General features: G+C 30.3%; 12 protein-coding genes, 1 long non-coding RNA gene and 1 pseudogene across 16 annotated transcripts; 6 read left to right on the top strand and 8 right to left on the bottom strand.

Moving 5' to 3' along the window:
• Positions 1-9,807: 9,807 nt before the first annotated feature.
• On the top strand, positions 9,808-10,305 carry LOC145957139 (uncharacterized). The gene has a single exon (XM_083073353.1). It carries the CDS (start codon positions 9,808-9,810, stop codon positions 10,303-10,305), a length of 498 nt encoding a protein of 165 aa, XP_082929479.1.
• Positions 10,306-12,958: 2,653 nt separating this feature from the next.
• LOC109802968 (DUF309 domain protein) lies at positions 12,959-15,104 on the top strand. Its single transcript, XM_020364406.3, has 3 exons — positions 12,959-13,429; positions 14,509-14,656; positions 14,756-15,104. Exons 1-3 carry the CDS (start codon positions 13,055-13,057, stop codon positions 14,974-14,976), a joined length of 744 nt encoding a protein of 247 aa, XP_020219995.1. The 5' UTR covers positions 12,959-13,054; the 3' UTR covers positions 14,977-15,104.
• Positions 15,105-16,902: 1,798 nt separating this feature from the next.
• LOC109802547 (PQ-loop repeat family protein / transmembrane family protein) lies at positions 16,903-24,851 on the bottom strand. Of its 2 annotated transcripts, XM_020363949.3 has the most exons (13): positions 24,344-24,848; positions 23,388-23,430; positions 22,791-22,817; positions 22,584-22,673; positions 21,888-22,045; positions 21,282-21,447; positions 21,072-21,194; positions 20,402-20,530; positions 19,981-20,001; positions 19,707-19,765; positions 19,484-19,574; positions 18,506-18,609; positions 16,903-17,247 (listed from the first exon to the last, which is right to left on the bottom strand). In XM_020363949.3, exons 1-12 carry the CDS (start codon positions 24,613-24,615, stop codon positions 18,559-18,561), a joined length of 1,230 nt encoding a protein of 409 aa, XP_020219538.1. In that variant the 5' UTR covers positions 24,616-24,848; the 3' UTR covers positions 16,903-17,247; positions 18,506-18,558. The 2 variants fall into 2 exon arrangements, with proteins under 2 accessions (XP_020219538.1, XP_029127850.1); XM_029272017.2 differs by lacking the exons at positions 18,506-18,609; positions 19,484-19,574 and having other exon boundaries at positions 24,344-24,851.
• Positions 24,852-29,342: 4,491 nt separating this feature from the next.
• Positions 29,343-33,099, top strand: LOC145957138 (uncharacterized). The gene is made up of 6 exons (XM_083073352.1): positions 29,343-29,687; positions 29,820-30,317; positions 31,246-31,372; positions 31,449-31,932; positions 32,655-32,797; positions 32,852-33,099. Exons 1-6 carry the CDS (start codon positions 29,343-29,345, stop codon positions 33,097-33,099), a joined length of 1,845 nt encoding a protein of 614 aa, XP_082929478.1.
• A 1,911-nt stretch (positions 33,100-35,010) lies between these two features.
• On the top strand, positions 35,011-37,935 carry SIP2;1 (small and basic intrinsic protein 2;1). The gene is made up of 3 exons (XM_020363824.3): positions 35,011-35,477; positions 37,187-37,447; positions 37,569-37,935. The coding sequence occupies exons 1-3, from the start codon at positions 35,187-35,189 to the stop codon at positions 37,731-37,733; spliced, it is 717 nt and encodes a 238-aa protein (XP_020219413.1). The 5' UTR covers positions 35,011-35,186; the 3' UTR covers positions 37,734-37,935.
• Positions 37,936-40,053: 2,118 nt separating this feature from the next.
• On the bottom strand, positions 40,054-43,063 carry CRD1 (dicarboxylate diiron protein, putative (Crd1)). Its single transcript, XM_020363870.3, has 5 exons — positions 42,533-43,063; positions 41,938-42,002; positions 41,499-41,826; positions 40,806-40,904; positions 40,054-40,565 (listed from the first exon to the last, which is right to left on the bottom strand). Exons 1-5 carry the CDS (start codon positions 43,046-43,048, stop codon positions 40,302-40,304), a joined length of 1,272 nt encoding a protein of 423 aa, XP_020219459.1. The 5' UTR covers positions 43,049-43,063; the 3' UTR covers positions 40,054-40,301.
• A 5,667-nt stretch (positions 43,064-48,730) lies between these two features.
• Positions 48,731-55,003, bottom strand: LOC109802592 (putative protein S-acyltransferase 4). The gene is made up of 6 exons (XM_020364011.3): positions 54,380-55,003; positions 53,513-53,701; positions 52,247-52,555; positions 51,391-51,606; positions 49,578-50,168; positions 48,731-49,101 (listed from the first exon to the last, which is right to left on the bottom strand). Exons 1-5 carry the CDS (start codon positions 54,473-54,475, stop codon positions 49,614-49,616), a joined length of 1,365 nt encoding a protein of 454 aa, XP_020219600.1. The 5' UTR covers positions 54,476-55,003; the 3' UTR covers positions 48,731-49,101; positions 49,578-49,613.
• A 6,647-nt stretch (positions 55,004-61,650) lies between these two features.
• LOC109802907 (putative protein S-acyltransferase 1) lies at positions 61,651-72,847 on the bottom strand. 2 transcript variants are annotated; one of them, XR_014432926.1, is made up of 8 exons: positions 72,457-72,847; positions 70,300-70,479; positions 69,898-70,206; positions 68,951-69,172; positions 67,917-68,347; positions 63,094-63,181; positions 62,872-62,990; positions 61,651-61,745 (listed from the first exon to the last, which is right to left on the bottom strand). XR_014432926.1 is itself a non-coding variant. In XM_020364322.3 (6 exons), the coding sequence occupies exons 1-5, from the start codon at positions 72,571-72,573 to the stop codon at positions 67,937-67,939; spliced, it is 1,239 nt and encodes a 412-aa protein (XP_020219911.1). In that variant the 5' UTR covers positions 72,574-72,846; the 3' UTR covers positions 67,419-67,665; positions 67,917-67,936. The 2 variants fall into 2 exon arrangements, 1 of the variants encoding a protein (XP_020219911.1); XM_020364322.3 differs by lacking the exons at positions 61,651-61,745; positions 62,872-62,990; positions 63,094-63,181 and adding an exon at positions 67,419-67,665 and having other exon boundaries at positions 72,457-72,846.
• A 7,482-nt stretch (positions 72,848-80,329) lies between these two features.
• On the top strand, positions 80,330-86,405 carry LOC109802489 (diacylglycerol kinase 5). 2 transcript variants are annotated; one of them, XM_020363881.3, is made up of 13 exons: positions 80,330-80,494; positions 80,603-80,821; positions 80,890-81,012; positions 81,155-81,283; positions 81,604-81,689; positions 82,401-82,524; positions 82,954-83,002; positions 83,451-83,533; positions 83,739-83,806; positions 84,700-84,774; positions 85,314-85,401; positions 85,578-85,694; positions 85,869-86,405. In XM_020363881.3, the coding sequence occupies exons 1-13, from the start codon at positions 80,345-80,347 to the stop codon at positions 86,187-86,189; spliced, it is 1,632 nt and encodes a 543-aa protein (XP_020219470.2). In that variant the 5' UTR covers positions 80,330-80,344; the 3' UTR covers positions 86,190-86,405. The 2 variants fall into 2 exon arrangements, with proteins under 2 accessions (XP_020219470.2, XP_020219471.1); XM_020363882.3 differs by having other exon boundaries at positions 80,362-80,499.
• A 726-nt stretch (positions 86,406-87,131) lies between these two features.
• Positions 87,132-90,020, bottom strand: LOC109802985 (uncharacterized). The gene is made up of 2 exons (XR_002240131.3): positions 89,488-90,020; positions 87,132-89,312 (listed from the first exon to the last, which is right to left on the bottom strand). It is a non-coding gene; the product is annotated as an uncharacterized LOC109802985 (long non-coding RNA).
• A 1,920-nt stretch (positions 90,021-91,940) lies between these two features.
• On the bottom strand, positions 91,941-94,045 carry ABCI8 (ATP binding cassette protein 1). Its single transcript, XM_020363152.3, has 2 exons — positions 92,510-94,045; positions 91,941-92,337 (listed from the first exon to the last, which is right to left on the bottom strand). The coding sequence occupies exons 1-2, from the start codon at positions 93,890-93,892 to the stop codon at positions 92,119-92,121; spliced, it is 1,602 nt and encodes a 533-aa protein (XP_020218741.2). The 5' UTR covers positions 93,893-94,045; the 3' UTR covers positions 91,941-92,118.
• A 192-nt stretch (positions 94,046-94,237) lies between these two features.
• On the top strand, positions 94,238-96,737 carry LOC109801973 (formiminotransferase cyclodeaminase-like protein). The gene is made up of 2 exons (XM_020363153.3): positions 94,238-95,099; positions 96,089-96,737. Exons 1-2 carry the CDS (start codon positions 94,718-94,720, stop codon positions 96,601-96,603), a joined length of 897 nt encoding a protein of 298 aa, XP_020218742.1. The 5' UTR covers positions 94,238-94,717; the 3' UTR covers positions 96,604-96,737.
• Positions 96,738-97,969: 1,232 nt separating this feature from the next.
• LOC145956686 (uncharacterized) lies at positions 97,970-98,661 on the bottom strand (annotated as a pseudogene).
• Positions 98,662-104,140: 5,479 nt separating this feature from the next.
• LOC109802112 (histone-lysine N-methyltransferase, H3 lysine-9 specific SUVH1) lies at positions 104,141-108,662 on the bottom strand. The gene is made up of 3 exons (XM_020363325.3): positions 108,505-108,662; positions 105,581-107,994; positions 104,141-104,449 (listed from the first exon to the last, which is right to left on the bottom strand). The coding sequence occupies exon 2, from the start codon at positions 107,755-107,757 to the stop codon at positions 105,634-105,636; it is 2,124 nt and encodes a 707-aa protein (XP_020218914.1). The 5' UTR covers positions 107,758-107,994; positions 108,505-108,662; the 3' UTR covers positions 104,141-104,449; positions 105,581-105,633.
• Between the last annotated feature and the right edge of the window lie 11,330 nt (positions 108,663-119,992).

Below are 119,992 nucleotides of genomic sequence, written 5' to 3'. Positions count from 1 at the left end.
TTTTATTTTATTTATTTATTATTTTTCCTAGTTTTACCCTTGTGTCTCCCATCTCTCACCCCGAATTTGTAACTTCCATCGTTGTCTTCCACCACAACTTCTCCCATCCAATCCCTTTTTCTCAGCCAAGCAGGAGAAGCCTCAACACTTGAAGAAAGATAAAATCAATTGTTATATGATAACAATTTCAATATGGCATAGAATAATTTACCCTTCTTAATCCAAACTAGATACATATCAACAAACTCAACACATTTCAACACATTTTTCTTGCATGTTCTAAAAAAAATCATTGTCGTTGTTGGTGACTTCGTCATCATCATACCACCACCAAATATGCAAAAAGAAGGGATCATCAATAAGAAAAAAAGAGTCATGTTATTTTGAATCTTCAACCTTCACTCCAACACATTTGATAATAATTTCAAATGTGTTATATGATAATAATTTCAACATGGCATAGAACAATTTACCCATCTTAATCCAAAATAGATACATACCAAGTTAACACATTTTCCTTGCATGTTCTAAAAAAAAGCATTGTCGTTGTTGATGACTTTGTTACCGTCACACCACTATCAAATATGCAAAAAAGAAGGGATCAATCAATGAGAAAAAAGAGCCATGTTGCTTTGAATTTTCAACCTTCACTCCAATGGTTGCACTCATAAAATTTATGTTCTTCAGTGCCATTTAACCCAAATCAAATGTGTGGTCCACTCAATATTAGAAAGGAGTTTGATAAAATAGTAGGTGGTTTTGAAGTAGAGGCAGAGTAATGTTGGAATACAATCAAAATCTCATATCATTAGAATAAGAAAATAAACAAGGTTTATAAAGCACATACATACTCCATTGGAATGAGACTTTTTGGGTGATGACCCAAAACAAATCTATAAGGGTTTAAGCCCCTAAAGTTAGACAATATCATACTAATGTAAAGATGCATGTGAGTATCCGATGAACAACACAAACAACAACAACAAAAATACAATATAAAATAGATTTCATTGAACGAGAGGTTATGTTATATGTTTGAAGGGAGGATTGTTGGGATACAAACAATGACGTCATTAGAAAAAGAAGAAAAAAGAAAGTTTATAAAACACATATTTCATTAGAACGAAACCTTTTGAGTGATGACCAAAAGTAAATCTATAAGGGTTTAAACTCAAAGTGAACAATATTATCCTGATGTGCAAATATGTGGGAACATTATTGCATAATAAAATATCAAGCTTCTTTGATAAAAATATATCCCACCAAAAACAAGCTAATTAAGTAATGTTACATTAATGGAAAAAAAGAGATGGAACATTGACAATGAAGGTGGAACTAATGAGGCAGAGGAGTAATGGAGGAGGAAAAGTGAAAAAGTACATGAGGAGGGAGAAGAAAAAAATATAAGAAAGAAAGAATGGTGAATTAGGAAACAAGAGTAAAAATAAAATAAAATAAATTTATAATATTAGAAAAAACTTGATCCATTCATGTATTAATTGGTTCCTCCGCACATGGGAGACTTTCTTAACTTAGCCATGACAATTTTTGTCATAAGTAACTTACACATTGTTCAATCAATTTAGGTATAGCTCTTATAGCATCTCTAATAGTTTTCAAATAAACAATTCACTTTATTTCTTTAAGTGTGTCATACATGTCGCATCACTTTTAACCAATTCACTAAATTTTCACTCTTATGAAAATTTTTATGAACAAATTATTAAACTCACAAATAATCTTTCTCTCTTTCTTGGGTGGGGTGGTCGGAGTTTATAGGTAGGAGGTTTGGGCAATGTGTGTTCATTTTTGTTTCGAAGATTTAGTTTGCTTAAAACAAATTTATTTTTGAGGATTAGACATTTGATGCTTTGTTTGTCTCTCAGCAGGCACTGTTTATTTGAGACAAACTGTATGCTTTGTCTGATTTATTGTTTATAACTTATCTGTCATTATAATATATTTACATTAAGATAAATGTATAGGATAAACCTTTAGATGAGTATCCTAGGCTACTTTACTTCTTGATTTGGATGAAACATTTGTTTTTAGTAGATAGAAGATCAAGATTAAGTATCAATGATCATGATGATTTAAGTGTCACACAAATGTGTTATGACAAGGAAATTGCGAGAATGTTCCATTTTGAAGAATATGTCTTTGGCAAATGAGGTTAGACATGTTTTACTACATATTGTTGTTAAATATATGTTATCATTAAACTATGAGTAATTACATTTTCTATTGCTTTAGGGTGTTGCTAAATTGTGTGTTGAATCGTCTTCCAAGAAAGATACACTTTTGGTGCTACCACAATGTGTAACTTTAACTACACTGGTTTCTACGATTAAAAAGCAAGATGGTTTATCAATGTGTCCCGAATTTCGATCATTGCAATCAAATTCAAGGAGTCATCCTCATCCAAAGTTTGATGATGACATCAATTTTTTTATAATGAAATCTAGATGATTCTGATTGTTCCATAGTTGATCATGGACTAATTTGGTAGTCTTATCTATCTATTTAGGGATACAATATGTGAAACTTATCAATTTTGGAGATCTTGAATTAATATGGTACACATGGTGGTCTAGTTGGGATAGTAGATTATGTGGTTTGTGGTATTTAAAACAATTAGATATGTTGTGTGAAGACTGTTATCTTAGATATGTGTTATTAGTACTCAACTATTATCATATATGTCGATTTATAATTTTTGATTTAGATATGTGTCATGTCAAGTCAATACGATATTATCTTTAATATGTATTATTAGTACTTCACTATTTATCTTGGATATGTATTTTTAATTATTTTTTAAATGAATTTTAAAATGAAAATAACATTCAACAATTTTGTATTCTTATTTTTTGAATAATTATGCAAAGTCCATTAGGTTTTTTCTTTTATTTTTTTAGAATAATTTTATTTATAAATGTAAAATATTGATTTCTTATAATAAAATTATTATTATTTGGTATTAATATAAGGACCCTCTCCTTTTAATTATGGGAAATTATTTAAAAATTATAAAACAAAATTTTTGTTGCTGTTGGAATAAAGTACTATTATACATGAAATTATTTAGATTACTATATCGAAAATTTATGTAAGACATTTGTATAATTTTTTACTATATTTATAATTTATTTTCACGTTAATATTCATAATACATGCTACAGTATAGTAATTAAGTTTTACAAGTTTTACATTTATTATTATATTGATTTTACAACACCTATTTTTATTTTTTATTTTATGATTTATAATAAAAAAATATTTATAAATGGTGAGAATAAATATAACTCATTTAACTTATTTTTACTATTACGTCAAATAGCCCTGGAGTTGATTATGTAAGATAATATAATCATATTTATTATAATATATTAAAAAAATTACATATTATCATATATATAAAAATATAATAATAATATTCCATTTGTATGAATAATATCACAAATGCTTTTCATAAAATATTTTAAATTTAGATTATTTACAGTTGTTATATATTTAATATAATAAAGAGTATTAATATTATGTATATTATCTTTGTTACTATTTTAATATTATAATAATTATCATTTTAACAGGATATTAAATATTATCACTTATTTAAATATAAAAAACAAACGTAAAGAAAGAAAATGAAATGTCACCATGTTAGTTTTATATGACTTAAAGTATACTCTAAGGTAAAAATATATTTATTTTATTTAAATGTATAAATTTATTATATTTAAATAAATTTTAAAAATTAATTGTAACGATACACTTAAGATATAACTTATCAAAATAAAAGTTAACAATTTTGAGAAAAGTTAAGACTGTTGATAAATATTCAGAAAATTATTATTTTATTACTTGCAACTTTGTTTTAACAAAGTTATCTTTTTTATGTTTCTTGCTTTTGTTTTTTTTTTAAGTTTTCTAAGGCTAAAAATAATTGGTTGTTGTTTGAGTAAGGAGGAGTATGTGTCAATATTACTCTCGCTCTACTTCTGTGTCTATCATTGTATTCATGTTGCTTCGATTTTATGTTATAAGAGGTAGTTATTGTAACCAATTTACATTCTAAAAATGCGTTAATAAGGGAAAAAACTCTTGTTGTTACTATTTGTCATAAATCATGTCTATAAACATTAGTTATTATTGAAAATTTGAAATTTGAAATGTTGCTTTTATTACCTTATCTTCTAGTTGCTAGTGGACTTAACTTTTATTGTATTTTCAGATTGAATATCAATCATCAGTAAATCATATGTGTTTTGCAACTCACTTGAAAGTGGTACGAGTCTTTTACTCCCCAAATTTATATTATCTCTTACTGTATAATGATAAAATCAACATATATATGAATTATTATTTTTAAATTTTTTTTTTTTTACTGATCGTCACACATTGCTTTTGTAGATTTTTTAAACTTTGCTTGTGACATTCTATCTAAAAACTTTACAAACAAATGAACAAACAACCAAATACCATAAATAATATTGCAGATACGCGGTTGAAAGGAAAAAAATGGTTTTAAGTAAAAAACGTGTTAATAGAGACAAAATGTTAAATGAAAATCAGCAACTTTGTAATAAGAACAATGATGGTATAATTGAACATTCATAAGTATTAATGTTATTTATTACTCCTTATTTTTCATATTCACCCTCATTGTTTTAAAATAGTTGACCCCTTTGTATCACCCTGCATATTTATGGACATTGATACACAATCAAGAGGACGAAGTATGAATCAAAGACCCTTATGTGATATCTCTTCTCTTACTGTTAATAAAAATTCTTAACCTATCAACATGGAAAAGTCAAATGCAAATCCTTATACTTAAGGAAGTAACAATCCCTTGGAACGTCATAGGAGAATAACACTTAATGACACAACTTGCCTACATATCTCTTAAATAAATTTATTGATATCAATAAGAATGTGGATAATACAGATGCTATAGATGTTGAGAACAATGTTAATGAAAGAATGACTACTCCTGGGATGAAAAAACCTTTAACAATAGGTAGACATTTTATTAGACAAAGAAATACCTCATTAGGTATCACACATAGTGTACAACTATAATTCATGAAATTGAAGGTAGTTATTTATTTATTTAGATATCATTCAATTTTTACTGTCAATTAATTTTGTTACCAGAGCAAATTAATACTATCAATTAATTTTGTCATTTTTATTTTTAATTTTAGATGATGATCCAAGTTTTGATTGATATGATATATATGAAAATGATAGTGCGAAACATATGGGACATGTTAATACATATATTTTATATGAAATTATTATTGCTATAAACTAAACCAATCTTATTTGTTGATTAAATTTTTTGTTTTTTTAAAGGTATTTTGACATTGGGGATCCTGTCTTTGAATGTCAATATTGTGGGGTTGTTATGTGGTATGAAGAAAGAATTATAAAAAATGTAAAGACTACAAATCCAAAGTTTCATCTTTGTTGTGGTACTAGAAAGATACAACTTCCACTTTTGACCAATGCACCTAATGGTAGAAGACCACCTTCTTTTAGAATTCAAGATCAATTATGTCATCTTATTGGTAGTTTGTTACCTATGCCCGATCATACTCCAAAATTTGTTCAACTATATATTTATGATACAAAAAATGAGATTCAAAAGAGGCTTGGAGGCTTGAGGTAAATCATTTTTTTATTCATGTTAGTCATATTAATCCTTTTATATGATATTTTTTTTATCAAAATGAAAAATACTAAGGTATCATTAACAATTTTGTTGTATCTTTGGTTACAGATATGAGAGTTATCTTGATCCACAAATTGTGACTAAATTGAAGACCATGCTTGATGAGTAAAATGTCTTTGCAAAATATTTTTGAATGATAGAGGAGAGATATGATGCTACAACTACACATGATTTAAGATTGAAACTAATTTCTGATAGGACCACTAATGGGAGAGTATACAACTTACCCATAGTTTTTGAAGTGGTTGCTCTAATTGTTAGTGATGTTGACACTCCGTTGAACATAGATATAATACCAGAGAGCCAAAGTGGTAAACTACAAAGAATTCATGAGTTGCATGCAAGCTATTTGGATTTACAATATCCACTTTTATTTTCATATGGTGAGGATGGATATAAACATGATGTGTAACATAGAGAGATAAGTCAATCTCAAGAAAGAAAAAAAAAAGAAACAGAGTCACAATATGAGAGTTTTTTCTTTTAGATTACAAACTAGAAAAAATGAGGCTTAAACTTTGTTAAGGTCATAAAAACCTTTTTCAGTAGTTTGTAGTTGATGGTTACACAATAATGGAGTTCAAAAGGTTGTTTTATACCAAAACTCATCAAAAGCAATTAAGAGTGGTGAAATATAGCATCTTGCACAATTCTCATGATTAAAATCAATCTTAACCATAAAATATAGGAAAACATATCAAATTGCCTTCTACTTTTGTTGGAGGGCATAGATATATGGATCAATTGTCTTTTAATGGGTTGGCTATTTGTAGTTATGTTGGATTTCTTGATCTAATTTTGACTTTTACATGTAATCCAAATTGGCCAAAAATTCAAAAGTTATTGAGGTTAATTAATTTGAATGCACAAGATCGCCTTGATGTAATATCAAGAATTTTCAAAATAAAGTTATAGAAGAACTACTAACAAACTTGAAAAACAATGTTGAAATCTTTGGCAAAATCCTTGCATGTAACTAAACTTTCTTATTCATTTATTCCAACTATTATTAAGTTCATTCTTACACAATCCATGTACATATTAACTTTTACATTTGTTTGTATAGATATATACACAATTAAGTTCCAAAAAAAGAGGCTTACCTCATGCACACATTCTCATATTCTTGCATCCTTCAAACAAGTATCCAACTCTTAAAGATATTGATAGAATTTTTTTAGTAGAGATACTAGATGAAAAGAAGGATTCAAATTTGTATTAGTGTGTAAAAAATCACATGATACATGGTTCTTGTGGCTTAGCTAATAAAGCATCACCATGCATGAAAGATGGAAGATGTTCTAGGTTCTATCCTAAAAAATTTCAAGCATCAACTATTGTGGATCAAGATGGTTATCCTTTATATAGGATAAGAGACAATGGAAGATTCATTGAAAAAATGGTGTCTTTTTGAACAACCATCATATCTTGCCAAATAATTCAAAACTTTTGTTGAAATGTCATGCACATCTTAACATTAAATGGTGCAATCAATGTACTTCGATCAAGTACTTATTTAAGTATATAAACAAGGGATATGATTGAATAACAATTGTTATTGTTCCCTCATAAAATGAAGATGGATCTCAAATGCAATGCATTGATGAAGTCAATCAGTACCTTGATTGTAGATATATCTCAAAATGTGAGGCATGTTGAAGAATATTTTGATTTCCAATTCATGGGAGGACACTAGCAATTGAAAGATTATACTTCCATCTCTCAAATGAACAATCTATACTTTTTGATGATTATCAGGATATTGATTCATTTCTAACTAAGCCAAGTGTCAAATAATCAATGTTTACCACATGGTTGCAAGCAAACAAAGTATATAGTGAAGGTAAAAATGTTATGCACAATTTGTGTCAAAGTTTGTCTATGTTCATAGCAAAAGATGTTGGCAACCAAGGAAACAAGGTTACACAATTAGGAGGATTAACTAGGTCCCTCTAACTACAAGCAAGTTGTTTTACTTACGAATTATGCTTTTTGTGGCTAAAGGTCCATGTGGTTATGAAGAAATTAGAACTGTTGGTGGAATAAAATATCTCACTTTTAAAGAGGCTTTGCAATGGGATTTCTTAAAGATGATAAAGAATATATTGAAGCTATTAAAGAAGCCAACAATTGAGGATCATGTCATTATTTAAGGAAGTTATTTGTTACCATGCTTATATCTAATAGTATTAACATACTAGAGCATGTTTAGGAACAAATATGACAATGTTTAGTAGATGGCATTTTACATGAATAAAGACAATTATCAAACACTCCAGTAACCTTTTTTTGTTACTTTTAAATTAGTTACTTTACTAGAAAAACTTCTCTTTACTTGAATACTTTTTCCTTATTATGTTTGTGGCTTTACAAACTTGCAACTAGATAATGAACAATTACAAAACTTAGCATTGGTGAAAATTGAGGATTTATTGCAATCTAATAGGAAAAGTCTAAAAGATTATCCATCAATACCATATCCATCAAGGACTATAACATGCCAATTGGGAAATAAATTGATCTATGCAGAGCACCAATACAATATAGATCAATTGAACTCTAATTTTCCAACTTTGTTTGCTTCTCTAACAGGTAATGTAATCAAATGGAACTATCGATGTTTATTTATTTATTTTTGTTACATTGAGTTGATAGATATTTTATTTATGTATTCATTGATGTAGATGAGCGAAACAAGATATTTGAAACAATAATGAAGGTTGTTTATTATCAATGTAGTAAAATCTTTTTTCTATATAGTTATGGGGGAGACGAAAACTTTCATGTGGAAAATATTAGCATTTGCATTGCGTTCAAAGGGCCATATTGTTTTGACCTTTGGGATCAAGTGGGATAGATTCTTTATTATTGGCAGGAGGACGAACTACACACTTAAAATTTGCAATTCTTGTTTCTACCTTTGCAAAAATCAACTTGTAATATTCATCAAGATAGTAAACTCGCAGAGTTATTAAAAACTACACAACTATTAATTTTGGATGAAGTTCCAATGGAACATAAGTTTTGTTTTGAGGAATTAGATTAAAGTCTTAGAGACATCATGAGCTTCTCCAATAATGGAGATTCTCCATTTAGGCAAAAGTCATTATTTTTGGTGGAGACTTTAGGCAAATTCTTCTAGTTATTCTAAACGAAAGTCAATATGACTTTATCAATGCTACAATAAATGCTTCCTATCTCTAGGAATATTGTTAAGTTTTGACACTCACACTAGTACACAATAAGCATTTTACGTCGGTTATTTAGGGGTTTTTACGTTAGAAAAAATTTCGACGTAGAAGCGGGAGACGTAAATTTACGTCGGGGCGCAAAAATCGACGTAAATTTACGTCGGACATGCTAAGGTCCGACGTAAAAAGTCATACAAAATTAAAAAAAAGTGAAAACAAGTGCAGCAGAACGGCCCGTTCTGCTTGGAGAACGGCCCGTTCTGCTTGATAATCCCAGAAGTGCGTTCTGCGAAATTGGACTTCATCACTTCCTTCTCCTTCTACAGCTTCAAAAACTCGAACCTCCCAGAAAAAAACATCACAATAACTTATACCCACAAAATATGCGTATTATAACGAAAAAAACATCACAAAAAACACAAACTTGATGGAAGATGCTACCTCATAGAACGCCATGAAGGAGAAGGTGCAGGAGAAGCCCATGACCACGCGAAGAAGAAACAGAAGAAGGTGCAGATGAACGCCATGAAGGAGGAGGCGCGGGAGAAGGAAGAAAAACAGAAGAGGGAGGAGGAGGCGTGGGAGAAGGAACAACCATGAACATTTTGAAATTTAACTAGTGCGCCTCACCTTTTAACAGCTTATGGGGGTTATTTACGTCGGCCCTAATTGGGTCCGACGTAAATAATTCAACAAAATTACGCTACATGCCACCGCACTTTTATAACGTCGGGTTTTCGTGTTTCAGACGTAAATTAGGTGACGTAAAAGCCTATTTTTGCACTAGTGTCACAAAAAAAATGCACTTGCTAAGTCATGCTAATTACACAAGTGTTGAAATATTTAGACAATTTTCTAAATAACTATTACGGGTGGATGATGGGAAAATTAATTGAGCCAAATGATGGTTATGCAAAAATAGAGATTCCTTATGAATTTCTAATCACTAATTTTAATGATCTGATAGATGTAATTGTTCAAAGCACATATCCAAATTTAGTCCAACAATACAAGAATGAAGACATTTTTCAATCTAGAGCTATCTTGGCACAAAATATTGAGATTTTTGACCAAATCAATGATTATGTTCTTTCATTGATTCTTGGGGATGAAAAGGATGAAAAGGAGTATCTTAAATTATATTTTGTTGACATGTTAGATACAATTGAAAGCTCACCACTTGAAGCAATGACTCTAAAAATCATAAACACATTAAAGACATCAGGACTTCCTAAACATAGAATCAAATTAAAGAGTGAGACAACAATAATGTTGTTGAAGAATCTATATCAATTAGAAGCTTTGTGTAATAGAACTAGATTGATAGTCACAAGACTTGCAAATCATGTCATTGAAGTAAAGATAATATCTTGAAAAAATATTGGGAATTTAATCTATATTCCTAGAATGTCTTTATCTCCTTTTTAATCACCATGACCTTTCAAACTTGTAAGAAGGCAATTTCCTCTTATTATTTCATATGCTATGACCATCAACAAATCTCAAGGTCAATCATTGCAAAATATTGGACTATATTTTCCTAGGCCTGTGTTTAGGCATAAACAATTATATGTGGCATTTTCAAGAGATACATGACAAAGAAGGAAAACCCTTAAATACAACCACCAATGTTGTCTTTAAGGAGGTTTTCCAAAACATATGGTAAGTTTATAAAAAAAATTATCAAAGTTATAATTTATGTTTTTGAATTTAATCTTAACAATATTCCTCTCCAATGCAGTTGAGTCATATCAACACCTTTTTTTTGCATCTTTTGAAGAAAAGAAACACTTTCTAGTCATTCAACACCTTTTTTCTTCTACATAGAATTAGTAAGTCAAAGGTATTAGTAAGTCAAAGGTGTTCGATTACATATTATTAGCCTCATTTATATGCATAATTTTGATACATATACCATATTATTTTATTACTCTAATTAATTTGTTTCCAAACAATCACATTGAAATATTATCTATTCGTGCACTTAACTAACAACTTAATAGATTATCATTTTATCTACCAATACTTAAACAGTTGCATGACAAGTAGAACATGAAAATAATGTATCCTACACAAACTTAACAAGTTCATTATCGACATCAACTATGAAATAACATAGGTTGTACCTTTATATTTCATACATCGATAAAATTGTTATGATTCTATTAACTTTTTCTTATTCATCTTTTTCTACAACAAAAGAAGTTTGCTTAGTGCATATAATTTAAATAATGGGATGTCAATGTATCGTTTTTAATTCTTTTTTCTCAATTAGATGCGCGTAGTCTCATGAATTTTGCACACAATTATTAATTGATAATACGTATTTAAAGGATGTTGACAAATATTTCATATATTTTCATGATTAAATATTTTGGCTATTCTTTGTTAACAATTTAAAGTCTTCAAGTTTACAAACATGTAAAACTAAAGCATTGACACCCACAAATGTAGAGGAACTTGACATATCAAATTGTTTCTTATCGATGTGTTATTTTTGTGACTTATTTATCAAACTCAGATTACTAGAATTTATATTTTACTCTAATTATTATAAATGATTTTTTAGTCCTCACTTTTACATATAATATATTAAAAGAATAATATATATATATATATATATATATTTTTTTTTTTTTGTATTATTTATAATCATTAAATTAAACATGTATTATTATATAAGCAAATATCTCACGTGTGCAAAGACAAATATCAGTATTCTAAAAACATAGGCACATGTTGAGGGGGACCTTATCATTTAATATATATTTTGGAATTAAAAAACTTATTTTTATTTAGATTATAGTTTTATAAATAATTCTAGTTAACCGATTATTTTTGTATGATCTCATTCCAAGGATAATGATATTATTATTTTTAGACAAATAATTTATATTGTTCTATTACATTTTTCTGTATGAATAAAATATTTGAGTATTATTTAATTTATCTTTTTTTAAGAAGGTATTTTCTTTTATAATTCAACATTACTAATTTAAAAGCTACATAAATGATTGTATTATATTAGTTTTCTATTTATATTGATTTGATTATAATTGATTTTAAAAGGCTATAATGATGAGGGTTAGATAGTAAATTCTTACAAATAAAAATTTGATTTAAAATTAATAATAATTTATTAATATTTATCAATTAAGAAAGTTTATAAAAAATTATATAAAAGATTACACGGTTACATCATCATTTAAAAATAAAGAAAACACGAATTTAGCCGGCAAACCCACCATATACAAAATTTAGTTTATATATTTCTCTCCCAAAAACATTATAGTATTATTTTATTTAAAATAACATTAATATTCGATAATATTTTTATGTACATTCGAGTCGTGTATGGTTTGTTTTTGTGAATATCATTGTTAAAAAAATATCTTACAAATCAATATGACAAATCCAACAATTCCAAAAAAAAATAATCTAGTCAACTAGAAAGTCATACATATAGAGAAGAGAGTTTAAATGACACTGATACAACTTTTACCAAGTATTATACCGTTTAATAATTTTATTAAATGTGAATTTTGTAAATTCAACTATTGAATTATAATTTCATATCACTTTATATGTTTATATCAAATTAAACAATAATTCAAAGATAATCAAAGTATTCATATTTTATTATATTTTGAAATGTATATATTACGTTATTTTTTTTATTTATAAAAATGAAGTATCAAATCATCTTGAATTAATATAAAATTTTGTATATATGATTTAAGAGTAATTTTTTTTTTAATTTAACGGTTAGATTTATAAAATTTATATTTAATATAAAATTATTGAACGATCTAATATTTAATAAAAATTACCATTTGAACCTTCCTCATATATATATTTTTTTTTGTAAAGATAAGAAAGATTACAAAGATGATTGCAATGAGGATTAAACCTAAGTCCTCATGCTTCTAAGTTCTAACTACCTAAACACCTCCTCATCTAACCACTGGCCTAATTTGGTTTATTTATTTATTTATTTGAAGAGTGGAAGAAAGAATTTGTATTTTCTTGGTTGCCGCGAGCTTCCACGACCACCACACAAAAAACTGAAAGCAAATATGGCTAAGCCATCTGAGAAACCTTTCCTTGTTGCCAGTCATCATCTATGGCTCTTCTTCCTTCTTCTCTGAAAACTCTTCTCCATATCTCATCTCAACGTTATCTTCCTTCCTTTCACAACCCCATCACTCTCACATCATCTTTCAATCCACTCACACATTCAAAGCTGAACCACAGAAGTTTCAACTCCAAGCTCTTGGCTATTTCTTATAGGTATTTCATTGAAGAAGAAGAAGAAGATGATGACGATGATGATGAAAACTACAACTTTGATGAAGCAGTGGCTCTCTTCAATGGAGGAGAGTACTACAAATGTCATGACTATCTTGAAGCCCTTTGGAATAATGCTGAAGAGCCAACCAGAACACTTATACATGGAATACTGCAATGTGCAGTGGGCTTTCACCACCTCTTCAACCAGGTTTTTATACATTTATTACTTCCATTCAGATTATTGCTAATTTTCTCATTTTATATATTATTTTTGCACATTTACACATTAAAAATATATATCTTCATTATTTTTACATGTGCACCATACATTAAAAATTAGAGATGTGCTAAAAATTAAAAAAAAAAAAAAAAACGAACCAAATTAAACTAATATAAAACTAAACCAAATTAGATTATATAAACATAAGTTTTTCTTTTAAAAAAGAAATTGAATTGAATCACCTTGTAAAACACTTATATTAACTAACCCTAAGCGTGTGGTTCAGCGGTTGAGGTTGATCCACGTTTAAGGGTTCGAATCCTGCCTTGTGTATACAGTCGCGTTAAATCTTGAGACTAGTTATCCCACTCTTTGAGGTGCCTCCAAAGTAACGAGGAGATTAATCACTAGATACTCCGGGAACGAACCCAAAAAAACACTTATATTAACCGCATTATTTTTAGAAAGTGGTTTGGTTTATCTCGATTTAATTTAAAAAAAAAATGCAACTATCTACGAATATAAATTAAATAATTGAACCGTATTAAACTGATTTATTTAAAATAATTGAATTATTTTTATAAAAGTTGAACTGACCCACTATATAAAAAAATCGTTTAGCTAATCAACCATTTTTATAAAATGGTTTCGTTTCAATTACATTTTATAAAAATTCAACCTGTGAACAACCTTACATAAAATAGTCTCGGAAATAATTGATGATCTTGAATAACTGCTTATAATTGCAAATTTGACTACAACGTCAAGAGATTTAGGGTGTATGAGATTGAAACATGATTGCAATTGTGACTCCATCAGTCACATTTGTTTGCAATTCTACATGAAGAAACGCGACTAAACTAGAGCCATAATTTAAAACCTTGAAAACAACAAAAATGAAGTACAATAGATTTATGTCTAATTTTTCAATCAAAAGATACAAGGAGAATCAACATTATTAATTAACATCAAGGGAGTGGGTATAATTATTCTTTTTATTTATTTATGATTTGGTTTTGCTTGATCTTGATTTATTGTCTTATAAAACATGTTCATGGGCTGAATAGAACCATAGAGGTGCCATGATGGAGTTGGGGGAAGGACTATGTAAACTGAGAAAGATGGAATTCTCAAATGGACCATTTCATAAGTTTGAGAAAGACATATCAGCTGTTTTGGATTTTATCTACCAAACTCAGATAGAGTTAGCTGCATGTGAGTGCTTAATTCTAACCTTGAAATGATGCAGTTAATTAGTTTGGTTTGAAGAAGTGATTACAGAATTTGTGTTACCCCTTGAATTAATTTGAGCAGGTAGTGAGGATATTTGTGTTGCAATGGATCGATCAGAAAGATCTTACCAACTTCTAGGGGAATATGCTTCAGGACAGCGAGTGTATGATCTAGAACTTTGCAGTGATGCATCAGTGTACATTGTGTTCTGCCCTAAAGGGTCTAATGGTGCCACTCAAGCCCCAAGGGTAAAGCTTCCCACACTTAAGGCTACCACGGAACATCTTGTGGCCTGTGAATAAAAGTGAACACCTTTGCAAGACCAATGTTATAATGTTATATAGATCAAATTAAACACATGGAAAATTAAACTCTTGTGCAATGATCAAAGAATAGAATCCTAAAGTAAAAGCAGTAACAATATGCCAAATATTATGTTTTGCAAAGATTTCAAAAAGGATCTTTGTCAAGAGTAGAGTTGTAAAAATTTGTCTGATTCGGGTTGATGGAAGTCTTTATATTTTAGCTAAAAAATGATCAGATTAATTTGGTCTAGATGGGTTAATCAAACCAAATCAGCAAATTTAGGTTAGAAAAGTACTTGGCCTATTTGATTCAATATCTTTTTTTCTTTTAAATTATATGTAAAATTATTAAAACAAATAAAATGATCTACTTTCATCAAACAGGCCAATAGATTAACTCGAATTTTTAAAAAAATATGATCCGTGTAAAAATGAGATCGACTTATGGTGTGTTTAGAAATCTATATGTAACCCCTAAAATGTAAAATTTCACATTCCAAAGTAACGTATAAAAAAGGTGAGAAATGGATTAACGTTTCATTCAACTGAACGAAATTTCAAATACACAATAAACTCGTCCATTTGATAGCTCCATCTATTTAAGAAGAGTGAAGGTACTCCACATCCATATTCGAATATTTATCGATATATATAATCCGAAATGGAATGAAGAAAAGGAATTTATAAACTTTATTTTTAGGTGGATTTCTGATCACTTTGCTTAATATTTAGCATGCCCTATCTCATCACAGTTAGTTTTCAAAATTTTACTTCATTTTAAAAATAATGCAATAAGCATAATATTTATGTAATATTAAATTCAATTTATTATGAGTATTTTCATCTTAAAAGAAAATTGAGTCAAACATCATTTTCCAAAATCTCTAAAATTTAGAGTTTCTTTTTAAGAAGTAAATAACAAAAAAAAAAGAAAAATATTTTTATAAGCTAGTTTTAAAAATCTTGTGATTCCCCTAACAAATTCTAAGTCACTAATACCCTATATTAAATAGGTTTTAACTTGAGAAAAAAAGATAACAACCAACTTAGAAACTTATTAAATAGCAACTCATATACTTATTAACTCAAGGAAAAAGACAACTCAAATTTTAACTCAGTATAACGGATGAATCACTAACCATTTATAAAATTAAATGAATAGATTGAATATAATTTTTTATTTATTGTAATGGATGGATTGAATGTATTTACATGATCGGATGAAGGATGAATAAATATATTTATTTGCTACCCCTAGTGTCAAGCAAGTAAGAGTCATGTAAACATGCTTTTTTTAAATAATTATTAACAAATAAAAAATTTTATCATACATAACAATTAACAATTTATGATTGAGTAACAATATAAAAAAAAAAATTTACACTATCAATTTGTGTGTACTATTTATTCAAAATGTTATAAAATTACCAACAAACTTTATCCAATTTAATTTCAATGATTTAAACTTTCAGCATCTTTTAAGATAAAAATTAAAATAAAAAACTAGAAAAACATTTCCTTATAATAGCTGAATATTAAAGAGAAGCTACTTCTATAGACTTACAAATAAAATTTATGCTTGAAAGGATGATGAATAATGACTAATACATATCACTTGGTAGAATTTATTAGGTGATTCTGAATCACATGATTCTTAATTAGTCTTTACATAACATAACATTAATTAAGTATAACTATTATTTTCTTATAAGTTAAAAAACTTATGTATCATATACTAGTTGATTGAGAACAAAAGCACTTTTAAACTATCTAATAATTTTTCGCCACTTTGACTACAACTGTAATTGACTGTGAGATTGAGAGTTATGACTCGACCAGAACATAATCGTGAGTACTCCAGAAGATGCCTGATTGACCATGAATACAATAGTGACTATAAAAATAAGCTCAACATTCGCCATATGCAAGTAAAAGAGCTTTTAGATATAGGAGCAAACTTCATAAACAAAACATTTATCATAATTTCCACTAGTTATCTATTGATTTAAATTAAAAAAACGCAAAGTTCTGATTGAAGAATGATAGGTATCTCGAAGTGTGTGTATGCAAAATGTTTTAATCAATGGCCTTAAACTGCAAATGAACGGGTTCTATAAATATCTGGCCCAAATCAAACAAACAGAATCACTTCCTTTTTCTTTTCTGGTCATTAGGCTAGTGATTGTAACACTTAATCAGCTGTCACCATTCACCAATTCAGCTTCATCATGTTCACATTTCTAGGTCAACTCGTTGGAGATTGCAAAACTGCAATGAACATCCATATCAGCTTTATGAAAAAATCCAACTCTGATTTGAAGCTGGAAATTAAAACCAAACATTTATGGTCATCTGAAATTAAAATTAACAATGGAAGACAACATTATTAAGCAGAGTATGACTGCACAATTGGCATAAATGGACTGCAATGTGCGATTGAAGTCTGTTACATGTGCATGGAACATTTGGGTTTAATGATGTGTTTCCAACCAAACTCTATCCAGAATTACAGATACTCACTTATCCCTTAAGAGATATTGTAATTACACTTTTTTCTTTTATTTCCAAAAGCTACACTCTTCCCCTGACCCTGAGATATAAGATGTGCTACATTTTGATGTAAATAAACCTGTAAGGTGGTGAGAAACTATGAAGAAGATTCCCATGAGAATTTTTGTCCTCTCTTTGAAATGAGTGTCATAGGCAGTTAATTTTGTATACCCTATTATTTATTGGACTTTATAATATGAAATAAAGTTTTAAACACCCCTACAATTGTTTAATCCCAAAATTTTCGTTTATATAGTTACTTTTTGGTTTATTATCTTTTAAGTTTTTAACTTTTTCTTTAGAAATACATAAAGGAATTATATATACAGATTAAACAGTGATCCAAGCTTGAAATTATCGAAGCTAGGTTGGGATTGATTCCTGATCATCATAAATCATTCATGGGCATTTTGTCCAGACTGTGTAAATTCATGCTGTCAACTGTCATGCCTGAGATGAAGACAAACAGAACATTTTCTGATTTATGACTTCATCCTTGATGGATTTTCTTTTTCATTTCTGAAATTTGTCTACTATAGTTTTTTTATTGCTAAAACACAATCAAACTTATTTCATTGCATGCCTACCTCCCAAATCATACAGCACACTTCCAATGACTCTTCTTCACAATCTAAGCTCCAGAGAAATACAACTTTGTTCTAGTTGTAAACTATCCTTAAAACTTCCGTGTTTCAAGCTGTATCAACTTTTTCCAATTGAGATGCGTCTTTTTCTTGTTTTCTAGTTAACAATATTAATGTCAGACTACCTTAAATATTTAAAACTATTAGCACCTTCTCTTTTTCATTTTATTTGAAACATTATTTGGCAACCAACCTGCTTCTATCCCGGTCCACTTTCAAAATTAAGTGACGATTGAAGAGATATTAGAAATCCAAATACACAGTATGCACAAACACATTAAATGACACACATATATGCTTGCTTATGCACACACATAGAGTGAGAGTGAGACCTGAAAATCCTTGTTTCATCCTCAATATGGGACAGTTGATGTTTATAATTACTCTACAGGACTTGGGATGTCCAATAGTGAAAATATATAAACTGCATTAAAATCTAAAGCAGATATTAAGGTAGACAAACTTCTTCTGCATGAAAAATATGTGTACATGGCTCAATAGGAATCTCATGAATACATATGAATGGTCTTCCATTTTACCTAATATAAAAAATATATATTAGTATGTATGTAATAAGTATTTATTTTTCCAATTTAAAATGGTCCATAACTTTTGTGTGCTTAGATTGCTTCCTTAGCATCCATAACCTGTACTCCTACTGATTCAAATGAAAAGAGTGGAAATATATATATATATATATATATATATATATATATATATATATATATATATATATGAGGAAGGATTCGTTTACTCTAGGAGTAAATCTATCTAGACTTACTCCATTTAATAACTCATGTTCTATATCAAAATTCAACGATCCAACCGTTAAATTTAAAGTTCTTAATGCATAGATCAAATCTGCAAATTTTTAAAAAATTTGAAAATCATTTGATACTTCGTTTCATTAATTCAAATCAATGTATAAAATGATTTTATAATTATCCGTCAATTTGAATTAATGAAATGAAGTATCAAATAGTTTTCAAATTTTTAAAAAATTTGTAGATTTGATCTATGCATTAAGGACTTTAAATTCAATGGTTGGATCATTGAATTTTGATATAGAACATAAGTTATTGAACAGAATAAGTCTACGTAGACTTATTCCTAGAGTAAACGGATCTCTCCTCTCTTTCTCTCTCTCTCTCTATATATATATATATATTCACACACACATCTATCTTTTGAAGTTAATAAGCTAAAATCTGAAGTTATCTTTGTTTATCCTACAAATATATAACTCTCACCACCTAGAATCCATTTATTTCAAGCAAAAATAATTTGGTAAAATATATAAAAAAGGATACAAAAAAATCAAGAAGGACACACCCTCCAGCATCTACTAGCCAAGGAAAATTTGGTCCTATTTTTGACCAGTCCATGCTGATCACAAGTATACTGCATAAAAACACAAGCTAAATGTTCATGAATATATTGTGATAATTTCATATCCTCACTATATTCAGTTGGCAAAAGCCACCTTCGTACTGAGACTTAAAATAGAGAAGATAATGTAAATCAGCAGCATACCTTGCTACATAAGTGGCATTCCCAATTAAAGCAAACAGGAACATCAAAGGATTGAGTCCCTACAAATCGTAAAAACAACTTTAAACTCCACCCTGTGGATAATTGACACTGTTTCATGCAACTACAAACACATTTTTTACTGCTCTCATAAAAGTGATATGGTGAAGGGAAGAGACTTATCTTCCATACTCCTATCCCGAAAAATTTAGTTGCTAAATGATAAACAAGACAAAATGCATAAAGGATTACAGCTTTAATAGTTAGAGACCCTAACCTCAAAATGACCTCTTCTGATCTGCAAAATTGATGAGAATAATCTATCAATATAAACAATCATCTTAACAAGGTGAATCAATCCATATTAAAGTGTATGATCTAAAAGAAATCAATAATTTTTAAATTTCCAAATATATTATAGAACAGTTTCCCATGGAAAATACCAGAATAACCATTTTATCGTGTCCCTGCCTTATATTCATATGTGGATTATTCTTTATTCTTTCTTCTTCCATTATTCTCTACAACATACTTTTCCTAGTTTATCATCCATAAGCAGCCTATACCAGTGATATGATGAATGACCGCATTCCCTTAACAGTTAAGCAATAAAAAATCTTTTCTCATGTAACAGAATTTTTATCTGTTGAATTCCAAGTTTCCAACCTAAGGTACAGTAATATAATTATATAACTCACATTTAAACAAATTTGAGGCAGTCTTCCGCCCAAATATATAAATGTCATCATCCAACCAAAGAATGTCCCAATGCCACTGCTTCCAGAAACATCAGATTTTGGCAACAGATCATCACTAACCTGTAATTGCTGTAAGAATTGATGACAAACGGGGAAAAGTAAATATCATCTTATTGTTTTTCCTTTTAACATAAATAAAAAATTAAAATCAATAATACCTTGAACACTACCTAAAATGAATCTTTAGTCATCCAAATATTGTTACTCTCCCTCACCTATAGGCAACTAATATGACAAAATAACCAAACATTGGCTAGCAATAACCAAAAAGTTTCAGATCATGAACAACACAAATTAAATGTTACTTGATGTAAAGGTTATGAGAAGTGCTAGCATCAAATTCTACCATTTATTTAAATTTGTTTGGAAACTACAAATTCACAAGTGAGGCTCATTAATTAAGAAGTGAGACTTACCAAAATTTATGATTTTCAATAAAAATTTCAAGTAATTGTGGAGAATGTGTTCAAAAAAAGTGTGCTGAGAGCATTTTTCTTGGATTATTCCTATTCTCATAGGATACCCTAACTATATTATAAACAATCAGGCGGATATCCAAACAGGAGTGATCAAACATTAATATAGTTAACAAAGTTGTGATTTGCATTACCTGAAAAAGCTTTCGTCCGACATAAATCACAAATTGTTGTCTTGGGTTTGAGACCATAGGATTAACTCTTTTATCAAGCGGTTGAAGTAGATTGATAGCACCCAGAAAAGTTAATGTTGAAACCTGAACAAAGACTGGACGCATTTACATTTCAATGATAGACACTCTCACAATTATGTACATGACAAGTAGTAGAATTAGAATGTTTACAAAACAAAGAGTATTCTTGATCTTTAAAGATGGTGCAGATTTTGTTGCAATGGCTGAACCAAGTAAATTCTCTTGTATAGAATCTAAAGTAGCAGTAGATGACATTCTCTGCGCTAAGATGGATCCCGCTGTTGGAGTTTGACTCTTAGACAAATATCTTGCTGACCTAATGAAGTGAAAATAAAAAGAGTATACTAAATTACAAATTAGAAACTTCCGTGCTTGAGAAAGAAAAGCCAACTAGAACTCTCTGAACAAAATTGTGCTTATTCTCACAGAAAGAAATCATGCATATACAGCAACTCATGAGACAAATAATAGTGAATCTTCAGCATTTTGTTGAGGAAAAATTTTAAAAGGAGAGACAATAAAGGCATTCAATCACGAGAAATTTGGGGTTCATGGTAGTTAATAACATGTTGGAACTAGACATTTGAACTTTAACTATTCGATTAAATGTTATAAGCTTTTCAATCATATACAGCCCAAGACTAAGAGAATCAGATATATTTTTTTAAACCGAACACATCAGGAGATTGAGGTTGGTAGAGAAACTAGAGCACAAGTCTGCATTTTGAATAGATATTTAGAAGAAAGATTAATTACTGATAGAATAGTTCTCTTCCAGTAGAAATTCTTCGAGGACGCGCTGGAAGAGGAATGGGAGAACTCGGATTGGTGCCTCTATATGAATTGTCAAATTCAATAGTCTGTTCAGCATCACTGGCTTTATCCACTTGTCCAGCTTTTGTGAATGTCTCAACCTGTTCGTGTTAGAAACAAAGAATACAAATCAAAATAATAAAGTAAACTTGGCAAGAGTTTCTCGTAAATTTGTCTAGAGTTTCTCACAAACTTTTAGAAAAACAAATAAAAACAGTGTTTTGTATGTTTTCCCTACCACCTAATATGAGCATATAGTCCTGAGAGATTAATAAATGCATGCAAATGCAAAACTGTCTTAACAAGTATATTAAACCATCTTTCTAATAAAATTCAATGTTAACATAATAAGAAGAAAATAATAAAACTTTTATTTTGTGATCCACATGATCTGGATTATCTGCAGTGTACACCATACACACTGGAAACAGAATTTTCCAAGCTTCTATCATTTGAGGGTTAGCTTTATTTCATATAACAAAAAAAAAACATTTATATAATTATTTAGCTGTTTGTTCTCTACATACATTCACATTCCTCAAGAACTCAAAACTCTAGTTAAATGAAGGGGTAGATATACTGTGTCCTATGTTGAAAAAGCCATGATTATCGGAAGATATGAAGTGTAGGGACTTGCACCTTGAGCTGTTTCTTGTATTTTAGTTGAGGATATATGTATCCATAGTATATGGCTTGTGAACCAAGTGCAAGAGTTATAATGGTATAGAGCTGCATTTTAATATATCATAAAAAATGTCACATAAACAAGCTGAGGCTGGGAAGGTCGTATGAATGAATGACTTCATAGGTACTAAAACCCCCTCAGTCTTCAGGCAGAGTCCTCACCACTGCCATATATAATTGAGTAGGAAGCTGCACAAATAAGAAATAAAGGAATCACTTAGTATACCCTTACTAATTTAAGCATCGACAATTATGTATGGCCATTTTATCCACAAGAAGTTCAACACAGAAATCATCCAGAAAATGAGAAAATAAATGCTCAAGATGCTCTCAACAAAAGGAGAAATTCTTAATGTACACTAGGAGCACTACACACTGTCCTCTAAAACCATAAAATGTGGATACCCATACAATACAATACCATTGGCTTGAATTTAAAATATCATATAATAAAATTTAAATCAAATCTGGACTGTTGAAAGTATCAGTCTCAGAGAACATAGTTTTCCCAACTGAAGCCTTCTGAGACAACAAAATGGAAACAGTCCTTTTCTACAAACTAATTATTTGAGAGCAAAATGAGTTAATTGGCCACTGCCTTGTCCAACCAGTATTTTTCCTTTTATTATATTTTATTTTTTTATTGACAAAAATATCGTGAATGTTGATAATGGGAGAAAGTAATAGCAAACTTTAAAGATTGCTCCAATAGGACATACAACATAAATATTTAAAACACAAAAGAAGAGAGACTCTCACAGTTGCAGGTTCCAGCAGGCATCCAAAGAGGTTGAATAGATCTCTGTAGTATAAAATAAGTTGTATCAAAATAGTGGACGAACAAAAATTTCAAGTATATTTAACGCCATCACAAAAAAAGGGCACTGAGAAAAGGAATACATGAATTAATAATGCTAGGAAGCAAGGATAAACACATGCACATGGATCTCACTCATGTGGTTGTACACGTGTACCTGGGTTCCACAGGCTTGGCGGACTCATTTTCCTACTTAGAACTATTAAAAGTTTGTCATGGATCACCCCTCAAAATAAATAGAAGTTTAAATTGAGGTTATGTGAATCACCATATTTAGTGCATGTTTGGTTCTACATCCATGCTCCAGGTTTAAGTAAGAATCACATCAAAATTGATGTAAAAGCAACTAAATTTTGCTTCCATTGATCCACATCCAACTAAAATTGAAGTGAATCCAAACATGCTCTTAATGATGTTTTCTTCCCTTGCCCATTCAATGAAACCTCTTGATTTTTCTAATGAACAACGGCATGCACTCAAACTAATCTAGAACCTGCAACCTCACCTTCCTACTTTTTACTTTTTACTTCTTAGGGTCAAGTAAGCTTATCGTTGAAAATGATACTAACTATTACAGAGACGAGCTTATGTGAAAAGTTGTATAAAAAGTTAAAAATTCATCCTGAAATTCTTGCTTCAATTTTAAGGGGATAAACAGATTCTTAGATTATAATCTTCTCTTCAATCCATATTCATAAAATGAATTCACACATGGAATAAATAAGCTAGTTGCACTAATCACATTTATCAATCTAGTAATGAAATCTCAGATCACAGACTCAACTCAAGGTTGAACAAATTATACCAAGTAGTCAAGTATCAAAAGATGACAGAAATTCAAATAGACCAGCAGAACAAACAAACAAGAATATAAATAGATTGTGAAAATCCAAGTTACCCAATCATCCATGTGACCAAGAAAGTAACAGAGAGACCCTCAGTAGACTTTGTTCTATAGTTTGTGATTATTTGAGGAATCTCAGCAACAACCCAAACAACGACACTGATTGAACCCAACACGAAAGAAGCTGTCTCTCTCACACTGCTCATATGCTGTTTAGCCAAATGCAAGCAATGGTGATTGCTCTGACACCACAGAAAGAGAGTGGAGTTGTCAAACACTCCCATTGCATCAAAGAAACTCATACCTACAATCCTGAAATGAAGCATCAGAGAATCAGTAACAGTCTAACATAGTCTCTCTCCACAACAACACACTCTAGAACCGAAAAATGATCAAAGATTCAGAATGTTGCAGAAGAAGCCTAGTTTGTATGCAATAAAATATGGTATTACACCATGTCCACAAACACAATAAAAATTAAAAAAAAAAAAAAAAGGAATATTGGGTTTTGTTTATGAAGTTGAAATCTATCCATGGACATGTTTTAACATGATGAATTGCTTTGGTGTTAGGTTATGATAGGATGAACCTTTGGGGTGAATCAAAGAATAAGAAATGAATATTCAGAATGCAGCAATAGCGAGTACAGGATATAATAATAACAAAATAAATAATACCAATCAATACCAATTCACGTTCATTAAAGGGAAACGAACAAAGACCAATCATGTTACTTTTGGTGTGGGAAAGTTAAAGGAAGAGAGAGAGATTCATTGAAAAAATGGTGTGAACAACATACAAACAAAAAATGAATACCACAAAAGGAAAACGTGAGATGTCGAGCTAATTCTCCAGCTCAAACAGTTACATGCATTTAGAACAGGAATAGTTCGGTAATTTAACCATGATAATATTTACAAAATAAATAATAAATTACCCTGTTTTATTTTTTTATATTTTATGTTGTTGAAGGACATGCACATGTGGTGTAAATGGGTTAGATTAGGTTAAGTTTTGATAAATCACAAGTTGGGTTGAATTAGATTTTAATAATTTTTTAAAAAAACTCAATCTAACCCAACCTAATCACGGGTTGGATTAGATTAGATTGGGTTAATCAAGTTAATATAATTATATTTATTTATTTTTTTTATAAAAATTTAAATATTTTAAATTGATATACATTATTGTAAATTCAATATTATCAATTTATAAAGTACACAATGATACAAATTAAATTTTAAAATAAATTTATTAATTTATTACATTATTATCAAGTCAAAAAATCAATGTTAATTAATATAAAATAAATTTTAAAATAAAATATATTATATTATTACAATGCTATTAATCTAAAACACAAAAAATTTTACTAAATAAAAGTGACAATGAATATTGCTCTAAGAAAATAATCATTCAAACATTATTATTATTATTATTATGGTTTAAATATGTTTATAATCCCTCAAATTTAAAATAAATTTATTTTTGGTCCCTCAAATTTGAAACTGTTGATTTTAGTCCCTGAAATTTTTAAAAATATTATTTTAGTCTCTTAGGCCACTAATAATATATATGAAAATGACAAATTAAGATAATTAAATAATATCAATTAGATTTAATGTGATGTTTTCACTAATAGTAACATTAATATGTAGATTTTATGCAATAATATTTGATAAATTTTTTAATAAAATTTGAATATAAGGACTAAAATAAGATTTTTTGAAATTATAGAGATTAAAAATAATAATTTTAAATTTCAGGGACCAAAAACAAATTTATCCTAAATTTGAGGGACTAAAAACATATTTAAGTCTATTATTATTATTATTATTATTATATATGACCGGGTTGAATCGAGATGATAATGGGTTAAAAACACAAAATCTGTTACCCGACCCGTACAACACTGGATTTAGATCAAGTTAGGTTAAATTTGACCAAAACACAGAAAAAATTTGATCTAAACTCGTTAAGTTAATTTGGATTAGTTCAAATTTTCGAGTTACCGTACCGCTTACACCCCTAAATATGGCATTATACTTGCAAAGATATGGCATTATACTTGCAAATGAGAAATTATTCTCGTACAATTTGTTCAACTAACCAGTTTTGGTTGTGTAGAAAAATTATTTTTATGTTATTTTTAATTAAAAAAGTAATGATTATATTTAATTTATATATTTAATGTCATATATTTTAAATTTAATTAGTGAAGTTTGGTATTTAATCTATAATATCTATAAAAAGAATAACATCTTTTTATCAAAATTATTTCTATATTTTTTTATATATAGATTTTATTATAAAATAAAGTGATATTAAAAATAAATAAATATATCTAAATAATTAATACAGTAATGATTAGTAAAACTGTTCCAGGTTTGACTTTAATAATAATAAAAATTTTATAATATAAAAGATAAATTAAGAAAATAAATGAAAAAATTGAATAAAAATAAATGTAGATTTTATGTCAACAAATAAAAGAATTAGCTATCAAAATATTTTGACAAAAATAACTAAATTAAAATAATCAAAATCTATAACATTAATTAAATTAGATTCTTAAAATATATTAAATTATTCCCTTAAAGTGTGTTTTTTAAAAATAATTTAAAAAATACCGTAAAACACTTATATTAATTGTAAATATTTGACTGAAGAATTCATTATTGACAATTTTATAATACAAATAATTTAATTTGTGAATAAAATATAAAATATTAAATTAAAAATATAACTAATTTGTAAATTTTTACAAAAAATACAACATTAATATGACAAAAATGTAAAACCATTATAAAAGATTAATTTCATTAATTATAATAAGTTTAAAATAATTATAAATAAAAATACATATAGATTTTATGCCAATTAATAAAGGAATTAACCATTTTTAAAATATTTTAACAGAAACAGTTAAATTAAATTAATCAAAATTTATAAAATTAATCAAATTAGATTCTTAAAATATACTTTTAAATCAAATTATTCTCTAAAAATATGTTTTTAAAATATATTAAAAAAATTATTTAAAATATTTATATTATTAATTATAAATATTTGTATTATTAATTGTAAATGTTTATATTATTAATTGTAAAAATTAATCAAAAAATAAATGTAATGATATAATAAAAAAATTAATTATATTAATTATAAATAGTTGTAAAATATATGTAATTAAAAAACACAAAAAAAAACTTTACTTATGTGCACAATTTCATTTATTTTGTTATATATAAATACTTCATTAATAGAAACAATTTATTTTAGTTTTTTAGATTTTTTTTATAAAAAAGAAAATTTTCATTCATTTTTGTTCACAGTCCATCATAATAGATAATTGTATTTTACTTGCTTTTTATTTATTTATTTTGTTATCTAACATTTTATATATCTTATTCTATATCTCATTTTCATAAATAAAAAAATACTATAATGTGTTTTAAGGTTTAAGATTTTTTCTTCTAACATTAGTATTTTTATCTGAATTGTTTGGAAAAAAAATTCATGTAATTATGATAATTGTTTATTTTTGTCATATGATGGTGATGAAGAAAAAACTCATAAAATTTGAATTTTTCAACCAACAAGAGACACCAAACAAAGAGAGTGTTTTGTTGGTGAAATTGGTGATATTTATTTGATTTTTTTTAATTGATCTATATTTCTTTCTTTCTTTCTTTTATGTTCTCCACATTTGAGATTTTTGTTACTGTATATTAGAAGAGTACTAAATATATGTTCTAACAGTTAGAAGATATGTGTGTGATCTAGCAAGTAATAATTGTGTGACATTTGGTTATATATGAGATTTGATTATTATTGTTTTAGTATTTTTTTTGAAAATAAAAAACAAATGAATTTATTCTTTAATGACTTTGTAAATTCCAAAAAAAAAATATATATTTGACAACATGTATATTCAAAAGATTTCTAAAAAAAAAATTGGCAACCTGTAAATTAAAAAAAAAATTTGATGATTCTTATTCTTATTGAATTATAAATTTTAAAAAATAAAAATAAATCAGGATCAATCCAATTCATTATAAGTAGATAAAACTAAAATTCATTAAGATCATCAACGAAATGATAAAAATAACAATTAAATGTAACAAACTTTTTAAATATGAAAATCGTCTTGAATATAATACATTTAATTTTGGGAACAATTTAAGAAAAAATTACATATTTTTTTTTTATCTAAATTAACATCAAATATAATAATTAGTGTAAAAAAATCAAATATAATAAATATTTCTCTTTAATTATAGTGAATATATAAAAACCCTAAAAATTATTACCTTTTTTAAATTATCTATTTACAAGTCAACTCTAAAGGTAATTTTTACTTTTCAAGAACAAATCGTTGACAAGCGAAGCATCACTTGGCTGACTACGAGTATAAGCCTTATAGTGGAGGCGTGGCCATTGACGACGATGATGATGGGCACGGGGAGTGTTAGGATTAATTCAAATTTGTTTAATCAGTTAAATAAATTCTTGTTTTTATGGGGCTGTTACTGTTCTTATCTTTTAATTTGTAACGTTAGTGGTAGGTAGTTTATTTTTTGGTGTTCAATTTTCTTTGTAAGGCTATATATAGCCAAGTTATTTCCAATTCAATGCAAATACATTTTTCCTCGCAAATTACTTTCAATTAAGTTCATTCCTTAGCGTTAATATTTGGCATTAGAGCCTCCTTGTGGGGACTATTAGAAGCAGTAGTCTTTAAAGAAGATATTGATCGAAGCATGGCAATTGAGAGTTCTTTTGTTCAACCAGCACTGTTGAAATTTGATGGTCATTATGATCATTGGGCGATGCTAATGGAGAATTTCCTTCGCTCAAAGGAATATTAGGGTGTGGTAGAAAATGGAATTCCTACCGTAGTAGAAGGTGTGACACTGATACACAGAGGAAAAATCATGAAGATCAAAAGTTGAAAGATTTGAAAGCCAAGAACTATCTATTTCAAGCCTTAGATCGTTTAATTTTGGAAACAATAATCAACAAAGACACATCAAAGAATATTTGGGACTCTATGAAACAAAAATACCAAGGCACAACACATGTTAAACGAGCTTATTTGCAAGCATTACAGAATGAGTTTGAAGTTCTTCACATGACAGAAGGAGAGTCTGTTAATGAGTACTTTGCTCGTACTCTTGTTATTGTTAGCAAAATGAAAGCAAATGGTGAAGATAAAGGAGACACGGCTGTTGTGGAAAAGATTCTGAGGTCAATGACTCCTAAGTTCAATTATGTTGTGTGCTCCATAGAGGAATCCAAGGATACAAGTACATTATCAATTGATGAGTTGCAAAGTAGTCTACTTGTGCATGAACAACACATGAGTTACAATGTTGATGAAGAACATGCGTTGAAGGTGACTCATGGAGACCAATTTGCAAGACGAGGATGAGGATGTAGGAGTTTTAGAGGTAGAGGTCATGGAAGAGGTAGATAAAGCTTCAACAAAGCAATGGTAGAATGTTATTCTTGCCTTGGACATTTTCAGTGGGAATGTCCAATTAAGCAAAGAGGAAAGGCTAACTATGTGGAGAATTTAGAACAAATGTTGTTAATGGCATATGTTGAAGAAAAGGAGACTCATAAAACAAATATGTGGTTTCTTGACTCAAGGTACAACAATCATATGTGTGGAAAAAGGGAGTATTTCTCAGACTTTAATGACAAGTTCACAGGTTCAGTAAAGTTGGGCAAAAACTCTAATATGGTGGTCAATGGGAAAGGCAATATTAGATTAGAGATAAATGGATTTATTAGCATTATTACAAGAGTGTTTTACATGCTAGAATTAAAGAACAATCTACTTAGTCTTGAACAATTGCAAGAGAAAGGGTTGACTATTATGTTTCAGCACAAGCAATGTAAAGTATATCATCCTGAGAAAGGCTTGATTATGAAAACAAATATGTCTACCAATTGGATGCTTATTTTACATGATATATCTCTCCCTATAGCACCCACTTGTTTCAACGCTGTCACAGAAGATGTATCACAACTTTGGCATTGTTGGTTTGGGCACTTGAGTTTTAAAGGCTTGCAAACATTGCAACTGAAACAAATGGTGGATGGCTTACCATTTCTGAAGTCTCCCTCAAAGTTATGTACGGATTGTCTTGTGGGGAAGCAACAAAGAGATCCATTTCCAATGAAAAGCACTTAGAGAGCTTCACAAATCTTGCAACTTGTTCACTCTGACATGTATGGGCCAATTAAACTCACCTCCAACAATAAAAAAAGGTATATGCTTACTTTTATAGATCATTATAGCAGAAAAACATGGGTCTATTTTTTGATAGAGAAATCAGAAGCCTTTGTTGTTTTCAAAAGATTCAATATGCATGTCGAGAAAGCAACGAATTTGTCACTTAAAGGCCTACATGCAAATCATGGGGAAGAGTTTACATCTCAAGAATTTAACATTTTTTGTGATGAACATGGAATAAAGAGACAACTAACAATTGCATATTCACCGTAACAAAACGGAGTAGTTGAACGAAAGAATCGAATCATAAAGAATTTGGTTCGTAGTATGTTGTTTGAAAAGAATGAGCCCAAAACTTTTTTGTCCAGAAGAAATAAATTGGGTAGTCCATGTTTTTAATCGTAGCCCAACATTAGCGGTGAAAAATAAGACACCTGAAGAAGCTTGGAGTGGAATCAAGCCTTCAGTTCATTACTTCAAAATTTTTGGTTGCATCTCTTTTATTAATATGCTTGACAATACAAAAACTAAGCTTGATGGGAAGATTTTAAGGTGTGTTTTACTTGGAGTCAGTGAGAAGTCAAAAGCTTACAGGCTATATGATCCAATTTCACAAAGGATTATAATTAGTAGGGATGTAAAATTTGAAGAGAATTAAGAGTGTGAGTGGGATAAGAAATATGATGCAAACATTGTGTGTGAGTTGGAATAGGAAGAAAATGAAAAGGAAACAATTGAAGTACCATACGGAGAAGAAGATACTATTGATATAGAATCAGAAGAGATTTCTACTACAAATGAAGAAACATCTCCATGTCCAAATGAAGGGGGAATAAGAGGCAACCTCTATGGATAGGAATTACGTGACATGAGAAGGTTTTTTTGATGATGATGCCTATTTTGCTATGTATACAGCAATTGCTGACCCTATTCATTATGAAAAAGCTACGAAGAGTGAAAAAAGGAGGAGGGCCATGGATGCGAAGATAGAAGCGATTGAAGATAATGACACATGGGAGTTAGTTGATTTACCCATAGGAGGAAAAATAGTTGGAGTAAAATGGATCTACGAGACCAAACTCAATGAAAAGGGAGAGGTAGATAAGTTTAAGGCAAGACTTGTAGTAAAGGGGCATGCTCAACGATATGGGATAGATTATACAGAAGTGTTTGCTCCTATGGCTTGTATGGAGACTATTCGTTTGGTAATTGCATTTGCAACTCAAAGAGGATGGTCCATCCATCAACTAGATGAAAAGTCAGCATTTCTACAAAGGGAGCTAATTGAAGATGTATTTTTTATAGAACAACCTTGTGGTTATATTCAAAAAGGGAAGGACCATAAAGTCTACAAGTTAAAGAAAGCACTTTACGGGCTCAAACAAGCCCCACGTGCATGGTACACTCTTATAGAAGCCTATTTTATAAAGGAAGAATTTTCATAAATATGATTATGAGCATACTCTTTTCATCAAAGCAAACAAGGAAAGCCACATTTGAATTATAAGTTTATATGTTGATGATCTCCTGTTTACCGGAAATGATGAATTGATGATTGTAGAATTTAAAAACTCAATGAAACATGAGTTTGATATGATAGATCTTAGGAAGATGAAGTTTTTCCTTGGCCTTGAAGTTATGCAAAAATCAAGTAGGATATTTATTAATCAAAAGAAGTATGCCTAAGAAGTGATGCTACGATTTAGAATGGATCAATGTAATTCTGTCTAAACTCCAATTGTTCCTGGTTTCAAGCTTTTGAAGGATGAAGGAGGAACCAAGGTTGACAAAAATCATTTCAAACAAATTGTGGGATGTCTGATGTATCTCAAGGCCACTTTCCTAGACATGGTATTTGTGTTGGGATACAAATAAGTCCCACATCGATAAAATAAAACAACAAATAACAACTTATATAATACAAACATACTTCAATGATTGAGAGGCCTTTTGGGTGATGACCAAAAAGCAAAACCGTGAGGGCTAAGGTCCAAAGCGGACAATATCTCATCATTGTGGAGTATGTTTGTGTAATAACCTTATAAACATAACTCATAAAATATCCTCTCAGACAAATACCATAAAATAACCCTATCAATTTGCAATATGTCTATTGAGCAGGTATGTGGAGAATCCCACTAAGCTTCACTTACAACTACCAAAAAGAGTGTTGAGGTATTTGAAAGGAACATTGGAGTATGGAATTTACTATAAGAAGGGAGGAAGTGATGGACTTATTGCCTACATAGATAGTGATTATGCTGGTGATTTGGATGATAGATAAAGCACATCAACATATATTTTTCTTCTATGTTCAGGAGTTGTGTCATGGTCATCTAAAAAGCAACTCGTAGTAAGTTTGTCTACCACTATGGCAAAATCTATTGTTGCAACATCCTATGCTTGTCAAGTTGTTTGGCTGAAAAGAGTGTTACCAACATTGGATCAGACTCAAGATGAGACAAATACTATTCGTTGTGATAATAGTTTTGCAATTAAACTCTCAAAATATCCAGTAATGCATGGTCGCAATAAGTATATAGACATTCGTTTTCACTTTCTATGAGAACTCACTCATGCTAGTACAATAAAGTTAGTTCATTGCAACACTTTGGAACAATTAGCTGATGTGATGACAAAACCTCTCAAGTTGAATGATTTCTTGAAGCTGCGAGTCTTACTGGGAGTTTGCATTGAGACTGAAATAAACTAAATGCTTTTAGCATATTTAATCTAAGGGAGGCATTGTTATGATTAATTCAAATTTATTTAGCAAGTTAAATAAATCCCTGTTTTTATGGGATTGTTACTGTTCTTATCTTTTAATTTGTAACGTTAGCAGTAAATAGCTTGTTCTTCGGTGTTCAGTTTTCTTTGTAAGGCTATATATACCCAAGTTATTTCCAATTCAATGCAAATACATTTTTCCTCCCAAATTACTTTCAATTAAGTTCATTCCTTAGTGTTAATAGGGAGGGGCATGAGTGCCACTGCAACGAACTTGAGGGAGGTGGTGGAGGGTAGTAAAGGGTGGTGGAGTGGGAGGCCCAAGTGAGGTCAAAGTTGTTGGAGAAAGAGTCCTGATTGTAAAGTTTGTTTTTTCTATTGTGCATGGTGCTCAACGAAAGAAAATTGGAAGGGGAGAATAGTTTAGTCGATATAAAAAAGGGATGAAATATAAATATAAAATTGGAATTGATAATGAAAATATGCACGTGAAAGGAAGGTGCATTTTTAATTGATGTGGCAAAATTTTATTAATGGGACAACGAGTGTGAAATAAAAGATTTTCATCCAGGAGGGATGAAGGTGCATGTTGAGAGTGAGTGATTATGAAAGGGGTGAGTTAAAGAAAAGAGTGGAAGTTAAGTTAGGGATAATTTAGTCTTTTTAGTGTAAGTTCCAAACATTAGGATTTAGGAAATGTTTGTTTTACCGATTACAAATTAATTCCTATATACGAATCGTATTCTTATGATTATTTTAACTAGAAAGTTATTTACATGTATACTTAGAAACACATGCTTGGTTGCATCTTAATATTCCTTGGAATATTTTTAAATTAAAAATAATTCAAATAAAAAGGAAAAAAAAAAAAGAGAGTTAGAAGTATGTTAAAACATAACTTTTTATATTCCTATGAGAATAAAAATGTAGAAAACATGGTGGGATAACTTTCTTGGGAATGAATAATACTTATGAATAATTTTTCAAAACTTTTAACAAACACAAGAAATATTATATGTCTATACTTACATTCCTAGAAATTAACTTATAATTCACGAAATAATAGTTTCTTTATGAGTTTGAATATGGTTCCGCTTGTTGGATTAGAATCAGGTTATTTTAAAATAGTATTTGGGTTTCCAAAACAAAATTATATCCATCTTTAAATATTATTTCTTATTTCAATATACATATTTTTGAAACTACAATAGATATGTTTATTTAAACATAAAAAAGGAATATTATTCGTTAATTATATTATTGTTATAATTGATCTTATAATTTTAAGCGCTTAAATTCGAGTATTTGATTTGATAAAAAAAATGATGACGAAAGAAATAATCTTAATACAATTAAAGTTGAAATATATAGTTCCGACAAAGTTGGAAGATTCTCCTACCAGTACCATGATCCATTGAAAAAATAATTCTAAAAAATCATTTATTTTTTACCTTTACTACAACAGCAGAGCAGCTTCTCTTTAGAAGTATCTTAGAGTTACCTCTTAAAACAAAAACAGTTTTCTATTTTATTTTGCTTCTTTGTCTTTAAAAAATTTATCCAAAAATATAAAAATTACTAATAAGTGATTATTCCATTAAAAAAGGATTTTTTTTTAAGTTTAAATATCGGAACCTGTATCTTGATTAAAGAAAACAGCAAATTCCGATGTTTAAGAAAACAGCAAAAAGATTCTCACATCCTATGTAAAAAAGAACCATAAAATTCCTATTTGTAAATTGTGCCAAAACACAAGTGGCCAAGTTTCAATTACTATTTGGGAACAAGGTTCCTTTGTCCACAGGAGCATTGCCATTGTCAGAGTGCCACCCTGTTTTTTTTTATTATTTATTTATTCATATCCATAAACAGGAGAATATCATTCTCATGGGTATGTAGCAGCAGCAGCAGCAGATAGCCTTATTGATGAAGATGGGACGAACCAAGCTTCTGCTTTCAGATTTCGTTCTGTCTTTCATGTGGGTATGGTCCGGTGTTCTCATTCGGATATTCCTCTTCAAATATCTTTCCTTCGCTGATGCACTTCTCGCTGAGCTTCTCAAGACAACCTTATCCGTCACCAACATGTTCCTCTTCGCCTTCCTCGTTAAGGTTACACGTGGCGGTGCCTACAACCCCCTCACCGTTTTGGCTGATGCTATCTCCGGGGATTTTAACAACTTCCTTTACTGCGTTGGTGCCAGAATCCCCACTCAGGTTCTGCTTTTCCTCTGTTCCCAATAAAATTGTGGGTATATCATGAATTTATGTTATGTGAAATTAACATAGGCACTGTGTCTGAAAGTTGGGATTTTTTTGCCCCCCTTTTAAATCTTTGTATGGTTAAGTCTAAGATTTGACTGGTGTTGAATTTCATGAATTGTGTTCCTTTTTATTCTCATTAGCCTGATTGAAAAGTTCAGGAGTTAGTTGGTGTATTTTCTGAATTTGGGTTAAGGGTTGTCTCTGATGTGGTTGTAAGTCAATTATTTGAGGAATTGTTTCCTCTGACTAGGATTTTGGATTGAATGAGCTTGTTTGCATTGCACCCTTGAAGATTTTTATTCGGCAAAAATATAATTTTTTGTCCCTTATATTATTTATCGGTGTCAATTTAGTCTCATTTTAATTAATTCAATCAATTTAGTCCCACATCTTTAAAATGTATCTCAATGTTTGATTTTCCGTTTTCTGTGTTTAAATACTTAACGTTGACACGTGTCATGCCATGTGTCATGTTATCATGCCACGTGTCATGTTATCATGTCACGTGTCATGTCATCATGCCATGTGTCATGAGTCTAGCCATGTGGTATGACACATGTCATATCCGTTAAGTATTTAAACGGAGAAGATGAAAAATCAAATATTAAGATACATTTTAAAGATGTGGGACTAAATTGATTTAATTAATTAAAGTGGGATTAAATTGAATCTAATAAATAATATAAGGGACGAAAAATATATTTTTACCATTTTTATTCTCTACCTGTGTCTTTGTACTGGCAATGGCAATAATTTAACTTAATATTCTCGTGTTGGGAACACTTCTGATCTTATTAGAATATCTCCAAATTCTCCATGTGCAGAAGATGGCTTAACTCCTTTTATAGGCAGTCTACTCTTTGATACTTTATTAGTTAAGAATTTGAAGCGAAATTGTTTCTTTGTTGATGTTTGGATTTGGCTCTGAAGATTTGAACTACGTGCTTTTCTTATGTTTTGATTTTATGTGTCTTAATATCATAAAACATGGGCTAGGAGGACTAGAAAGTTACTAAAATATAGCTCTAAGGGACGACAGTAACACATCTATCTTCTTATTTTGATTGGCGGCCTACTTACCTTGATACATCATAAATTGTTTTCATAGCCTGTTGTTATTCACTACGTTTTGATTGATGCATTTATGTTTTATTATTTAGGTAAAGATTCAAATTTGAGACTCATTGTTTATATAAGTAAACTCCATCTTTGTAAACTAAGCTAGATGGCATTTTGGAAGTTTCTTTAAATCCGTTGATCCTTAATTTCATGAATCCAACTAAATATTGCTTTAGAAATCCGCTGGATTATCAGTTTAGAGGCCTCTGTGCTTTGTAGATTCCTACTCTCTCTTGCATATGATCACACACAGAGGCTCACATGCTTTCACACACATTGCATGTACAGTTGCAGTCTGTATATAAAATCTTATTTGCAAACATCTAAGAAGACTAGTGAGAAGGCTTGAGATTTCTCTTACCTATTACAACTGTGTAATTCATGTTGGCTATGCTAGAAAGCAGCCTCATTACATCTTTGTTTCCTGTAGTTGCTTCTTATTTATTATACATCTCAAGTCTTAACCATATACGTGAATGTCTCAAAAGTCAACATGAATTGAAGATTATCATTCAAATTTGCATGGTTTTGAATTTCTCCAGGTGATTGGATCTATTGTTGGAGTTAAACTTCTTATTGATACAATTCCTGAAGTAGGACAGGGACCACGTCTGAATGTCGACATTCATCAAGGTGCACTGACAGAAGGATTACTAACATTTGGAATTGTTATCATTTCACTTGGACTTGCCATGAAAGTTCGTGAAAATTTCTTCATGAAGACTTGGATCTCCAGCCTCTCCAAGTTAACACTTCATATACTTGGCTCTGATTTCACTGGTGGTTGCATGAACCCTGCATCTGTAAGTATAGAAGAAACCATATATGATATATCAGAAAACTTTAGTTATGACTTATGAGAACCATAGAATAGAAGAACCCTTTGTTGTTTTCTCGCTAAGAAACCTTGTTTGACCTGTTCAGGTAATGGGATGGGCTTATGCTCGAGGGGATCACATAACTAAGGAGCACATCCTTGTGTACTGGCTTGCACCCATAGAGGCAACTATTTTAGCAGTGTGGACATTCAAATTTCTAGTCCAGCCTGTTATAAAAGATAAAACAGCCTCTAAAAGTAAATCAGATTGAAGGAATTTCATTTTATGCTAAATTTCATGTTCCATCTTGCTTTCAATTATTTTTTGTACAGTTGGTGGGGTGAATGTATGGCAAGCCAAGAACTTGTACAGGTGACTTAGTGTGTTTGGTAATGCGTTATCTACGCATGTTTAGCTTGATTTCCACGTCAATATTAAGAGAAAATGCAGAAGCTATATCGTATACCTTTCAAGTTAGTAGTTACATGCGTTTCCTTATTTTTTTAATGTCAATTATCCAAGATATGATGCAAAAACTACTTTGTTGAGCTTTTAAGGACATAGAATCACGATGGAAAGTATTACTTTACTCTTATAGGTTGATTAGAAAGAGTTATACCTCTTTATTAATAAAAAAAATATAGAAAAAGAGATGTGCCTCTGGCAACACATAACCAAACTTGCACTTCACACATTACCACCAATTCTCTTGTAGGTGTAACTACATATTGTTAGTTGGTTTAGAATGCATATTTGAATTTATTTTTTCACTTTCTAAATCGCATGTGTCTTTCTTTATTTGTAACCGTCGTTGAAGAATTGTTTTCTTTTCCTAAAAATGCTCTGATTGATGAAGATTTTACATACAGATCCCTGTTAAGAGCATAAATAAAAGCAAAAGTCTATACCGATATTGATCATACAAAAATATAAGTGCAAAAAAAAACATGAATTTAGGAACTGGATTGATGTCGAAAGATATACTTGGGGACTATATTCCATTTTAAATATCGAGGGAATAAATTTGTGTTTAAATCTTAGGAAAACTAACGTATAGCCTATTTAGATGATCTATGTGAATATTTATCGAAATCAATAAACATCCCCATCGTTAATGTCTAATATATAGGAGTTCGGGACATCGCCATAAACATTAATAAAATGAATCATGCACAGCATAACAAAATATGTAAATTTATGAAATATTCACTTTTTTAAGCCAACCTTCTGTTTTTTTTTTCCTATGGTAAACAGCCTAAAATAATGACGAGACATTATTTTTGTTTTAACATTTCATATTGTATTTTAAGTTGGCTTACTAAGAGTTAAAAACTGAATAATTTTTTAACTATTAATGCCATCCATCCATATGTAGGTGTTGGTCAAAGTGTCCAAATTGGATAACTGTGTTGACTTAAATATTTAAACTGACAATAAATAATTTTTTAATTAAATACCTAATTAGAAGTGTTAAATATGAACTAAAAGTTGTTAGTACAAATAATTTGTCATTTATATTTTTTTAACTAAAAATTAAGATTCAATATCTACCTTGAACATGAAATCGTAATTGAAGATATTACTTTACCTTTAATACAAGGCGACTTAGAAAGAAATGTCAAACATGTATTGACCAATGTCAATTCGAACAAGAGAAGTGTTTTTGTAACATAACTTTTTAAAACTGCCATTGAATTAAAATTTAATTTGAATCCATAATTAACACCAAATTTATATAGAATAATATATATATATATATATATATATATATATATATATATATATATTTTTACTAATTTTGTAACTTGAACCATCTCATCTCTAACTGTTAACCCAAATCCTTTTTCTCTAAGAACAAAGGAACTATTTTCCAGTGTGTTTTTCAATATTGTTGCTATTTGTGGTACTGTTATTAGGGATGACAAATATACCCGTACCCGCAGGTAATACCCGGTTTGACTGGGAACGAGTACGGGTATGGGTAAAACCCGATATATTAAATCGGGTACGGGTACGGGTACGGGTATGTACTTATCCGCCCCGTACCCGTACCCGTTCCCATTTTTAATTTAATACCCACTTTCAATTTAATTATATTAAAGAATTTTAATATTTTTTTATGTGTGATTTTTTATTATAATATGAGATAAAGAAATAACCTAATTATAATTATAATATAATTAAAAAAATAATTTAAAAATATTATTTTTTTTAAAAAATAAAAAATAAAAATTTTGACGGTACAGGTACGGGTACGGGTATACCCGATACCCGACAGGGACGGAGATGAGGATGAAAATCACATACCCGACAGGTATGATACGGGGACGGGGATGAGTTTGGCTCGCGAGGATAGGGACGGGTATCATGAAACCCGTACCCGCCTCGCCCCGTTGCCATCCCTAACTGCTATATGTAGTCACATTCTTCATTTTGTTTAAATGCAAAGGAACTACGCTGAATTCAACAGATAGCAAGGTTTGCTAGAAGCGTGACAAAATTAGACAAACCAAAATTAACAGTTAAGGAATGGGGTTTGATGGCAATAGGATCAATATTTGCTGTTTAGACCTTCCAATTGGAACATAGAGTGAGGAAAGAATCATTTCTTGATAAGTAACTCAAAAGGTTAAGACTCCTAATGAACTTCTAAAACAACAAAAAAGGAAATACAAAAAGAAGGTTGGGAGAAAAGATGATTAAACTAAAAAGGACCTCATCATGGTAAATGTTTCCTCACTGTCTTGTACAACCATATTTTACTTTGGCAGCAATATTAGTAGCACTCAAGATGAACATTATGATGGAGACCAAATGGACAACAAATTTATACACAACTTCAGTACACAAGCTGTGGTTCAAACTCTGCCAAGTCTACAGACCCTGACTCAATTGGTGGCATTAGGTATGCGGCCAAGAGTTCAGACACCAAGGCTGCAACCAGTGGGATCCTCTTGAAGTTCTTCACCACTGATATGTCATCGGTCTCGCCTACAGCAATAAGCTTCTCGTTTATCTCCACCATCCGGTCCAATTTCCGCTTGAATTCTGGGTTTTCAACATCAAGAACAGCAGGGAAAATTCGAGCCGTTGTGCGGTTTGTCTGCAGAAACAAGCCAGAAATGAAGCTTGAGAAACTCGTTGTAAATTATGAGTTGTTCATCATTTGCTCTTTGTTGATCAACTCTTACTAGTCATAGTGTTTTCTATGGTAACTCAAGGCTCCATTACTTTCATTTTATCAGTCAATTACTTAATTCATCAAGTAATTGAGAATGAATAGAAGCGATCAAACAAATAGTGATTATACCAAACAGGAAACAGCAATGTATCACAAACTAACCTCAATGATGACATGCATGTCAAATTCCTTTGTGTTAAGTCCAATGCCTTCATAGAAAGCTGTACGTTGGCAATCATTGAGATACATAGTGACATAAACCTGCAGGAGAAATTTGACAATTAAGTTTTAAGCACGGTTAAGAATGATAATAACTAAAACCTTATAATGACAGATATGACATATGTGATCTCTTTGGCTCGTACAAACTGTTTCATGATAAGGAATGCCAAGGTGAATGAGATTTTGCATCTTGGACATACTTGTCTTCCACATGGATTATTAGTTAAGGTCTGTAGGATTCTGTAGGCCTAGTTTTCTCTAGTAATCTCTATTACACTCTTAACCTAGCACCTATTAGTACTAGGAGTTTATTTGAGTAAACTTCTTCGGAAACACCTTTAAAAGAGAAAATTAGGAAAGAAGAATGAAATAAACTTCTTTATAAACTAAAAGTGGCTTACACATAAATCAATTTGTAGAAGCTTCCTCTTATTTACTTTTCGAATACTTTAGACTTATGCATAAGCTAATTTTATTTTTAGCTTATGGAAAAGTTGATTTTGGTTTTTCCTTTTTATTTTTTTCTCCTAAAAGTGTTTCTGGAGAAGTTTATTTCAACAGGTCCAAAGTATTGAAGCTTTAACTTAAGATTCTTAAAAGAAGGCAAAATGGCGAGAAAACGAGAAAAATTACCGAGAGACAGAAGAACCGAGCCCACAACTTTGCTTTCCAGTCATTTAGAAATTGTGGCTGTGCCTTCATGAGGGCAGAGAAGAAGTCTCCATGTCTGTTCTCATCCTGGCACCAGTTCTCAAAGTACTTAAAAATGGGATAACATTGGTACTCGGGGTTGGCCTTGAGATGTCTGTATATGGTTATGTATCTCCAGTATCCAATTTTCTCAGACAAGTATGTAGCATAGAAGATAAATTTGGGCTTGAAAAATGTGTATTTTCTAGCTTTGGTCAAGAAACCCAAGTCCAGAGCCAAATTGAAATCAGATAAACCCTTGTTCAGAAATCTGCATAGAATCAAAAACATAAAGTCAAGCACTACAAATAACATATAAAATGGAAAATGAAAAAAGGAGAAAAATTAAGAATTAGAACTTAGAAGCAAGAGGTGTCTATACCCAGCATGCCTGGCTTCATCCCTAGACATAAGAGAGAAAATCTCAGCCACCACAGGGTTGGTTTTCTGTAACATCAACATCCAAAGCAATAAATAAGACCAACAATAAAAGACCAGAACAACCTTGTCCAAGATAAGCTCATTGAAGACATGAAATATAGCAGAATTGCATTAAACGCCACAACATCAAGAGAACAGAATCCCAGTACTTAGAATCAGAACTGTATTGATAATGAACAAAAACTTTCCCAATAATTATCCATACTTTTCCAATATATGATATGAGTAAGCTTTTACATTATCATCCAATTTCAAATTGCCATTATGATAAGATTGTTAATTTTACAATATCTGTCTTAAAAACTATATCTACCGTAATTTTTTATTACCCGGTATAAGTTTGTTAACTTTTATGCTAACTATGTTAAAAATTATATCTACCATAATATCTGATTGGTTACCAACATCGCATAAAAATTAAACTCTTTCAATTTCAATATCCCCAACACTATCTTAAAAAAAATAAACATTTTATTTTATTCCCCTTTGAATACTGAGTCCGATTGTGAAGAAAAAAAAGAAGAAAGGAATGATACCTTGAGCCTCCTTCCAAGCTCTTTGTAGAGAAGGAATCCAGAGAATTCAGCAGTGCAAGACCTCTCAAGGAACTCAACAAAGATCTGTCTGAGGGGACCCTCAAGTTTGTCAGCAGCTTCCTTGAACTCCTTGTTCCTGACAAAGTGTGTCTGGTTGTAGTCAGTCTTGAACTCCTGGAGCAGTGCCTCAAACTCAGCCTGGTTGAGGTTCTTGTTGATCTCAGTGTTGAAAAGGGTCTCCATCTCATCAAAGTCAGTGGTGTAGAACCTTGGTGTCAGAAGGGTCTCCTTGATGGCACTCTTGTTCCCCTTCTTGCTTTCCTTTGTGGATGGTGGTGGGGTGGCAGTGGCAGACATTCTTATGCTGCTGCTGAATTTGGAGCGTGAACCCATTCTGGGGCTGCCAAATTTGGGACTCACATTGGAAATTGGTTTCACAAGAGCCATCTCTGCTGCCATAGTGCAAGGTAGAGGAAACAAAGGTGTGTGTACTTGAGGCTGAGGACTAAGGAGCATCAAGGACAACAAGTGAGGGAGTTATAGCTTGGATAGGCAGTGATAGAATCTCATCCAATGAAATCTTTGAACCTTAATTGAAACTTGACACGTGGCAGGTGGTGTAAGCTGCTTCTTGCTTCATCATTGGTTCGCATGATTACATGTAGATCACAACTTGTGGCTTCCTTCTACTCCTTTTAACTCGGGTTGTTTAGATTATTAGTAGATAATAAAAAAGAAAATATACTTCTACATAAATTTTTGGACATGTGTTGGTCCAAAGATGGAATTTAATTTGTATTATTTAAACATGAGTCTTTATATACATGTACGTAAAGTATTTTTTTTGTCAACTATATATAAGTAATACTTTTTTTTCTTCCAATTAGCGTTCTTACTTTTATTAAGTTATAAAAAGACTAAAATAAAATCCAATTATGAAGAAGTAAAATGTTTTATCCCTAGAAAAAGTGTGGCACGTTGTAATTATAATGAACTTCATATGATATTTTTGAAGATTAATTAATCTATACAATCGAGATTTTTTATTCTATGGGCGCAAAAGCACCACCAATAGCAGCTATTGGGGACAGAAAGCATACAAACCACGTAAATATGGACCAATACACCGAAAAATGAGAAAACAGAACACAAAAGCTCGACCACAAAAATCCTCTCTCTCTTTTTTTTTTTTTTTTTTTTTTTTTTGTTTTCAGTTTCTTCAACCTATGATACTACATACAATTTTTGAAAAAAAAAAGGATAGATTTTATAAGATGTGAACTTGTCTTTTCTGTTTTTTTTTTCAAGGTTAGTACGACTTTTTTTTTTGTGTGTGTGTAGATTACAGGTATGTAAAATAATTTTGAGAAGAAAATTTTCTCAAAATATTTAATACAGCAGGCTCCACCTATTAAGTTAATAAATGCGGCATGATTTTTTATAAAAAAATGTTTAAATAAACAAAAGTAGCAGTAAAATTTTACTCCCTTTTTTTTGGTACAGTAACTTTTACTTCTCTTCAGCTTCCTATTTATTTTCAAAGGAAAGAGTGTAAAATAGTTTGATTAAGCCAAAAGACAAAGAGAAAGGGTATTTTATGGCTTTATTATTTCATAAAAATGAGGTAATTTGAGTTGATTTGGGTAAAAGAAGATTTTTCCACCGGGTCAAAAACTATTTCCCTTTTTCTAATCCTAGATTTAATTTTAATTAAGTGATGATAGAATTTATGTTATGATATTTATATTTGACGAGATATATTTATATTAATAAGTAGTTATATCTTGTTATTTTTATTGAAATATTTGTGTATATAACTCTCTAATGATTAGATATTTTTATGATTTTATTTCTAGTTATCATCAAAAAGGTTTTTAATTAATAAAATATATGTGTGATTCATAAATTTTTATTTTTTTTATTATTCTATCAATATAATATTTATATCCTAACAATGTTATCTCACCAAAAACTTTTTTAGGATGGCATCATTTTAACTTTGTTCTTTCAAATTGCATTGAAACCTATCTAATGAAACCAAAGGAGAGAAAAAGAAGAAGAAAAAGAAGATAATTCTTCAAAAAAAAAAAAAAAAAACAAAGAAATCAGTACACCACTTACAGAAATTCTAACTTTCTTGTGGTAAATAAAGAAGTCATTCAATTCTAGAGATCTTAACAAAGGACAAGTGGAAGAGATAGGCACACCTAGTAGAATACCTACCATAAAACTTAGCCAGAAAATCTTTATGCATTATTTTGAATGCAAGTGGCATTTACAGCATAACAAACACTTACCACAAACCCGATCGATTGGTTGATGTAATAGTTTACTACCTTGCATTGATATGTTGTGAGAGAAAGATTTATTTAGTGAAAAATTTTGTGTTTGATATCAGTCATATGCAAAAACCTTTCAGATTAATAATAATCATAACATCATAAGCAGAATTAGTCTCTAGTCCAACAAATTGAAAATATTTGTGATAAGAAAAAAAAACAACTTGTCACACTTTTATGCTAAAATGAGTGAAAAGAGCAAGATCAATCTCTCCACTTCCAGCACGAATAGCATCAATGAACTTGCATGAGTCAGAACATTTGAAATTTTTACAAACAACAAATAGTTGCAACTATGGAACCAAGCTATCCTCAGTATCAGGCAAACCAACAATCAAAGAGGACCATCATCAAACCTGAAATAAAGACCACAACCAATAAAGAACGGCATAAGAATGAAACTAAAACCATTTTTGTTTTTGAGAAAATAATCTATACACTTTTACAATGTCATCCATCATCTAATCACAAATTTTCATATATTGTAAGTTTGTTAACCTTATAATAACTATATCCTAAAAGTTATATCTATCAAAATATCTTATTGATTGACAACGTATTTTTTTTTTACCCACAGAAAGTGCATAGAAATTAAACTAATTTTGTAGTATATTCTACATATTCAGCATGCCAGGATTTTAACCAGATTTGAGTATGGTTTTAGAACCACTTGATTTAATCTTAAGTCAGAATGTGCAATTTTTAAAATGATCAAACTTAAGCAACATCTCATCCATGGAGAAATGTAAGCTTAAGCCAGAGTATGGTTTATGAGTCCAAGGCAATACCCAAATTTTTAGAAATAAAAGGACGAAGAGTGAGAAGACATCCTCAATGCATTAAAACCAAAAGCTTGCATTGTGGCTTAATGAGAGTTATTCCTGTCATCATTTTCTTTAATTGCATATTTGCATCAGCAGTAATGTGCCTTTGAGTAGATTCTCTAAATTTTCTTCCAGCACGAGAACTGTGCACAAACTAAATAGCTTTGTAATTAGTAAAATGTCTTTATAATTATTTTATAAATATTTTCTATGTTACAATATCTCAAAAAGAGTTGTCTCATTGATATACTTTCCTATATGAATTTATTTGTTTTCCTATAATAGTTATGATACCATATAGAGTTTTGTCGAATAATTCTCTATTATTGAATTTGGACAAAGTCATGAATATATAAAGATATTTTAATGTTCCTTATACTCAAGGAATATTTTCATAAATAACGGGACTAATCTAAGAAAACAAATAAACTAATATAGGAATGTATAGTAAGGAGACAACTCATCTTGAGATATCGTTGCTTAGAAAAATATTTATATAGTAATTACAAAGATAATTCCATTAGTTACAAAAATATTTCACTATAATACTTTCCTTCAAGTTGGGGCATAGAGATTGCAAATGCCCAACTTGTAAAGAAATAAAAAAAATTTGTGATCTATGGAAAAATTGTCAAAATATCTACGAGCTATGCATCAATCCGAATATGAGACATTATAATATCTTTGTATATATTTATGACTTTGACCAAATTTAATAACAAAGAATTATTTCACAAAACTCTATATGTTATCATAGCTAATATAGGAAAACAAATAAATTAATATAGGAAAGTATATCAAGGAGACAACTCATCTTGAGATATTGTAGCCCATAAAATATTTACAAAGTAATTACAAAGATATTCCACTAATTACAAAGTATATCCAATTTTCCATGAATAAATGAAGCATATCAAAATGAATTGTCATTTAATTCGTGATGCCTTACAAGATGTAACAATTTTTATATCTCATATTCGGACTGATACACAGCTCGTAGATATTTTGACCAAAATTCTCAATAAATCACAATTTTCTTTACTTCTTCACAAGTTGGGCATTTGTAATCTCTATGCTCCAACTTGGAGATTATTAGTGTAATATTTTTATAATAAATGGAATATCTTTGTAATTATTCTATAAATATTTTCTACGTTACAATATCTCCATATAAGTTATCTCCTTGCTATACTTCCTATATTAATTTATTGATTTTCCTAAATTAACTCTCTTATTTATAAAAATATTTCTTTAAGTATATTAGAATATCTTTATATGTATTCATAGCTTTGAACAAATTCAATAACAAATAATCATTCCAGAAAAATCTCTATAGTGACTCTTCCATTCCATCTTCAGTTGTGCTATGCAAATTCAAAACCGTAGAATGGATCAAAAGAAGGCTTCTTATAAAAATCAACTCTAATCAGAAAATCCTCTTTATAATAGAAAGGTAAAAGAAAATGTCTTGACTATGAAAATACAAGTAAAATAATTTGAGTACCCTGCAAATCAAATTTATAATAATCACTCACTTAACTTGCAATTATTATGTGCATGACATTAAGTGCTGACTTATTATCATGTTTTAATATTAAATAACATTAAAGAAATATCAGTTTTGAAGTGATAAGGGTTTTGTTCCTCTTATCAATGATATCATTTCTTTTAATATAAAGTGGATTTCTCATGGTTGTTTGTTAGAAACCCATGTCAAGGGGCAAAAATGCTAATCCTAGGATGCACCTTTGAATAAAACATTTGGCTTGAACTGAGAAATGTGCATTCCTCTACTGTATAGCTAGCAAAGATTTTAAAGACTTATCCTTATAAAATAACTTAGAAGGGATTTTTCTTCTCTTTTTTTTGCCTACGGGATTTAAATTTATTTATGTGCTTAGAAACAAATTAATTAGTAAAATAAGAAATTATATCCTTCTATCGATTAGTAGACATATAATGACCAAAGAGGTCGACATGGTATTAAGAAAAATTCAAGTTCCACATCGTCTAGAGATTAAGCAATTAAATGATATATAAGTGGAAAGCAACCTTCACCTTCAAACTGATTTTGTAAGGTTAAGTTAGACTTAAATCCACTATTCAGAGATGGTATCAGAGTTATCCTAGATTTTTAAAAATGGGTCACCCACCATTGATATATCACCATGGGCATGAGGGGGTGTATTCAAGTCCCGAGGAAAGGGCCACCTACCATTTATTGATACATGCACCATGGACATGAAGGAGTGTATTCAAGTCCTGTCAATCCTAGATCATTGAAAAATGACTACCTACCATTTATCCACGTACCAAATCCAATAGTGCTGGACGTGAGGAGGTTGAGTTAGGCTTAAATCCACTATTCTAAGACATAGGAAGATTAGTTTAAAGAAGTCAGTATAATAAAGTCTGGCTAAAGAGATCAATGCTCCTCCGATTTAAAATATTTCTATTTTAAAAGATTTATATTCTTTTTATATTATATACCATATACAAATAATAATTTACACAATTAATATAATTTTAGCAAGTATATGTTTTTAGTGAATAGTTTTACCAAACATCTTATATTATATTTTATAATTTAATGTAATATTTTTTAAAATATTAATAATATCTCTAAATTATATTATATTTGTATATAGTTTATTTTTAAAGGAAAAAAATGTAAAACAGTTTGATTAAGCCAAAAGACAAAAAGAAAAAAAAAAGGTATTTCGTGGCTTTATTATTTCATAAAAATGAGCTGATTTCAATATAATCAGCATAATTATTCCTTATCAACTGAGTTGATTTGGGTAAATCAATCAAAAACAATTTTACACCAGGCCAAAAACTGAACTGTCTTACCCTTTTTCTAATCCTAGATTTAATTTTTTTTAAGTCGTTCGTTCCCTCACCAAACTTTTTAGGATGACGTCATTTTTACTTTGTTCTTTCAATTGCATTGAACCCTATCTAGCGAGGTCCTAAGGAGAGAAAAAGATAATTTTTACAAAAAAAAAAAAAGAAGAAAGAAATTAGTCTACTACTTGCAGAAATTCTAAATTTCTAGTGGTAAATAAAAAAAATATCCAATCTAGAGATTTTAACAAAGGACTGAGTGAAAGAGATAGGCACACCTAGTACAGTACCTATCATAAACATAGCCAGACAATCTTTGTGCATTATTTTGAATGCAAGTGGCATTTACAGCTTACAACAAACACTTTCCAAACTTTTATGCTAAAATGAGAGAGAAGTGCAAGGTAATCTCCCCATTTCCAGCATGAATAGCATCAATGAACTTGCATGTGTCAGCACATTTGAAATTCTTACAAACCACATTGCTGCAACTATGGAATGGAACCAAACTATCCTCAATATCAGGCACACCAACAATCAAAGAGAAACCCCAACAAACCTGAAATAAAGGCCAATCAAGGAACCAGCTTAAGAATGAAACTAAAATCGATCACTTTCTTTTGAGAAAATAATCTATACACTTTTACACTACCATTGGTCATCTAATCAAAAATTATATATAGTAAATTTGTTAGCTTTTATAATAATCATCCTGAAAGTCATACATATACACTATTTTTTTCTGATTGAATAACAATGTAATTTTTTTAACATCCAAAGTGCATAGAAATTAAACTACTTTTGTAGTACATTCTACATATTCAGCATGGAAGGATTTTAACCAAATCTGAGTATGGTTTTAGAACCACTTGACTTAATCTTAAGCCAGAATGTGCACTTTTTAAAATGGTCAAACTTAAGCAACATCTCATCCATGGACCAATGCAAGCTTAAGCCAGAGTATGGTTTTTTGAGTCCAAGGCAATATCCAAATTAAGTTTTGGGAAGTAAAAGAACCAAGAGTGAGAAGACAACCTCTATACATTAAAAATCAAAAGCTGGCAATGTGGCTTAATGAAAGTTATTCCTGTCATCATTTTCTTTAATTGCATATGTTCCATCAGCAGTGATGGGCTTGTGGGAAGATTCTCTGACTTTTCCAGCAGCACGAGCGCTTCGCACAGACTCTTCCATTTCCTCGTCTGCCGTGCTATGGAAATTCAAAACTGTTGCATTAGATGTTCGGGCTGACTCTTTTACATCATCGTCAATGCTGTAGAATGGATCAAAAGAAGGCTGACCATCCTCATCTGCAAATTTCATGTCATCATCAAAATGATCAAAATCAAAATTTTGAAGAAGTTCAGGAATTGGCCTGCGACCATCTTCTGCACGCATAGATCCCATTTCAATATCAATTTTCTCCTTTGGGGTCAAAATTCCATTTGCAATATTTGGAGTCATAGACCCGGCCATCATATGTTCATCCTCATCAACAAATGATCGAAAATTATTTTTCGATCTGGGAATGCTGGAACAAAGTGTTTCTCTAATGTTTCTCGATGATCCCCTATTGAACGGGTTCCCCTTTTTATCATATTGGTATCTGAAGTTCTCGTAGGTTGTCTGCATGACAACAAAAACAAAAAAGTATGAGTAATCTCGAGACTTGAACAAATAAACAACGATAAGTTAACATAATGGTCATCTTGGGACGGTTCTGTCAAGAACAGGATATAAATATCGCAGACTAGTGTCCCTATAATATAAGCTTCTTATAAGTCAACTCTAATCAGAAGATCCTCTTTATAATAGAAAGGAAAAAAGAAACAGTCTTGAATATGAAAGTGCAAGTAAAATAATCTGAGTAGCCAGCAAATCAAATTTAAAATAATCACTCAATGAAAATGGAGTTATATTAAAATGTCCAAACTCAACATAATACAACAACAATGCTATCTCCCACTAGGTGATGAAAGCATTAAAACCTGAGGGAGGAGCCTCAAGCCTGAACTCAGCATGACCATAGAAAAAATAGTATGTAGTTAGGAGGTCAATTTATTTACCTACATATTCTGGATAGGAGAAAAATAAAAATAAGTTCAACCTAGTTTCCAGGAAATAATGTATTGAATTCTTTTTATTTCCCTGTTATAAGCTACACAATCATGTTATTTAATTTGATAAAGTCATCTTACTCACGCAAATTACTAGTATGATTTATTCAGCTGTTGTAGATGTCAAGTACATACCCTAATGTCATCAATGATACTTCATTTTCCATAAATAGCAGAAGGTCCAAAAAATTAATTTTTCCATGAATAGTGGAAAAGTAAAGATGAAACCAAAAAATTTAGTAGCTTTCAAGATAAATATCCCTTTCAAATCCAGCTACAGAGCCTAGTGTTCTGTTCTTGTCTCACCTTTTCTCCATTTGCATTACTTTTAGATAATGAAAGCATAAATCTTTTTTTTATCATTTCAATTATTATATTTATTTCATCATCATCTAATATCTTATCCAATTACCTTCTCATTTATTGTAGCAGGACACCAGAACTTGTGTACCACTTAAACTTTGATTAAATTGCTAGACTTCTAACTTTTTTTGTACCAAGCAATTTCTCTTTGCTAAATACTGCTAAATAATATGTTCCTGATAATGTTACTCATTTATTTCATTTGATACTCAATATGTTAGCAACCACTGTTATTTTTTTTTTATAATTTCATTCATGTAAAATTGTAAGCAATACCATAGGATGAAGCAAATAAAGAAAATAACAAAAAGCATGATGAATCAAAAATGATTAGAACTTTTTCATATTTTGAGAAATAAAATAATCACCTGGTTTGTACAAATGAGATAGAAATGGAAAGCAGTGAGGCCACCAACAAACCAGACAGCAATGAAACAGTATACTATCAGAAAATCTGATATATAATCATGTGTTATTGTCTTCCAAACATTATGTTGGGAAATATTGATACAAGAGAAGACAAAGACATATATGCATAACAAGGTTGACGTCAAGATAAACATGAAGAAGAACCGATAGTTCCGCTGCAATTATGTCAACATGTGAGAGAACTGTTAGTACTTGTAAGAAATGAAATGAAGTAGAACATTTGGACAGTAGAAAAAACAAACAATTCATATTGCTGTTTCTAACCAATTAAGCCAAGGAAAAAGGATCCCTAGGAAGACGACACATTTAAACTGAACATTCTGCTCTATCCCATCCTCTCCCTAGAGGATGGGACAAAGTTACACACAGAAAGACTTATCTGCAGGTGATCATCATATCCCCTACCAACTAAAAATCCAAATGGTAAAAAAAATATACTGCATGGCCGTACAGAAAACTGGATGTACTGAGCTTATTCTATGGGCAGGAGAACTTTATGCTCATTCTCAAGCTTATTTCATTATGCATCCCAGTTGTATTATAAGGAAAATGATATCATTGTTTACCAAATTTCATTTTAGAGTTCACATAAATTACCTATTTTCAGCACCTCTACAATTTCTAAAATGGTATTACTTTTAAGAATATAATTACTAAGCTTCTGCTAAGGAAATGTGATTTGCCAGGAAAGCTCCAGCCACATAATATATTTTTTTTGTTGGATAAAAAAAAGTAAAATACTAAAATCTACTTGAAAGGGTCTAAACTGCACTTGTTACAGTAAAATGGACTTACTATTCCAATGCACTGGCCAACCCAGGGACAGTGATGATCAAATCTCTGGACACAGTTGTTGCATATAGAACAATGAGAAGTGCGAGGAGGCCGATAAAGCAAGCAGGTATCACAGAACTTTACTTTCACTGAGTGACCATTAACAGTAATATCTTTAGTTCGAGGTATTTTCAAATGAGGGGTTGAGCCATTAATCCACTCCATGGAAGGGGTAGGTATATCAAATGTCTCGTCAAATTCAGGAGGTCTTAAATTTCTAGGAACAATTCCAGGATCTCTCCCAGAAGTCAGGAAGAGAAATATTAAATCCTGCACATGAGTTGTCTAACATATCAACTTTTATTCTGAAAATAAGAAAGGAGCTCTCATCATAAGCTATGAGAAAAGAATAAAATGAGAAGGATCAAGGATCGACCAATGATGAGTATGAAAATGAAATAATGTTATTATATATACCAAGACTTATCAAAATAGGGGTATTATTCGGCTGGGCTTGTTCTAGTTGTACCAAATTAGCACTTCTTGAATATAGTAAATAGGTGTATTAGGATATTGTTTTCTGCATAACTAGGTGACACATTCATACTAGTCAGTGTTCTTTTCTCTCTTCTTTGTTTTCTCTTTTTTCCTTCTTTCCTTATAATCTCAAAATGGTATTAGAGCCTTTATGACTGAGTGATCAAGAATTTGGTCATTCTTGCCCTTATTCTCCATACTCAAATTTTAATTTCAGTATCACGTCAAGGTGGCATGTATATAATCCATGCTGCATTACCAAAGGGCTCTTGCATGAGGAGGCATGTTAGAGACATGAAACATTCTTGGACCTATATCAAATGGTTTAAATTTTTAGGAAAGGCAGTGTTTCGTCATTGATAGAAGTATTCAGGTCTGGGGGAAAAGCTAGATATTTTTTCAAAACTAAAACAGTTAGAAATATATTCATTTTCTCCTCATAAATAATAAAGCAGAATGACACTGCTTAAATAACATTACTGTTCAGAAAATAAGTGGATCTGTAAATTTTGCAAAATTAATTTTCATTTTATAGTATTCAACATTATAATTTCTTACCACCTATTTCCTTAATCGTAACTTACTTATGGATTAGATAACCCTATGTGTATATAAATATGTATATTAAAAAATTGACTTTCAATTTTGTAACTGAAAAAAAGATAAAGCACATGGGAAAATGATAGAAACAATGCATAAGTTGAAGACTAGTTTATGTATCTCCAAGAATAAACTGCAAAGGGTGTTTACCAAAACAGTGAGAACTGAGGCCACGATCAATACAAGAAACCAACAATCATGAATTAGATCACCGGTCTTCTTGATTTTAAGATATGTTTTTACACAAAATGCAAGCGCAGGTCCAACAATTAGGAATGTTGTAAGAAACAAGGAAGCTACATCAGGACCAAAAACCAGCCTCCCACCACAGAAAAACTTCTGCAAGAAGTCAAACAAAGAAGAATTAGTAACGTATAACATGCTTGTCATTGCTTCAAGATATCTAATCACACCAAAATAATGTGTTTATTTTTGACCCGATACAACGAGGTAAAATCTTTCGGATGGTAGACATTTACAAGCTCAAAAAATCCACACCCATGTCAAATTTTATCTATTGAAAAGAAAAATTGACATAAGTGTTCCAATTGCAGTGGCACCAGTACCTCAACAGCTTTACAGCATCAACACATCATGGATTTACATTAACTTTTGCAGAAAAATAGATATATGGGAAGGGGAACAACAGTCATGCAAAATTAACCACACATTTACAACAAGCATTAATTTTTTATTGTAATTTACCGGAAAAGCCAATTTACCATCAACCCTCTTAAGCAAGCAAGAATGCATCAGTACACATGGAGTTCTCAATCATAAAGCAACAATCATCATGTTGAGACCATCTTACCAAGCCAACAAAAGGGCTAAATTCCACGACTCGAAGAAAAAAATTTATATATGATGACAGAAAAGGGAGGTCCAAAAGCAGATGCAGAAGTTTTTTCAGCAAAACATAATTCAAACAAAGATTGAAAACTGTGACCAAACAGGCAATCAAATCATCATCAAAATCAAATTTTGAGGCATGAAAACCAATTTAAAATAAAATCTGACATTGCCTCCCCTCCAGACTTGATAGAGCCTCCTTTGCTTGTGGACCACATTGCCTGATGGAGAACCTCCCATTTGCGGATTTCTATTCCCAATCATGGCAGGACCACCTCGTGCCTCACCAAAACTGCACTCTCCCCTTCACAAAACCCATAAATCCCAATACCCAGAAATGGAGTCCTCTTCAAAATCCGAAATTTCCTTCTGGGGTTCCTCCAATTGGCCTCTTTCTGCAGTGGAAAGGGACAATGCAGATGAAAGAGAGGAACACAGAGAGAAGAGGGAGAGAGAGAGAGAGAAAGAGATGTTTGGCTTTGTTGTCGATGATGATGATGGTGGTGGTGTTTGAACCGTAGCAATGGAGAATCAAGCTGTGACACCAAATCCAAACAGGAAAATTTGCGGGGTTGAAGGGATCATTGGAAGATGAGAATCTCCATGTCCCTTTTTCTAATCAATCCCTCAAAGTTTTCAAGTTTCGTTTCTTATCGTTTCTCTTTCTCCTTCTCTCTCTCTCTTAGTATTTTTTTTTCTTCTCTTTCGCTTTTTCTCCTTAGAATCCAAAGTGCTGACAGCTTTGGGGGTTCTCGGACGGATTTTCCAATTCTTTGCGGCCTTTACGCGCGTAATGTTTCTTATTCCGTTACAACACAACATTATAAAATGCTATTCTCGCTAGGTTGTAGGCACCTAGAAGGGTGGGATAGCTGGCCCCAAGATTTAACGCGGCTGCATACAGGATTCGAACCCCTGACCTTACTTAAGCATGGATCAATCCCTACCGTTGAACCACACGCTTGGAGTTTTCTTCATTCATTCTTGATTATTAAATCTTCGTAATTACTTTATTTATTTTTATATAAACCACGTGTATCTACTATAAGAGACGATCTTCTTCTAATTGCATTCATATGAAGATGATAGTGGTAAACAATCATCATGTTTAAGGTAATTATTACTATTAAAGTTTATAAATTTATTACATATCATTGTAAATTAATTGGTTTGAAATGTTTTAATTTAATTAATAATTTTGAAATTTGATTTCTAGGTACGTAATTATTTTAAATATTCAAGTTTGTTGTTACAGTGATCTTAAAAAAATTACAATATATGATCATTTATAATTTGAAGACAACACAAACAGTATGAAACTTTTAATTGCACCATCTTTACTCGATTTGGTTGAACTTCAAATAAAATTGCATGATGAGTAATAATTATATTTATTATTTTAGGAAGAAAAAAAAAAGACTTATTGAAAGTGTAAAGGCACAGCTCATGTCACTGAAAAAACAGTTCACATGTAACATAATTCTGTTGGAAAAAAATAATAATTTTAGAATTAAATTTAATAACAAAAATATTTTTAATTAGAGTTATTGCCCCGTAATAGTTAATCTTACAGAACATTTGAATCTCTCGACAAGATAAGATGAAACGAGTACTTGAATTCTTGTTTCGACCTTATACAGATGTCACAAAAAAATGCAAGAACAAAAAAACAAATAGAAGGATCTGAATTAAGGTCTCCTATGAGCAATTCTTTCATGCATTGTTGTCGGAATTATGTTGCATGTATTTGTGCAATCCGTTTTATTGGTTCAGAAAATTTAGTTAAATCAGTTTAAAATCGGATAAATTAAACTAGATATAACCCGTTTGAACCACTATTTGCTAGATTATTATTACTTTTAATTGAACAAATATATAATTGTAATGATTAATACAATTCCAGTTCAATGCTTGATAATTATAATAATTAAATTTATTTAGTTTTTAATTATAATTGGTTATTAATATTATCGTTTGCTGTTGAACTTAAATGTTATGGTATCCTATAATTTGGTTTCATATTTAATTTTAAATATTATATGTTTTGAATCATTACATTTATAAGGAAATTCAGCTTTTAATATTATATTTTTTTTATTATTTATTACTCTTATATTATATTTAAATTTAAAACCAAAACCACTGCTCCTATTTTAATTTAGGAAAAATTTTACTCATCTCTTGTGATGTTTATTTAAATGTTATAGAAATCTTTTTTAGTTTTTAAAAATTATACTTATTTTAGAATAATATCATTAGTTAAAGTGAAAAAAAAAATAAAGTTAATTCATATTTTTTAATTATATACATGTCTATCGTTTGTTTCTCAATTATGTAAAATATTATATCTTTTTTATGAAAATTTTTATTATTTTTCAATTTTTGAAAATAATAATTTCTTAGTCCGTTTTTTGAAATTATTTTTTAAAGTTGGTATATTTTTTAAATTATAATACATATGATATTTAAGATATAATTAAGAATTAAAATTAAAATGATAAGTTTTATTCAATAATAAACAATTACATTAATAATTTATTTTCTCTTAATAGTGCACAAATGATGTTATCTTATATTAAAAAAGTTAGATATATTACTTAAATAAACAAATAATATTTAGTTAAAAATTAAAAGAGTAGTAAAAGATCTCAAGAAAAATCAATATAAAGTTGAATATTTGTATCTTTTAATAAATAAAAAATAAAAATTAGAGTTCGATTTCTGTTTTAGATATAAAATTATAAATAAAAATATTATTTTACTCCTTAAAATAGAAAAATTTAATGAGAGAAAATTACACCTTTTAAATATGAAAATAAATAAATAAGAGAGTGGGATATTATTTATGTTCCCTAACTTTGTGCTTGAATTATAGTCTTTTGTTTGTCCTGCTGCGTCTCTCAATACAATTTTTTTTTCTCTTTTTTATGTTAGGAGCATATTACCTTCCAAAATGTATCAACAGTGAATGGAAGTAAGTGAAATATATGTTTAAACAAGCATTATCAATGTGTGAAACCATTTGTTTAATGTTTTTATTAGGAATATGTAGATGACCACAAATTCACATATAAATTTTATTATGATTTTCTTTTTATTAATTATGAGTTTTATATTTATTTGATTTCATTTATCTAATATATATTATTATTTTACGTGTACTATATATAAAGAATTTCACTAACATTGACTATAGTGATATTAGATTCAATTCTTTTAAATAAGGTTTTGAGTTTGAATTTTGTGTATGAAAAAAATTAAAATACATATCTGAGAAAAGAGACTTCCACTAAAAATAACTAACCAAGTTCTTCAATAAAAATTAGTCATCAACAAAGTCGATAGATATTTTGTATAAATAACATAGTTATCATAATAATATCACAACTTTCTATTTGACAAATAAGTTATGAAACATCAATAAATATTTAAAAAGAAGTTTGAATATGTTTAAATTGCACATCTATATATATATATATAGAGAGAGAGAGAAAGAGAGAGGGGGGGGGGGGGGAGATACATTTACACAAAGAGTAAGTTTATTTAAACTTATTTCATTCAATAACTCATTTTACATTAAATTTCAACAATTCAATGGTTGAATTAAAAATTCTTAATAATAGATCAAGTCTACAAATTTTAAAAAAATTCAAAAATTATTTGATAATTTATTTCATTAATTCAAATCAACATTTAAAATACTTTTATAATTATTCGTCAATTTGAATTAATTAAACAAAGTATCAAATAATTTTTAAAATATTTTAAAACTTTACAGACTTGATCTATACATTAAGAACTTTTAATTTAACGATTAAATAATTAAAATTTGATGTAAAACGTGAGTTATTGAGTGAAGTAAATTTAAATAGACTTACTCTTAAAATAAATAAATTTTGCCTATATATATATATAAGGGATTATAATTACACCGGTGTAACTTTTACTAAGTATTACACCACTCAATAACTTTATATTAAATGTGAATTTTGTAAATTCAACCGTTAGATTGAAAGTTTATATCACTTTATATGTGTATAACAAATTTTGTTAAAATTGAACAACAACTTGAAGGTAATCAAAGTGTTCATATTTTAGTGTATTTTGAAATGAATATATTACGTTAATTTTGTTTTATAAAAATTAAGTATCAAATCATCTTGGATTAATATAAAATTTTGTATATATGATCTAAGATATATGAATTTTCAATCTAACGGTTGGATTTACAAAATTCACATTTAATATAAAATTATTGAACAGTATAATACTTAATAAAAATTACACCAGTATAATTATATATATATATATATATATATATATATATATATATATATATATATATATATATATATATATATATATATATATCACTCCAGCATAAACCATCACTCAAATCTCCTAATTAAAATATCTTAAAATACAATGATTATTTTTTTTTAAATAAGTTTTTTTATTTCTTAATTTAGAGGGAGGTGCTTAATTAAATGAAAAGTGACTGAATTCACTTGTTTTATAATAAAAAAACATAAATGTGATCATGTATACGTGTAATTATAACTTAACTTATTTATAGATTCAACTTAATTATCTGTTAATTTGGATAGATTCTGATCTTAAATTAGAATTGATATAATTTTTAGAATAGGTTTGAGTTATACTTCAGATTGTTCAAAAACCTGTCATTTATTCTTTTAATATGTATAATTTTTTAAATAATTATATTTTAATAATAAAACTCTCTTTATTAATAGATATAACTTTATGTAACATATTATATTTATAATAAAATTATTTATTTTAAAATATATCTTGATTTGAGTTTTATATCTCTTTCATTTCATATAATAATACATATTGGAATATTAATATATATATATATTTAATTAAAACATTAAGTTGACTTGATATCGCCCTACATTTCAAGATTTAATTAGATTGAAATTTAAATAAATAATTTAATTAATTTTTCAAATAAGAGAAAGACAAAGTTAAACTGTCCCAACTCGTTGCTTTGCTTGCTTACCCCTAATACACACCCAAGCCATACATAGGGGAGAGAGAGAGAGAGAGAGATGTTGGACATTGGGAATGGTGGGTGGCATGCATGAATGTCTAAGTCGTCGAAATAACCAAGAGAAAAGGCATTTTCTTGGTGATATGGATTATGGAGTGTGTCTAGAATATGCCTTATAAATCAAATCACAACATTGTAGACAGGCAGATACCATGGCAATGGAATGGTGGAGCCACACCACAGATATTAATTTTATATAACTTATGTAACTCATTATTAATATATATATATATATATATATAAGCTGGCATTTGGCACAACGTGGCATCCAATAGCAATACAAACTAAAACTTCCTAGGTTAAGTTTCAACTTCAATATCTCCAACTCACAAATCTCAACATACTAATGCCCCTTTATTTTTCTTTTGTCCTTTTTTGTTGTTATCCATTAAAAAGTGGCTCTTAAGGTCAAACGTAAAATGATGGTTGTTGGTTCTAGGAATTAAAGACATACATCCTGGCACATTTTAATATATATATATATATCTAATTAATTAAAGGGTTTAGGGTTTAGCAATAAGATCATTATAGAATAATAGCAAAAAAATATATGATGATTAAAGTTTAAGAAAATAAGTATGTCAATACACAAAATGGCGAAGCAGCCCGCGTGCCTTTGGATACGCCGGGATTTAATTTATATACTAGACAGCTTGCAATCATAAGACATGGATTCATGGTTTGTATAATATTCTCAATATATCATTTTTTTTAATAACTTAAAACTTCATTTAAATTAAACAACTTAATACACCACCATATTTCACTCATCAACTAAATTCTTATTCTTATAATTTAAAATTTTGTAACTAATATCACTATAACTCCATTAAATATTTTTGATGTAACATTTTATTATGCACAATGACATGGAAAAGATTATTATTATGGTGCATTTTTGAATGGGATATATTGAAATCACATGTAGCCCGACTCTTTTTTCCCCTTCAATCATATTATGTCACCTCGGTTAGAAAATTATCCTCATTCTCACGTTTTGACTACACATGTGTTTGGATATTCGTTTCCAACTAACCAAATTGATGTTAACACATTTCAAAGCATGAAATGGAGAAGCAAAATAGTGTCATTCACGTTGAACTTGGGATTTTGCCATTTCAACCGAGGGTGATGTTAGATGCAAACACAACTGCAAGAGGATATTCTACAAGGAGTATTTTAGTTAAAGATTCTATAAATGAAATGGGATATAAATTTTGATGACATAAGATATTCTACATTCTATGATAAGTCAACATGCGATATAGAAAAATTAACATTATATCAAATGATCAACACCTATTATAGTAGGAGATACGAAATATAGAATTTTAATATATTAAAATCCACATTCTAGGATGAATGTGACTTTACTCATCATAGAATGTGGAGAGTAAGGTGTTATCCATCATAAAATATTCATATTCTATGATAGGTAACACCACACTCATCATAGAATATTAATATTTTATGATGGATAATATCACACCCATAATAGAATGTAAGTTACATATTGTTGTCCAATTCAATACTAATCTATACAATATACAATATCTATCATTTAAATTGAAAGAATGTATAAATTAAACTTCATAAACAATCTACAAAAACATAAATCAATTCTCAATAGCCTCAATAAAAGAACATGCCCATGTGGTGTGGATATCTTCCATGTCTTCATGGGAAAATGGATGTGGATTTTTAAATATCTGCACAATTAATTCAAAATAAAGATAATTTAGATATTGATCGATCATTGCATTGTTATATAATCATTTAAAGTAAATAATTTGAATTAAAAATGTATTACCTCTCTCCATGAGTCACTAATGTTGCCATTAATGATGGTGAGCATATATTTTATCACATAATAGCCACACTCATGACTATCAGCTTAATGTAGGTACTATAATATAAAATATAAATAAATCATACTTAAAGTATATATTTTAATTAAATTCTAACTACTATTTGTTGACATTTGACTTACCTTGGGGGCAATATATTGAAGTTTCTTTTTAACTATCGGAGGAAGCCCCTACAACCTCAAGCATGCTTCCAAAGACCTACGAAATCAAATGATAAATCAAAAATAGTTAAACAATAAAATATTAATTACTTGTTTCATGAAATTATAAAAAAAATATAAAAAAATGACAAATATTGATAGTAGATACTTACGAATCGATGATGTGTCTAATAAGTAAGTCAATAGTTTTCTTGTGTATTGAATATAAGAGAACTACAAGAAACTACCACGAAATTATTATGAAGAGTTGTCAATGTGTACTACATTTTTTAATATTGTTAGAAACATGTAAGTTATTGTAAACTTAAAATAAAACTTAACATAAGTACTTACTTATTCAAATAGGGTGCTAAGTACACCTCTTTTCCTCCATTCTTGAACTCGTCCATCAAATATTGGCTCATCTAAGTGACTTTGTTACCAACAGACTGGATAACAATCGGGTCAATGAAACCAAAATAAAAGACATTTAGAATGCCCACAACTACGTGATAAAGATGCCTATAATTATGAACAAAAATATAATGTAAGGAATGTGTAATTGAATATATTAAATTAAGAACCATTACAAATAATACACACTTAATCCATAACTACGTCATTGATATGGAAAGGAACTCATCCCTAAAAACTATATCCATGACATCATGTTGGCAGATAAAGAAAGATGTAAAAAATCAATTATTTATAAATATTTTATTTTAAGATATTAATGAATTGATTTTATGGAGTGTTTTAATTATAAAATGAAGTATTTTGATAATTGTTTAATTAGTTATATGCGAGTATGATATGTTATAATGTTTTATTACTATGTTATTGCTATTATTATTATTATTATTATTATTATTATTATTATTATTATTACTTTAAGGGAAGGGAAAATATAACCTTGGTTAGAATTATGTAACTGTTGGTTGGATTAATGAAAGGTTGAATCAATTTTTAAATTTAAAAGAAATGATACTTTAGTTTCTGTTTACACTTCCATTTTTCTTTTTACACTTTTGAAAATTCTAGAGGAGAGGATTAACTTTCGATCAATTAATATTCTTAACAACTATAAATTATGTTAAATAAACCCAAGTCATTTTATGGGTTTATTTAACTATGTACATTATGGGTGTAAACATATAACATTTACAAATTTTGTTAAATTACTCAAACATACTTTAAAAGGACATTATAGTCCATTGTAGCTACTAAAGAGGATCTCAAGTGAGTCCCCAAAATAGCTCATTACTTTGCAACAAAACAACCACATTAATCACCAAAATAACTCTATTATAAGCACACAGAAAAACCCATCTGCAACTACCCCATAATAGTCCCAAACCAACACATTATATGGAACAACAAATTAGTACAGTGCATAAACACACAATACCAACAAATTATGCACTCAAACCATGTAACAACATCTTAACAACACTTGGCGGCCCAACAAAAATCATAAACACAATACCAATAATGAAAATCATAAACACAAAAAAAACTCAAAAAAAAAATAGGACAACACAAAGTTATCAATCAAACAGTACCAACAATACTAACTTCTTGTAAACAACATATGGCAGCACAAAGCTTGAGTATCAAAATGTGAGAACAAACTTGAAAGCAAGGCAATGACTAAATGAAGAAGCTTGAATGGAGCAAACAGTGGTTGAACGAACCTGAACAAAGGCATAACAAACACATATAAAATGCATCACATTATACTTTAAAAACATGAACAAACCCTAAAAACAACAACTGAAGGAGAAAATAAGTTCGAACCTGAATGACACAACAATTTTGCTTGCATTGGTCACCAAATGCGAAGGAGAGAGATTGTCTTGGTCGTCTAAATCACCAGAAACGTCAACTGAAGGAATTTCCAAAATAGCTATGGTAGCTAATGAGTTTGCTAAAGGGAAAGAAAAATAGTAAACGACTAGAGCATGAATTAGTTTACACCCTCTTGTGCCCTAGTAATAACCATTCTATGACAGGTGATGAAATACCTGACATTCTATGACATGTAAGTCAACACCCATCATAGAATGATTATTGTCAAAGACTAACCAACACATTCTATGATATGTATTGACTTACACGTCATAAAAAGAATATTCTATGATGGGTAAGTCAATACCCGTCATAAAATATTTTGGAATATTTATAAATATGTCACTACACCACTTTTTATGTCGTGTGGATAATACCCGACATAGAAAGTGCGTCAGAAAATATATATTTTCCACCAATGATGCAATATTAGAAGGCTTCAGACAAGGTGTTCCAATCAATAGAATTCTAGATGGAGACATAGGTAGTGTTGCAGACATGAGCAATGAAGGGGTCGTTGAGTTGGGCATAAGGTGAGGAAGGGAGATGAAAAAGAAGGTATCATTCAATTGGTTTGGTTGTCACAATAATAATGTTAACTTGAGAGAAAGGTAATGTACATTCACTACAAGAAATGTTACATATAGTGACATATAAAAAGTGTCACTATAAGTATAATATATGTAGGTATATGTCTATTTGACATATATATAGTTACACATAATTTTAGTGTTGATTTTGAATGAGATTTAACAACATATTTTATGTGTCCCTATAGTCTATACTCACGCTTTTTAATAATATACCAATATATATTATAATTATTGTGTAGGCAAAAATAATTTTTAATGACATGTGTCACTATAGGATATATGTTACAATATGACAATTTTCTTGTAGTGATTAGGGCAAAAAAAACCTTCAAAATCAATTATTTTTCTTAAAAATTGGTTGCAAGATAGATTATGATGCAATCGATGTTGTAGGGTGAACTTTTAGAATCAAAATTTAATTGATTCAAAATTTTAAAATTAGTTATTCCTAGCTGATTGTGTTTGTGCTTGACATACAAGGTCGATTATTAGCATATACAATAATAATAACTGATTTTAAAAGTGTAGTTTTTCTTTTAATTAGTATGTTTGTTTTCAGTTTGTCATAAAATAAAATTCACATATTACAAATTCCACACAATTTCATATGGACTTTTAGCCAATTAGTGAGTATTTAATGGACCAAATTAACCACATATCCTATATATGTCCTCAATAGACCAATTAACCAATTTTATATCTCGACATCATGTCTACTTTTTACACTAGTGGTAATTTATTAATTAACACGGTGTAATGTGATTGAGGGGACAAATTAAAGAAGGGGACAAGCTTTGGAGACATATGATTTGAATCGTGTTGAATGACACATAAATGATAATCCAATTTTCTTATTTGTGGTTATAAATGTTAGTGAAATTGTTAAAAATAATAAAGCAACAATAGACAAATGATGTGTTATTTTAAGTTATATCTAAGGGCAAACATACCCTAACACAAGTAGTTACAATACGTATTACGCTCAAATATTATACCTAAAAGAATAGTTTGTTATACTTTTTTATTGGAGTTATGATGTAGTCCAAACAAGATAATTGTTTGGGGGTTTTAGTTGCATGAAAAGATTAAATTGGTAGAATTTAAAATGTTCTATTCGATCAAGTCTTAACACTATAATAAAAAGAGTTTTTAGCAACATTTAAAAAATTTACCTAATTGTGTATAAATATTGTTAATTTGTTTTTACCATATATTAGCAAATGTTGTATATAGTTCATATTGTTTAAGACTTTTAATAACATTTTTATATAATTGTGCAAAATTTTTCAAATGTTATCAAAATGATATTTTTGTAATATTTTAATGATGTTTTTAAGTTTTTGTTAATTTTATAAAATAATAGTTTTAATATAGATATTGTTATCAATTATAATTTATGGCTTTTAACCTCCTATAAGTTTTTTAAACTAAGGTTGAAGACATTTATAGTTAGTTACCACTAATTATATATCAAATATCAAAGTTTATTTATCTTAACTATAACTCTATGCTTATATGCACTCTTTGTGTGACATTCATTTACTCGACGTGAGACTTTAATTATGAGAAATAATTAGAGACGAAAGAAGTATACTCTTTATGTGACATTTTTTACTCGATTTGAGACTTAGATTTTGAAAATAATTAAAAATAATAATATTGAGATAAAAAAAATATTACTTATTTATAGTAACATTTTTCAAAAAGAAAATGTTACAAAATAACCTATGTGATATTTTTTAACTTTAAATGAGACTTTGATTTTAGAAATAATTAAAAAAATAATATTGAAATAAAAAAATGTTACTCTATTTATAATAACATTTAAAAAAAATGTTGCAAAAATGACCTATTTACTCAATTTATAGTAACATTTTAATAAATATAAGTAGTTAAATGTAGCTAAAGAAGTAAAATGTAGTAATGTAAGAGAAACTTAGAGTTATGACTCACCTATGTATTTAATCATTTTCCCCGAGATTTAACTATCAACTATATATTTTAGTTAAAAACAATTCTATCTAATTAGTGTTTTCAAGTGTTTGATGTATTGCATTTCATGTCGTTGTTTCATAGCATAAGTAGTTAAGATAGTCCACATTTTAGGGTTAGTCTTTTTAGGTTTTCAATAAATTAATAATTTTTTGCTTAGAACTTGTTACACATTTGTTTTGTTAGTGTTATATGATAAAATACATATCATGAGACATGTAAATGAAAGAAAAGACATGTTTGAGCGATATAAAGAGATTAGAATCACTGGAAAAAAAATGCTAGAATGATGATAGAAGATGAAGCAACACATGAGAGAGAGGCTCTACAAGACCCTTGATGAGTCATTGAAGAAATGGAACTCGCAGGAAATGTCACAGTCATGACATAATTGTTGTACCTATGACACAATCTAAGAAATATTTTAAACTAGATAAGTAGAACTTGTAATAGTTGTGAGAGAATTGTCACACTCGTGACACAATTTATGGCTTACTTGATTGGAAGAAACAAAGTATATCATGGTTATAAAAAATTGTCATGAGTAATGTAATTCATGTGAGATTTACTTTTATTCTATTATCTATTTTTTTTAGTTGAGCCTAAGATATTTTAGCCCACTTGATCAATGATAGAATTGATCCTAGTTGGGAATAATGTGTTAGGAAATTTGTAATCATGGTTGAAAATTAGTTAGCATTTGATCATTCTTTTTTGCACGAGATACTTTGTAACCTAATGTACTACATTAGTTCACTTCTTGTGGTAGTTTTGTTGACTAGTTAAAAAAATTTTCCTTTTTGCCTTTCAAAAGAAAAACTATATAAGGTCGAAAAGTTTCTCAAGATTCGTAAATGAAGCTCATTAGTTTGTCATTATTTTAGATTTTAGATTTAAAATGTACTTGTTTCTCAACGTAAATTTTATTTGATGGTTATTAAATTATTTCAAATTTCTTTCCATAGTAACTAAGATCATGCTAACTTAAGTAGCATATACAAGTTGTAATATATATAATTTCATAATTCTCAATAAAATTTCAATAAACAACAAAGAACATATTTCTCATTCTAGCAAAAAGGAAAGAAGTTCAAGTTCAAATCACATATTACTAATAATTCATAGATGTTTATAAGCAACAAAAATCAAACATTGAATAGGATCAAACAACAATTCTGTAACACCTGGTATGATTTTGTAGTAAGTTTGTCGGTGTATGACAGTAAAATAAGGTATTAAGGATAGATTAAAAAAAAAATTAGAGAAGCATGATTCCTTATCAGGATGCTAAAGCCTTATTTTCTAGTAAGAGTTAGTAACAATTATTGAAAAAGCAACCATGCAAAATAAGTCAAATATATTATAAAACAAGAGAGTTAGGAACACACTACCATTGATTAAAATGTATTCGAAACTACAAATTAAAATCAAGAATGAGAACTTATTAAACAAAGTGAGACCTATCTACACAATTTAGTAATAATTCTTAATAAATTTGAACTAATATTAAGGAATGTGTTAGAAGTTAGAAAGAATGTATAACAAAGTATGTTACTAGTATTTTTCTTTACCAAAATTATCAAACTCGTACTTTGAGTTAATTGCGGAAAAAATCTACATTCCAGACTAAGTTTAAGAAAGAAAATAAATAACATGCATTATTCATCATTCATTAATTTAGCTCCTTCATTCATCAATATGTCTTGAACTAATATTTGAAAAATGTACCAAATTTTGTAACATGTCATCCATTTCTTTTCTCTTTCTTGAGCAATCAAAATATCCAAGTTTCCATTGAGACATATCATTTGTTTCATTCATTTTACAACTCCCAATACAAACCATGTCACTACTACCCTTTTCAAGCCACCCCCATTCATCAACAAAACAACAATCTAACCTTAAAATCCCCTTCCAGTACTCTGCCCAAATGGATCTGCATCAAAAATAGTTGAGACATTGTAGCCATTACTATCAAAATCATTCCCTCAAGCTTCTGTGACTGTAACAAATTCTGCAAATCTTTCATTTGTTTCTCTCTTGTATTTCAAAAATCAAAGCGTGAGATAGATATGTAAATGGCTTTATAAGTTGTTGATCATTGACTATTTAGGACACAAGTCATGCATGAGTAATATTATGTCCCATGAAGTGTACATAAAGACCAAAGAAACATCAAAATAGTACCTTCAAAGATCCAACAGGAACTACTGCTTCTCTTCATGAGCGTTATTGTTTCCTCCAGTTTTGGATTTCGATTGATCACTAGGAACAAAAATTTCGTATGCACTTTCTTTTTCTCCAGCCTTCTTTTTTAGATGATCATCAATGTCATTGTAATCCAATTCCTTTAATATCGAAGGAACTCGCATTCCATCCTTGCCATACATTGTTCCCATTTCCATATGAAATTTGTGTTTTGAGCTTATGAAACTTCTTTCAAGTTCTGAAGTATAGGATCCATCTTGAATATCGTCCTCTATTGTAACCCATTCTCTGAAATTCACCAATTTACTTGGAATCTTGGCACAAGAAAGTTCTTTGAAGTTTGACAATATTCCTTTTGTAAATGGATTTTCCTTCTTGTCGTAGCGATACCGAAAGTTCTCATAGGTTGTCTATAACAAAAGAAAATGTCAAAAATAATGATTGTAATACTGCTAATACATCATGAGGTACTTTATATTATAAGAAACATGCATATAGATATCAAAATTAAAGGCACAATTACATTGAACACTAAAGATGGATCCTAAATTATGTAAATGAATACAATATGAAATTCTCATATAATAGGTTCATATCTAGCTTCATTTTTCATATCTTTACAATACTTTCCAAGGAAACAGGAATAACCTATTCAAGGATTTGATTCCATTTGTTGGAAACTCATAAAACTCCCTCTCAATATAAAGGATATAACAGTAAACATAGTTCAAAGATAACATTCCCCAAAATATATCTACCATATTTACTATATTTTATTAAGTGTTTAATTTATATACAACAAATATCCTATAGAAATTCACCTTATCATTAGATCATATTAATGAATAGAATGGTAATGCATATAAATTAAATTTCATAACTAATGATCGATATTATAAAAGTCTCACAAACACAGAAAGAAACCGATGCAAATGTTGCAATTATTAATGTCCAACCATAACTTAATTATAGAGGCAAAAAACATAGAGCGTTAGAAAAAAGAAAGAGAATACCTGGTTGGTGGAAATCAAATAAAGATGGAAAACCGTTAGCCCTCCCACGAACCAAACGGCTATGAAGCAATATACAATGAGTGTAACTGATAGGATATCGTGTGACATGTTGACCCACAATCTACCATCTTGTCGAAGAAGGTTAACCCAAGAAAATGCAAACACATATGTACACAATAAGGTTGACGTTGTTATGAACAATATGAAGAATGGGTAGTTACGCTGCAAAAAACATCAAGACAAGGAATAGTTAGGTTCTGCTAAAGAATAAAGAAGAGAAAACATAAAGATAAATGGACTTTGAAGCCCACTATCATGGGTTTAATATAATAAAACATGTTTTAATATATTTTCCACAAAAGAGAAATGAGATACATGCAAACAAATGAGCATTTAATTGGATTCGATTTAATGTATTGTAATTATAAATATTTTTACATAATTAATCAATCTGAAATCAACTTAGATATAAGTTTTCAGATAATTATTATAAAAGAACTTTAATTTGTATCCATTGTAAAAAATTTTACACTATCAAATAATAAAAATCATTATTAATGATTCATAAGGTAATTGTTGTAAAAGTTAACTAATTTATGATATATGATGATTTGTGGTAGGATGTTAATGTAAAAACTCTTTATATTATCAATACATGCACAATTATAAAAATCAAAAATCATACCATACATGTGATTAGATGAAAGTGTGAAAAAAGTTTACCAAGTTAGTACATTCTAATTATGTTCTTTAAAATGATTTCATAATAATCAATAGTCTTATAATTCATGGAAAACTATAACTGAATAACCATAAAAATCATTAGCGTGTTTTAATTAAACTCAACAAAAAAACATGTTAACAAAATGATAATAAGATGATAAAGACCAAAAACATCTTTTTTCAACTAAATAATGTTGCATAAAAGTTTATCAACTTATACTCACTGATCCAATACACTGACCAACCCAAGGGCAATGATGATCAAACTTTTGCACACAATTATTGCAAATGGAGCAATGGGAAGCACGTGGTGGACGATAGAGCAAGCAAGTATCACAGAATTTGACCTTCACTGTGTGGCCATTGACTAACATATCCTTCACTCTAGGCAGCTTCAAATTAGGGGCTCTATTATTCACCCACTCCATGGAGGACATGTGTAGGTCTAGTGTTTCATCTGACTCAGGTGGGCGTGCATTCCTAGGGATAATTCCTGGATCTCTACCAGATGTCAAGAAGAGAAAAGTAAAATCCTGTGGCAACCAGTGAAATGCATGTCATGTGTAAAATATCATCAGCATGCCATGTACTTGTTACTAAAAAGGAAACCTTTCAACTTTACCAACCAAAATTGTGAGAACCACTCCTCCAATTAGTACAGGATTGCTAAAGTGAGGATCCTCTTTCTTTAATGATAATAGCATTCTGATGCAGAATGCTATTGCTGGACCTCCAATCAGGAATGATGTAAGATAAAGTGATGATGCATCCTGACCGAAGACTAGTCGTCCACCACATAGAAATTTCTGTCATTAGAAGAAAAACTTATATAAGAAATTAATTTATATGATAGACTGATAGTATAATAAGGGTTTATCTGGACAAACTTCTTCTAAAGCATATATGGGAGAGAAAAATAAGAAGGAAAAATAAAATAAACTTCTCCATAAATTAAAATTAGTTTAATTTGTAGAAACTCTCTTCTATTAGTTTCTCTAACATCTTATTTTTAACTCATGCATAAGTTAGTTTTAGCTTATGGAGAAACTTATTTCAATTTTTTTCCTATTTTTCTTTCTTAAAAATGTTTATGGAGAAACCTATCCAACATACTCTTAATTAACCTCTAAAGTCTAAAGGCATTAAAGATTGGATCCTAAATGGAAAATTCTAGTAATCACCCTTCAAATATCACTTTTTGTCCCATTTTCAAAATGAAAATTCACTAAGAATGCTCCACGATCTACATGAATGAAAAATAGTAAATATACATTTTGTTCTTGAAAGATGTTGCTTTATTCCTTGAAATTCTATCGATATAAATTTGTACCAGAATTTGTCAACTTGCTTACATGATTACTATGCTAAAGTAGTCAAATTACTATTAACTTCATCACTTGGAGACAAATTATATTGACCAAAATTTTCGGGGCTAAAGCAACAAATTGCATATATTTACTCAAATGAGAAGTCATGAATATCTTTCACTAAGACGAACAAATCTCATATCAACACTTATATATCCTACCAGTCCAACCATACACCATTGTGTATCACACAATCCACATAAAATTACGTAATACTGTCTCTACTCCTAATTATAACCAACAAATTCGATTTTCCTTTGATCCTAATTATAAACAATAATTATTAAATTTTAAAATTAATTAGGATTAAATTACTTTTATACCTTTTCTTTATTATTACGCATTCATTTATAAATACTATTAAATATAATAACTACTTAAAGTAAAAAGTATGTTTGGGACAAAAATTGAATTTATAATAAAATTAATTAAAAGTAATTATATCAATTATTTTTCTGATCTTAATGATCTGTCTCGTGTTGTTTATAATTAAAACTAAAAGTAGTATGAATCTATTATAAAAGAGCATTTTCTTAATCTCCAAGGAATGTTGAGGATATTAAGAATTAAAAGAAATATGAATGATACTCGGATGATTACCTTCATCATCATTTGCCAAGGAAAGTAAAAATTTACCAACTTTCTAGCTTTATATGTTGCCCACATGTCTGATTTTTCTTCTAAAATTGACATAAGCACATCAATTTCCTCTATTGTATAGCATTACAAAGATCAGTTCTATAAGTCCATTTTTTAATTTTGCTTTTTGGAAAATTAGAGTATGTCAATGTCCCTCTTATCCTACGTATAACTAAACTTTTCAACATGCCCTCCAGCCACCACCAAATAAATAATCAGTGTTCAGCACGCTTGTGTTGTACCTACCTCCAAAGAACTTTAACATCGAAAATGATTCAAGCATTTTCAAGGAACAAATTTCAGACCAATCTCTGGATTTGCATCTACTAATCCTCTCGAACACCGAAACATACATTTTGCACTAATCCAAATCTCCTCGAAAATCTTTTATTTATTTTTCCTTAATTCTGATCAGGCACAGCAAAACCACCTCGAAGGAATTGCTCCACTCTCATAAAAACTCAAAAATTATAATAAAACATAAGAACACAAATATAAGCTTATTGCACACATCTTCATTCCAAGCCTCGTAAGATTGATCTCATTTAACTCTGACCCACCCCGTAACCTCAAAAACCACAAAAAGGGTTAAATTAGAACAAACCAATTGCTCACTCTCTCTATCGGTTTATCCATCCCTGCCAAACATTAGCACAAGAACCAACATAGCCAAAGTTTTGATTTTAATCAAAGAAAAACATCAAGGGACACAAATACTGAAAAGGGGTCAGGGGGAAAACAAAACAATAACAATAAAAACACAAAAAAGAAGTGTACATTATTTCCTTTCCAAACTTGGTAGAGCCTTCTCTTGACAGGTTCGACTGAGATGGCGACAGAAGGGGAGGGAGAGGCCAATTTGTTATTTTGGAGGTGGGAGTTATCGGTGAACATAGTGGCTTATCCTAATGTTAAGTCACCTTTGTTGTTGTTGCTGCTGCAGCAATATGATGATCACCTTAGTTTGCAAAAACCCAGGAGCATGTGTTGAGTTAAGGTTTTTGCTTTGTGTGTTTTTGGTTATTGTCCCTCACCGCGAGATGGATTGGCCGTGGCAGGGGAACAACAAGAAGGGAATTGAATTTCCCTTCTTACGTTCCTTCCTTCCTTTCTTACAATCTCATTTTTCCACACTCCATCACCTCTCTCTCTCTCTCTCTCTCTCTTCTCCCCATGAAACAAGCATTGCTCTAACGATTTTTCAAATTCCACCGGTCTTTACGCTACCACCAACTATTTTGGAAAAGATCATGGCTAAATCTATATCGTAAGAAAGGTTTTTCGAGAGACTCAGGCAAACAAATGACTTGTCATTCACTTTCTTTTTTTTCTACTCACTATCATTTCAAATATTTTTCACTCTTGCATCATCACATTTCTATTAATCATTAATAATATAATATATTATATTTCTTATTAATACATCAAAATGAAAGTCTCAAAACTTTAATTATAGTTTTAATATTAGCATAAAATTGTTGTAAAAAAAATTAACATAAAATGTTATTATAACATGTAATATATTTTATAGTTTTAGTGTATATGCTAGTTCCATATTATATTATATATTAATTAAATACATAAAATTAATCTATACGAAATATAAAATGAGTATAATTTCTAGTAATTTTTTTAAATAATATCTATATCTATATTAATGCTAATTATACTATATTATGTAACTTTTTGTTGACACCGAATTTTCAATATCAAAAAGATATTTGTATAACCTTAATAATTGTTAAGACATTAAAATTGTCTCTTAAAATAAAGATATTTTTAAACAATTCCTTATTTCTTACTAATATGTGATAAAATATTATATATATATATATATATATATATATATATATATATATAAAGGGAACAATTTCTACAATATTTTCTTCCTCTAATAAATTTGCATATATAGATTTTAAGATTAAAATTAAAATTATATTAATTATATGATATAATAAAATTAATTTAAAAAAGTAAGGAAAACATAAAATATTAATTACATTAATTTTAAATTATTGTAGTTTTAATGTAAAAATAATTATAAAATTCACACAAAAATATTAATTATCAAAAATTGACATAATATTAAAAAAAATAACACATTAATAAAATTAGAATTAAAAACTTTTCAAAATAAATTTAGAAATTTATTTACATTTATGTAAAAAAAATGGTATATTTTATTTTATTTACTTACATTTATATGAGTATATTTGATATTTCTTTTTTTTTTACACATTTAAGTATATTTTGATATTAATGTAATAGATAATTATATTATTCTTTAAACTAAATAAACAAATATATTTAATAATAAATTATTGTCAAAATATACATAAAAATGAAAGAAAAAAATCCATGTAAGACACGAGTGAACCAACTAGTTATTAACAAGCCTCCTTTTTAGTCTCAATTAAATAAATGAATTTTAATTTAGTCCTAAATTTTTTTTTATTTTGTATCTTTTAAAGTTTATAAACATTTTTTTTAAATGAGTAAATTTTGATTTAAAAATCTTATTTCCTTATATTTTCATTTCTTTGACATTTAAAGTCACTATTTTTAGCTTTTAACATTATTTTAAGATAGATAAATAATATTTATTTTAAAATATAAATTTTTTTGAGGTGTTAACTATTGACATAATATTACTAGCAAAGTTATTGGTAACACCTAGGATAATCACTTAATTTTATAATAAATAAAAAGAAGTTAAAAATGATGAGATAAAAAAAACTAAAAATAATAATTCTAATTTTAAAGGATGAAAAAAATTACGAGAATTAAAATCAAAATATGCTAATTTTGTGGTAACACATGAAAATTATTTATGGCGTAATTATAAACATACTATGATAATATGCTTCCATGAACACGTGTAGTTATTTTTGGCAACATTTAATTACACTTATTTGTTAAAGAAACTTCAAACAAGTGTCCTTAATGCATTGGTTATAATCAAAATTAAAAAAGCATTTATTAAAAGATGTATTTGCACATTCATCCATGTAACTTTATTTTAATTTTTAATGTATTCATTCTTTAACTAGTGCCCCAAGGATACTAGTTACTAAGACCCACTTGTTAATATTGCATGTAAGTTTCAAGAATTTATTAGCAACTTCTTTTGATTGTTATTCTAACTTTTTTAATTTTATATTTTATTTAAGTGTTGTCCTTTTCTTTTTTTTTTTTCTCTTCTCATAGGTATCTTCTAGACTATTCAGTTAGTAACAACTTATTTTTCTTAAAATAAATAATGAATATATTAGAATAAATTAGGATTTATAAGAGAAATATTTTATTAATTAAAATAAATGGGGGATTTTAGGTTCAACTCAGAGATTAATTTAAAAGAGAAAAATATAGAGGACTTAGGTCATTACGCGTAGTCTAAAAACCTATAGTGCTCTAGAGGAGAGCACCGAGGGAGGCATAAATTAGCGATAGGAGTTATCGGAGAAACATCATTCCACGAGAAGCATATCTCAAGGTAGGGAGAGTGGGATTGTCTATTTCATATGCATAGATGAGGGATAAGGGTAGATAGGTGATCCTTAAGCCTCTTAGGCTATCTAATTGAGAGGAATTCCTTGTGTATGGATTTTGATTGAATTTATATTGTTGTTGTATGTTTTGATTCTAAATTGTTGAATAATTCAATTGATGTTGAATTTGTGCACTCTTAGGGTTAGGGTTGTGATGTATGAATTTTAATGGTTTTGGGTGTAATATGATGAATGGATGATGAATTGATGTTTTTTGGTGTGTGACTCTAATTATGAACCAATAGGATTGTATGAATGAATTGATATTGTGATGGTGTGGAATAAGATGTATGGATCGTATAGAATGCGAAACTGCGATGTGTAGTTTCTATAACTGTGTCGAGCGTGAGAACGACCAAGTCGAGCATGGGGCTGCCAAAAAGGTCCTAGACCTGTTGGTGTTAAGCGCGAAGTGTTGTGCCTGATGCCGTTTGATGTTAAACTCACAAAGAGGTTGACATTGAGCCTGGCCCAAACCACACCAAGCAAGAGGGTATTAAAGAGGTCTCAGACCAATCGCTACTCTATACTCAGGCTTAACACTAGTTAAACCCTCTCTTTGCTTCACTCAACTTCTAGTAAAAAAAATAGAGTAGCTCTTTGTTTTTAAGGCTAAATCTACACTTTTTAGTTCAAGCTTTTCAGGTTTTAACTCAAAAAACCTTATTAAAAAAGGGTTTGAATCTCCGTACATTCTTTTTAAAACATAAAAAAACCTTCAAAATTGTTTATAGTTGACTAGTGGTAGGACTAGAGTAGAGTTTGACCCTTATAGACTAGAAGGGGTCTAATTCTCTCACTAACAACATCTAATGAATTGTTATAAAGACTTTTATAAATCCTAATTTTATAATAATTTCTGATGGACTTTCGAGTTGGATCCAATCGCTTAAAGCGCCCATGTAGCCTGCTTTGAGCAACCCTATGAATGCTTCCATGGGTGATCTCTGCCTTCTCTAGCTTATAACTAATTTGTGGTAGCTCTAAGTGAATTCTAATCACTTAGAGCGTCCATAGAGCTCACTCTAAGCAACCATGTGGGTGCATTTAGGGGTTTTATCTACTTTCTCCTGCTTAGATCAAATTTGTGGTATCTCTAAGCAAATTCTTCTAAGCAAGATGATGTAGGCTTCCAGTATTGCTCTCTATCTTGACTCTCGCTCAAAGCAAATTTCTAGTTACTCTAAGTGAATTTCCATAGCTTGGAGCAATGATTCCGTTGAGAGTTTGTAACTTTTCAAATTATCTTCTCCTTGTGATATTTTAACAAAGAAAAACATAAAAATACCTAATATTAAAATAATTAAACTAAAAATAAAATTATCTTTTGACTTAGTGTTTTTGAGGTCAAAAAATGATTTAGAAGCATAATATATATTAATAATTGTTTGAATTGAATAAAATATATATATACATATTTGACAATTATCAAAATACACCAAACGTAAAATCTTGCTTGTCCCTAAGCAATTTAAACTTTAAGCACAGTCTTACTTAAGATGTATTGGGATCAATTAATATGAACAAAAATTTTTCATAGTACTTTGTCAAATCAAACAATCACATCATCTTTGTAGTAACAACATTGGATCCACACAAAAAATGCATGAAGAAATTTTTAAGAGACTAGTTCTTATGACACTTGTAATTCATGGAATCCAATACACTTGCTATCTCTATCATTGCAATTTCAAGTGTAATTCTTTGGTTAGTGTTTTACTCTATTCATATATTTTACCACCATCAAATTTAGTTTTACTATTCATCTTTTATTTTCAGAAAAAATTGTGTAAGAATCATAAGTGTGCAAAAATCACTAAAGAATTCCTTTGGCTTATAATGTGGTTGGGCTAACAAAATAATTCAATGCTTTTTTTTTTGGAATTCAAAGGCACTTAAGATTAAGGATGCACTTAGTTGTATTATTTTTGTTTATCTCTTATAATCCTTATTTATTTTATTGATAAATGTACATTTCAATTAAAATGTTTGATCAATTTTACACTTATCTAACTAAGTTTATATGGAATTTGTAATTTAACCCCTATAATAGTAGAAAAATCAAAAATATTGTGTAATTAAACTATTTTGCAAAGAGTTGATGGATATGTTTCTTATAAATCTTGGTTTTATGTCCTATAGGATTTAAGGATGATCCATGGCCTCAAAATTGCTCAACTGTTTGAGAAGGGCTGAACGATTTAGAGGCAAGGAGTAAGGCTTGGAGAAAACTCAAAATTGCACAACCGTTTGGAAAAGGCTAAGCAATTTGGGTCTAGAAAGGGTGGAAAAAATTTTCTTCTAGGGGCTCAATGGATTCCTCCATACTTTGTTTTATTTGTTGCACCTATATAAGGACTTGGAGGGGAAAAATAGAGGGGAACAAAGTAGAGACTTGAGCAAAAACTACAAAGCAATCAAGGAGTCCAAGAATCTACAAGGAAAAGTCTCAACCTAAAATTCAACAAAATGATTGTTTAGCGTAAGCTCCATTTAAGGATCTTCTGTTAATTTTTCCTAATTGATTTAGGTACAAATTTATTTTCAAGCTTGGCTTGTGATTTCTTTGATTTCTTCAAAAGGTTTGAAATATGAATCTTATAAAGTGTGTTTATTCTAAGGCATTCTTCTCTTCTATTTGAACTTGGTTTTTGCTTATCCTCAAACAAACTAAAGGTCACTTTTTCATCTTGTGCCCTCACTTTCAGTTTCCCACCATCCACGTCTATGACTATCTTAGTCATTTTCATGAAAGGGCTTTCCAGAATCAAAGGGATCTCCATATCTTTAGCCATGTCCATTACCACAAAATCCATAAGAAATATGAAATTACCAACCTTTACCAAAACATCCTTAACCACACCATATGAGAAATTGATAGATTTGTTAGCCATCAAGGCTTTATCAGTAGAGAAACTTCTAATGGTAATAAGTATAGTAAAACTACCTAGATCTTTTAATTTTGGTGGAAGTGGCTTTTGGATAAATGCACTACATTTAGCATCTAACTCAATAGCCTCTTCATCAATAAATCTTTTCTTTTTAGTTAGAAGCTCCTTCATAAATCTTGCATAAGTTGGCATTTGCTCCAATACTTCTACAAATGGAATATTGATTTGCATCATCTTGAAAATGTCTAGAAACTAAGTAAATTGCCTTTCTCTATCTTTTTTAGAGGGAGCATGTGAATATGGCAAGTTTCTCATAAGTAGAGTCTTTGCTACACCTTTCTCCCTGTTTCTAACTTGATTTTTTTTTCTTTTTCTTCAATTTTTTTCACTCAAACACTCCGTATGTACATCCTCACTTTTATTTTTCTCAAACTTCTTCTTCATCTCCTCATCAACCTCTTCTTCACTCATGTTTTTCTCTTTAACACTGTCATTGTTTTTCAAATTCTCACCAATGTCTCTCACAATCTCCTAACCATTTCTAATGGTGATGGAATTACAATGCTCCTTAAGATTGGTTTGAATGTTGGTAGATATAGAACCTTTAGATTGATCAACTACTTGCTTTGCTTGTTATCCTACTTGGATCTCCAGGTTTCTAATTAAAGCTTCAATATTCTTTTGATTGGAAAAGGAAGCTTGCATGAACTGATTTAAAGTATTTTCCAATTTGGTAGTTCTTTCCTACAAAGAAGAATAAAGAACTTGTTATTGTTGAGTCAGTTGTTTATTGAAGGTCCAGCTTCTTGCTTCAAACCATAGTTTTGACTAGTATTGCTCCTCCATCCCTATACAAAAGAGTTAGGAAAATTATGATTATTTAAATTATCTCTCCCTTGTTGATTGCCCATATAGTTCATTTCCTCCTCTTGATAGTTGCTAGGTCTAACAAAAACCATTAGGATGGTCTCCACCACAAAAATCACATTTTAAAACTTATTGATGTATAGGAGTTGAGCTAATAAATTAAAGTTGCTGAGGAAGTTTTGCCAACTTTTTTTGTAATAGCTTCAATATGTTGGGAAGTAATTTATGTTGTGCTTGCATTGCATCAAAAGTGTATAGATGTAGAAAACCTTCCTTGGATTCCTACTCCAAGGGTGATCTTTGTATTTTCTCGCTCAGAGCGAATTTGTAATAACTCTAAGCGAATTCTTCTCACTCATAGCACCTATGAAATTCGCTCTAAGAGACCATATGGGTGCATCTAGGGGTTCTCTATGCCTTCTCTCACTCAGGACAAATTTGTGGTAGTATTAAGCAAATTCTTCTCGCTCAGAGCGCCTAGGAAGCTCGTTTTAAGAGAGTTGATGTAATCTTCCAATGTTGTTTTTTGCCTTGGCTCGCTCAAAGTAAATTTTTGATAGCTTTGAACTAGTTTCTAAATCTTTAAGCGAACTTTTCAAATTATCTTTTCTTGTGATATTTCAACAAAGAAAAATATTAAAAAAACTAATATTTAAAAAATTAAACTAAAAATGATGTTATCTCTAAACTAAGTAACCTGTGGTCAAAAACAAGATTTAAAAGTATAATATATATTAATAATTTTCTAAATTAAATAAAATATATACACATATTTCACAATTATGTCTCACTTCGAAAAAATTAACTGATTTATCTCATATTCATCGAACTCGAGACGGATATAAGTTACCACCAATTACAATAAAGAATGAGACACTTTAAATCAAAAACTAAAGCAGGGGCAAGGATGGTGAGAGGCACATGCACTTATCAATACTGATATTGCATTCATAGTGAATCTAGTAATATAAAAGAATAAAATTTCACATTTGTAATTACCAAAAATACCTTGAGTTGACTTGCAAGTTATTAAAATGTCTTGTTGATCCATGCTTAATGATGTATTTAATATATTTCTATAATTGAATTTTTCTTTTTTTTTTTCTACTTTATTAATAAATATCTTAAAATTATTCATCATTATTTATCATTTCCTTTTTAATATAGAAATACGTAAAATTGTGAGTGTAGATAAACGATACTATTATACTATGAAAATACATGAACATAATTAATACTAGCTAGTAGCTACAAAACTGCATGTCTTGTGCAATCGAAACTCTCTCTATTAATTTTTTTTCTAAAAAATAAATTAACGTATGCATATATTAATTTTAATATAAAAAAGTTAATTTAGAAATGAAATATCCTTACATGAAACGAAACTATCCCGCGTGCTCACTCACTTGCTGTTTCTGGTCCCAAGGCAACGGACCCGCCAATATAAACTCACCATCCCATTCCGTTTCTGTTTTCTCTGAAATCTCAATTCCGAATTCTCAGATCCAGGTAAGGTAACACAATCACCAACGCACACACTTTCCAATTCCATGCTCAAAAATCACATTTTTTTTTGTTGAATCATCGTCTTTGAAATCACACCTCTCTGTGTTGCAGGTGAATGCGGCAATGGCTTCTGGCCCCTCCGACAACAATTTCCTGGAGAACTTTTGGATCCCGTGCCACGTGCTTGTGCCGGAGTCTGCGGTTCAAGGTAGCAGAATCGATCCCGATGGACCTCTCTGTCCGGTGCTCGTTTTCGTTAACTCCAAGAGTGGTGGCCAGCTTGGAGGAGACCTCTTGAAAACCTACCGTGCACTTCTTAGCGAAAAACAGGTGTTGTTACTGTGCCGTTTTACTATAATCTGCCTCAAAGCCTTGGTGATGTAACTTGTCATTTTTAGGTTTTCGACTTGGGGGAAGAGGCTCCTGATAAGGTTCTCAGCAGGGTCTATTCCAATTTGGAGAACCTCAGGCTTAAGGGCGATCAAATTGCTACAAAGGTTATGGAGAAGTTGAGATTAATTGTGAGTTGGGATTGTTTTTCATGGATTTATCTTTCAATGTATGTCTGTGTGTGTGTTAATTTTTTTTTTTTTTTTCTGAAAGCAATTTTATATGCAAATGGATATTTTTTTCCCCCCGTTTTTGATATGTAGCTTGGTTTAGGTTGCAGGGGGTGATGGAACAGCTGGCTGGCTACTTGGAGTTGTTTGTGATCTCAAATTATCTCATCCGCCGCCCATAGCCACGGTTCCGTTGGGCACAGGGAATAATCTACCATTTGCATTTGGTTGGGTAGGAAATTGCTGCTTTAATTCAAAGTATGTGTAAAAACATTATGCTGAGTCTACCATGACTTGATAGTTTTTAAAGCTACTGTTTCCTGATCCTTGTTGGACTGGATGGTCTTTAAGATCAAGCATATTATGCTGGTTTAGTCCTGAACTTTGTCGCATGTCTACCATTTAGCTTTTTGTTTTATTTTATTTAAAAAGTAGCCAATACCTGTGTATATAGAGACTTGTGGTTGCTACTATCTCCTTCACTTGTGATGATAAATAATTGTTTTTTTTTTCTAATGATGGAAGACACTTTTTTCTGCTGCTTTAATGCAGGGGAAGAAGAACCCAGGGACAGATGAACAGTCAGTCAAGTCATTTCTAGAACAAGTAATGAAAGCTAAGGAAATGAAAATAGACAAGTAATGAATTTTGGTTCTATTCTATCATCTTTCAATTAAGTATTACTCTGTTGTTCTGATACTTAAATAGCTCACTTGTTAATCTATACTCTATAGTTCCATTTCCTTCCTACTATTAAGGAAATGCTTCGGGCACGCTTATTATTAAATATTATAAATATGTATGTTGCCAGGTTATGGTTGTGATACTAATTGATTTTGTGTGGGTTAAAGACAATTGAGTTGGGACCGCTGCAGTACAAGTCAATAGAAAATTAAATGATTATTCAGATATCCAAACTGAAAACTTATGATTTCCTTTTTGATTTACTAATTTAATTTCTATTTTGGGGATAACAGTTCAATATGAGATTCTTCTGTCATGTGTTTACATGCCTTTTTATCTTTTTTTGCACAATGCTGTTTTATTCTTAAAATATCATGCTAGCAGTTGTTTAACATTATTATTTTCGGTGTAAAAAAAAATATTTTCATTCACTCTTTTTTGGTTCTCTTATGGGGCATTTTAGTGGTTTCTCTAGTTAAGAGTCCTTTTTTCTTCTTTAGAGCTTTAGTTTTGTTCCTTACTGACTCCCCATATCCTTAATTCCCAATAATTCTAAGCAAATATATGATTATTGTTTAATGGTGACTTTTTGTTTAAGATATTTATTAATTTGTTCTACAAATGTTGATTGTTGATACTTTGTGTTTGTTTTCCTGAACCCTCAGCTGGCACATTCTTATGCGGATGAGGGCTCCAAAACAAGGTGCATGTGATCCAATTCCACCTCTTGAGTTACCACATTCATTGCATGCCTTCAATCGTGTATCTGAGGCTGATGAACTTAGCATGGTAAGATTATATCATTCACTATTTTACAATCTTATACTCCATCATCTGGTTCATGGTGATTAGAGGATATATTTTTTGAACTCAAGGAATTTCTCAGAAAAATACCTTGAGTTTCATATGTTATATTTTATGATTTGACTGGAATTTGGCATAACCATGATAAGTGGCAACTTCTTTAAAGTATGACTGGATGATATAGAGTTTACAAGGTAAAACTAAATAGTGCTGACTTTGGGATCATTTGTTTTTGAACTGTTATGGGCATGAGCCCTGTTTTCCTCAAGCAAGCGCAAAACACATAATAAAAACATGGGTGGGTTGTGGGAGTGCTGGTGAAATAAGTCTTTCAAAATTGTTTTGCTTAACAAGTTTTAGCTTCTGATCTACTCACTGTACTTGCATGTCTGGCTGTTTCTTACTGCTCCTCAGGAAGGTTGCCATACTTTTCGAGGGGGATTTTGGAATTACTTCAGCATGGGTAAGTCCATTTTATACATGAATTTTACCTTTTCTGACATTATAAGTCCATTTTCCACTTATGGTAGAATTATTTGATTTACTTGTCACTTCATTTTTAATATTTAAGTTTTTCTTTTTCACATCCTTGGATCTTGGTTAAGAAATATCAAATTTTGGCAATATAAAATCCATTTTAAATTAATTTTAACAATAAAACTTTCATTTCATAATATGAAAAGTATGAATGTGTAATGATGGAAACTTGATTTGTGTAATGTTATGCCAGTATGCTGATTAAGTGCAATTCATTGATTACCTTCATCATTGGGGTTGATTACTTGATTATTATTAGCTTCTTTCATAACGCTTTAGGTCATGGAAATAGAATATATTTGAGGACTATTTTTCCTCATCCCATCAATCCATCCTAACCATGTTTAAGAAAATCTTATGACTCCAAACTGTAGGAATGGATGCTCAAGTGTCTTATGCATTTCACTCTGAACGAAAATTGCATCCTGAAAAATTTAAAAATCAGTTAGTCAATCAGGTATGCCTTTTTTTATTTTTTTATTTTTATGTAGTAATCATAGTAAATACTATAAGCCTTGCATATACATCAAAGGTTGATTACAATGACATTTTGACTTTCTCCCTCTCGATTGGAAAGTCTATATAGTTTCAGTCTTTTCGACCATGATGTAATTTCATCAACCTTTTTTGTGATTGATTTATTCTGATTGTCATCATGTCAGAGTACTTATGCTAAGCTTGGATGCACACAAGGATGGTTCTTTGCCCCTCTGTTCCACCCTCCTGCCAGGTCAGTTTGTGTGGATCTGTCATTGATTGGGCAAAGAATTCCATTTATGGTTTATAGGTTGTTTCAACCACAGTAAATTCATAAAACCATCTAATATAGGAGGATGGTAGAACTTGATTCAGATTAAGTACACCAAGAAAATACTGTTATTGATTAATGGAAAGAAATCAAAGAATTCACAAATTCCCTGTATATTGAGATATCCTTGCTACAATCCTAACTCATCAGTTGACTAACTCCTCTCAACCATCACCTTATAGGAAAATGCCCCTATTTATAGGAAAATGCCTTATTTCTTCAACCAACGCCACTAAATTAACTAACTACTGGGTATCTATTTATGAAAATTAGTTAAATTGGCTCCTTGCAATTGGTTATCTAATTCAATATAGCAATATCTTGGATTTCGTTTTATTATTTTGGTTTATGAATCTTTAGAATGCCGAGTTCATCTCCATCCAACCATGAATTTGTTATCATTAGTTGATTTGGCACTACTTTGTGCATCTTCACTATCAAGAACCTACAGTTGTTACTTGTTAATATCTTAACGATAGACTGGATAATAGCAATCATTACATGGACCTTATATGTGACCAATTACTGTTCCACCAGTTGAGTTGTTTGGAGTGACGAGCTGACTGGCTCGGCAATTCTTGAGTTGAATCATATGATTTGAGTTGGTTATTTAGTCGCTTGTGATGTGTAGCTCTTTTCATTTTTGAATGCTGGTTTAGATTGGACATAGCTCTTGTCACTTTTTAATGATGTTTTAGATGGGTACACGCATATGCCTAAAACGCACATAATATCAATCCTTCATCTTAAACATTTTCTTTAAACATATGGTTGTTACTAAAGTTAAGTAAATGTATTTTGATCTTTGAATGCAGGAACATAGCCCATCTTGCAAAAGTAAAAGTCATGAAAACGCATGGTCATTGGGAAGACCTGCACATACCTGCCAGGTATATCATTTTATATTCTCATGTTTGATCTATTTTTGGTTATATTGGAGGAATAAGCATTTGACTAAGGGAGGGGAAAAAGATAGTTTAGTGATGGATTGAAATTTGAACGTCTGACATCAACATCATGCCAAAGTCTTACAACTTGGGCCAATGTACATTGAGCTACAAACTCATTGGCATATATCTTAGCAAAACAGAAAAGTGAATGTCGTAAAAAATTCAGGTTAGGGGAAAAACTCCTGGATTTTCAAATTACTAGAAGGCCACAGTTAACCATGCTTGATAGCTTTCCAATATGCAAATCATGTCTATTCATGTTTTTCAAAGCTTAGTTGCTTTTATCGCCACTTCTCTTGTTGGTTAATTGATGATTCATACCTAATCACATCGGCAACTTATCAAGAATGGATATTTTGGGGTTAACAGTCCATTTAATCAATTTCAAATTTTGTCCATTTGCTGTTCTTTCTGCTCTAGTTTACTTCTGGAATAAGATAACTGATGTGTTATTAACACTCTTTCTATTTTATATACAGCATCAGGTCCATTGTATGCCTTAACTTGCCTAGCTTTTCTGGTGGATTGAATCCATGGGGTACACCGAACAAGAACAAGCGTCGTGATGTAAAGTTCATAAGCTAATTCTGAAATAATTTATTTTGTTGAATCTCTTTCCCGTTAGTTTTAAGGTCAAATACTAGAGGTAGTATATCATAACTATTAGTCAATAATATTTTTACGCAATTATTTTGTCAACAAACAAAATTCTAAGTATGCTATCTTGATTCAATACATTGCAGAGAGGTTTGACACCTCCATATGTTGATGATGGCCTTTTAGAGGTGGTTGGTTTTAGAGATGCCTGGCATGGGCTTGTTTTGCTTGCTCCAAATGGACATGGAACTCGCCTTGCTCAGGTGTGTGGTGCATATTTGCATTTGTACTTATTGATACTCAGGCCACATTCTTCTTTCTAAATCAAACTTTTTGAAATATTTTTCAAAAGTTGATTGCTCAATTGTGGGTTTTTGTACCTATTATTAATTTCGATTTTAAAATTTAAAATGGCTTCAATTTATCTTTGGCATTAGGCACACAGAATCCGCTTTGAGTTTCACAAAGGTGCAGCAGATCATACATTCATGAGGATTGATGGGGAACCTTGGAAACAACCTCTCCCAATTGACGATGATACTGTTTTGGTGGAAATTTCTCACCATGGCCAGGTTAACATGCTCGCCACCCGTGAATCCAAGTCTAGAAGTGTGAATGATCCATCATCACCACACCATAATGATGCCGAGGAAGATGATAGTGACGACGAGGAATCTAAAGCAGATGAATTCCGCAAGTTTGGTGCGGCAGCTACATTTAAAATTCCAGATGAGGTAGACCTTGCTCATCTCAGTTAGTCCTTCATATTATGTGGCCATTCTTTAGGGTTATGCAGTAGACATTGCGTGCCTAGCTGTTTATAGGATTTCTACAAAATATTTATAGTTGTCCTTATCAACTTTCACCCATTTCCCCTATTTGTTCTATTCTATCAGCTTTATGCCTGTAAACATGTTAACAGTAATTTGTAATTAATAATTGAAATTCTATACATGCTTTGTTCTAAACGTTTACATATTTTTTCTCAATTTCTGTTTCTGGGGGATAAATTGATACTTTATTTGCATTATTTTGTCACGTCGATATTTTTCGCTTGAGTTGTTATTGTCTTTGTCACGCTTTAATTAAATTTTTTTCTTTCTTACAATTCACTTTTTTTCTATTGGGACAAAATCTCATCACCTTTTCGTTACACTTCTCTTTTAAGTCAAAATAAAACAACCCTTAAAGATTTTTTCCTTTCCTTCACAAAAACTACAGCATGACATCACTTCCAAAATTCTGTTTTATTCTAAAAATACAAAACTATAGTTTTCTTTTGATGCATCAAAAATAAATAATAAAATAGAAAGCAGCTCATCACTTTGTCTTACGCTTACATACTAGTGCTTTAGATGATATCCTTTTATTAGAAAGAACCGCGAGAAAAAAAAATTCAAATTTATGTTTTTTGGGATTTTAAAAAGAAAAATCACAAAATATGCCACAGCACTCCTCACCTGTTTTACTTTTCGCGCACTACACAGAAAATATAAAGGTTTAGCTCTTCACTCCTTTGCAACCAAACTATTCATGCTTTTTATTTCTTATCTATTTTCTTGCTCTTCTTTCTCAATTTCATGGCAGCCACTCACATCGTTAACTTTATAGGAAAATACTATTATATTTTTTTCTAAACCCAATGCCTTAGACGTGCTTTTTTCCCCATGCTCACAATATCAATTGGTACTCAAATATAATAACGGATGTTACAAGCGAAAATTCATTAAACTTTTGATAAGTTAAAAGCGTAATATTTTGTGTAAGGATTATAAGAGCACCTCCAGCGGAGGGTGCTTCGGTTGCTTTTTTTTTTTTTTTTTCAGTTGTTTGTCCAAGGAACGGTGGTTAGCACTGACAAATTTGAAAAAGAGAAACTTTGAAAAAGAGAAACGTGATTGGCTGATAGGAATCCAAGCGGAATATGAAAAGGGTTTTGAAAATAAAAAAAATAAATAAAACCTCCATCTTCATGTTCTTCCTCCATTGGGCATGTGCGAAGGCCGCTGGACGTTGGAGGAAGGGTTGTCGACGCCGGCAACCGGTCGCCGGTCGCACATCGCCGACGGCGCGTCTCCGGCCGCGCTTAGCCGTCCGGGCCATGGAGCAACCCCCCTAACCCGCGCGACTCCACCGTCATGAGTACCTCTGCACGCGCAACTCCGTTGAACCAGACCTCACCGGTGCGGAACCGCCTGACCAGCCCGATGAGACCCCCGGTCCGCGCGCACCTCTGCTCGACTAACCCCTTCTGCGCGCGCGACCTCCGACGACAGAACCCACCAGTCCGCGCAGGACCTCCGAACGACAGAACCTTCCAGCGCGCAGCTCCGCACGAGAGACCCCTCCGCGCGCGCGCCTCTCCGCACGACAGAACCCTCCACGCGCGTGCGGCTTTGCACGACTAACCCCTCCGTGCGCGCGCCTCATCGCACGACTAACCCCCGGTGAAAGCTTGAGTGAAGAGAAAGAGAGTGAAGGGAAAGAAAGAGAAAGAGGGAGGTAAATTAAAAAAAAAAACAAGAGACTTTGGTATTTCTTTTTTTTTTTGTATTTTTTTTATTATATAATTTTTTATTATTATTATAATTTTTTATATTTCTTTTTATTATTGTAATTTTTTATATTTTTTTTATTATGTAATATTTTATTATTATTGAAATTAAATATTATTGTAATTTTTGTTTTTGTTAGTTATTTATATTTATATATTATTTATAATAATTAATTTTATAAAAATTTATTATAAAATATAGTATGAGGTGTTAAAAAGTGTAGTATGAGTTGTAAAAAAAATAGAAGTTCTTATAAGCAATTTTCATTGGAGTAAAAATTGTAAAAATATAGTATGAGTTGCTTATGAGTGACGTGACACAGTAAGACCCATTTAAAGTGGTGAAAAATTGCTTATAAACAACTCCCATTGTAGATGTTCTAAGTCAGTAGTATCTATGCTCTTTTTACCCTCTTTATTCTACACTTATTTATTGTTTTATAGTTCAGAGGAACAATAGTAAACGGCTTATCAACTATCTAAAAATTGTATGACTTCTACCATTTTCTGACACACATGTATAGCAGAGGTCTATATCTAGTTTAAAGTAATCTTGACCTTTGCATTCTGCTGCTCGTGTGATAGTGCTAAGACTATTTCATCACTGGTCTCGGTAAGGAAGAAACAGAAGACCATACACATTATTATTATAATAAGAGTATGGTGCACACGCTAAGATAAATTTGTGATTAATGATAGCAAATTTAAACAATGAAAATGATATGTGAAAGGTGTTACACCCTGAAATGTCAAAACAAATAGTGATATCTAGAACATATGTTTTGAGACTTGCGTTTGAGGGCCACAAAATACATTTGTGACCACAAGGTGAGTTGGACGGATAAACTAATAGTGGGTTTGGCGAAACAAGGATTTAGGTGGATCACAATGACCGGAGCTTACAATTTACAATAAGTATATATAAAATCAAGGATATGTTCTAAATTGCACACTATAGAATAAAGCAGATAATAATAATTTTTGTTTAATCAACGATTGAGATTATAATAAATTTCAAATTTACTTTACACATGTTTTATTAAAATCACTATCATTGATAATCAATTGTTATTATTATACTTTATCCATTGAAGTGTACTCTTGTCTTTAGATGATTCAAATCCTGCTAAATTAAGATGATAGAAGTTCCGACTTTGCTTAATCCAACTCAAAGATCAACAAAAATAAATTGTGAAGGATAAGTCTTCAGTAGGAGATTGTTTCAGAAGGCCATAACTACAGACAAGGCAATCGTTGTCCCAAACATTTTGTGATGGCCTCATTAGCCTTCTGTGGTTCAGCCCTTTCTTCTTGTTTCTTCTTCTCCCTGAAGCAAAATATCATTTCAATGAATCAAAACCTTGCTGAGGAACAAGCAAGTTATAACTGTAAATCTGTCGCATATACTAGTACAAGAATTACATTCACCTATTATATCTCAAATGAAAAGTAATGAGAACACAGAAAAACAATTGAAGGGAATTGATAGGTTTGATGTTTACCTGTCAATATACTCCTTTAGCAGCTCTTTTGCTTGAACCAACTTTGAAAGCAGGGTACGATACACATCCAAGTCCCGATCAGCACTTCTTTTGTTGATGTTCAAAGCCGCAAAAAGCTGTTCAGTTGACACGAAAGATGAATTCACAATAACTACAAACACTAATTAGGATGTACGAAATAGAAACTTTTACAATCATGAGACTGAGATCAATCCCTGGAGGAACACATCAGGTCAAAGCTATTAGTCACTTCAAAATATGTTAGAATTTATTGATTTGTAGTTTACTAGAACACGTGTAAATGAAAACTAGACTCGGTAGCTTCAACTTCAAATTGCAAAATCAAATACTGTAATGAAATGAGTATTTGAAAAAATCCAAATCATAAGTTTTAAATGAATTGGTTTAACCTACCACCTTGGTGGCTTCATTAAACTTTGAGTTCAAATCAACAGTTAGAAACTGAATAGCAACAAATATATGTACAATTATATAAGCAACAAATACAAAGCATGTATGTAGATTGAAGCAGGACATACTTAATGGCTTTAATGATTTGCTGAACTTGTTCTTTCTTAGTGCCCTTGATGATGTTGTTGGCATGGTCTTCCTGGTTGGCAGCAATGAAATCCGGGTCATAGATTCCAGGGAGTGGAACCATGGATTCCATGTAAGGCCTCAACTGCTTCTGCAGATCGATGGCAAACACCTTGGCCTTGGCATCAGCCAAGTTCATGTCACTCATATCCCACCCACCCCACCCATCCCCCCCCACCCCCCAGAAAAAAAAATAAATAAATAACACAATGTCATCAGGGTTAACCTGCCAACAGATTTCAACACCATAAGCTAAGCATATAGTCACTCACATAATTCATAACACCTTATATTGACTTTGAGGTGCACTCTGGAACTCATCCTCACCTTGGTGTTGTGGACCACATACGTTTTCAACCCCTTGCTTGGTGCTTCCTTGGATCAAGCAGCTACCATTGCTAGGTGTTTAGCAACAGACATGGGTTCTAGCCTTCAAGGTTAGTTCTATTGATATTTTTGGTTTAAGGGTCTTCAATTTTGCTTAACTAGTATTATGCTGCATCAGAAGATTGTAATCACTCTTGGCGTTTAAAAAAATACAAAGGTATTGTGTAGATACCGAACATGGTGATGTTAGAAGTTGAACAATATTTACTTAAGATTTTAATGGTTATACACTATTAGTTACTCTGTCAACCAATCAGAACTCATTACTATTATGACTTTTAAGATAATTAATATAAAAGTCAACAAACCTATCATACATGAAACTTTGTAATTGGATGCATACACTGTTAGTATATAGTGTATTTTCTCTTTACTAATTTAGAGCATTAGAGATAATGTGCAATAGAGATGAAGAAGAAATAAGGATGAACACAGAGGTTTAATGTAAACAATCATTGACTGAAAAAAATACCAAGGCAAAAGAGAAGCAAATTCACTGTATCTAAAATTTGTGCAAACAGAATATAAGAAGAGTGGCTGTAGTGTCTAACTGACTATTTAGAGAACCCACAAACATTATTATACTTGTGCATATAAAACCTTAGCTCAAAAAACATAGAAGTTCACCACACCCCAAATGTGATCAGTGGTGGGCTGTAGTCGCCTATCAGTTCTATCACCATGGATTGCCTAAAAAAATCTCATTTTATTCTACAAATTTGGTATCACCAGTGAACTGTTCAGCCCGGATCAATAATTTGAGTTAATCTTCTAGATTAATATACATGGGAAAATCAAATATCCTCCAATATTATGGAGAGAAAAAAATTCCTTGAACCCCATTCATACTTGGCTAAGAATCATGTATGGCTAAATCTTCTTAGCTCCCAAATTTCAATTTGTTTGGATATTTTGTTGTTTGTACGTGATTAGTTTTATAATTACTACTTTACATGCTGATATTATAGAAATGTCAATCATCTTTGTAAACTTATATGTTTCCATGCTAATGATCGTTAAAATTATGTGCAGTTCCCACTTCTTATCTTTGAATTTTTACTTCACATACCTTTTCAAAAGCTATTGAACATTTGAACTGACTCTAAAAGATGTCATTCTAGCTTCTAACTTGCCTCCTAATCTGCTTATCCTTCCAATGAACAATGTTCAGTATACAGAAACGTAAAAAGATGGGTGAACCTAACCTCGTTAAGACTTCTAGTCAAACTTTTATTCCACAGAATGAATGTTAAAAAACCACTTAGACACTGCAAGTAAAAAAGAGAAGAGAAAGAACAACAAGAACATTTGGTTCAGCTAATTATAGAGAAAAAATCAGTTATTTCTGTTGGCTTCCTGATTGCTTTTGAAGTATAAGATTATTTTTCAAGAAATAACTGAATCAAAGCATGCAATTATATGGATAAATCATAAGCAAACATAAATCCCGAGTGAATCGACAAGCAAAATTATAGGATGAAAGTGATTATATATTAAGGTTGAAAATTGGTAAAGTTTAACCCCACTATTGCAGCCCAGTTTACATACAACATGTACACATCCCTCCAAATACATTACCTCTGGCTCTAAGAACTTGACCATTTCAGTAACAAAATGGCCAAATAACAGTATGCTTAACAAGCTGGTTTAACCTACAGACCCCTCAAGTTTCAAGCTCATGAGTTGGTTCACCTCGGAACCAAATTCGTCAGGAAGCTCATTAAAGACATCACGGCAAAATCCAGAAATCATAGCAGCCATTGCCCTTTCATAGTCTATTCCCCTTTGTTGAAAATAAAACAATTGATCTTCTCCAATTTTGGACGTACTAGCCTCATGTTCAATTCTTGCCGTTGGATTTTTCACCTGCAAAACAATTGTGATTTCATGAGCAAAACAGAACTGGACATGGAAAGTCTCATAGAGTAACTGCATAACGACGGTTTTGAAAAGGCAAAGAATAACTCCTTCCCCTCTGATACACACACACACACCTAAACCATTAAAGAAATTATCAAAAAGAAAAAAGGTAAAGGACCTGGATGTAAGGATAGGTATTGGCAGCAGCTTTGTCACCAATAAGCATAGAATCACACTGAGATGAGTTACGCGCATTCTCTGCTCTGGACTGAACCTGAACAAGGCCTCTATAACAGTTTCTGGAATGGCCAACAGATATACCCTTGGAGATAATCCTGCTCCTAGTGTCCTTCCCTTTGTGAATCATCTTAGTCCCCGTATCAGCCTGCTGATAGTTATTAGTCAAAGCAACGGAATAAAACTCCCCAACGCTAGAATCTCCCTCCAAAACCACACTCGGATACTTCCACGTGATAGCGGAACCCGTCTCAACCTGCGTCCACGATATCTTGGAGGAAGCCCCAGCGCAGAGCCCTCTCTTGGTGACGAAATTGTAAACCCCACCGTTCCCCTGCTCGTCCCCAGCGTACCAATTCTGCACCGTCGAGTACTTAATCTGGGCCCCCCGGGCGCAGTACAGCTCCACCACCGCGGCGTGAAGCTGGTTCCGGTCGTAAGACGGCGCGGTGCAGCCTTCAAGATACTCCACAAAGCTGTCATCGTCGGCGACGATGAGAGTCCGCTCGAACTGCCCCGTCCCGAGGGCGTTGATTCTGAAGTAAGTGGAGATCTGCATAGGGCACGTGGTGCCTTTGGGGATGTAGCAGAAGGAGCCGTCGCTGAAGACGGCGGAGTTGAGGGCGGCGTAGTAGTTGTCGTCGGAGGGGACCACTCTGCCGAGATAGGTCCGGACCAAGTCCGGATACTCCCGGATGGCCTCGGAGATTGAGCAGAAGATGACGCCGGCCTTCTGGAGCGTCTGGCGGTGGGTGGTGGCGATGGAGACGCTGTCGAGGACGGCGTCGACCGCCACGTTGGCGAGGCGCTTCTGCTCGCTGAGGGGGACGCCGAGCTTGTCGAAGTAGCGGAGGAGCTCGGGGTCGGCTTCGTCGAGCGTCTGCAGAGAGGGCTTCTTCTTGGGAGCGGAGTAGTAGCAGATGTCTTGGAAGTCGATGGAGGGGTAGGCGTTGTCGGACCAAGAAGGCTCCTTCATGGAGAGGAATTTCTCGAAGGCCTTCATGCGGAACTCCAGCATCCACGAGGGTTCCTCCTTCAGGGAGGATATCAGACGAATCGTTTCCCTCGAGAGCCCCTTCGGGATGGAGAACGACTCGATGTCCACGCTGAACCCGAACTTGTTGTCGTAGTCGCGGTTCCGCAGGATTTCGCGGATCTTTTCGTCCGAGGTGCTGCGCTCGTAGCTCAAGTCGGCGCGTACCGCTACGCTGCGTGACGGTGGCGGCTTTTGTGGGAGGGTTGCGGGGTGGAGGACTCGCGAGTCGCCACTGAGTTGGAGAGCGCGCGTGTGTGTGAAGACCCCGTTGCAGAGAAGAGAGGCCATGGATGGTGATGATGATGATGATGATGATGATGATGAGATTCAGCTGCGTGTGCTCCGTGCGCGATTTCGATTTGGGAATTTTGTGCCCTTTTGTCTGGCTTGTGTTTGTGTGTGCGCGACACGCACCGCCTCTTCGTTCATTTATTATCACAAAAATTTCCAATACCCTTTTATTTAAATGATTCTTGTTTACTTATTCAACTTTTTCATATGTAATAATGTTAAAATATAAAATATATTTTTATATTTTAAAAATAATTTCCATGATAAGTTTAAGATTGTTAATGTGAATGACAAACAAAACCACCACAAGCTTTTGTTTTTCTAGATGAGCTTCAGGCTTCAAATATAAAATATTTTTCTCAAAGGTGAGATTTATGAAAGGGTGAACAAAATTGCTGGACGGAGGCTGAAGAAGATTTTAGCGGGAGAAGATCCAAGCTCCACTCAAATATTTCTTCCAAGTCTGAATCTTTTGGCCCCTAATATTCCAAATTCGGAGACTTCAGATCTCGGGTATACCATTGTGATCCGGAAGTATTGTTTTTTGTTTTGCTCTGAACACTGTTTTCCCGGAAACAATAAGTGAAGGAAGGGCGCAATTGGGGTTTGGAGAAAGTTGGGAGATGAGGCTGTGTGTATGCGCGACACGCACCGGTTCCTTCGTTCATCTATTATTAAAAAAATAGAAATATTGATTAACAACATTTGAGATAAGGTTTTGTTACTTTGCCTATGGTCTGAAATGGATTGTGGCCACAGGTTTCAAGGTAAGTGATTTTTGTTCTCTCACTCACTCTACAATCCACATAGGTGTAACGAAACATGTTGAAGTCCATTGTGGGTTGCTGCAAGGTATACATATCAGAGAGCAGAAACCGGAGTGCATTGGAATCAATAGAACGAGCTTCCAAGCTCTACCCTTTGGCTCCCATAATCAACAAGTTCCAAGATGTGGCCTACAACAGAGTTGGTTACACTCTTGTCTCTCAATTGGGTCCTTCAGGGCCATGCCACTTGGCAAATGCTGTGTTGGCAATGGTCAGGGCTGCATTTGACACCATTGACTTTGAGGTGCACTCTGGAACTCATCCTCGCCTTGGTGTTGTGGACCACATATGTTTTCACCCCTTGCTTGGTGCTTCCTTGGATCAAGCAGCTACCATTGCTAGGTGTTTAGCCACAGACATGGGTTCTAGTCTTCAAGGTTAGTTCTATTGATTGGTTGGTTTAAGGGTCTTCAATTTTGCTTAACTTGTATTATGCATTTATGCTGCATCAGAAGATTGTCATCACTCTTGGCAATTTAAAAAAAAATAGAAAGGTATTATGTAGATACCTAACAGGGTGATTTTAGAAGTTGAAAAATATTTACTCAAGAGTTTAATAGTTATGCACTCTCAGTTACCTGTCAACCAATCAGAACTCATTATTGTTATGACTTTTAAGATAATTAATGTAAGTCAACAAACCTATCATACATCATAGTTTGTGATTGGATATTTACATTGTTAGTATATAGTCTATTCTCTCTACTAATTTAGAGCATTAGAAATAATGTGCAATAGAGATGAAGAAGAAAGAGAGTTGAACACACAGGTTTAATATAAACAATCCTTGACTGAAAAAAACCTAGGCAAAAGATTAGCAAATTCACTTTATCGAAAATTTGTGCAAAAAGAATATTAGAAAAGTGGCTGTAGTGTCTAACTGACTATTTAGAGAATCCACCAGCACTATCATATTTGTGCATATAAAACCTTAGCTCAAAAAACATAGAAGTACACCACACCCCCAAATGAGATCAGTGGTGGGCTGTAGTCGCCTATTAGTTCTATTACCATAGATTGCAAAAAAAAACTCAAATTTTATTTTACAAATTTGGTCTCTCACTAGTGAACTGTTCAGCCCAGATCAAGAATTTTAGTTAATCTTCTAGATTACTATAATATCAAGAATTTGAGTCAATTAAGAAAATCAAATTTCTTGAACCACATTCATACTTGGCAAAGAATCATGCATGTCTTCGTGGCTAAATCTTCTTAGCTCCCAAGTTTCGATTTGTTTGGATATTTCCTTGTTTGTACGTGATTAGTTTTATAATTACTACTTTACATGTTCAGATATTATAGAACTGTGAATCATCTTTGTAAACTTATATGTTTCCATGCTAATGATCATTAAAATTATGTGCAGTTCCCACTTATCTATATGGAGCAGCACATGAAGAGGGGAGGACACTTGATTCAATCAGAAGAATATTTGGTTATTTTAAACCAAATTCTAGTGAAAACCAGTGGATTGGGGGCCTAAAATCAGACACTTTGCCACTGAATCCTGATAGTGGTCCTTCTCAAGTTACTCCAGCCAAAGGTGTTGTGGTCATTGGAGCAACTAACTGGGTTGATAACTACAATGTCCCTCTATTATCTTCTGATATTAGTGTTGTTCGGAGAATTGCAAAACGGGTCAGTGGAAGAGGTGATGGACTTCCTTCTATACAGGCCATGGCACTTGCACATGGTGAGGGTGTCATTGAAGTAGCATGTAATTTGTTGGATCCAAATAAAGTTGGTGGTGAAAGAGTACAACAAGAAGTTGAGAGCCTTGCAAGGGAACAAGGTATTTCTGTGGGAAAGGGATACTACACAGACTTTTCACAGGATCAAATAGTTTCAAGTTACTTGAAGTTGTTTCAAGAGAGAAGTTGAGGTTTAGAGTTTATGGTTTAGGTTACAAACCAATTCGATTAGGAATACAAGATGGGGCAAAATTCTTGTAGTTTATATATATTTGATGTAACCTAATTCTTATTAATAATAATAGAAATATAATTGTTCTGCCACATTGGTTAAATTCGTCAAAATCATTATTTCTGTGTGAATGTTTATTATGTTCTTTTAAAGTCCGGTTGCTATTGCTAACAAAATGTTTATAATAATTTATTGAATTTTAATTTTTTAGTTACTAATTTTTTTACATTGTTAACTAATTTGAAGTTGCTCATGAAATGTATCAAGTTGGTACCAGAAGATATTCAGCGCCCCTTCTGATCAGTTAGGTTCAGTGTTGGTGAGTCAAAACCTGCCTAAATCACACTGTGCAGGGAAGATGATACATGAAGTTGAAGGATCAGTTGAGTTGGAAACCGAGCTTTCTTTCAGGTCTCCTATATCAGATTTGGAAAATGACTTATTTGGTAAAGCAGTAAGCACACAGAGCAAAGACACTTGTGATGATTTGTCAGGATCATATAATAACTTGTCCGAGAAGAACTTCCATTCACCATTGCTAGAGCCACGGAGTCAAAGAGATGAAGCTGCACTGAAGTTGCAAAAAGTTTACAAAAGTTTCCGGACTAGGAGGCAGCTTGCAGATTGTGCAGTTCTTGCAGATCAGCGATAGTTAATTTCAATTTCAATACATGCACTTATTGGGAGAACAAAATATTGGACTATATATAAAAATTTAAGCCAATTGAATGGAAACATATTTTTAGATTAAGGAGTCTTCGAAAGATTTTATAAAAGATTTAAGAAAGGAATAACATGGGCTTTTATATCTCTGATGCCTGTAGAATCTTTATCAAACATTATGGTGTTCATAATCTTATGTTATTATACTACATTTTTAATTATAGGTGGAAAGGCTTTGGATTTTTCTGAACTAAAGTGCAGTTCTATATTATTTTTTTGACACTGAGAAACACGAGACTGCTGTTTCACGTTGGTCAAGAGCTTGAATGAAAGCTGCAAAGGTAATTTCTTCTCATATGACTTGTATTATAGGTTGAAAGACTAGTAAGTAACTTTTTTGTTCTCGTTTTCATTATATTTAATAGGTTGGAAAGGGTTTATCTGAGGAAAGGAATGCTCGTAATAATAACATAAGATTATGAACATTATAAGGTTTGATAAAGATTCTACAGGCACAAGAGATATAAAAGCATGTTATTCCTTTCTTAAATCTTTTATAAAATCTTTCCAAGACTCCTTAATCTGAAAATATATGCTTCCATACAATTGACTTAAACTTTTATATATATTTCGATATTTTCTTCTTATACGTGGATGAACATCTTCAATAGCCATTACAGAAAATACACATTAAAAGAGGGGAGATACAATGCATCGCATTTTTAACAAATTTGCCTTGAAAACTAACTAGTTTGAATATCTTTTTCTGATAGACCTGCAATTATGATATGCTCATATGTAGTTTTAGCTGCTTCTCTCTTTTGTCTGATACCCTCGTTCATCTTCAATGATGTCTAAAAAATTTATTGAGTTGATGAACAACTTTGGTTAAACTTACATGTATGCAATACAAATGTGAAAATGAAGAATCATCTTCACTCTCCACATTAGTTTTGCTCTCCATTTCTCCACTAGTGCTTGCAATAGCTTAATTATGCTTTTCATGAAGTTCTTTATCTTGATGCTCTATTACACAACGAATATCAGACACAGTATTATATTGAACGACTTATCATAAAGTTACAGTATAAAACATAAAAAACAGGAATCCTGAGGAAGATATTTCCTTAGAAGGAAAAACCTTGACCCCATTAGACCAATCATGACAAAGAACAAACATAAGTGGGGCCAAAGCACGACAAGGGGAAAATGGCTTTCTGCTCTTAGAATGTTCCCTTGTAGTATACAATTGTGTAGCCATCCATTGAGAACTTCAATATATGAGGTGTGGCTATTGATCCAATTTAAAAAACTTAGACCAAATCACTCCAACTCTTTTAATAGTTGAGTCATTATCTCTCTTTGCGTATCTACTTTCAAGCATGGATGAGGATAGGTCAAGCCTTAAATAGGAGCGTATGACCTAGCTTTTTTAAAATCTAGTTTGGTTTGATCTGTTTAATAAAAAAGTCAGGTTTAAGCTTTAAAAAAGCTTATTTATATAAAAAGATCAAGTTTAGACTTATAAAAAAACCAATTAGACCTTAAAAGTTAGTCTATTTATTTATATAATATTATAAAAAAAGTTAATATATATATATATATATATTATTAAAAATATAAATAAACAAATAAATTTATATAAAAAAATTATCAATATTTAAAATATTTTTTATACAATTATTTTTTTTTCATTATAAGATTTATAAATTTACAACCTGTGTATTGGTATAAATCAACATACATGGTTACGCATGAATTGTCCCTTCAATAGAAAATGATTCATTTTTCTTATATATTTCTTTTAAATTTTAAATTCTAATAATATTGAGTAAATTATATTTTAAAAATAATTTTTTTTTAAATTAAGTTTATTGACTTAATTAACATTAATAATTTAAATAGGCTAATAGGTCAAGTCAGACTTATAAAAAAAATATATGATAGATAATAAGTCAAACTTAGATTTTAATTTTGCAGAAAAAATCCAACTTATATATTCAAAATCTGGCATGATCCACCTATTTTCATCCCTACTTCTAAGGTTCCTGTTAAGTTCCTTGAATAATAAGCCAGGGAGATTTTAATGTGTTGTGCATGATGACATCCAAACATAGCCTTCCACATCCTCATCAACAACCTGCACTACTAACATTTTCATAAACCAATATTACAACAATTTAAGGTCATATGTTTGATGAACTTCTTTGTAAGTACTCAAGAAAAAAATAAAGGTAAAATGAATTGAATTTCTCATCTAAACCAAAATCAATTTATGTACTTCAATTTTTAGAGAAGTTAGATGAGAGAAATTTTAACTTAAAAAGGAAGAATTCAAATCATTTTATCTTCTTATTTTTTCCTTAGATAAGTTTATGAAAAAGTTTATTAAACATGGTCTTACACTTATAATTAAGGAATTATAGAGCCCTTAAGTGATAGCAAATCACTAGTAAAGCTTCATGTTGAGAAGCACAATTCCAAAATCCTAACTTACCTAGAGTTAATTCCAAAAATTGTGAGAACAATGTTTCATCTCTCATCCTCTCAATTCGTTTAGATGTTAAATCAACAGAATAATGACTTATCAATGCAGGTCCCTCACTATTGATTGGATTTTGTCAATCATTTGAGTGTCTTGATCTTTTGTAAATTGATGTCCAAGCTTATTACATTTTTGATCAAACTCCTTACCGATGAATTCACCATCCTACAAACAACCCAGTAGGAATTTAGTCAACAAGATAAGAGATTTAAAACACAAAAATAAGATGTGCAAGTTGCAATGAGAGACCAGACAGAATGTAAATGTTATTGCAGGGACAGAAGAAATATAAGATCATCCAGAAAACTTTAGAACCATTGAAGTAGTTAACGGCTATATATAATGCTTTTTAAATCCATATCTGTTGACATCCTTTATTCATGAGCCTTGCGGCTCCTACTGAGTCTGTTTCAATAATCAAGTTCTTGAAACTCTATTAAAACAAATTTAACAAAATAATAGATGGCTTAGATTTCAACTTTTACCATAGAACAATTTCTGAAGGCAATTGCAAAAACTGTAATGAAACAGCCATAATGATCGTGCAGATATGTAAAGTCCGTTAAAGTTAATGATACAAATTAACGAAAAGGATGAAAATAATATCCTATTCTATATATGAGGACTAAAATTAAGCTAAAAATTTTAGGGAAACTAAAAGCAAAAATACATCAATTTTATAGAGATTGAAAATATATTTAATTTTAATTTAAAAAAATTTATTTTCAGATGTAATAAATAATTTTAAAATAACATTAATTATGTTCACATATAATTAAAGATAATTGGCTTAAAATGGACGTCATAGGATGTCAACAAATTTTTTTTACAAGCTTGGTTCTAAGACATTTTTTTTATAGATTTTTTCATATTTTTCCATTAAGATTTGGCTCCTCATGTTAGGGAATTACTTAAAGAGTAATAACAACCATTAGTTAAAAATTAATAGTTGATATTATAATTAATTTAAAATTAAATTTTGCATGAATTTAATTTTATCACAATTTTTAATCATTGATTTTATAATTAATAATTATAAGTGTATTTTATCTTTTGTGATGACAATTTTTCTATTTTAACCTATTATTTTATCATCCTTCATGATCTTGGTAGAAACATATAACATATGGTTATTTTTAGTTACCCATAATTTGTTCTTAAAATATTAAAATTAATTTAAAAAATAAAAATAATATATCAAGAAGGATAAGATAAGATATTAAAAAAAAATCCTTAAAAATGATATCATGAAAGAAAAACTTTTAAAACATTCTAATTAAAATATATTCTTAAAAATATATTCATTCAATATGGTATATTAAGTTATATTAAGAGAATTTATGATAAAAATAAATTATATTATAATACAATGTTATTTTAAACTATTGAAAATTTAAAATATTAAAATTTAATATATATATATATATAGGGTTATAATTACACTGGTGTAATTTTTACCAAGTATTACGCCACTCAATAATTTTATATTAAATGTGAATTTTGTAAATCCAACCGTTAGATTGAAAATTCATATCACTTCATATGTGTATATCAAATTTTGTTAAAATTGAACAACAACTTGAAAGTAATTAAAGTGTTCATATTTTAGTATATTTTGAAATAAATATATTACATCAATTTTGTTTTATAAGAATGAAGTATCAAATCATCTTGGATTAAGATAAAATTTTGTATATATGATCTAAGAGTAAAGAACTTTCAATCTAACGATTGAATTTACAAAATTCAAATTTATTATAAAATTATTGAGCGGTATAATACTTAATAAAAGTTACATCGGTGTTATTATAACTCCCTCATATATATATATAGAGAGGGGGGGGATTAAAAGAGATCAAAGTTTAAGGAAAAAAAATCTCTCAAATTACTCAAACCGAATAAAAACTCTTTAAGAAGTTATAGTTAAATAGTAATTTTAAGCCTTAAATATGTTATTATCTCATATAAAATGAGCGTGTTTTGAATTGATCATAGTAAAATAATTAGTTTTAATCCTTTTAAAATATGTAAACATTGATTTTAGGTTTTTAAACTCTTATAATATTTTTGATTCATGTAAAATGAGTAAATTTTTATTTTGATTCCTATAAAAATATTTTTTTTATTTTCATACCTCTAAAATCTAAAATCATTATTTTTTATCACTAATGATAATTTTAAGATGTATATATAACGTTTATTTTAAAGACCTATGAAACCTTTTAAAAGTATTACACGTTAATATGATACCACTAACAGTTGTGGATGACATCTAAGATAGTCATTTAACATTTTAATGAACAAATAAATAGTTAAAATAATTATATAAAAATAAGGACTAAAAATAATAATTTAAATTTTTTGAGGGACCAGAAACACAGAAAAAATTTTACAAAACTTACTCATTTTGTTGGGATTAAAATTATGTTTAAGCTTAATTCTAAAATTTCATTCAAAATAGTTATTTTAATTTATATATAAAGAAAAATTGTGATGACTAATTCATATTCATATTATGATACAAATTTTTTTTTAATAATTAATAAAAAAAATTATAGGATAATTAAAAAAAATTAAAAAGTATTAAATTTTAATTTAAAAAATAAGAAAATGATAAATTAAAAGAAAGGAGAGTTGAAAAATGTCAACTAGTATTTTCATTAAGAAAAACCCTAAAAGTGCTTTCAGGAAAAATAAACCATACTCTCAATTAACATAATTATTTTAAGTTATATATATATATATATATATATATATATATATATATTATTCTTTATTTATACTTCTCTTAAATGCTTTTCTCAATCTATAATTTTATTTTTAAATTAAATTTTAAGAATTTTTGAAAATATCAATAATTATATATATATATATATAAGGAATGATCAATTTATTCTAAGAGTAAATCTTAATAGACTTACTGTTTAATAATTGATATTTTACATTAAATTTTAACAATTCAACTGTTAAATAAAAAATTATTAATTATAGATTAATCAAGTCTGTAATTTTTTTAAAAAATTAAAATTATTTAATATTTCATTTCATTAATTCAAATTGATAGATAATAATGAAAATCTTTTATATGTTGATTTGAATTATATGACCAAGTACCATATGATTTTTTTTTAAAATTACAAACTTAATTTATGTATTAAAAAATTTTAATTTAACGATTAGATCGTTCAAATTTGATATAAAATATAAGTTACTTAATAAAATAAATCTACAAAAAGTAAGAAAATATCTCTATAATATATATATATAAGAGAGAGAGTTGCAAAAGAATTTTTGATTAGATAAAAATGTAACTTGTTAAATACATATAAAAAAACAAAAGAATATTCATCTCTTGTGAAAATGAAGAAAAAAAATAGTCTCCAAGTTGCATATTATTATTTATAAGAATAAATTATTAAGACTATAATAATCTTAAAGTATAATTTATCTAAACAATAAAAATATATTCAATTTGATATCATATATTAAAACTTAAATCAAATTGAAATTCAAAACATTTATGAAAAATAAAATATACGAGTAAAAATAACTTCTAAAAACATTCTGATCCAAAAATAACTTCGAAAGTCACTCTCACTTATTGGTAAATTTGAAGCTCATGCTTATATTATAAGAAAAGGTTATTGAAAGCTGGTGTGGACCTCAGCGTTAAGTATGCACAAGTTTAATTACTTTTACAAGTTTCAGTCTTTCAGAATGAAATATATTAAAAAATCTAAAATTAATAGCGTTATTACAAGACATTTTGAAAATTTTAAAATACTCTAATACTGTGCTTAAATGAGAAGTTTTAAGAAAGGAATTTAATTTTTAAATATATTAAAAATATCCTACACAAAAACAACTTGTTATTTTTTCATGCGAAATAATTTGAACAAGGAATTATATTTGTTTCTTAAAATATAGGAACAAATGGAGAGAAGAAACGATCCCATATCGATTGCTATTTCGAACTTCGAACACGCGCGCGCCTTTGAATTCAAACTAACATTCGTTTTCTCTGATTTCTTTTCAGAAAAGCACAGGAAATTTTTGGAACCATCTAAGAGCTATACTTGTAAGTTTAAACCGATAAAAGGATAAATGCTAATAATGCATCTTCTAACATTATTATCGATCAAAATTAGTTGAAAATCACAAAATTGTGTGAATCTCACACTCCTTATTTAGTGAACCTACAAATGATTTTGTAGTTTTCAATAATTTTCAACCAATAACAGTGTGTTAGAATGATTTGCTGCACTTTGTTGGAATAGACAAAGCATATGCAAAAGAATAGAATATCAGGATGATTTCTGAAAATGTTGTCAACTAAATATTCAATTCTACATATGATGTTCGCCCTTACCATGTGGCCTAAAAGACCTACTCAAAATCCATCCCTAGAGAAAGAAACAAACTACACAAAATGGGTCTTACAGTTAACTTTTACAACCTTAACTTATCCACATTTAGTAAATAGACAACTTGATCATATTCAAGTGCCAATTCACTAGTCTAGGATTTGCCAAAAGGAAAAGTTTGTCTGCTACATCTTTCTACATAGTTCCATCCTGCTGTCTGACTTAGCTATAGCTGAGAAACAAAAACCAATATAATTAATTTACTTCAAATTGAAGATTTGCACTGCTAGCAAATTTAAGTCAAAGTAAACAATTTCTACTTTCTACTGAAATAATCCTTTGAAAGTATATTATTACCAATTTACAATGCCCTTCAAGTTATTTCTCTGTATGTTTTTGCAGGGGAAAATTCTATAACATTTTATTATCAAGAGGTAACAGGGATGGCAACAATAAGGAGGGAAAGGTATTTCAATGATAACAAAAGGGAGTTGCAATGTATTATCTCCATTCCTATATATAAAAGACACAATCATCTAATGCACCAAGAATCCAAGATTAAGAAAAATAATTAATTTAATTAATAACAATAAATTTGTCCTATTTATATTTTTTTTTTCTAAAATTATCCTTATATTACTTCTCTCTTCTAATTAATACTCATATATCTTCTAACCAATTAGAGTGAATGTCTTACATTATTTTTCCTTCCTAACTAATATTCATCTTTCCCCTAATAAATTAGAGTGCATGTTCTGTAAAAAAAGTTTATAACTAATGCATTTTATCAAATTAAGTGAACATAGTTTAATTAGGGGTACACTATAATTAGGGGTATTTTAGTAAAAAAATAATTAATGTATGAGACAACGTGAATTCGATCTTATATAAAAGAATAAACAATTGTTCTAATCTAAGTTGAGTTTTATAAATAGGAATGAAGGTAGTAATTAATTTACTTATGTATAAAAGCTAGCTATGCTACAAAAAACAATCATTAATATTAGTAAACAAAAATGCATAGTACAAGCATAGTCTTCCTTGCTACAGCAAAAGATTTCAAAAATTAACCATGTATGTATCACATAATTACATAAATCTACTAAACATTTGGCCTGAAGTTTCAATATTACAATTAGAACCACACTCTAGTTCATCTATGACAAAGCGCAGTGACAAAACAGGCCTAGAAATTAAAAAACTGGAGTTGCAAACTTCCTGAAGTCATAATTTATGAAATCACTAACACCAAAGCTTAAATATTAATCATGAAAAGTACATGATAGGGATAATGGGAAGAACAAAGTAAAAAAGAAGAATTATTTAGTTTATAAGAAAGTAATTTGAGAACATGTAGACTAACCTTATCCTTAAGTATAATCACAGAGGCCAGCTCGTCCAAAACTCATCAGACAATTAACAAAAGTAACCCCTGCACTTTACAGATCCACATAAGCATTTCTTTTTCCTCTGACCTACTTTGAGAGGAAGCACTACCCCATAATCATAAGTTAACTCCATCATAGGAGGGATATGTCTAATTGCATAGAATGCAATGTGAAGATCTGACTCATTCTTATTTTCACGAATGACTGGACGCCACAATACATTGGGAGAGCAGCTGTGATTCATAAACCGAGCAACATTCCCTTCTGCTCTTGCTGATATATAAAGGGGGGATGGGATTTTTGGAGCTTCAGTATCACCAGGAAAAACCTCCAGTTGCTGATAAATGCGAGTCGAATCAAAAATGTAATCATCTTCATTGTCACCACCAAGCTCCTCTACTCTAGCATTATTTATGACTTCCCCTGCATACTCACATATGAATGTTCCTGCACGAATTGCATCCCATGATCTAAGACCCCAACCTTTATTCTTGGTTTTATAAACCTCCAAACGAAATTTCAGGCCACCTTGGGAAACCCGATTTCGGCAACTAGGAGGACACTGACAAGAAGGACCACACTCATATATCACAGATTTTAGGTCCGCAAGTAATGAAGCTGCAGAATATGGTAGATATCCTCCATTCTTGTGAATGCAAGGACAGTCAAAATTGGTAGCTTGACATCCACCAACACAAGAACACCCTGTAGAAGATTCCACAGGAGCAGCTGGCCTCAAATTCTTGAGATCTTTGATGTAAGTGAAATGTGCAGGGCCCTTCTCAGTATCAACATCATTCACAAGACAAACAGGTACCTTTTCTGCCCCTGAAGTAAGATCAGGCAATATAATCCCTGTTCTTGAAGCAGATTTCTCAGTCCATTGTTGAACAGATTTCCAAATCATATATGCTTGAGGCTGTCCAGGCAACCTGACTAACTTATACTTGAAAACATTGAAACCAGATTTTGCTTTCTCCACCCAGGAATCTTGAATCTTGTAAAGGCCATCATAGACATATACCTTCCCAGTTGGATGTTGTACATCCCTCAAACCCCTAATTACTCTCACTTCATTACCTCTATGTGCACTCTTCTCCAATGCAAGATTACCCCTTTCAAGCTTTTGATCACTTGCTCCCTTGTCACGGTTAACCCCACCTTGGCCACTGTAAATCAGTACATCCCCATCCTCCACATTATCTTCATACCCTCCAGATGAGACAATACTTACAGCTAAGGGCTCTTCCTCTTGACTAGTTTTGGAACCGATGTAATCAATTCCAGCCATAGAAGGAGCATGTAAACCCACTAAGCACAATTCAAATCTGAAATAGAAAATATCCCCAATCTCAACACCAGGAACAAGTCCAATACGCTTCTTGCTGTTGGTCCGAATCCCTTTATTCATCATAATTGCACCTGCCTTCAAATCAGGCCGTTTTGCTCCAGAGTTAGCTGCCCTATTTGAATCTTCAATTTGTCCCAGCTTTCTCCGCATCACTTCGTATATCATGAGTGTATATGCAACAGAGTCCCTGCTACCTTCTGGTTGATTTAGTACATCAAAGACCATAGGGTTAAGTGATTTGAGAATATCAGCAGCCACTGCATCCGGATCAACATCGGCAGAAACAGAACCACCACTCTGCTGTGCCTTTGCCTTCTTCTGTGGCTTGCGCTTTGACCTCCCAGTCCCAGTTCCATCTTCTACATCAAATTCATCAATCTCAACATTACTGTATCCATCATCCTCTATGACCTGCCTACGACTCCGGGTACTCTTTCGTGACGAGCCCACATCCCCATTTGCAGCCCCAGTTGGTGTCCTAAATGAATTAATTGGAACTGCAGTAGATATTGGAGCTGCAGGCACACGTTGGGCAGTCGGGGTTTGCACATTTTGTTCAGAAAGCCTCTGGGATTCCGGGGAGATAAAGAAAGGATAGAAAGGAGCAACCCCAGAAGGAAAAGGACCAGAAGGAGAAACACAAACAAAAGGAGCACCACCTTGTGGATTCGATGATGAAGCAGGATTAGATGGTGAAGGGAACACAGGAACAAGAGTTCTCAATGGCTTCACATTTAAAACCCTGGTCTTATCAAAGGACCCAGATGCAGGTGCTGTGTCTTGACCAAAATGGTGTTCCATTGATACAATTTTAAAGTAGTACAAAGTACAAACACACACTTCCACAAAGTTTAGCACCAAACAATCTCAGTGTACAGAACCAGCTAACACTAACCAAAGAGGACGCTATCCACTCTATTGATCAGAAAAATCAATGAAATGCTAGGTAACATAAATTAAGTACAATGGATAAAACTGCAAGGGATCAAAGATACAATTCTCGGAGTCAACACTGAGAAAAACGACACAACACAGTTCCTGTAACATGCAACAAAATCTCGAGTTAGAAGCCAGAGAAATTACAAAAAGAATAAATATATCCAACACGAATAAAAAAAAAAACAAAAAAATCAATTTCCGAACAGAACCATATGATTATCTTACAGCCACCCCCACTCAGATAAAAGAGGTTAAAATTGAAAGGAAAAAAAAAATCTAACAAACACCAAAATAAAATCTAACGACGCAAAAAAAATGCAAACCAACCACCTTGAAGGGACGAAAAGAACCAGAAAATGGTGACGTTAAAATTGAAAAAATAAAATCTAACGACGCAAAGAAAAAAAAATGCAAAACAACAACCTTGAATGACGAAAAGAACCAGAAAATGGTGACACACACAGGTATAAAAATACAAACTTTATATACCAATTCAGATCAGATCCTAGGGTTTCAAAATGGGGTAGAAAATCAAATCCAGGGTAAGGACTCCAAGATTAGCTCACAAAATCATATTTTTGAGACGCAAAGATGAAAACTGGAACGAACCTGAAATGGGTTTCGCAGATTAAACTAGGCTTCAGTCTGAGTCCATGAAACTCCCCAAAACCGAAGCAGCTTCTTTAGTTAGAGAGAGAAAGAGAGATCGAATTTTTCGGTTCCTCTGTCTTTATGTGGCTCCAGAAAGATCAGGTGCTAGCGAGCACACAAAGTGACGCTGTTTTCATATCAATACATTGACGTGGCGACACCTGGTTGGACATTTGAAGAAAACGTGATTATAATCATAACGAGGTTCTTCCCTAGGTGGCCCCTTGGGTCAAGCGGAATGGTGAAAACTGAGTTGAGAAATGAACGGGCCAGATTTCGACAGCTGAATTAGTATGACAAGGAAAAGTGAGAAAATGACAAAAGGAAATTAGCACAAAATGAAATCTGTTTCCATGGATTTATTAAATATCGCATGCAAAAATGGTATAAGTGAAAGTTTCTTGTTTTGTTCGTAATAAGATATCTTTTCTTAAGTCAATCGTTATATATGGGTTATCAATGAGCGAGTAAAAATCCTATTTGTAGGAGGTATACATGGTTGGAGTTTGTTTGTTTGTTTGCAAAAATTCTAAAATTGCATAAGGGTATCATGGTCTTGTACTATAATATTTAAGAAAAGGGAGAAAGAGTTTGGATGTGTTTGTATTGCAAGTACGATTTTATATTTAACAAGTAACATCATATTAGTATTAGTTTTTTATTTTGAAAAGTAGAAAAATTTTATTTTTCAAATAAATATTTACTACGTACTTGTTTATTAGTTAGCACACGTTCCAATGTACCTTAATGTCATTTTATGTCTCTTGTATCATTGAGTTCAACAAATATTTTTGTCTTGAAAATGATAAAGTAAACATGGTCTTAATTTTTAAGAATTAACAAATATTTAGTATCATACTATACATATGTAAACATGGTCTTAATTTTTAAGAATTAACAAATATTTAGTATCATACTATACATATGAGAAGAAGAAAAAATAGGAGGAAAACATCCAAAATTCTTGCAAAAATATGACTTTTATGATTTAATGCCATAATGATTTCAAATTATATCATGATGATCAATAACTCTACATCTTTGTTAATTACAATGGTACAAGAAGTGACAGTGGTTTTGCGATGATTTTGAGGGTGACATAACAAAGATAATGATTTATGAAAATTGATATTTGTTTTGTATAGTTTTGTTAATTATGGGGGAAATAAACATAACATTGTTGATGGTGCAACAATGGAGTGTCAAAAGTTTAGTCAAATATGGCAATGGGGTTTTTAGATTAGGGGTAGAAATATGCATTAGGTGCTTTTTAATTTAATGTTCAACTACGGGAGTGTTTTACACGTTGATTAATGAATTTTATTTCTTATCATTCAAGTGTTTATTAATTCACCCATTTAATAGAATGATAAGTTTAGAATTAGGGAATAAATTATTGTTGTGGATTATTGAATGACAAGAATAAGATAAATCCATAAGATTTTGAGTTAATATGCATTAGATCTTTCTCTAAATGGAAATGGTTTTCCTAAACACATTCCCTCTTTTCCTAAACCTTTTGGATGAGGGTAGGAGTTGTCATCAACCAAAGATTTTGTTTTGTAATAAGTTGACGAGAACTCAACCTTTTTTTGCCACAAATGGATCTTAATAGAAGGAACCTCTTCAAAATTAAACTAGAAAATGGAGACAAATTGAAGTGTCAAAGTGTTATATTATTCACAAAAGTTATGGTTACCAAGGAGGGGTTGTGATTATCAAGTCATGGGGAAGATAATTGATTTTTTTAATGATGTGAGTCTGGCTAAAGGCTATTCAAAAATTTATAAGGAAACTAGCAATAGTAAATAATGGACATGGCTTTTTCATAGAAATTTTGACCTAATAATAGATTGAGAGAAGGTATTCAATAGAGAGCCTTAGATGATATTCTTTTTACCACTACCTCATTGTTATACTAAAGTCATTGAAATGTATTGCATATTAAGGATAAAAAAAATGTTTTAGGACAAAGGGTGTCACAATACCTTTATCAAAAGTTTGTGCATGATTATCACTCTTAATCAAAAATAAGTGCTAATAATATTTTTTTAAAATATTATCTTAACTCACTCTTTTAATAGTTAAAATTCATTGAAATTTACAAAATCATGATAAAAAAAAATCCATTATATAAGATGTGAACAATAATTTTCAACCAATAAAAAAGAGTTCAAAAGAATGTGAAAGAAAAGGTATTCTTAACATTTCTTTTTCATCAAATTTATTTCATTTGAACAATTTAATAACTTCTTATTTTTACTTAAAAGGTTAAAATTGTTCTAAATAAATGTGTATGCAAAACAAAGAATCATTATATAAGTATAGATATGTAAAAAAATAATTTTATCAATTAAATTAACCAAATTGCATTTTTTAACAAAATTAGCCAATTTACTTAATCATAATAAATTAGGTAATTGAGTCTTACATAAAAAAAATAAAAAAGAATAATATCTTTAATATTTTTATTTGATTTTTACAAGTGATATTTTTATGTTTAAAAATTAAAATTCATAAATATATTAAATGAATGTATAATAACCAATAAATAAGAGCATCTACTCAAATCCTCATTAACGCCATCATTAAATTCACCTTCTATTAAATACCATGTTAATTAATATAATTTATTTATTAAATCATAATATCGTTAAAACCCAATATCCTCCCTCCCCGTCCTTGTAACATTATAATAAATGTTTATTTAAATCTCAATTTCTATTAAATGTTCTTCTAATTAATATAATTATTAAAAATATGTAAAATAACTAAAAGAAATTGTTTCAAATATCCTTTTAGTTTGAGTTGAAAAAAATTGTGAAAACTTTTTTACTTTATAGTATAAAATATTTTTTAAATAAAATACATAAATATAATAAATATGTATATAATAACCAATGAATGAATGTTTGAATTACAATACTATTAGATAAATCAATGTTCATTGTTTTAATTAATGTTGCGATTGATTTTTAAATTTTAAGTTCTCGAATTCAAATTTTGAATTTGTTAAAAGATGATGCCAAAAAAGATACTCATAATATAATCAATGTTTCAAGAAAGATTAGTTCCTAACAAGATTAGAAGATAATCCTATTAATATCATGGTAAAAAACACACTCGTTAAGTAATTATTTCCTAATACTTAATAAATATCAAACCTCTTGAATTGAAAACCAAATCTCTTATTCAATCAAATATGAGTGGTTATATAATTTAACATAAATATATATTTTAGAAAATGGTTATTGTGTTATATTGTTTCTAATAAAAAAGATTAATTATATAAGATTAGTTTTATAAATTACAATTATATTTCATCTATTTAAAATCTTTTATTGATTTGTGTAAAAAAATTTAGGACAATACTCCATCTGAACCCTATATATAAGAAAAAAAACTACTTTCATATAAAAAATTTAATCCCTCGGTCAATATTTTGCATTTATTCTTTTAATATAAAATAGTTTAAATCTATTTTATTACCTTTAATTAGTTTACATAAAAAAAATATTTAATATAAATTAGTTTGGATTTATTTATTAATTTTTATTGGTTTGTGTAAAATAAAAACCGATAAAAGTAGTTTTGATTTATATAAAGTAGCCTGGATTTGTATAAAAAAAATATAGGTTTAGATGGAGTATTATCTTAATGTTTTTTTTACACAAACCAATAAAAGATAATGAATAGATCCAAACTATTTTATATTAAATAATTTTTTTACACAAATCAATAAAAGGTGATAAATAGATTTAAATTACTTTCGCATGAAAAAATAATATTAAAAATTAACTTTTAAAACATAAGATTCGAACTTAAGACCTTAAGATTTGAATATTAGATGCAACAATAGTTGATCTAAAAAATATTGATAATTCTTAAACGTTTTTATTAAATAAAATGTAAAGACACAAAGTGTCTCAATTCTATTGATGACAATTAAAAAAGGTTGTTTCAATCATTTAATGTTGCTAATCTCATCTAAAAATTAACTTATTTTCTTTTACCATCCCTTCTTGAAACTTGATATCAAGAATAAAAAGAGACATTGAAAATACAATCTTAATTAAATGAAAGCATATTTTTTAGATGACAACATTAATTAGAGTAAGATTACATGTTTTTATTTTGTAAAACGTGTGAAAATTTAATTTCCATGAAAAGAACACATGTTAAATAAATATCACCCTTCAATTATTACTCCTTCCATTTTTTTTTCATAATCGTTTAAGGTTTTGCATAGGACTTAAAGAAATGATTGATATTTTAGTTTTTAAAAATATTTATTACTTACTTTCCTTTTATACCTTTTTTTTTATTTTTTTATTTTTTTTTGCATTCAAGTCTTGAAACTGTTAATTTGTGTACATAGAGTCTTCTACCCTTTTTAAAGTTAAAGAGTCTTGTAAATAGTTGTCCCTTTTTCTGTTTTTTTATATTTCATTGGAAACATATTGCTCTCATAAATGAAACATTAATTTCACATAGGTGGTTGAGAAAAAATAGGTAGACATTATAAATAAATAGACACATTATTCAGTAAACATATATTATCAAGGGTAAAAATGGAAAAAAAAATAATATGTCATTAATTTTAGTAAAATGACAATGAAAAAAAATAACAAAATACTGAAAAAACAACTATGAAAAAAAATGAAAGGAGTATCATGCAAATAAAATAAAAAATTATTATTTTATCGTCCCAATTTACAACAATGTATAAAATGTGTTAATTAATCGAATTAAATGTAAATTAAATCTATATAAAACCCTGTAAATTTCACAGTATTGATTAAACTATTAAAAAGATAAATATAATCTTATTTTATTAAATATTTAAAATTTTATAATAATATAAATTTGTCAATACTTTCAAAATTTAGATAAAATAAAACCGTCCAAATATACTTGAATTTCCTTAATTTATGATTATCACATAAATTGTTGCCATATTAACATTAAAATATAACCAGGTATACTAAGATATAATTTTAAAATTAATTATCTATATTATGACTAATGAAATTTATATTAAAATTCAAAAATAAAAATTATCCGATAAGAATTAAATTACATATAATTAAATAGGGTTATTATAATTGAAACAAAAAATAGGGTTATTATAATTTGAAATAAATATAAATAATAATAATTTTTACTAATAATTTAAGTGAATTATAAATATTTAAACACCAATCGTTAAGTTATTATTATAATAATCCGACAAGTCAATATACTTAATGTAACATATTATTATGCAGCAAAAAACATAAACTACTTATCTATACTAGAATTATCATATAGCAATCACCTGGACATCCATGCAACATATATAAATATAGGGCATAGAAAATTTAAAAACAAAGTTTCTTAAGGGGTTACATACATACCATGTATATATATACAATATACATCTAAATATACAAGATGCTAAAAACATAAACCCTATTATTAGTCAATGTCTCTATACAACTAACACTACATCAAAGTAGTACAACAAAAGTGGTCATCTCTAGCATGACCCTCCACCAACAAGCTAACCCTCCAAGCTAATCTTACCCTACTCTCATACCAAATATGACCATTGCAATTCAACTACAAGGAAAATAAATGGTAGGCTTATGAAATAATCAACATAACAACATAAATATACAACTTAGACAGTGCAACCAACTTGACAACTTTAAAGCTAGTTCATAACACATTATCAACTATCATCATCAATTATAACTTTCAGCACAACACAACTTAACACCTTTTCAATTCATCAATAACAACACAAACAACGTTCTCAACATTAACAACTATAAATAACTAATATGTTATCTAACACATTAACGTACGAAGATCTCTTACAACAAAGGTGAACAATCTAAGTTGCTTGACCCTACCAAATCACTACGACTAACCTATCGCAATCAGATTCGGTAGATACAACATTACACCCTGTAAATTACCTAGTAAACAACTTTAACTAACTTCTCATATTTTATCACTTAAACTATAAAAGTCTAGTACTATTATCATGTACCAAGTAGAACAACTTGGATGTGAGCCTATCACGGCCTTAGCATGCATGTATAAGCCTTATATGGGATTAGTCTATTAATTATCCTCTAAATATTATGCACCTTTCCAACAATCAATTAAGGATTGTATCCCTTAACTTCATACTTTACTCAGTTGGTCATTTTATACACGTATGGCTTGACCTTACCCTCATACACATCAACATTTGGTCGCTTTAAAATTGGTATGTCTCGCCCTGATCCCTATATTGTTCCACATAAAACATGGAGGAGACAACTTAAAAATAACTGCTCATTCAAAAGCCAATTTACTTACTAAAGGTTCTCAACTTAGATTCTCTAAGCACCACAACTTATATCTACACAATGGAATATTTTAATTTTTAAAATATATTTACCCTTCTCTAGTTTTTATGTATTTCAACTAAGACGTGTATCTCAACTTCACATGCTTATACAACTTATCAACTTAAATTGACTTACTACATACAACTTAAACATTGTACATCTTACAACTTCATCAACTTACATTCATAAACAACTTTAAACATCATCATACATCATCCTAGATCAATGCATAATGAATTATTATACTTCACAAGTTAAACAACTTAGAACATCATATTTTATTTTAGCATACCACACCTAGTGCCATCCTTTTTGCTCCCGACGTCATTGAGACAAAGAGTCTTGAACTTGCCCACGCCCAAAATGGATGAGGTAGAGAGCCTCTAAGTCAATCGTGTCTAGCATGAGTGCATGACCAAACCCATGTTAAGCTCCATTTCAAATAGAGAGTCTTTGTTTGAATCACGCCTAGTATTACAACATTGGCACTCGACATCGTCTAGGAAAAGAGTCTTTGTCTCGATAACACCTAGTGCCACTCATCTTGAAGTCCAATATCATTAAGTTAGAGAGCTCCTTGAGTACTCATGTTTAGCACCTAGCACTTTGGGCCCGACATGATTAAGTTAAAGGACTTCTCACTAATCCACATCTGATGCTATCAATCTTGTGGTTTGTGTAATCAAGGTAAAGAATGCCTAACTTGAGTCATACCCAATGTCATGAAGGCATGCTTGGCGTAATGAGGATTTTCACACTTGCTAGAGTCCTTAAATTGGCTCAAACTTGCAAACCAATAATCCAAACCAACATGTAATGCATAATTTAACACACCTACACCATAAATAACTCAAAACCAACACCAATTACAACATGCAATCATATATTTTCAAGAATCATCACACTCTCTTAAAACATCTTTTAGAACCAAAACTCAACAATTCATCATCTCATACTTTCACACAATTTCAATCTACAATTGATGATTTTAGGCAACAAACAAAAATTATACATCAACAACATTCAACCAACAAGCTGCACTTATCTCAAATCACTCAAAAAATGAGAAAAAAGGAAAAAAATGGAAAAAGAACTCAAAGACTTCGCATAACTCAACTCAAATTCTCAACCTCCAAACTTTGATGATCTACTACTAATGCTCTGCTAAGGAGAAGATCTTTAAGGTTCCCGAAAGAATTAGGGAAAGCAAGGATCTTCTTTGGCTCCAAAACTTATCTCTCTAACTTCTATTTAGCTTTTCTTAAGAATTGAATTTATGAGATTCACTTCTTAAAAAATATATTAATTATATACTATTTTCTAACCAAGTCAACTAAACTCTAACTAGATTACTCCAACAACTTAACTCTAAATTTTTTTTTTTGACCCTTAGAGCTCTAAAATAACAATAATTACAACAATTTATCAATTAATTACATAAACCATATAATTAATCAAGCAAGTTAAAACCACATACTATTACAACTATTGTATGAACTAGTATTTTAGCATATGCAATGCACAAATTAAATGTTTATTATATATAACTAAAACTTAAAATAAATTATGTATGTAAATAAATACGATATTTGAATATATAAATTATATTTAAAATTTGAATAAATAAATATTTTAAATATATAAATTATATTTTATTTATGAAAATAATTTATATTGTAACACAAATTTTTTATTTATTGATAATTTATTTTAAAATTATTAAAATTTAATTTATAAATAATTATAATAAATAAAAATCAAATTAGATGTTAAATTAATAGAATCCTTAAAAACTCTTTTATTGAAGAAAAATTTCTAAAAACACTTTAACACAAAATAGCCATTCATGTTGCATTTATAGGGAATTGATTGTATAAAATTTTATAACAATAAAAAATATTTTGAAATGCATTCTGAGATAGAAAAATTAACAAAACAAATGGTTAAAATATATGAAAAAGAAACTATTTAATTAGTTTTTATTCATTTATTTTTTAATATTTGAAAGCAATAATTTAGATATCACTTAATAAAGATTAAAAAAACAATTTAAAGGCATATTTACCATAAATATATCACTAAATATTATATGATATTATATATTTGTAGATAATTTTTCTTTTTAAGTCATAAATTATCTTTTAATATTTATCAAAACAAAACAAAAGTTCAACTCACTTTGCATTGCTTCAACTTATGGCCCAATTTAAGTGGTATGGGTACAACGAATGATTGGGAAATTGCATTGACTTCACTTAGAATCTTTTTAAATGACATACATCTTTTTTTACAGTTTTTAAGTGAATATTAATTTTTCTTATTTATTTATCTAAGTGACACATACAATATTTTATAAGATAACATCATTTATGCATTGTTAAGAGAGAATAAATTATTAATGTAAGTGGCAACAATTTAATGAAACTTGATTTATTACTCAATTTTAACTCACAAATTATATCTTAAATATCATGTGTGCTAAGATTAAAAAATATACCAACTTCAAAGAACTGAAAATTTTTTATTATTTTCAAAATTGAAGAATAATGAAATTTTTTGTAAAGAAGATAAAACATTGTACGTAAGTTAGAAACAAAGGATAGAAGTGTATATGATTGACAGAATACAAATTGACTTTTATTTTATTTTTTCCTCTTTCTCTTACTTTAACTAATGACATTATTCAAGGGAGGTGAGTGATTTTAAAAACTAGAGGGGAGGTGAATGCAATTTTCTAGAGTTGTCAAAGCGGCAGCCACCCGACTTGACTTGCCTTGACCCACCACAGGTTGGTAAGTTAAACGAATTGGCTAACTTAATTTCAAATTAAAAAAAAAAACACCTTTTTTTTCTTCTAATGTCCAGCCAAAATATGTTTTTTTAAAATGCTTTTACTAATTTTTGGAATAGTGGCGGTCGCGTAGTGATAGTTGCATGGTGACGATCACACAGTGGCAATGTGTTGTGCAAAAGGAGTTGTGTGGAGCAGACACGATCACACAATGACATTGCACTGTGGTGGTCATGCGATGGCAATTGCATAGTGCAGAAGAGGCTGTGTGTGGAATGGTGGTAGTCGCGTGATGGCAGTGTTGGCTGTTAAGTCACAATCACAAACAAAAGAGGTTGAAGGAGTGAAGAGTGAAACCCTAACTCCTTTTTAGTTTCTTTTCTTTTCTCTCACAAAAATAAGTCCTACCGTACCCTAAGTCCCTAACCAAGTAACCATTCATGTGTGATCTACAGCATTCGACTAAATAGGTGGGCTAGGGGCCAAGACCTAAACGATAGTGGGTTTTTATTTTTCTTGCGTGAGTGGGCTCATGAGCCGGCCTAACTCACTACGGTTTTAACTTGGGTGAGTCAATTTTTTAGTGGATTGGGTTGAATTTTTTTTTTCTTCTAGTTGAACTCGACTCAAACCCGTGATGGGTTGGATTAACTCACGGGTTGTGGTTCGCTTTAAAAACTCAACTATTTTTCCATGAATAATTTATTTTTTTCATTTAAACTAAGCATCTTTTACAAAGAAAAAATATTCTAAAAACTTTTAAAACCTAATCTCTTTTAGGTAGACTTGCAAAAATTTATCTTTGAACATCAATACCAATAAATTACTATTTTAATCAAAATGATGTTAATTTTTTTTTGACCTGGTAACATGTTTAATAAAATAATAACTAAATAAGTATTATGATAATAAATAATAATTTGGTTAGATAAACAAAAGAATTGTAACGATCAGGTAGATCACTACACTTAATATAGCACAATATTATGTAATAAAAAAAATACAAAGATATCAATATAAACTGGATATTCATGTAACAAATATATGTATACGGTCCAATAAAAAAAAAAAATAGTTCCTACCAATATACACTAGAAAAGATAAAGTCCTTTATGGGGTTACACATAAACCTTGTACATATACACAATATACATCAAATATACACTACTGTATACAAAATAACCCTATCACCAGTCAAACATCTCTATACAAAATACGACATCAGAACAATAAACCAAAATTAGGTCATCTCCAACATGAACATTCACTAAGCAAAGCCCTCCAACCTAATCTTGTTTTGTTCATCCCATACCAAATATAATCATTACAGTCCAACATGCAAAAACAAGAGTAAGCTTGTGAAAGAAACAACATAACAATAGAATAAGGAAGTAACAACTTCAGCAAATGTAATCAACTTAATAACTAGTTTTCAACTTAAAGCATAATCACAATTTTAATCAATTACAATTTACAACATGCAACATGTTATCAACATAAGCAACTTCAATAAGAACTTAAACAACTAATGTGTCATCCATGGATATCTCCTACATTTGAGGAAAGTAATCTAAGTGACTTGACCTATCAAAATATAATGGCTGACCTATTTTCTCTAGGTCAAGTATAAACAACTCCAGGCCTTTCTAAGTACTTGTTTAATAACTTATTTTGATTTTTTAGGTTTTACCACTTAAATTAGGAAAATGCAGTACTACTATCAAAGATTGTACTACTATCAAGGATAAAAATATAACACTATAATTAGGCATATAGAAAGACTAAAAATAATTTTCTTAGTCAGTCATTTCTATTAAAATTAATTATATATATGTTAAATATTTTAATTATATAATTATTATATTAAATTTATAATAAAAATAGAAATTACAATTATTTGTATATCATAAATGTTAATTTTAACAAAATATGTTATGAATTAATATTGATTGATTCTTTCTTGATATAATTTTTAATTTCATATATTGTATCATAAATGACAAATTTAATTGAAAATTGTAGTACCATATGTTGACATATCATATCTAAATCAAACTTCTCTCAAACATGTGTGAATGTAACACATGTCATTTGAATTTATTTATAATTTTGTAAATGTATTTATATATGTGGTATGATATGATTCATATATTTTTTTCTCTTTTCCATGTTATCAATAAATAATAATGAAAATGAAAACAATTTAAGATACAAACCATAAGATAACACAAGAACATGCATAAGCCACATGTCCCATTTTCCTTCTATCCTC

The sequence above is a fragment of the Cajanus cajan genome, chromosome 4, assembly GCF_000230855.2.
Source record: "Cajanus cajan strain Asha chromosome 4, NIPB_CcT2T_4, whole genome shotgun sequence".
In the NCBI taxonomy this organism is placed as follows: Eukaryota; Viridiplantae; Streptophyta; class Magnoliopsida; order Fabales; family Fabaceae; genus Cajanus; species Cajanus cajan.
Note: the sequence above shows the minus strand (reverse complement) of the source record. Positions and strands in the feature narration are given on the sequence as shown.

What these genes read in the sequence shown, in the direction of transcription:
- LOC145957139 (XM_083073353.1), top strand. Translation starts at nt 9,808, where the DNA reads ATGATGGGAAAATTAATTGAGCCAAATGATGGTTATGCAAAAATAGAG.
- LOC109802968 (XM_020364406.3), top strand. Translation starts at nt 13,055, where the DNA reads ATGGCTCTTCTTCCTTCTTCTCTGAAAACTCTTCTCCATATCTCATCT. An exon ending in TTCACCACCTCTTCAACCAG is followed by an intron (nt 13,430 to 14,508) that starts GTTTTTATACAT and finishes TGGGCTGAATAG; the next exon opens with AACCATAGAGGTGCCATGAT. An exon ending in TCAGATAGAGTTAGCTGCAT is followed by an intron (nt 14,657 to 14,755) that starts GTGAGTGCTTAA and finishes TAATTTGAGCAG; the next exon opens with GTAGTGAGGATATTTGTGTT.
- LOC109802547 (XM_020363949.3), bottom strand. Translation starts at nt 24,615, where the DNA reads ATGCTTCATTTCAGGATTGTAGGTATGAGTTTCTTTGATGCAATGGGA. An exon ending in TCAAGAATACTCTTTGTTTT is followed by an intron (nt 21,195 to 21,281) that starts GTAAACATTCTA and finishes GTCTTTGTTCAG; the next exon opens with GTTTCAACATTAACTTTTCT. An exon ending in TGCCTCAAATTTGTTTAAAT is followed by an intron (nt 20,002 to 20,401) that starts GTGAGTTATATA and finishes TCAATTTTGCAG; the next exon opens with ATCAGAAGAGGTCATTTTGA.
- LOC145957138 (XM_083073352.1), top strand. Translation starts at nt 29,343, where the DNA reads ATGAAACAAAAATACCAAGGCACAACACATGTTAAACGAGCTTATTTG. An exon ending in TCAACGCTGTCACAGAAGAT is followed by an intron (nt 30,318 to 31,245) that starts GTATCACAACTT and finishes GAGTTGGAATAG; the next exon opens with GAAGAAAATGAAAAGGAAAC. An exon ending in AAACAAGCCCCACGTGCATG is followed by an intron (nt 31,933 to 32,654) that starts GTACACTCTTAT and finishes TCTATTGAGCAG; the next exon opens with GTATGTGGAGAATCCCACTA.
- CRD1 (XM_020363870.3), bottom strand. Translation starts at nt 43,048, where the DNA reads ATGCTCCTTAGTCCTCAGCCTCAAGTACACACACCTTTGTTTCCTCTA. An exon ending in AGCTTGGAAGGAGGCTCAAG is followed by an intron (nt 42,003 to 42,532) that starts GTATCATTCCTT and finishes TTGATGTTACAG; the next exon opens with AAAACCAACCCTGTGGTGGC. An exon ending in CTCGGTTCTTCTGTCTCTCG is followed by an intron (nt 40,905 to 41,498) that starts GTAATTTTTCTC and finishes TTTCTCCTGCAG; the next exon opens with GTTTATGTCACTATGTATCT.
- LOC109802592 (XM_020364011.3), bottom strand. Translation starts at nt 54,475, where the DNA reads ATGATTGGGAATAGAAATCCGCAAATGGGAGGTTCTCCATCAGGCAAT. An exon ending in CCTCAGTTCTCACTGTTTTG is followed by an intron (nt 52,556 to 53,512) that starts GTAAACACCCTT and finishes ACTCATGTGCAG; the next exon opens with GATTTAATATTTCTCTTCCT. An exon ending in TTGGCCAGTGCATTGGAATA is followed by an intron (nt 51,607 to 52,246) that starts GTAAGTCCATTT and finishes ACATAATTGCAG; the next exon opens with CGGAACTATCGGTTCTTCTT.
- LOC109802907 (XM_020364322.3), bottom strand. Translation starts at nt 72,573, where the DNA reads ATGTTCACCGATAACTCCCACCTCCAAAATAACAAATTGGCCTCTCCC. An exon ending in GAGTGGTTCTCACAATTTTG is followed by an intron (nt 70,207 to 70,299) that starts GTTGGTAAAGTT and finishes TGGTTGCCACAG; the next exon opens with GATTTTACTTTTCTCTTCTT. An exon ending in ATTTGATTTCCACCAACCAG is followed by an intron (nt 68,348 to 68,950) that starts GTATTCTCTTTC and finishes CTTTTGTTATAG; the next exon opens with ACAACCTATGAGAACTTTCG.
- LOC109802489 (XM_020363881.3), top strand. Translation starts at nt 80,345, where the DNA reads ATGAAATATCCTTACATGAAACGAAACTATCCCGCGTGCTCACTCACT. An exon ending in TGGAGAAGTTGAGATTAATT is followed by an intron (nt 81,013 to 81,154) that starts GTGAGTTGGGAT and finishes AGCTTGGTTTAG; the next exon opens with GTTGCAGGGGGTGATGGAAC. An exon ending in ACAAGAACAAGCGTCGTGAT is followed by an intron (nt 85,402 to 85,577) that starts GTAAAGTTCATA and finishes AATACATTGCAG; the next exon opens with AGAGGTTTGACACCTCCATA.
- ABCI8 (XM_020363152.3), bottom strand. Translation starts at nt 93,892, where the DNA reads ATGGCCTCTCTTCTCTGCAACGGGGTCTTCACACACACGCGCGCTCTC. An exon ending in ATACCTATCCTTACATCCAG is followed by an intron (nt 92,338 to 92,509) that starts GTCCTTTACCTT and finishes ATTGTTTTGCAG; the next exon opens with GTGAAAAATCCAACGGCAAG.
- LOC109801973 (XM_020363153.3), top strand. Translation starts at nt 94,718, where the DNA reads ATGTTGAAGTCCATTGTGGGTTGCTGCAAGGTATACATATCAGAGAGC. An exon ending in CATGGGTTCTAGTCTTCAAG is followed by an intron (nt 95,100 to 96,088) that starts GTTAGTTCTATT and finishes AATTATGTGCAG; the next exon opens with TTCCCACTTATCTATATGGA.
- LOC109802112 (XM_020363325.3), bottom strand. Translation starts at nt 107,757, where the DNA reads ATGGAACACCATTTTGGTCAAGACACAGCACCTGCATCTGGGTCCTTT.